At 34.1% G+C, this 142,345-nt stretch overlaps 18 protein-coding genes, 2 long non-coding RNA genes, 1 other non-coding gene and 3 pseudogenes across 23 annotated transcripts; 12 read left to right on the forward strand and 12 right to left on the reverse strand.

Annotated features, from left to right (window-relative positions):
* Positions 1-324: 324 nt before the first annotated feature.
* LOC122608780 (11-beta-hydroxysteroid dehydrogenase-like 4A) lies at positions 325-2,719 on the reverse strand. Its single transcript, XM_043781866.1, has 5 exons — positions 2,537-2,719; positions 2,247-2,439; positions 934-1,163; positions 692-820; positions 325-579 (listed from the first exon to the last, which is right to left on the reverse strand). Exons 1-5 carry the CDS (start codon positions 2,717-2,719, stop codon positions 325-327), a joined length of 990 nt encoding a protein of 329 aa, XP_043637801.1.
* Positions 2,720-7,304: 4,585 nt separating this feature from the next.
* LOC122608426 (UDP-arabinopyranose mutase 1-like) lies at positions 7,305-11,925 on the forward strand. Its single transcript, XM_043781534.1, has 4 exons — positions 7,305-7,754; positions 10,010-10,260; positions 10,607-10,775; positions 11,380-11,925. The coding sequence occupies exons 1-4, from the start codon at positions 7,431-7,433 to the stop codon at positions 11,725-11,727; spliced, it is 1,092 nt and encodes a 363-aa protein (XP_043637469.1). The 5' UTR covers positions 7,305-7,430; the 3' UTR covers positions 11,728-11,925.
* Positions 11,926-15,335: 3,410 nt separating this feature from the next.
* Positions 15,336-19,792, forward strand: LOC122608424 (F-box/LRR-repeat protein At5g63520). Of its 3 annotated transcripts, none has more exons than XM_043781531.1 (10): positions 15,336-15,612; positions 15,720-15,827; positions 16,488-16,580; positions 16,684-16,827; positions 16,945-17,046; positions 17,135-17,174; positions 17,270-17,422; positions 17,589-17,773; positions 17,918-18,036; positions 19,256-19,792. In XM_043781531.1, the coding sequence occupies exons 1-10, from the start codon at positions 15,409-15,411 to the stop codon at positions 19,677-19,679; spliced, it is 1,572 nt and encodes a 523-aa protein (XP_043637466.1). In that variant the 5' UTR covers positions 15,336-15,408; the 3' UTR covers positions 19,680-19,792. The 3 variants fall into 3 exon arrangements, with proteins under 3 accessions (XP_043637466.1, XP_043637467.1, XP_043637468.1); XM_043781532.1 differs by having other exon boundaries at positions 17,592-17,773; XM_043781533.1 differs by having other exon boundaries at positions 15,532-15,612; positions 16,493-16,580.
* Positions 19,793-27,958: 8,166 nt separating this feature from the next.
* LOC122606645 (agamous-like MADS-box protein MADS4) lies at positions 27,959-31,061 on the forward strand. Its single transcript, XM_043779485.1, has 8 exons — positions 27,959-28,188; positions 29,151-29,232; positions 29,591-29,658; positions 29,736-29,835; positions 30,032-30,073; positions 30,171-30,212; positions 30,643-30,794; positions 30,926-31,061. The coding sequence occupies exons 1-8, from the start codon at positions 28,004-28,006 to the stop codon at positions 30,996-30,998; spliced, it is 744 nt and encodes a 247-aa protein (XP_043635420.1). The 5' UTR covers positions 27,959-28,003; the 3' UTR covers positions 30,999-31,061.
* Positions 31,062-32,444: 1,383 nt separating this feature from the next.
* On the reverse strand, positions 32,445-32,654 carry LOC122606646. The gene has a single exon (XM_043779486.1). The coding sequence runs from the start codon at positions 32,652-32,654 to the stop codon at positions 32,445-32,447; it is 210 nt and encodes a 69-aa protein (XP_043635421.1).
* A 2,900-nt stretch (positions 32,655-35,554) lies between these two features.
* Positions 35,555-40,638, forward strand: LOC122606644 (CBS domain-containing protein CBSCBSPB1-like). Its single transcript, XM_043779483.1, has 15 exons — positions 35,555-35,661; positions 35,790-35,981; positions 36,779-36,947; positions 37,029-37,161; positions 37,364-37,534; positions 37,624-37,702; positions 37,821-37,934; positions 38,022-38,088; positions 38,173-38,278; positions 38,418-38,476; positions 38,722-38,831; positions 38,910-39,040; positions 39,440-39,525; positions 39,618-39,707; positions 40,161-40,638. Exons 2-15 carry the CDS (start codon positions 35,827-35,829, stop codon positions 40,344-40,346), a joined length of 1,656 nt encoding a protein of 551 aa, XP_043635418.1. The 5' UTR covers positions 35,555-35,661; positions 35,790-35,826; the 3' UTR covers positions 40,347-40,638.
* A 786-nt stretch (positions 40,639-41,424) lies between these two features.
* On the reverse strand, positions 41,425-41,506 carry TRNAS-UGA. The gene has a single exon. It is a non-coding gene; the product is annotated as a tRNA-Ser (tRNA).
* A 95-nt stretch (positions 41,507-41,601) lies between these two features.
* On the forward strand, positions 41,602-44,548 carry LOC122607322 (thylakoid lumenal 17.9 kDa protein, chloroplastic). Its single transcript, XM_043780273.1, has 4 exons — positions 41,602-42,031; positions 42,456-42,570; positions 42,656-42,725; positions 44,047-44,548. The coding sequence occupies exons 1-4, from the start codon at positions 41,652-41,654 to the stop codon at positions 44,265-44,267; spliced, it is 786 nt and encodes a 261-aa protein (XP_043636208.1). The 5' UTR covers positions 41,602-41,651; the 3' UTR covers positions 44,268-44,548.
* Positions 44,549-45,322: 774 nt separating this feature from the next.
* LOC122608182 (protein NUCLEAR FUSION DEFECTIVE 4-like) lies at positions 45,323-48,485 on the forward strand. Its single transcript, XM_043781273.1, has 3 exons — positions 45,323-45,699; positions 46,393-47,306; positions 47,756-48,485. Exons 1-3 carry the CDS (start codon positions 45,367-45,369, stop codon positions 48,228-48,230), a joined length of 1,722 nt encoding a protein of 573 aa, XP_043637208.1. The 5' UTR covers positions 45,323-45,366; the 3' UTR covers positions 48,231-48,485.
* A 486-nt stretch (positions 48,486-48,971) lies between these two features.
* LOC122608781 lies at positions 48,972-49,540 on the reverse strand (annotated as a pseudogene).
* Positions 49,541-54,612: 5,072 nt separating this feature from the next.
* LOC122608782 (F-box protein CPR1-like) lies at positions 54,613-55,764 on the forward strand. The gene has a single exon (XM_043781867.1). It carries the CDS (start codon positions 54,613-54,615, stop codon positions 55,762-55,764), a length of 1,152 nt encoding a protein of 383 aa, XP_043637802.1.
* Positions 55,765-56,595: 831 nt separating this feature from the next.
* LOC122607616 (TITAN-like protein) lies at positions 56,596-61,258 on the reverse strand. Its single transcript, XM_043780629.1, has 7 exons — positions 60,798-61,258; positions 59,367-59,493; positions 58,907-59,213; positions 58,764-58,804; positions 58,480-58,540; positions 57,515-57,936; positions 56,596-56,875 (listed from the first exon to the last, which is right to left on the reverse strand). The coding sequence occupies exons 1-7, from the start codon at positions 61,115-61,117 to the stop codon at positions 56,855-56,857; spliced, it is 1,299 nt and encodes a 432-aa protein (XP_043636564.1). The 5' UTR covers positions 61,118-61,258; the 3' UTR covers positions 56,596-56,854.
* Positions 61,259-61,492: 234 nt separating this feature from the next.
* On the forward strand, positions 61,493-63,210 carry LOC122608783 (protein FAR1-RELATED SEQUENCE 7-like). Its single transcript, XM_043781868.1, has 3 exons — positions 61,493-61,586; positions 61,701-61,793; positions 61,889-63,210. The coding sequence occupies exons 1-3, from the start codon at positions 61,493-61,495 to the stop codon at positions 63,208-63,210; spliced, it is 1,509 nt and encodes a 502-aa protein (XP_043637803.1).
* A 1,403-nt stretch (positions 63,211-64,613) lies between these two features.
* On the forward strand, positions 64,614-69,638 carry LOC122606870 (argininosuccinate synthase, chloroplastic). The gene is made up of 8 exons (XM_043779751.1): positions 64,614-65,188; positions 65,966-66,099; positions 66,790-66,838; positions 67,096-67,278; positions 67,597-67,671; positions 67,775-67,960; positions 68,346-68,434; positions 68,853-69,638. Exons 1-8 carry the CDS (start codon positions 64,703-64,705, stop codon positions 69,412-69,414), a joined length of 1,764 nt encoding a protein of 587 aa, XP_043635686.1. The 5' UTR covers positions 64,614-64,702; the 3' UTR covers positions 69,415-69,638.
* Positions 69,639-75,942: 6,304 nt separating this feature from the next.
* On the reverse strand, positions 75,943-76,583 carry LOC122608232 (protein indeterminate-domain 16-like). The gene has a single exon (XM_043781320.1). It carries the CDS (start codon positions 76,559-76,561, stop codon positions 76,082-76,084), a length of 480 nt encoding a protein of 159 aa, XP_043637255.1. The 5' UTR covers positions 76,562-76,583; the 3' UTR covers positions 75,943-76,081.
* A 3,247-nt stretch (positions 76,584-79,830) lies between these two features.
* On the forward strand, positions 79,831-84,979 carry LOC122608636 (deoxycytidylate deaminase). The gene is made up of 9 exons (XM_043781728.1): positions 79,831-80,136; positions 81,266-81,341; positions 81,629-81,668; positions 81,957-82,015; positions 82,093-82,130; positions 82,944-83,007; positions 83,427-83,480; positions 83,966-84,067; positions 84,700-84,979. The coding sequence occupies exons 1-9, from the start codon at positions 79,952-79,954 to the stop codon at positions 84,754-84,756; spliced, it is 675 nt and encodes a 224-aa protein (XP_043637663.1). The 5' UTR covers positions 79,831-79,951; the 3' UTR covers positions 84,757-84,979.
* A 504-nt stretch (positions 84,980-85,483) lies between these two features.
* Positions 85,484-89,914, reverse strand: LOC122608084 (wall-associated receptor kinase 2-like). The gene is made up of 3 exons (XM_043781171.1): positions 88,914-89,914; positions 87,464-87,646; positions 85,484-86,912 (listed from the first exon to the last, which is right to left on the reverse strand). Exons 1-3 carry the CDS (start codon positions 89,797-89,799, stop codon positions 85,750-85,752), a joined length of 2,232 nt encoding a protein of 743 aa, XP_043637106.1. The 5' UTR covers positions 89,800-89,914; the 3' UTR covers positions 85,484-85,749.
* A 10,539-nt stretch (positions 89,915-100,453) lies between these two features.
* LOC122606628 lies at positions 100,454-102,478 on the forward strand. The gene is made up of 3 exons (XR_006324966.1): positions 100,454-100,552; positions 100,941-101,669; positions 102,125-102,478. It is a non-coding gene; the product is annotated as an uncharacterized LOC122606628 (long non-coding RNA).
* An 843-nt stretch (positions 102,479-103,321) lies between these two features.
* Positions 103,322-104,017, reverse strand: LOC122608784. The gene is made up of 2 exons (XM_043781870.1): positions 103,809-104,017; positions 103,322-103,709 (listed from the first exon to the last, which is right to left on the reverse strand). Exons 1-2 carry the CDS (start codon positions 104,015-104,017, stop codon positions 103,322-103,324), a joined length of 597 nt encoding a protein of 198 aa, XP_043637805.1.
* Positions 104,018-104,143: 126 nt separating this feature from the next.
* LOC122608785 lies at positions 104,144-104,572 on the reverse strand. Its single transcript, XM_043781871.1, has one exon. The coding sequence runs from the start codon at positions 104,570-104,572 to the stop codon at positions 104,144-104,146; it is 429 nt and encodes a 142-aa protein (XP_043637806.1).
* Positions 104,573-105,162: 590 nt separating this feature from the next.
* Positions 105,163-112,791, forward strand: LOC122608786 (deoxycytidylate deaminase-like; the record flags this gene model as incomplete). The annotated part of the gene is made up of 7 exons (XM_043781872.1): positions 105,163-105,275; positions 106,101-106,176; positions 106,480-106,519; positions 106,809-106,867; positions 106,945-106,982; positions 111,907-111,970; positions 112,499-112,791. Coding segments are annotated over 7 exons (447 nt in total), but the record flags the coding sequence as incomplete, so codon positions are not given.
* On the reverse strand, positions 108,076-108,723 carry LOC122607621. The gene is made up of 2 exons (XR_006325071.1): positions 108,397-108,723; positions 108,076-108,296 (listed from the first exon to the last, which is right to left on the reverse strand). It is a non-coding gene; the product is annotated as an uncharacterized LOC122607621 (long non-coding RNA).
* Positions 112,792-113,316: 525 nt separating the features above from the next.
* Positions 113,317-117,338, reverse strand: LOC122607711 (annotated as a pseudogene).
* Positions 117,339-133,034: 15,696 nt separating this feature from the next.
* On the reverse strand, positions 133,035-140,790 carry LOC122608479 (annotated as a pseudogene).
* Positions 140,791-142,345: the final 1,555 nt, after the last annotated feature.

The following is a 142,345-nucleotide window of genomic DNA, read 5'->3' on the forward strand; positions in this document are numbered from 1 at the left end:
TGGAAATTGAAAAGGAAAATAATGGAATTTAATTCGATTTCCAATTAACACCAACACTTACAAACTGTCGTTATTAAAACATGATCATTCTATTTATTTATTACAATAAGGTTTATCAAGTTGTTAACTTTTTCAAAAGTTCAGGAAACTAAAAATACAAAACTTGAAACTGCATATCTAATAAGCTGTGTTATGCCAAAGGTAAACTTGGTAGAAATTATTGATGTTGAATAGGCATTAAAAGGGGTCTACAGATTACATGCTAATTAAAAAAAAGCTCTTATTGATAACATGTCTGGCTTCATCCTAACTTAACTGAGCAATTTAGCGCTGTTTAACATTGTGCGATTGAAATGAGCAGTTGTTCTTAGATATCAACTTTTGTAACTTAGTTTCCTGCCCCGTAGTCATCATGATGCGACGCCCTAAGTTTGATAGCTCCGGTAGTAACATCACCCACAAAATAACCGTGTCTATCCATTTAGGCTCGACCACGTATTCATCTCCACGCCTAGCACCATCGGCGATTGCCTTAACACACCCTTCCACGGATTTCATGGGCATCCACTCTAAATTTGTCTACCAAAAAAAAAAAAAACGAAAAACTTTAGTTTGTATTGTATGACATCCGCCATGAAATCGAACCCACATGATAATAATTCATGTTTAAATCTAAATGTTATTCGTTTACCTTGATTAAGTCATCATCATTAGCCATAGCCGTCTTCACCACCCCAAGGGTTACTATTGTTATTCCAATGTCCGATCCAAGCTCGATTCTAAGTGTTTCAAAGAAGCTTTGTTGTGCTGCCTTACTTGCCTATTTTATAGACATGCATGCATTGCATCCATTCATTCATGAGAGCAAAACTATATATCTATATATATATATAGCAAAAAAAAATTATTAACCTTTTGCATGTACGTACTTACATTGTAGATGTTCATTCTAGGCGCATTGAGCCATCCGGCACAAGAATTGACTACAATGATTCTGCCTTTGGTCTTCCTAAGATGTGGAAGTGCAAAATGTGTGGCGTTAACCGACCCCCAAAAGTTTATGTCCATCGTCGCAACACATTCCTTGATGCCTCCTGCTCCCTGATCTTTGTCTTCAAAGAGACCATATGTTGCGATTCCAGCATTGTTTATAAGGCAATCCACTGGCCGGTGTCATCATCAAGTTCATGTAATCTTAATGCAAATTTCGTATACATATGTAATAATGCAACTAGATGGCCGGATGAATTAAGTAGTTTGGTTATTGATATTTGATGTTATTATCGTATTTTTTTTTATATAACTTGAATGTTAAATGAATTCTATCTAGTGAGATAAGTTTGACGGTTCGATCGATTTTTTTAAGAATAAAACAAATTTACGTTTACACGAACAAACATGCAGTCATATGTTTTCAGCTTGGTGACCTTCGGACCAAATAATAACACTTTTTATCAAAAAATCACCCTCAATTTTCGCATAATACAAATTTTAATGCACATAAAAAGTTTATATAATTAATGGCTGTCATTAAGAAAGCCCAGTAACTAAAAATGAACAAATTACCCTTTTTAGATGAAAAAATACATTTTATCCTTTTGATTAAAAAAAGTTCCAACTAATTTCTAATTTATCGGCAACTTCCCCTAGTGTTAATTGCGTGATATATTGTAATACCGAAAACTTAACAGATTATGGTTTTTAGAGTAACGATTTATGTAATATCACAAATCAAAATGATAAGTGTGTGAATATTAGCTAACTTTACAGCAAAATATAACAGGTAAAGAGGTGACACAATAATTACCAATAACGCTAGTTTGTCAAAAAAATAAGTATGTGAACTTTTTCTAACTTACCATAACTCTTTAAAGACATGTTTAACTAGCAACAAATTAAGTGTTGTATTATAGTGGTTAATAATTAGTTTCAAGGCATGCGTACGTTATGCGTATGCTTATGCTTGTAGTACATATGTTAAACATTTAAGTCATGATATACGATCTAAAAATTGTCTAAGAATAATATTTTTTATTTAATTTAATCAATTGTTGATATATGGGTTAAACATTTTTTTTTTATAAATGTTTATCTTTACTTTTGTCACGTGTCTATCATTCCTTATTAGGCACATTTTTAAACACATTAAACATTTTTCCAAACATACCCACCAACTCATGTTTAGCAAAATGTTAAGAAAATCATAGAATAAAAATATATAAAAGTGTATCGATCGACAAACTTACATTTACCAAAATGGCTAATTGTTTCATTAACGAATCTCTTGCAATCTTCAAGTTTCGAAACATCAGCCTTGATCACAATTGCATCCGGAGAGCCTAGCTCCTTGGCTTTCTCGGCTACCGCCACAAGTAAGTCCTCTCTTCTCGCAACCAATGCAAGACAAGCTCCATGTTTCGCATACTCATACGCCAAATTCTTCAATATATAGTACCAATTAAACCGATACATATGCATTATTTGCACATTATTGATTAATGCAATTCAACTAAACTATAATGCACAATTTAACTACCTCACCGATACCGGAAGAAGCTCCAGTGATAAGTACTACTTTTCCTGCGAGTTCTTTTGGGTATGAGGATGCACTACAAGACCTCAAGAGGCGCGACACATAAATAACTGGTAAGACGAAGATGAACAAGATTGTTGTTACAATAGGAGAAACGATGTTTAAAAATTTGTGAATCAAATCCATCATGTGTAAATCCTGGTGTCAAAATTTGGCCGAATATATGGATATATATATTTCATATATAAAACTATAGATCATGTACTGCCTATATATGCTGCTAGCTAGGAACGTACGTGGTAATTAAGAGAAGCTAGATGATATGATATCGATATAGAACTCGACAAAGCAAGAGGATAGACCTGTAAGTTTGAAAACTAGTATTGCTTCATAATAACTCAAAAAGTGCAAGAGGATAGACCTGTAAGTTTGAAAACTAGTATTGCTTCATAATCAAAAAGTTTTCGCGTACGTACGGAGATTAAATTAACTTTAGGTACTGTTTGTTTGAGTGTACGTGGATATAATTAATAAGGTTGGCGATTCGTCCGGTACGAATCTAGCTAGATAATAGGCCACTGACTTAAAAACAAAATGAAATACTCATATTACAATAGTCGCATTATATTATATACTTCAATAAAGCAATACAATGTGAATACTGTGGCGAGTTATTATTTGTTCGTGTCACAACTTGTATTATTATTTAAATTTTATCACTATCGCATTCCGTTCAGTGTCGTTTCTACTACGAATTACTTGTTGGTTTTTTCACATTTTTTTTATTCATTCATTCAAGAACACACCTTGTACTACTATTCGGATTTTACCAAATCACATTTCGTTGAATGTCAACTACAGTAATACATTGAAGATTTTTCCACATTATATACCGTTCGGGTTTTCTATCACATGTTACTTCTTGATTTCATAAACATATCCATGACCATATGATTTTTAATTAAGCGGTTGAAGGTTCAACACAATAGCACTAGAATAATGTAATCGTTTAACTCGCTTGCGTAGCGAGTTACTATTCATTCACGTCACAACCCGTACCATTATTCAAATTTTGTCACATCAAATCTCGTTCGGGTTTTCTATTACGGGCAACTTTTTGGTTTTATTCACACTTTTCCTTTTGGGTCATTCAACCATTTTATAACCACACCCATATCACTATTCTTACTTTCTCAAATCACATTCCAATTAAATTCTCAACTAATATATTGAGGATTTTGCCACATACACCTCATTCAAGTTTTATACTATAATTGATTTTTTTGGTTTCTTACATATTTTTAAATAAAAATATCCATGAGAGAATAGTTTTCAATTAAGCGGTTCAAGGTTCAAAACAAATAAACTATAACAATGTAACCGGCTTAATAACACAATTGAAATATCGCAACTCGAGCATAATTTCCTAGTTATTAAGATTGGTAGTAGTGGTGGGGCAGTGGAGGATTTTGATAAAGACTATATAGGCCAATGTATTAGGTCCTGACTTTATAACGAATCCTTAGATTTTGAAAATATATATAATATAATAATATAACTAAAAGATGAGGTTGGAGGTACACTTGTTATCTCTAATTCTCCTCCTTGAGCCTAATTCTTCCTTCTTATTAATTCTTTAATTTTTTTAATAATTAAATTTATTAAGGCCGACCTATAATTAATAAAAAAATCTTTTTATCCTTGAAAGTCTCCAAAAAATTATTATTATCTACATATATACAAACTAGAAAAAACTGTCACATATCTCAAACCAAAAAAAATAAGCTACGACAAAAAAAAAAGAGCTACGATCGACTACCAAAAGGATTTTTTATATACTTTGTTCATATTTAATCATTATTATTATTATTATTTAACATTGAATTATTTAACATAAATCCTTCATAAAACCTATCATATGATTTCTACAAATTTTTTAAAGCCAAGATAGGTACTAGGATCCACCTACAAACACTATAAAAACGTCCATGGGTTCGTGATTTTCTTCAAGCTAAACCTAAACTGAAAATCCACTTAATTAATTAGTAACACATGTAAACCCAATTTTTGGTTCAATTACTCGGTTAACCATTTAACTAACTTGTAGCTAATACATTTATTTTTAATACAACAAATCGTACTTATCAACTTATATGATATATTTTGAAATGAAACGTGGTAAGAGTTTAAAAGTTTTAGAAATATTTATATTTCTTTTAAAAATAAATATTGATCACAATTACAATTAAAACTATGTAAATAAACATAAACGAATGAACATATATAAACAAATTAGATGACTAAGTGAGTGGTCATAAACAAATTATCGAATGTTCATAGATATTAATAAACGAATGAGAGCTATGTTTACTTTTGTTTATTTAGTTGAACGTGTTGAACATATTTTTTTTTTGTTTATGTTTATGTTTACCGTTTTAACTATTTATGATGGATAACATATATGATACCAACCTATGCCTACGCTTATCTAGGGCGCATTTAATTGGAGAAAATGTTTTTAAGTTTTCCATTTCTAGTTTTCTAGAAAATGAAAATGTTTTTCATTTCTAAAAAACCCTTGAAAATTTTGAAAACGCGTTCAAAATAAAAGATGGAGTTTTCATTTTTCCATTTTAAAAAACTAAAAAACATGTTCAAATTCACTTGTTTTCTAATTTTAGGTTTATAAAAAGTTTAGAAAATAGAAAAGTGAAAACAAAAACTGAAAAAAACAGTTTTCTAATTTTAGTGCAAAAGTTGGAAAAAAGAATTTTCATTTTCTTGAAAAACTTTTCTAAGAAATTATAATTTGAACGCATTTTCTGTTTTTCATGTTTTCTTGGAAAATGAAAATGAAAAACAAGGGAGTTTTCTTGAACTAAACACACCTCTAAGTTTTCGATTTAAAAATTTGGTGTTCTCTAGACTTAACTGGACATCCGCTTTCACAATAAAAGCTATTTGCTTTTTGTCAATTATTAAAGCATGTCTTGTTCATCGACATTTATGAAAGCATACTTGTCATGATATTTGACTTCCACAAATTTTACATATCCTTTATCGACCCGTTCGACAGACCGACTTGGATGGTATCTTACTTTTGCCCATGTCTAACGACTTAACCTCCCAATTAAGTGTGGGTTAATAAATCACCATGTGTTCTTTTTCGACTTAAAATATTTTTTTCCCGAAAGTTAGAAAATATATTAAACGACTACTAGCATATCGTTAGTGAATCCCAATAGCATAACATATTTACACTATGAAAAGAAAATAGATCTACATATAACAAACAACTGAAACATTATGACAGCTCAGATCTTAACTGTAGGGATACTAAAATGGATGAAAAAAATCCGAGACCCCAGGGACCCAGGGAAAAAATCTCTGAAACTAGGGGTTGCGCCACCGGTTTTTCCAATTTTCTTATAACAAATATCTTTGCAAGCACAAAAAGAATTAAAAGAAATCATTGAATGAGACCCGACCAGCTGACCAAGTATTGACCAAAAGTCGGTAGTCCAATCCTTCTTTAATATTAGAGTTCAATTATTAAATATAATAGTTTTAGTAATTTTTGTTAGGAAATACTCCGTATAATACTAATTTTAATGCTTGTACAATGTATGAATGTACGAATTAACTGCAAATTACAAACGATAACTTTAATTTTAAGATAAACTTTAAAAAAGAATTATAAAGTTTTAAATACTTGCCTCACATGTTATTTTAGAAAAGGATACAAGATGCATTACATATTGTTTAGAAAAACTTCGATCATATATTGACCATACATGTAAATTAATTGTGGCTCATGTAAATGTTAATTTTTGTAGACTGAAGATTTTCCGGTGCTTTGAAAACTAATATATAGGTCTACACTCTATAGACTTTTGGGTTAACTTTAGTGGGCTTAAATGTTAGTAATTTGCCAATGGTCTTGTGCTACTGATGGGCCACTAAAGTTTGGGCTTAAAGAGCAAATGATGAGCATATTAATTTTAATTTTGAGGCAGCTAAATTATTACTCCATTAGACTATTAGGACCTTTATTTTAAGAACCCATTTTTTTTTAAGAATCGTGAGAACTCTTAAATTTTATATTGGATCACATGTTTTTGTTGTTTATTCACATGTGAAATGTTATAAAAATATATGTTGCAGAAGAAATTTTTTTTCAAAACCTTATATATAGTCGTTTGTCACATGTGAACAGAAAATGTGAACAACTTATTCGCAAGTTCATAAAAGACTACTTTGAAGGTTTTTCTAAAAGTTTTTTCTACAACATACATTTTTATATCATTTTACATATGAATGAACAAAAAAACATGTGAACAAATATATAATTTAATAGTTCTCATGTTTTTTACAAAAAAAAATGGTACTCAAAATAAAAAAAAACTCATGTTAGTAACAGGAAATGATATATCTTTTTAAATAAGTAGGACTAAAAATAATTTAACTACAAGATAATGAAATATGTAAATACCAAAAAATAATAATAATAAAAAAAAATCAACATATTCTTATCTTTTATTTTAAGACTATATTTAGACTATACTCTTAAAAGTTAAAAGCGTATATGATTTTCAGTACTCTTATGAGAAAAATCTCCTATTCTATTCATAGACAAGTAGACAAGTAAACAAGTAAACACACCATCATCCATGTGACCCACATTCAATCTTTTCTCATTTCTACATCTTGGAACACTTCAATTATTATTATTTTCACTATACGTCTATACGAAACATATATATTTTTCTCATTTTCAACAATATACAAATCTATACATACGCATTATTGTTCTCTCTATATACAAATCTATACACATTATTTTCTCATAAATATCCTTCACACTCAACACACACTATACAACTAATCAACAACCATCATGTCAATTCCGGCAAGTGTAGTTGCACCACCTTTAGTCAATGAACTTGACATAGTGATCCCAACAATAAGAAACCTTGACTTCCTAGAACAATGGAGACAGTTTTTCCAACCATATCATCTTATCATAGTACAAGATGGTGATCCAAACAAAAAGATTCATGTTCCTCAAGGTTTTGATTATGAATTATATAATCGTAACGATATTAACAGAATCTTGGGCCCAAAATCTAGTTGTATTTCTTTTAAAGATTCTGCTTGTAGATGCTTTGGATTCCTTGTTTCTAAGAAGAAGTATATCTTTACCATTGATGATGATTGCTTTGTAAGTCTTTTTTTTTTTCTTTTTTCTTCATCTCTTTTTAGTTTTTGACTTTTTTCTTCTTTAATAAGGTTTGTTAATCATGAGATTTATAATATTAAAAAAATGTTTTTAAAAGATTAACCTATGCTTTTTTTTTAAACTTTTATTTATCATATTTTAATATGTTAATAATAAAGCCTGCCACTAGCTAGTATTAGTGTTTATTAAAAGATTAGTTTGATAATTTTATTGTTTCCAAAATTTGAAATTTCACGATATAAAGATTAGCGTGACGTCGGTGTATCGTGTATGTATGATTTTTTTTTTTAAATAACATTAATCGTCAATAAAATGTTTCAAAGAAAGAAATGTCGACGAAGACAAGTGAAATTAATTTAGTAAGATGGGACACATGTTGAATGTTAGACGAAAGTAGGTGGGGATATGATGTATTGTTAACCGTGTCCTTGCCGGTGTATGGGCCCAAAAGTAATATTTTTCCTTTTTTTCTTCCTATGGCTCTCAAAATACTAATTGGATATTTAAATTAATTTAAGATAAGTCTATTAACCCAAATTGGGAAGAACCAATTACCTAAACATCTTGAGTTGACTGAACTAAACTACACAATGCCGTAATACCGAAAACCTAAACTACACAATGCCTTAACGACCCTAAATCTCCTCCGATGTCGACACACCCACGTGCGTAGACGACCCTAACGACCACAGAGTTCAACAGCGGCCTTGTAATGGTTGACACCACCATCTCGAAGGTAGGCCTTCGACACTGGGGTGGATAGGCCCATACCGGACACTCTTAGCAATTTTGTATGCGATATAAAAATTGTTATGATGGAATTGCATACCTTTGATAAGTGGTTATGACTTTTTATGGCCCAGTTAGAAAGTTAAAATTAACCCAATATACCAGTCACTGACCAATAATAGTGATTCGGCAATATGAAAAGTAGTACTACAATTTTAACTGTTCCAATCTGTTTTTTTTTTTTAATGGTCAGGTTGATAAACTATTGTAAATGGATTTTTCTAGTATCATATGACAATGTAAATAATAGTTTAACGATCAATAGTCTAATACCATTGAGAGAAAAGCCACTAGGTAAGATGTTTGTATAACGAAAACTAATACTAACCATTTAGGCAAATTTTTTGCTTGCCTCCAATGACTTGTTAGTTGTTACACTATTTTGTATATTGGCATTTGATGATCAAATAAGTTTGCTTAGCATTTTTTCCCCCCCATTTTAATAAATTGAGAATGAAAAAATATAAGAAAACTTAGTTGCAACTTTTAAGTGTATCAGAATGCTACTCTGAGTCTCTTATAAGTGGGAAAGATACACGAGTTAATGTATGAGGTTTTCCTTGTACAGGATACCCAAGAATGATGAGTCTGAGTCTTTATGACTCGAATGTATGTGGCTTAACTGGGACATCGAAAAGATTATAAAAAAAAAAAAAAAACCCATATTTTTTCAGCCCAATATGCATTTTGTTTCATTGATTGTCGACGTGCTTCTGTTTGACTAGATGTGATCCAAGTGGGTTCAAGTTCTTGGAGAGCTTATTTACCAAAACAAATACGAGTAGTATTATATTATTATCTATATACGATTCCCCTTCATTCTTTCTTGATGTTGTTTACAGAATTGGGTTCTTTTGGGGTATAGTGAATGGTTTATATAGAATTCCATCTCCAATACAGAACCGGAAAGTGCATAGGGTATTAAAAATTTTCTCTGCAATTATTGTTGTTATTTTATAGCATCTCTAAAGAAAACCTTTTTATCAGATTCCCACTTAAAGTTGCACAGAAGTCGGGCCTATACGCTTTTCAATGCTCTCAGCGTAACCAAGCTTAGGACCGCACTGGCGCACTCTAGCCAGAGCATTCTCGATTTAAAAAAAAAAACTGGTACAATACATGCATAAGCATGATTGTAGCACGCCATGTTCGGAACTTGCCTTATTTGGGCTTTTTGGGGTTGGGTTTATGACCCGGTCTCAGGCAGAGGCCCGTTTGTGCAAACTCTCCCATCTGTAGAAGTTTTGTATCTTTTCACATGCTAAACTTTTTCTAATACATGCTAAGGTTTTTGTGTCCTATTTGTTTTCATCATTACTATTTTCATTTATGGAGTCTGTTTACATCTTATAGAAAAATGAATACAAGTAGTAAACCATTTAGCGATTTATATCAAATGTGTAACTTGTTATGTGCACAAATTTTGAGTTTCATATGTTCAAATGAAGGTTGCTAAGGATCCAACCGGGAAAGAGATCAATGCCTTGGCACAACACATCCACAACTTGTTGACACCGTCGACACCCTTTTTCTTCAACACATTGTATGATCCATATAGGGAAGGCGCTGATTTTGTCAGGGGATATCCCTTCAGTTTGAGGGAAGGTGCCCCCACAGCCATCTCTCATGGACTTTGGCTCAACATTCCTGACTATGATGCTCCTACTCAGCTTGTAAAGCCACGTGAGCGCAACACCAGGTCCTACTCTTTGCTTTTTGACTTTATTTTTTAATGTTTAGACTTTAGATAATAAGATTGTGTTCCTGATTATTGTATTCATATAATGAGTCTCATGCGGTGCAGCTGATCACATACTTGCCCCTTTTAAAAGTCTCGTTTCACACGACCTTTCTATATTTTTATCACAGAAGTTTTCTTTTTTGGTCATTTTAGTATATGGTTTGTTAAGCAAATGGTAATCTGATGATTATGAGTTTTAACAGCAGAAACATATCAAACATTCTGCGTTTCATTACAGTTGAATTACACTCTAAACACCCATAAACACATGTTTCTAATTACTTAAATGCTTGGAAATTTGCAGGTATGTGGATGCTGTTTTGACCATCCCGAAAGAGACCCTTTTCCCTATGTGTGGGATGAACCTTGGTTTCCACAGGGAACTCATCGGACCCGCCATGTATTTTGGGCTTATGGGAGACGGTCAGCCTATTGGTCGGTATGATGACATGTGGGCTGGATGGTGTGCTAAGGTAAAGCTGTCTTTCATTGTTTCAAAAACATAGAAGTGAACAATCCTTTCTACTTGAAACCTCAAATTAATGAACCAGCAAACTTGCACGAAAGAAAGAAAAATAAAATCCAAAACGAAAAAGAAATAAAAGGGAAGAAAGAAAAAATTGTATGCAGCAAAAAGTATGAAATAGTTTTTGACATCAGTAACTCTGATAGAAAATTGTATGTGGCAAAACGGGGTGGTTAGGCGGGTTAGGTTCTAAGATTAGTTAAACTGATCGAAATGATAAGCTTTAAAGTTTATACCTCGTTAACATAGACACGTTGAAGTTGCCATCTAAATGATAATCAATTTGCATTACATTTGATCGTTTTAACCTGAGGCCCAACTATCGGTTAAAGACTTGTACAAATTTCACAATCCAAACTGACATAAGAGGAGATATATAAAAGTCTCCTGCTTGAATCTTGGACATTTTTGCCCCTCACATGCGACATGTCATGTGATTATATAACTTTTATCATGGGTTTAGCCGATTCTATAGCTGTTTGGGTCCATATTCAATCGCTTTGATTTAGTCTTGAAATCGTTGTATTGACCAAATTATTGTGAACTTGCAGGTAATATGTGACCATTTGGGGCTAGGGGTGAAAACAGGATTGCCATACATTTGGCATAGCAAAGCCAGCAACCCATTTGTCAATTTAAAGAAAGAATACAAAGGCATCTATTGGCAAGAAGACATCATCCCATTTTTTCAAAAAGTCACTCTCCCGAAACAATGCAAGACGCCACAAGAATGCTACCTTGTCCTCTCAGAGCTTGTGAAGGAGAAACTTGGCCCGATTGATCCTTATTTTGAGAAGCTTGGGGATGCTATGACTATATGGATCGATGCTTGGAATGAGCTCAACCCATCAACTGATGATGCAGCCACGGTCAAGATTGAGCCTTCTAAACCCAAGTAGAGAGCAGTTCAAAAAAAAAAGAAAAAACCCAAGTAGAGACGTGCAATCAAATAACGTCTACCTGCATTTGCTCCCTATTTTTAGTCTTCTTTATTGTTGAAACAATATTTTGTTTTCAGAATAATATTTCACCGGCTTTGTGTAGACTCTTTATGGAGTATATTACAGAGATGTAACTTATGATTCTAGTTATGGCTATTACAGTGTCTCTATGTAGTAAAACAACATTCAAAAGATAGCGCTACAAATCTACAATGCATTTTCTGTAGGTGTTTCCGACCCTGAAAAACTGCTTAGCCAAATTAGGCCTAAAATCGCATAATTGGTTATAAAAACGCAACGCTACTTAACAGCAGAAAGTAGGAACAAACTTAAATTTGAAAAGAAGTCAATCAGCATACAGAATGTTGATTCATTGCACTATGAGACTATAGTTTGTTACCAAGAGATGTAATTCAAAAGAACAAGACACATAAAATCTAATACACCCAATGGTTTTATTTCATGTTGGTACTAAAACTTGTTCATCTTGACCACTACACTTGAACACAACACCACCAAATGCAAACAACATTATAAGTACAAAAAACATAAATTTCCCAACACTACCATGCACCCGGGGTCCACCTATGTGAGCATTTTTCGCTGCCACCATCACCGTCACATCCTTTTCCACCATCACATCCTTTTCCACCATCACATCAGACCGCGGAGAACCCATACAGACCTTATCATTATTCTCGTCACATTTTTCAACACCTTGATAAGAACACTGCGTACTAACTTCACTTTTTTCATCCATATCCAAACATTCGTCACGTATTTTCACATCTTCATCAGAATCCACATCCGAGTCTTCAAATAGTCTCCTTCCCTTAATCCTACCATTATCAAAATCTGCCGCTCGTTGTTGAACTATCTCAACGGCGGCTAGATCACATTGTTCCAAAGGCGAGTTTTCGTTTTGTAACGTTGACATTAGTTCTTTTGGAGAATTTTCGTACATTTGAAAGAACATGTTTTCATCCACGACGCTGACTGAACTCCTTCGGGTGGATGTTGAAAACGATTGTTTGATGGAATCCCATTCCATTTCAAGATATTGGTATTGTTTTTGAAGTTGTTCGTTTTCTTTGTTATCTTGAAGTGCTTTAAGTAATGTTTTTGATGTTGTTCTTTTCATGGTGATGTGGGGCTGATTTGTTTTTAAGCATAATGATGAGATTAACTTTTTTAAAAGACATTTTAGTTGAGATTCTTTCCGGATTTTCTAAACTGCCCGTATATGATTTTCGAATTTCAAACTTGGTTCACTTGATCTCATATTTAAATTTTGATTGATATATGCTTCAATTCAACAACGGTTCCCTCTAAATATGACATTTTATATATACATTTTTTTGAATTTGAATTTTATTGTGAAAAGGTTTTGCTAAACAATACAAAAAACAAATAATTCCTAGAACATAATTATTATGAATCGCTATATAAAAAAATTTGTCAAAGTACGAAGAACCCTTGAATTTGATCAAAATAACCCATTTTAATGAAAACTCTCAAATCCATTGAATTACTGGACCTTACTTCGAGTAATTACAATAAGAGTTAATTGCACAAATCTATGATTGTGTTTTGCACATTTTTGTGGTTTTCATCCCTGTAAGTTTGTTTTAATGAATTTCGTCTTTATAGTAATTTTTTTTTAACACTTTATATCCTTTTGAGAGATGAAAAACACGAAAAGTGTACAAACTTTTTTAACACATTAAAATCTTCAAAAGGATGTAAAGTGTTAAAAATGTTTACTTTAATAACGAAATTTACTAAAAAACCTTAGAGAGATAAAAGCCATAAAAATGTGCAAACCACAAGGATGATTTGTACAATTAACTCTAACAATAATTTAAGTCATACCTTAAATGAATAATATAAGATGAAAAATTAGATATTCATAAGTTTTCTCCTTCCACTTTTGTTATAATTTTCGACACACATATATACATACACCTCAAACTTCAAATTTTCCTTGATAGGTGGGTTTTGATTAATAAAAAAGAAAACCGATATGCACTTAGGCACAAACATACATAACATAAAAATCACACTTGGAAAGGGTGGACAATTAGCTAGAGAAAAAGGGAAATCGGCTACATTAAAATTACCTTTTGAGGAGGTCCATTTTAATATTCAAAAACTGCTCAGCAATAGTCGGACAAGTAAGGAATGTTGGGGTGAACCAGAAAAGGTTGGGTAAAGCCGGATCAAAGCGTTGGTAGAAAAACCCACAACCCCTTGGGGTTATCCCGTATTTTAAAAAAAAGTAGAAATTTGTTAAATGTTATTATTATTATGATATTTTTTGTTTAATTTTATTTAACGAGAGATACGAACACACAAAAGAATAAAAAGATGAAAATGAAGGAAAAAAAGAGATATAAGTGGAGTATATGTGTGAAAAAAAAAGTGTTACTTTTTCAAAGTGTCATTCCTCTTTAATTTTGGGTTATAAAATACTCAATCCAATAACAATTTCAACTAGTTAAATACTGTATTTCTAAATTTAAAATAACAACGAATAAATTGCTCAATGATATAAGGCATCTCACAACTTTGAATCTTGCTAAGGGGGCATAAGTTTATTCTAATTAAATGTTGTACATTTAGATAGTTTAATTGGGAGGTTTTTCGTCCTACAAGATATTGACGGTGATGAGGTTCTCTAGCACGGACTCAGTTAAAACAATTGTTACACACCTTTAAAAAAATACTTTAAAACCAAATGTACAATAAATGTTAATTTATTATATCTTTTTAAAACTTCATATGTTACAACAAACAATTTTTTTATTTTTTCACAGAATGTCGTTATATATATCTCTACTTCTAAAACTCACTTTGTCATGTTGTATTACAAACCCTTATTTTAGTTTAAAAACCAAAAATTTAAATAACTTCTTAAATTTTAACCTCATTTATTTCAAGGGAAAAAACAAAATATAAATTAAAAAAAATCATAAAACAAAACAAGCCCACACAATGTGTCATAATTTTTTTTTTCAAACACAATATCATTATATGCATCACTACTTAATATACTTATCTAAAGAATGGTGATACCAATATCACCAAAATTGATACATTTACCACAGAGTATAAATTATATAACATACTGTACAAGTGTTTAATGCATATTTGTGATAGGTTTATTAATTTTTATGGTACGAATATCAGTGTCTTTATCTAAAACTCATTTTGTCATATACACTCTTTTCTATTTTTAACTACATACTTCCTCCTTCCCATATTAAGTGTGCTATTTGACTTTTTGAGTTTTTTTTTATAACTTTAACCGTAAATATTTTTGTTTGTATTATATAACACTTGATATAACATATATGAATTGATTAAGTTTTAAATGTATTTTTCATTGATATAATTTTCATCAACTAATATATAACACAAATAAAGATATTCACGGTTAAAGTCGAAAGAAAAATACTTAAACAATAAAAATAACACAATTAAAATTGATCATATAGAGTATATTTTAAGAGAAAAAAACATAAAAAAAAACAAAAAAAACAATAACCAAACCCCCCCAAAAATATATATTCAACCTCAAAATTCCTTGAAAACAATCACACAGCCACCACCACCACCACCACCACCAGTCCACCACCAATGGAATCATCAAGGCCATCGTCACACCCATCATCAACAATTGATCTCATCGGAGAAGACCTTCTTCAAAACATCGTCAGCAGACTTCCAGCCACCTCTTTCGCCTTTGCTGCTTGCGTCAATCGTTCTTGGCATCTCGTTTGTGATCGTCTCCTTCTACGCCCTAAACTCTCCTCCGCCTGTTCCTTTCATTCTTCTCTCAACGTAATAGACCAACAACTATACATACATACATATATATATATATATATACCATTCCAATTTCAATTATTTATATAACTTATGTTATTTAATTTTTATGTATTTATTAGGTTGCAGTTGAAGATGTGGTGGGTAAAGTATTATCCGGTCCGATTCGGCCTCATTTCGCTATTGCTTCTGTTGGTCCCTACTTTGATTTCCGCCTTGCCCACCAACTTGTATGTTTTCTTTTTTACTTATGCTTACAAAAGTTTATTACTTTTGCCCAAAGTTGTTATCTTTTTTATCCAATGAACTATTCTTATTTAAAAAATTTAACCTTTTCGATATAACAAGATTGTTTTCCGTCACCAATGTATGCAGGTAACCTTCTATGTAAGGTTAGTTAATGATGTGGCGAATCGCGCCACATCATTAATAATGTTATAGAAGGTCTCACTTGCGTACATTGGTGACACAATAAAATCTTGTTATATAGAAAAGATTAAATTTTTTGATAAAATAGTAGTTCGTTGCATAATGCATACAATGACTATTTCGGTTAATGTTAGTTACATTTTTGTGTCACAAATATGAATGAAATGTCTTTTTTTTTTCTTGTTCTAATTTACGTCTTGGACTTGAATATTATGAAAGCACCAAAATTTAAGCAACTTTCGCCAATTTGTCATTGTACAAATTTTTAGTGTTTCGTTACCAATGTCTGCAACTAACGTTCTATGTAAGCTATAAGTATTCATATTGGTCACTGACTAAAGGTTTGTTGCATCGAAACGTTACAATAAACAGCTCATTACTTACAATGATATTAGATGGAACTATGAACCGTACAAACTCTGTTTTGAAAAAGTTTTATTGATAGTATGAATGATATGCAGATCAGTGCAAAACTAGGCTCAAAAGTTCCAGTCATTACAAATGATCCCTCTGGAATTATCGGAAGGAATGCGTTTTCTGATGAATTCAAAGAGGTTTACTACTGTTTTCTGCTTGTGAATAGGTTTTTTTCAACAGTATGTTTAACTGTTGTTATTGTTTAGTTACAAGAAAGTAATGATTTTTATTAATCTGCAGATTCAATGGGAAGTTACGGAGGAAGATGATGATCCAGGGGAAAATCACGGTGTATCTGATAGTGCAAATAGAGCAGTTATGTTGACAGTTGGATTTGTTCCTGGGCTAAAAGTTGAAGCAATCCCACTTCTAAAACAAGCTGAGGTAAAAATATTGTTCAACTAAGCATTACACTTGCAGTCATCATGCTAACCTAAGAAATATAAGTGTGATTGTATTTCTTTCGATTTTGGCTTATATTAGTGTGCATGCATCTATTAGGAACCACACGTTGTCATGGTTGACAAATTTGTGATGGACATTAGGGAGTTTTCCACCTCTATTTCAGGACGTACATCCCCTGCTGCCATAATAGTATTCAATGTGAGTGGTTACTCATTTTTTTGGCATATATGTTGCTAGAAATGTGTTTTGATGTTGTTTGACAAGATCCTGGTGAATTTATTAACAGCAACCTGACGTAGGTGTGAAATCCGTTATGGAAAAGTTGGGTGAGTCTTTAAATTTGGAAACACCATGAGTGTCTTGCTCTCTTATGCTGAGTTGCTGATGTATACAACTACTTTTATTGGTTTCATTATTGTAGACTATGCCATGTCTCCAGATACGGTCATTGTTGGTGATGGTGGCTGTGAGTTCATACATCGCAGTGAAAATTCTAAGAATACGACCATCTCAGATGAACAAATATTTGTGGCTGTTGCATTGGTATTTGCTTTCGATCAGAACAGATCTCCAGGTAAATCCAAAACGAAACTACTTTCTTTTAGTGGCTAAAGTTAGACATTCAGAAGCATCATCAATAGTCATCAACCAGATCCATTTTCATTTTGCAAGTATATATTCATCTATTGCATTTCAAGGTTGATTTCTCTCGGTTTTGAATAATTAGTATGATTTTTTAGTAGGTACCGGACAAACTCAGTTTCATGCTATATTATCAAGTGGGTTGTCGCCCATTGGCCCCACATACAAGGCAGCATCTGTTAGAGAGAAACCGCATGATTCTTTGACTTGGCTCACTGCAAGAAGAGATGGATCGCGTGAGAATCTTGATGGTGAAACTATTTTGAGTCAAGTTTATGACGAAGTATGCTACGCTTCATTCTAATTAACGTGTTTTGCTTGTGAATACAATATTTACCATTCTTTGTTCTCCAAAGTCGTATGAATTATGATTAGTCCTTTAGTTGTATTTTTGATATTGAATTCCTTATGACTGCTGTTATAACAGTTAGGTGACCGGATTCAGTTTCCTACTTTCTACATCGGGGTAACAAAGAGAAGAAAATGCTCCGTTGGGAAGGAGAAATTGGGATGGATAACTTCCCTGGCATTCCATGAAGTTTTGGGGTAAGTGAACATTCCTGTTGTTGTTTCATATGCAGATACGGCCATTTCAACCCATTTATGTATGAACAGGTCAGCTACTCAGTCTGGGTAATTATTAAGTGTGGAATCAAAAAGTTTTGCCGAAAGGGGATCGGGTTAAAAGTTGAAAGTCTAATTTTGATGTTCTGACTCTACTAAATCACTTTTTTTAAAGTATATTTTTATCGTATAATAACATTGGAATCATGTATCGTGTGTCAACTTTTTCCAATAATGAACAGTAAAAGGTCAGCGGCTCAACCCAGCTGATACAAAAATTTGTTTCACCTCAAACCTGTTCCGGCCTGTTACCAACCTACCTAGTCCCTCATTTTCCACCTATTAATTTCTTTTTGTTTGGCCTCTACAAGTCTACGTATGTCATCAGTTATAACATAGTCAACTTACCATAGTTCACATCTCAGGATATGAGCTTGTGATTTGTGAAACACAGTTTTCTGCTCATTTTATGCTTATACATGAGCTGTGATAAGAGTGTCTTCTTTCTCTTTAATTCTTTGACCGATTTACTAGTTTATGTTTTATGTCTATAAGTTCAAATAAGTGAGATAAGAAGTATGTAAAGAGTAACATTTTAAATGGGTCCCATAGTTCCCCAAAATGAAGCTTAATGCTACAGGGCCGTCTCCAAGAATGCTTTAAAGAAATAAGGCCCTCGGCAAAAAGAAAAAATGGGCCCTCAAATTATAATCAATAAATTAAATAAAAAACAATAATATAATATGTTAAATCTTTGTATCATCACAATTATACAATATGTTAACATAAAAAAAAAAAAAAATACTGTACCTGGAAGTTTAGAATCAAAGAGAAAAGAGTTATACATTACTTGGGCCACATAATTTCTGAGAGAAAAGAATACTATAACCCAAAGCTATATGTCTCAATTTTTGGGCCCCTATGATTAATGGGCTCTAGGCTTGGGCCTAGCCTGCCTATGCTAGGAGCCGGCCATGCTTAATGCGTATGACCCAAATAAATCTTTGCTTTATTTGAAAAGTTCTATTAGTAATCCACAGTTGGCTGTTACAAAAAATTTACGAGTGGAGGTAGCCATACGAAGTTGCCTGTTACCAAACTGCATGGCTGGTTTTATGTTTCTCTTTTATTATGAGTATTGGCTTTTGATCTCTTCTTTAGAAGCTGCTTATTGTGGGGTATTGTTATCATTATCATGCAGGGATAACCAGGAGTATCTATTTGTTGGTGATATTGGCATTAAAACAGGCGATACCTTCCGTTTTTACCACTCAGATTCCACCACTGCTCTATCTTCTATTTCCAATGTATCTGACCAGTTAAGATCTTTCAAGGAAGCGAGCATCGCTGATGGTAATAAGCGGGAGGTTTTTGGCAGTCTTATTTTCACTTGTTGTGGTCGAGGTGAGTCGTTCTTTGGCCGGCCAAACGTTGACAGCTCACCGTTTTTGGAAAATTTTCCTGGGGTGACATTTGGCGGGACATTCTGTGGCGGTGAAATTGGACGTGGTGATTTAACCCCCTATGTTACAGGATCTCAAGAACAAAAGTCCATTCGTTGTTGCCTTCATGTTTACAGCGCCGTCTATTTAGTCATGTCATACACTCCATCGAACGGAAACTAAGGTGATTTTGTTGTACATATTTAACTAGACAATCTCCATCTAGTTACTTGAGTTGATTTACTTGGATTTTGTATGTGTAACAAGTTTTTTAAAAGTTTTTGTATTTTTGAGTGTTTCTATTGTACTTTGATCATTGAGTGTACTAGTGCTCCAAGTAACCATAGATGACCATAACCAATTCATTCACCCTGCTTTAATCTGGTCCTGTGTTTGGTCCGTAGAGCGGTCCCAAGGTAGAATGATACATTGATTGTTGCTTCTTCTACTTGGTCATAACTCAGTTGCTTCAGTGACCCATTATGATCACAAACAGGTTATCACCTCTGAGATGTGGCAAAATGGACAGGTCATACAGGATGGGTTAATGGGGTAAACAAGAAACCTTTTTTATCAGGTTGAAACAAAACCGGTCTGGTCAACCTTGAACCTGTACACATTTTTTTGGTCCATCTTTTGTGATTCTTATAAAAATCAGTTTATTATTATCATAATTATCTACTTCTTTTAGTAAATCGAACTAGGCTGCGTTGTGCTTTTTGATGTCACTGCGCATTAGTCTAGTTCTTATTTCAGTCAGACTTTTTATTTCTAACACTTTTAATAAAACCTGAAGTGACTTGTTTATCTATAAATGAATTGTAGTTTCACGTTTTCGACATTTTTTTTTTTCACTAAGAGAAACTTTATGATCAAAAAGCTTTCGTAGTAGATATCTGATCATTAGGAGGAGAAAAAAAAGAAAGAAAGTGAAGAAAACATGACACCTTTGTTATTCTTTCTTCCCATCTTGATTACACCAAAAAGGTTAGTACTATTTTCCCCCCTTTCTTTGGTCTGTGTGCACGTAAACTGAATGTAATGGCTCTACTATCTTGACGCTAGCCAGGCCCCCTCTTCCTGGTCGAGGAACACAAACATTTGCAAATGCAATAGTGTCTTAGATATGGGGCTTGGTTGTGGATGTTGGACCAATTTAGCTTGATAAGCTGTAGTTCATTAGTCATTTCGTGTCATGTTATTGTTTACTGCTAGCATGGTACTCAACTACTCATGTAATACGACACATTGAACAAAACCATCATCAAAGTGACCTAGTGTAGGACGTCATGTTGTCTCATAAAGGGTCTCAGGTTTGAAACCTTCCTAGGTTATTGGGAGTCAAGATCGGTCATTGGTATAACTCTTATGTTCCGTACATCTAAGTAACAAGGGCTTGTCATACTCGGATAACCCGAACAGAAAAAACCTTTTACGTTTACACATAGATACACGTATTTACTTTATGGTTCACTTTTTTGAAAATTCAAAAAATCAGTAAAAAATTATATTTGTTGGAACATAAAGACTATCATTGAATGTGAAGAAGCAACTGTGAGTCCGGTACAAGTTACGGATTACAATTAATCATATTGTCAATCGAGAAACAAAAGAATCAAAGGACATATTCGGACTTATGTAAATCAAAGTTTTGATCAATTTTGGGGTAAAAACGTGTCACTTAATTGCTATGGGTAATAAGGGCCCATGTAGCTTTGTCATTCTCGTGCATATTTATTATGTTTTTTTCTACATATGTTTTATAGTATTTTACATATCTAAATATAATTTTTCCTCACATTTGATGTCTACTTACATATAAATTCAAATTTCCGTTTAGAATTTACGAGAGAAAGTGCTCGCGTGTTGCGACGGTAAGATGGTGGGGTGATAGGTCATAGGAGTTGATAAGTCATAGAGTGTGATAGTCAAATGCCTTAACCGTATGGGCTCCGCCCTCAGATTTAAAAAGTCGTCGAAAGTATATGGAATGACAATCCTAATGAAAGAGCATAAAATTTTAAGAATACCCATATAATTTTTATAATTTATCGATGTACGGTTTTTAAGATAAAAGTTTTTGAATGATTTAGAGGAATAAAATGATGGAGAAATGTTAGGTAAAGTATGCGGTACCTATATTAGGTAAAGCAAGGGGGGGATTATGTAAAATTTAGGGGGAGGTTATGTAAAATTCGGGGGGAGGGGGGGACCATGTATGTTTATCAAATTCAAAGGTTTAATTTGTAAGTTTTTTTAAAGTGGCAGTACCTAAGCTTAAGTAAAGTCTACAGTACGGATCATTTTTCCTAAAATGATTTATGGAGAACAGAGAAAAAAATGAGTGATTGAGATTTAAGGGTATATTATATATATATATATATATATATATTTGATAAAGATGTTTAAATTAATGAATAAAGAAAAGAGATATTTTGAGTAGTTCAAAGTTATAACTTGAAAAAGTAAAAAGAGGTTAATGCTTTATACAGTAGTATAGATTACATATACAAATTAATACACTTCGATGAGTATCACTTTTTTTACTACTCCGTATAAAATAAGCTATATGGTAAAAAAATAAATAAATAATCCATAATCTTCACACAAATTTTGATTTATGTTCGACCATAAATTTCACATTAGTTAAAAGTGGGTAATGTATGACCCATGGTATGTGTTAAAAATACAATGTATAAAAAGTACAAGTTGCAAATTTATTTTCGGACTGGTACGTATCAATTTTTTATGAAGTTTAAATTTAGCACTTTCTTACTTTACTACGGTTATTTTATCATTATTATTGTTTTAGCTAACTCAACGTCTAATGTTTGCCAAGTGATAAGAGATGAATATTCGGTTAGAGCCTTTGTAATGCAGTTGGTGGGGACAGCCTGAAAACATACGACGCCGGTGTTGTAGGTAGGCACGACTCCAACATGGGGCATTGGGGGCAATTGCCCCCACCCTAATTATTTCACAACGTAATTTTTTTTATTTAAAGTATACTTGAAAATTTGCCCACAAAAAAAAATAAATATATGCAATCAGTGACATAAGATTTCAATCCCATCTTCCAAATGTCAATTTTTAAATGATAATAGCTATGAGCAGATAATCTCCATTTTCCTTCTCTATATATCTTTTCTTCTTCAACAGGTAATATTTTCATTTATTGATCTAAATAAAATTATCGATATATATTTTCCCTAATTACTAGGGTTTCTTATTTTCTTTTGGTTTGGATTGAAAGATGAAAGTGTGATGATAGATTGGAAGAGCTGAAGGAGGGTTCTGTTTTGGGGAATCTCACACATAACACACTACACAACATATTATTTGTTATCTTGTGTTGATTTTATATGAAGATGAGTAGATACAATATAATATTATATGGGTCGCCTAAGTTTGTAAATAGTTCGTGCTTTTGGTTATACGACGAAGTTGTAGTTGGTTCGTTATGTCGTCTTTTGGGTTTGCATTTTGGTTGTAATTGGATGGTTATTATTTTGCCAGTATATAAATTTATCGGAATTTGATCGTTATATTCAAAAACTTTTTTCCTATATAATGTTTTGAATTTTCCCCCTTACGATAAAATATCTGGCTCCGTCCCTGGTTGTAGGGTGGTACCATTACAAATTTACAATGTTGGGGTTGTTGCGGGGTGGATTGCCCGACGTCCTTTGGTCGACTTTGGAGAATAAATGGGGTGGTGGTGATGTTCTATATTTCTTGTTTTTTAATGTTGTTGAATTCTAGTACATCCATTTTCAAGTACACGTGGTTATGAATATGAAAACTAAGGGCGTGTTTGGTTCACAAAATGTTTTTGTAAGGAATGAAATCTGTCAACATAATTAGATTATGAAGGAATGGAATTTGATGGAATGTTTTTTATTTTCTTAAAATTCAAGAGAATGGAAAAATCAAATTCCATCCAATAACCCCAAGGAATGAAAATTTCATCATTTGATGTAATGTTTACATTCCAATGAAATGAAATTCCATCATCTTTTGATAACCAAACGTACCACATAATGAAATTCAATTTCAATTCCATCAGAATCTGTGAACCAAACGTGCCCTAAAAGATATGTACGTAAAATGAAAAATTAATTGTAATTTTGGTTAAAACAAAGGTTTAATTAATAAATGAGTTTGGCTGGAAATGAGACAAAAGAAAAGTCAAACAAATTAAAATTCTGTTGTTGGACAACTTAAATGTTTATAATTGAATTTTTTTTAATTTAACTTGAATGAAATTATTCAGTGGCAATTAAATTTGGATAAGTTCACAACTAAAGTATACATATTTTAGTAGTTTATTTCATTTAAAGATATTGTAATGTCTATTTTTATTTTTAGATTTTTAAATTTTTTATGTTTTTATTAATTAGTTAAATGCGTTATATCTCTACTCCCTAATAAAGCAAATCCTCCTATTAAATATTTCTGTCTTTGAAATACCTTATTTGCCCTTGGACTTTTTTGTTTTTTTTTTCCTTACGTAACTATCTAAAATCCTTAATAAAGCAGATTGTCTTTCCCAATACTGCCGCTGCATTGCGCGGGTAACATGCTCGTTTTAATATAAAAATATGGTGTGTATTATATTTGTTACGGATGTAGTGTGTTTGTTAGGTGGTGTGGTGTGATGCGCTTAAGATTTGAAGTTACACCCAAAGTTAGTTGGGAAGTGTTAAAAACGCTAAAATATCTATTGGTAAAAGATACTTTAATACATAATCTGTCGAATGTCACCCATCGTATACTACTTTAAAATTTGATGTACAACCAAGAATTTTGTACGGAAAGTCACAGGATAAATGGATTTCACATACTTTAACCACAATGCATGTGTAATTGTCCAAGGACTGATGAGATCATTTTGATTGCTTTTCATATTCCTACGAGGAAAGTGATGGATGCAACAATACTAATACACTATTATATAGATATGACTTATTTTACACGGTTAAACGGTTTTATTGGTGTGTAATATTAAGTTATTAACAATAACAAATACCCCATTATGTGATATCGATATCTAGTTGGGTATTGCCAAGGTCATTTTTCTAAGATAAAAATTAGTTGCCACGCTCGTCCCTTAAAAAATGGTTGGTCAGATTTTAGCTATACACAACCAAACTTGCTTTATATAAGATGTATTAAATAGTTATAAATTATTATAAAATTTAAATAATGTGTTTTTAATATAAAAAATATAATTTTTTTATACATATTAAATTAACAGAACGTATTCCTTAAAGTTTGAAAGATTAATAATGGAAAGTGAAATATAGTGGGAATTTGGCTTTTTAAATTGACAAGTTATCCAACAAGTAATTTCCGATAATACAACAATGGAGTTAACCCACCACCTTCACACACATACCAAAAATAGACCCTGCATGAGTAAGTTGTACAGTCTGCAAAACCAAGAAGCCAATTGGCATTTTGTTTCAGTGTGTGAGGTGGGGCCCATGATAAGGCAAGTACCATGAGTGGAGGATCGAACAAGAAGCAATCAGAGCCATGACTTAAAATGATGACACGTAGCAAAGTAGGACCAATGAATTCATTAAAATGGACACCAAAGTGTTAAGGTATCATTTCCCTTTCCTTCACCTTTTCCATCTTTCTTCCTTTGAGCATCTTTCTTTAGATTTTAATGCATTTCACCCCATCCCACTTCATCATTATTCACCCCCACCCTTTTTTTTCTCTCTTTGTTTTTTTATTTTTGTTTGTAAATCTGTATAATATCTACATAGATATAAGTCAATTTCAATTGTGAATGGTGTATTTTTGTGGGTACGTTGTCGAATGTTTTCGAGGGTATACCGGTATAGTCGAATGTATTGTAACTGTTAGTAACGTTTTAGAATAAATGTACAAGGTTTTTCATGTTTAAGTTATCTTTTGCTGATGAGTCTATGTTTTAAAATGTACATGGTTTAGCATGAGTATCTCTTAAAAAAAATACAGGTATCGTTATATCATCTATGAACATATGGCTACCTCCAAAATGTTTATATATTGAGCTTTGAACTTAAGATATCTTGTTAAAATATCAAAACGTCTAGCTATCTTGATGGTGGTCTAGGAATAATGTAGATAGTTGTATATAACATTAGAAAAATGATAGAAACACTTTAAAAATCAACCTAAAACTTTAAAATTTTAACACGTATATTCCATTAATTCTATTTTTTAAGTTATCTTATCTCTTGATTCTTACAAATGTCATTATTATATTCTTAGGTTGATTTTTAGGCACATCAATCAAGTAATGATAATAATTACACCGACCACACTGAACATGGTTTCTATATAAACAGTTGTACACTAAATATCACATTAAAGTACCTTAGATTAATTAATAATGAATCACACTAATGTTTACTATCTCTAATAAAACAAGCACATACACATACTCAGCGTGGAAATGCTCATTCCCGTTTATCACGCCAATTAAGCTTAGTATCATAGTATGGTATCACACTGAATCTATCGTGGATTCGTGGTGGTGCGGAATCATGACATTATCACTTGCATCATAATGTGCATTGTTGAAGTCATTTCTTTTGTCCTTCATTAATTGTTATTGTATGTATACAAATATACAATTAAATCTAAATCAAGTATTTATTAATTCTGATGATGCAACAATTACATAGTTTTCATGTAATCTATCACGTTGTTAAAATTGACCACATGTGTACAAGTTATGAAAGGCTCAATGTGATAAATTGACGCTCATTTTTTACACCTGATAATGGAAGTTTGAAACAAACATATATGACAAGTTTCTCAAATTATCTACACTTTAAAAGCTAAAATGATCATTAGATTTGAAGAACCCGTCTTCAACGAAATTGAGTGTCGTTGTTATTCATTTGATTTGAAGAAGCACGCAAGACTACATTACTTATAAATTTGGCCTTTGTAATGGTGAATGAAAAATTATCCAATCATCAGCAACTTACATGAACCTTACTCTCGATCGATCAATCCAATTATAACGAAGGTATGAAAAACTGAGATGTAAACAGTTTTAACTCTAACTGTAACATAAAAACATAAAAATGTACTTTGGTTACATATTTATGTAGTTATCTAACTGTGGTTTTTTTAAAAAAGTTAGAATTGTCATCTTTAAAAAGAAAAAAACTTGATCAAAACCATATATCATAGGTTGAATTTTTGGTTTGGGGTTTGCTAAATACAGCTCTAAGGATTGTGTTTAAGGTGCATAAATTGTTTGTACATTTACCATGAAAATCAGGAGGCGAACTTTTAATATGGAAATACAAGTTTTTTTATGCACGTTAAATACAGCTAAGGGCTGTATTTAGCATTTCTCTTTTGGTTTTATACTTTTATGGATTTTTATTAATGTGAAATTCTGAGTTTCCTTTTTGGCTATGTTTCGGTTTTGACACGGCTAAAAAATATTAAAAAGGAACCATACCGTTTTAGTAATTTTGTTTCTAAAGTTTCAAAGTGTTTGTGGTATCTTAAATACCATGTGAAACATTTGAATTCTCTAGCCCATGGGTTCAAACTAACTTTTATAACATGCATTTCTTTAAAATAATGCCCTTACCTTTTTCCTCTTTTTTTTCAATGGATTGATGAGGCATTGGTAAGATCTCAGATTATCCACTAGATTTAAATCTCAATTCCTACATTTGTATGATTAGATTATTGGGAGGGTGGTGCGAAAGTCTTGGGTTTTATTTTAGGCATGTGTGGTTCGAGCTCCACATACTATATAACCCATCCAATTAAATGTCATTGTGATGTCTTGAATGTCAACTATAAACTAGTAATACACTATTAAAAAAATACACTCGATATTTTAGAACCATGTATAAGCGCATACATGATTAGCTAGCGAGCAATTTCTATTTGAAGTTCATGCACATTAGATTATTTTCTTTTGTGGAGAACAAAATCTGACGCGTTTGAATCTTTGGTGAATTGTGGTGTTCAAGCTTCTGAATGACCATGATAATCAAGTAACATAAGGCATGTTGGAGTCTAACTCGTAGACATAAATTTAACCATTAACAAGGTAATTTTCACATTGTATTCTAGAAGATAAAAATGCGATATTATACTCATTGCATGTTGCCGAAGGTCTTTATGGAAATAGTTTCTCGATCTACCATCGGATAAAAATATAACAGTCTACAGTTCATCTAGGATTGAGTATTGTTGTTGTTATATGTAGAATAGAAGTGCTATCTTCCGAGTTAAAGTCTACATCTCTACATACACACACACAAAAAAAAAGCGAATAAAAAGTTTAACAGGGTAACTTTCACATGTTTTTTTAACAGGGGAGTTATCCTAGTTAAAATACCAATGAAGAAATAGTGACATTTATTGTTGTGACAGGTTTGACTTTAAAAGGTCAAAGACATTTTTTTTTTTTTGGGTTATAAAAGGAAAGACGAGAAGAGAAGAGATTGAAGAAGTAAGTAAGAAAGAAAAAAATGGGAAAGGGAAGGTTAGAGTTAAAGAGAATAGAGAACAAAATAAACAGGCAAGTTACATTTGCAAAGAGAAGAAATGGTCTTCTGAAGAAAGCTTATGAACTTTCTGTTCTTTGTGATGCTGAAGTTGCACTCATCATCTTCTCTACTAGAGGCAAACTCTATGAGTTCTCTAGTACCTCAAGGTACTAGTATATCTATACTGCAAACTCTCTCTCTATATATATATACCCCAGATTGTATTTAAAAAAAAAGTACTAACCTTTTTATAGTTTTCACTTAGTTTATGAAGTATATTGTTTTAATACAACATGAACAACAACATGATAAACGTTCTCTAAATTTTCATTCTCTTCAAAAGATATAAAATGTTTTTATACCACGTGATAAACAACTATATAATACTTTCATGTTTTCTTGAATTATTCAACAAAGTTTTCAACTTTTTATATAATTTTACTATCTTTTTATGTATACAGCAAGATAAACATTACTCTTTATATGAAGATGGATAATTAGTATTCAATTATATGTTCCCAAAATTTTCTTGAATTACCTATAGTTTCAATCTTTTTATATGATTTCAAATTTATTTATCTTGAATTACAAACTAAAGTTTCAATCTTTTTTGCATGATTTCTAAATTTCCTTTGGCTTACCAACTAAAGTTTCAAACTTCATATATAATTTCACTTCTTTAAGAAATATTATATTTTTAATAGTAGAAAATAAGCATACCCTTGAAGATGAAGACTAGTATTCTTGGATGATGAAGAAAATCATTTACATGATTGGTTGGAGTTCAAGATTTTAATGCAAAGTTTTAACCTGTATTATGATTTCAGTATATCACTTTTTATAAGTTTTTTTAAAACAACAATATCCTACCTTGCAAAGGGTGGGTAAGGAGATTGGAGATGCGAGATGTACACAGTCATACCTCTACCCGAAAATAAAGAGATTGCTTGCATGATTATATGAAAGTTTATCTTTTTAAAAAAGAAGATAAACAACTAAACAATACCCTTGAAACATAAAGAAAAAGGATTAAAATTTTTCAAAGATCAAGGAATTTATACATGGGATAGCTGATTAAGTTCAAGATTCTGATACTTAATTCTTTTTTGTGTGTGTGTGAAATTAAAAGCATGTTGAAAACACTGGAGAGGTATGAAAAAAGTAGTTTTGGACCACCAGAACAAAGAAAACCAGCTAAGGAGGATCTTCAGGTATGATTTGATTATTATTAGTGGCTTTTTGATCCAATTGGTTATTGTATAACTATCTTAGGATTCTACAAAAATAATTAAAAAGTCCCTTCCTTTTTGTTTTTAATAATAATTTGATCAGTTTTGTGTCTTTTTTATGACTTGATGGTTGATATGATCGTGTTAGAATATAAAATTGAAAGCAAACATGAACATATGAAAGTGAAGGGAAATGGTGATTATTATGGTTTAAGGAAGTGTCCTCATGGACTTGTTTGACTATTTATTTTCAAAAGTCAAACTTCTTACTCTGGTTGACTCACAAAAGTCAACTATAGTTTAATGGAGTTAAGAATATGAACTTTGTTCTTGTCATCAGGAACAAAGCAGTTACCAGGAATACATGAGACTTAAAGAACGCTACGATGCGCTGAAACAACTCGAAAGGCAAGAATAGTGAACTGCATTACAATCCATTTTCAATCAATTTGTTACTAATCTGTTTTTGACTGCTCTAACTCCAGGAATTACTATGGTGAGGAGATTGACAATTTGACCACCAACGAGCTTGAGTCACTAGAAAGACAGCTTCATTGTTCTTTGAGACAGATTAGATCAATAAGGGTAAGACTTCTAAGTCATTCTCAAGAGTTACATCTGAGTTTTGAATTTAAGCACTTTGACCTTCAATGAAATGATCAAAAGCCCGTATCTGAATCGCATTTGTAAATATGCCCCATGTTTCTTTATCTAACAAAACTGCATAGAAAAGTTACCTTCATTGTGTTGTTTATAATTAGCTATGTTCTTGTTGACACAGACTCAATCGTTGGTCGATAAGCTCTATGATCAACAAAAGATGGTAAGAACTAAGAAGTAAATTGTTCTGTTGGAATTTGATTTCATAGTATATGTGATATTGCATTTCGAAAACTTTAAATTTTATTTTTGGATTTCAGGAACACCAACTTTATGAGTCCAATAAGACACTTCGTCTCAGAGTATGCATGTTTTTATCTTTTGTTTCTAGTTTCTTTATAGAAAGTAAGGAGGCAAAAGGTAGCCTGGTTTGAGGTCAAAATGGGTATATTTTACTGTGTGTGAAAACAGGATGGGTTGGGTTTAAAACAACCAACAAATTTTTTTTTCTCATTTCTTCCAAAATTTATAGCCAATTAACACCTTAAATATGGTTATAAATTACATACTTAAATAAGTATCCTTTTCTTAATAAAGTGTGTTAGAAGGATTTATGTATTGGGTAAACTTTAGATGACTTTCAACCCGTTTGACCCATCTGACCAGTTTCCTGTTTTGCTAAACCTTTTAAATTAATCCATTTCTCCTGTTAATGATAAAACACAACACAACATATTCCATCTAGACACCTCTAGTTAGATGGCTTAACGCCAAATCTTGTGTTACTCACAGTTAGACGAAGAAAGCCAAGTCGAGGCACTTCAATGGGATGCCCAAGCACAAGCAAATGGAATGGTTTATGGGCATCATCAACACCAAGTGTCTCAACCCACACGTGACAGCTATTATCACCCTATCGGCTGTGAAACCACTTTGCAAATTGGGTAAGAAATCATCACCATTTACAAAATGATCTTGGATTTGAATAACTTTCTTTTTATGGTAACTCTGAATCCTCCTATAGCATTCAAAAGAGGTCAGCTTTTACATTGAATAGTTTTCAATGAACTTGTAGGTACCAAACTGACCAAATGTCAGCAGTGACATCTATGAGTATGAACCATCAAATGCACGGTTGGCCAGCATGAAACAATATTCATTATTTGCTTTAAATCTGATATTATGTTTGTGTTCTTAATGGATTTCTGTTCTAGCTAATCAATCTTACATTAATGTGTTTGTGTTCTATTGCGACTTTTGTTGATCTTTGCTAAATCTATATTCAAGCTATCAAATTGGTATTTGCTGTGTAACAAGTTACAATTCAGCTAAAACCATAAACTGAACCACCCTACTTGATATACTTTTTGGATCACAACCATCAAGTGTTTCCATAGTTCAACCCGAGCCAGCTAGTAAACCGGTCAGACTGACCGGTTTGTAACATGTTTACTTGGCCAGCGGGTTTGAGAACTTTGAAACAGGCATTTGGTTTTGTCATATGTGTTTTTAGTCTCAACTTAATTGCCTCAAAAAATGAAGTACAAGTATTTTTGAGTCATTTAGCTCATTACATTGATTGAATTGAATTCTTTCTTTTATTCTTTTAAAGCTTTGATAAAAACTTCTTACCATATATAGATTGTAAATTTTTTACCCCAACAATAAGTTAGCTGACTTGTGCATATGAAATTCTGAACAAAGTAAACCCCCCGTTTCCTTTTTGGGGCTTTAAATTTTAAATAAAGTGGGCCAAAGTTATACTTTGCCATTGCAAAACAACTGCACCAAGTCTGAACCAAACCAGGTTGATATACAATAAAAAAATAATACGAGTACTATATAACTTTTAAAAACTATAGTAAAGTATTTCTCTCTTGTGAAAAATTAGAGAATACAAACTTTCTCATTTTAAAGTGTCTATTTAAAATAAATTATTTTGTCATAAAATATAAGAAGATATATAAGAGTATTAAGGTGAACGGTATACATTGGTGAGGGAGCGGTGACAGGGTGGAACACCATCCCGGCCCTTCGGTGAATGGTTGGGGTGAGAAAAGTAGTGACCATGGTGCCCATATCCCTCCCCACATTCTAATCTATTTATCAAATATAGTTTAGTTTTTATTTGAAGTTTAAAAATAAAAAAGATGAGGAGGGGTGGTAAAGGTGAGAAAGAATGTGAGAGATAAATAGACGGGGAGAAGTGGGGAGGGGTTGTCATAAGTTTTGTTAAACTAACTTTACAATAGTAATAGTAATAGTAATAGTAATAGTAATAGTAATAATAATAATAATAATAATAATAATAATAATAATAATAAATAAAAATAAGATAAAATTTGAGACTTTCATTTTATTTAAATAAAAGTAAAATCTAAAATCAACTTTTAACATTCAAAATACCATATGTCACAATAATCATCCTAAACATACATCCACAAAATACCCCTGCTAAGATATAGAGTATGATTGAAAATGATATCTAGAAGTGAAGATCCAACAAACATGAAAAAGATACACAAACCAAACAAACAATGCTTTTAAATATAAATACAACAAAATATATAGTTTTTTTGTCAAATAAGTACTAACTAGCCAGCATATACATGAACACCAATGGTGATCACAAACAATGTAAGTATACCGAAAAAGATAACCGCGTGAACGATCACAGCCGGGCAGCTGGTCCTCATGCTTCCAAACTCCACAACTCGGTTATGACCCGGTAACTGAAACAACAATCCCGGTGTTAACAAAACAAACAATATGACAGCTACAAGAACCGGGCCCCAATCCGCCATTTTGAAGACCGATGATATTACTAACTATTAAAGATGAAAAAAAATATATATGCTCGATATGAAAGTGAATGATCTAGCTAGTAATGTGAAAATGTTGAATGTGTGAAAGTGTTAATATAAGATGGTGAAGTTTGAGTCCACCAGGAGACATGGGTACGTGGGTTTAAGCGAAATGTGCGATGTTTTCACGTGTGGGTGCATTTGGTGGTGTGTGTGTGTGACTCTCGAGCCAAGAAGTTTATTGGGCCTAAATTGGCTCATAAAAAGATGTTGTAGGCATGAGGTTCTAGGGGTATGGGCTATGGAATGAGCAAACCCAGGCCAATTACTTATTATTTTAATCGATTTATTTGGATTACTAACGAACTATTGAGTTTGATATCTGAAAATGAATCAGTTGAGTTTCAAACTAGACTACCTACAAACAACTTATACAAACATTAGATGTACCAACTATATTAACTTCTTTTTTCTTCATTGTTATCGGATGTCATATAAATGTTGCGTGTATTTATAAGAGTGAGTTTGTTTAGTAACATTTTCGTACTTTGGATATTTAATTGAACTCGTGACTAAGGCCGGTAATTTTTACACGAAACATGTTAACACGACACGACCTGACGTGTTTTTAACAATTTTCGTGTTTGACCTTAACAGATTTCATGTCTTAACAGGTCCTGTTAAGATTCGTGTCTTAACATGTGCAGACTTGTTAGGACCTGTTAAGATTATACACATATATAAAATACTAATAATTGATATTATGATTTGATATATGATTAGTATTAGTTAAGATGTCTATGAACTTTTATAATGTTAAGGATTATTATCGTTATGTATTGATTGAGATTTGTCAAAATTTTTGTATCATTAAGGTTTTTTTTAAGTATTAATCGAGACTTATATAAAAATAAATGTTAACGGGTTTCTTAACAGGTGAACCTGTTAATTTTCGTGTCGTGTTCGTGTTTGAAAAAAATGACACGGTTAGTTAACAGGTCGTGTTCGTGTTTGACTTTAACAAGTTTGTGTCCTAACAGGTTCGTGTCTTAACAGGTTTCGTGTGATTTGTTATGCCAGTCCTACTCTTGACTAAAAGAAGTTTTTACTTTTTATTACTAACTGGACAGGCTAAGCTAAGTAATTATGCCTTTCAAGGAAAAAAAAAAAGTTTAACTGGGTTAATAGCTTATACTTCTTTTTTTTTTGGGCTCGTCTTGATTTTTTTACTTCTTATTGTAAAAAAAGTTTTTACCTTCTTATACTTCTTATTGTTGGTATTAGTTTTAAAATCATCTAATTGAACAGTAATTCATGCAGGTTGGAATGTTGGATAACTGGACTAAACATCCTCTTTACCTCTTAGGCTATATGGTTATTTCGTTTTCATATATCTTTTTCATTTTTAAATTTAATTATGGTTTTATTTTTCTCTTGTTATCGTATTTTGTTCTCTTTTGGTTTCAACTATTATGTACACCTGTGAAGCGTGGGTTTTAATATCCTTGTTAAATCAAATTTCGTGTAGTATGTGTCTAGCATTGTCTCCCTTGTTGAACAATGTTTCAACCTTATAGTTACCAAAAAAATTCAAATATACAACATACAAAGTAAGTTAAAACATAAGTTATTATGGATCTTATATTGTTGAGTTAATTTAACTTATACAAATTACATATTTTATGACATGCCTGCCTATAAATCTAAAAATTCGTATTCCAATACATGATTCTTTCCCCCAAAATGGCTCCTTGATTTGTCAAAAGTAAGGAATAAAAAATGTCTTGAAGTTCTAGTGACTCAATTCCCATTTTTTTTATTTATAAATAAACTATTTTTTGGTTACAATTGTATTGCTCATACATCCTTATTAGTTATATCGCTTATATAATTGCACAGGTATGAAGGTTTTTCTATTACCAAAAAAACTAAAGTCTGAATTGCAACTTATTTATGCATGTGATATATGTACAAATTAAGGATATAGTCTAACTTTGGAGCATTTGAAGTAAAGTTTGTATAAAATTTAATCTTATATTTTTTCAAAAATTTATCTTATATACTTTATGACAGTTTGTTTGCCTGAGAATATTATGGTGACATAAATAGGCTCTTTTGTCATAAGATACTAGAATTAACTTATAAAAATTATCTTATAGTTATGATGAAAAAAAAACCTAAATATCACTTAATTAATTGAATATTTTCACATTCAACATTAATTTCATTTGTTTATACATTTATCGTATTTTACATTTAAAGTGTAGATGGGAGGGAACACCTTAATCCCTGGAACCACCTTGGTTCTGATATGTACCGACCGCTCAACACATATCCCGGTGAACCACCCCACACATGTACTCAACAAGTTTCTGGATTAAATCCGTCTGAGACTAAGATTTGAACCCACGCCATTACAACTTCCACTATGAGCCATGTGTGCATTGATGACGGCTGGCTACTCGGCTAAGTCCAAGTGATTACTTATTTTACATTTATAAACTTGAGACACACAAGGGGCGAAGGACGGTACCACAGGGGCTCTGAAATTTAAATTTGTCATGTATTTATATTTTTTTATTTATTTTTAATATTTTGTCTATTTTTATATTTATTTTTTTTATAGATTTTTTAAATTTTTTTTTTTTTTTAATACCGATTTTATAGACACATACTTCGCCAAATGTATTTACACACAGAAGTTCATCTTACAAAATCTTTTAATTTTATGTCTCAAAAAAATCATTATTACGTATATCCAAATTTGTAAGAAGACAAAAAAATACTGTCAAAAGACAAAAACATAAAATTTAATAATAATAATATCGTAATAAAATAAAATAAAATAAAAATATTGGGTTCATTTCGTCCTCTAAAATTGGAACCTTCATCATCTTCACAGAATTGTCATTCATCGTCGTCATCATGAAATATTGAAATTCACCATAACAATAATCTCCCTAATTAATTTATTAATTATCAATATTGCCTAAATAATTAATTCCAGGTTAAATACTAAATAATTACCTTCTACATGTGCATATTTTCATAATTTAACATAATATGTATATTGCTGTATGTAATAATTTCGTTGTTATGTAAATTATTTAAAATTTGATTGATTCATGTATGTAGGTTTGGTCTAAATATATAATTACGACAAAAGAGAGAGATGCCGAGCAGTCATGCAGGTTCTACGTCGTCAAGAAGAAGCAGCATGTCTCATCATCAACGTAGACGACATTCCGAGAGTACTGCAAGAAGCAGAGCACCTGCTCCTTTACCTACACCCGATCGTAGATCCATTAGTTCTTCTTCTCGTTCAATGTACGTCGTTATACATACAAACATATGTTCTTCCTTATTCGTTGTGTTTTATCGGTACTTATTTATAGATTCTATAACTCTTAAGTTATTTAATTACTTTAATACTTTACATGCATATATAAGTACTAGTCATAAGCGTTCTGCGTAAAAGTAATTGATGTAAAATGGGTAGTGTACGTAATTTTATAAAAGTTAACGGTAGATGTTGTAAATTATGTTCAATAAGGGTGTTATAGGTATTTCAAGTAGTTATTATAAGTACTTCAAGTGGAGATCTTTTATATAATGGATAAAAAAGGAAGACATTTTGGGGTTATTAACAACTTAGTTGAAAAAAAAATAGAGGGAATTATATGCTTTATAAGGTTGTATATATAAATATAAATATAAAAGCTTCTATATTCGTTGTGAAAACGCTAGTAAGCGTGTTTGCCCAACTGAGGATGTGACCTTATTCGCAAAGCCCTCTTCTCTGAAACCAATTGCTAACGGGTTATAGAATAGACGTTGGGATAAACAGTTTGTGCTTGTCAGTATTTGTTAATCAAGGTGTCAAATAGTCAGTTTAGGTATGAGTTGCATGCTCGCTGTAACAAAACCGGCTCAAACAAGTGTGTGTTTGATTATAACAGCTTCAGACACGATCTGTGAAGGTTGGTCTTATTGGAACTTATTGTCTTATTGTGAAATTTTTGTTATCACATAATCACTTTTAGAAAGGCACAGCCAAAATGAACTGCATATTTTGATATACAATTTATGAGCTTTTTTTACATGTTGGCATGTATCTTGTATAGGGGACTAACAGGGGAACGTACAGTGAAGCGATTGCGTCTCTCAAAGGCTTTGACAGCGCCTGAAACGACAAGCATTTATGAAGCATGCCGAAGAATGGCTGCTAGAAAAGTTGATGCTCTTTTGGTCACAGATTCAAAATCTTTACTATGTGGGATATTGACAGATAAGGTTTATTGTCTTACCTTTTTACTTAATAGTTCTCCATTTTGGTTATTATAACTTACTAATTAGCTTTCTTCATGATTGAAGGATATTGCAACAAGAGTTATTGCTCGTGAGATTGATTTTGAGAACACACCTGTCTCAAAAGTGATGACAAGAAATCCTGTTTTTGTACTTGCTGATACTCTTGCTGTGGAAGCCCTGCAAAAGATGGTGCAAGGTTAGTATTTCTATCAGTAGTAACAAGGTGAAATTTGGCTTGTTTACACATGTTTGATTCCTGAACTTTGGCCTTGTTTTAGAATTTTGACTTATACGCATATAAGTTAGATAGTGTCTATCCTACTTCTGTTTTCTGTATCCGCTACTGATATCTGCAGCACACCTTGTTAATCTAGAAACTGACATGTCTAAAACTGCAGGGAAATTTAGGCACTTGCCTGTTGTAGAGCATGGACAAGTTATTGCTTTGCTCGACATAGAAAAGTGTTTATATGATGCTATTGCACGTATGGAACGTGCAGCTGAAAAAGGGAAGGCCATAGCAGCTGCTGTTGAGGGTGTTGAGAAGCACTGGGGATCTTCTATTTCCAGTTAGTTGAAGTTTGTTTGTACTTTCGTTTTTTTCCCGCTTTTGCATTTCAGTGTCAGTTTTAACTATATGAGTACATTATCCAAATAGGTTCCAACACATTTGTTGAATCACTTCGTGAGCGAATGTTCAGGCCATCTTTATCTACAATAATCTCCGAGAATCCAAAGTAGGTAATACCTTTATCTTTTTTATGAATTTCTTCATACTATGATAAGAATATAAGATATGTATTATTTCCCCTAAATAATACCCGCTCTATATTCATCAAATTGAGCATCTACCAGGATTGTCACAGTTTCACCATCTGACACAGTGGTAACAGCAACAAAAAAGATGCTTGAGTATCGCATGAGCTCTGCTGTTGCAACTGTTGATAACAAGCCAGTCGGGATTTTAACGTGAGTGCCAATTATATAAAGTTTATGCAATTTGAAAGAATGTAAAACAATTTTACGAGTCTATAACACGTTCTTGCACTTTATTAGGTCAAAGGATATTTTGATGAGAGTGATAGCACAAGATCTTCGCCCTGAATTAATCTTAGTTGAGAAGGTAAGTCCTTTTTTTGTTCTTGTATTGTCTAAATTTATGCTATATGTATTCCGACACAATTTTTTTATGCTTTTTATCAAGTAGGTGATGACCCCGAATCCTGAATGTGCAACACTTGATACTCCTATTCTCAATGCCCTGCATAATATGCATGATGGAAAGTACTTACATCTTCCTGTTGTTGATAAAGGTATTCATAGGATACGGACTGTTGTATTTTATCCAGGGTCTCTATTGTTAACATTTTTTAATCAAGTGTGTTGGGATAATGTTTGTTGTTGATCGTATACAATTCATATATTTCTAATACAAGCAGACCTTTGATGCAGAGGGAGCTGTCGTTGCCATTGTCGATGTGCTTCACATAACTCATGCCGCGGTAACCACAGTAAGTAAACTATTCTCTCTTTTAAGTCCTACATATGCTTATTTTGTTCTTCAAAGAGCCTTATTGATATTTGTATCATTATTTTGATATATATCAGAAGTGGCAATATGGGTGGGTCGCATAACAGATCATTACAATGATTATCTAACTTGGATAATATCTATTGTAGGAGGTTGTACACATTGATATTAGACTTTTTGGGTTCTTTATGTGCTTTGAACTGATATAGTATTGGCATGAATCAGGTGGGAAATACTGCCGGAATAGATAATGAAACTGCAAGCTCAATGATGCAGAAGTTTTGGGATTCTGCCATGGCAATAACACCTATAGACGAAGACGATGAACTAAGGAGGTTATTGTTATTACATAATTGTCACTCAAGTTTACTTTTGTTTAACTTTTAACCTAAATTGAAATGGTGACGGTGCAGTGAGAGTTCCTTCAGATTAATGTCTGAAGCAGAAACAACTAAATCTCTTCCTTATCCTTCATCAACGATACCTAATACATTCGGTTTCAAAATCCAAGATAAACGGGGCCGGATGCATAGATTTATATGTGGTATGCTTTCTATTCTCTTTCTACTACAATCCAGTAGAGGTGGCAGTTTTGTCCCTTTTACTTGTGACCAAGTCGATATGGGCTATGTTTTTCTAATCCCAATGTCTGCTTTTAAGCCATACAACTTCTTGATCCTTTTTATACTACTGTTCTAGTGGTCATAAGTAACACATGAATTGTTAACATAAAGTGTTGATATTGGACAAAAAGTGTTTGTGGGTCAACAAAATTTGACACATTCCATACGAGAGATGTACCGTTACCAGAACTGTCCATGTTGACACCTTTAACATTCAGCAATCATTTGGTCGTAACCATGATTCAATCCATTTTTATTTATTATTATTATATTCAATCTTTTTAGCATCTGATCTGACCTGTTCTTGCTCTTGCTCTTAGATACTCGAAGTTTAGCAGATCTTATAACTGCTATACTTCAAAGAGTAGGTGGTGAGATCGACCGACGGAATCTACCACAAATTCTGGTATAGTTGACTATCTGTTTGAGTTCTAAGTATTCATGCTTTAGGTCTATGTATTATTGTTACTGAATGATCCTCACCTTGTACTCTTGCAGTATGAAGATGAAGACAAAGACAAGGTTATACTTGCAACTGATAGTGATCTTGCTGCAGCTGTTGAACATGCAAGATTATCTGGTTGGAAGGTGCACTTAAAATTAGACTTCTGTGATTTGAAAAATAAATTAATTACTTTAGAGCAAATGGGTTGAAAGGGAATGGGTCAAATTGTAGAAAGTCATATGTAGTCTACTATCAACCCATACAGCCTCCTAAATTGTTGTATCAAATAGTTAGATTATCATTGTATCAATAAGTGTTTGCAAGTCAACTCAACTGCACATACCAAAAAATGACCTGTTTTAACCCAAACCTGTTCTGACGCGTTACCCACGCACACATCTTTCCTCCTTTACCCATACCACCAGACTAAATCTTTTCATCCACCATGGAAGTAACTCACTTCCCTACGAATACAAGTCACCAAAAGGTGTAAACTTTTAAATGGACCATCAATTGTAGAATGTTCCCATTTAAGGTAATTCTGTTTCATAGTTACAAGTGAAGTCTCAGATGTTGTCAATGGTGAACATTTGCAGGGCTTAAAGTTACATCTAGATTATTCTGGGATACCTAAATATCGAAAGGGCGCTTCCACAGAAGCAGGCAGTATGGACTACATTCAACGAGATGCATGGACTACTGCATACAGCTCGGTTGCAGCTGGAGCTGCCTTGGTAGCTGGCTTAGGCATGGTTGCTTTCTTGAGAAGAGCAGGCAACTAAGACTCGGGTTTTTCTTATATGTCAGTGTTACCAACTTTTGGTGTGGGCTGTGGAAAACAAAAGAGGACTCGTGTTGTTGCTGTTGAAATTTGGCAGATCCTCATTACTTCAACTCTTCGATGTGCATATTCTTTCCTTGAAGTGTTGTTAGATATTCCAAAGGCGTATTGTACAGGTAGTTTTCTGCACTAGACCAATAGGTTATATATAACAAAAGTTATTGATGGACATTGGATTGTTCAACTGCGGTGCTGATTTGTTATTTAAGATACGGTTACCTTTTTGATGATAATGTGCTCTTGCATGAAGTTGAGAAATGGTATAGAATGATTGGAACTAGTGAACTCAAGCAACTTAAGCTCGTCCAAGTCAAACTGTTTATCGATTATAAGCATAAAAGATAAGCTCAAAAGTCAAAATACATATTTAGTTGAGCTCGAGCTTACAAAGATTCGGTATGAATGTTCAACAAGTTCTTGTAGTATAAGCATTTCGTTTTTTTCTAAATATAATTGTAAAATCATAACATCAATCGCCTACTTATACATTGGTATGGCTTTAGTAGTCAAAATCACACCTGCAGGATACCGTTGGATTGTTGAAGCAATTTTTTTGTATGGTGGCGGTCACTTTGGAAGCACAGAAATGAGAACGTGTATTGTTCAATCTGAAGTAGTAGTAGGAAAGTCATACATTGTGTTTTTTCAATGTCTTATATGTGAATATCTAATCGTTGTAAATATAATTTTTTGTCTGGGCACTTATAGCAAAGTAGCCCTGGAAACTTGCAACAACAATAACAACAATGGTACCCAGTTTAGCAAAAGCCGAGTTTGGGGGAGATATGACGTAAACAGTCTTACCCCTCCGGCCAAAATAAGGCAAAAGTTAGAGAGCGTAAATTTATCCCTGGAAACTTGATGTAATTATTTTGCCGGCTATTGCGGTCTCTTAAAAGAAAAAAAACCGTAATATCGATATCGAGATCTTTCAAACTTAAGTTTAAACCAAACAACAGTTCTCGTAATCTGCTTGTTAAAAGAAAGGAATAATGATAAAAGAAAAAAAAAAGATTAATCGTCGACAGCAGGGATCGAACCTGCGCGGGCAAAGCCCAACAGATTTCAAGTCTGTCTCCTTAACCACTCGGACATATCGACTTTCTTGTTTCTATTCTCATCCAGTCTATGTATATATATATTCATTAAATAACAATGAGTAGAAATAGATATAGAAAGAAAATATAACCACCAAACAACATAACAAAGAAAAAAAAAAAAAAGCCCAAAAACATTATTAACAACCATGAGTTTCTTCTACAGTTTAACAAGTGGAAGTACTAGTCATCTTCTCCCTCCATTTCAACTCATAACCACAACCAAGAACAAAAATTCCCCAATTATTCTTAACAAATCCCCAACATTATCATCACAAAACCATAATAATAATGCTAATCTAAAAATTAGCCCATCTTCATTATTATTATTATCAAGAAAGAACTTACTAAATTTAGCCATTGCATTTGTGACACTTACTTCATCATCACCAATAATAATACCATCATCTCTTGCTATTCCTTCTATTAATAGTAATAATAATAATAATAAATCAGCAGCTATTCCACCACAAATTAGTACCACCCCATTTTCTCAATCCAAAAACTTAATCACTGGTTTGGATAATGGGTATGATTTATTTATTTCTTATTTTACTTATTTCATCAATTATTTATTTTTTGGGGGTTCATTTTGTGAGGGGCACCACATTTGCACACGTCATTTTCCTTTTTCTTTTTTTACTGAATATATTTGCTTTAGACATTTTTTTATGCTTTTTAGTTTATTATGTCTCAAATTTACCCACATTGTACATTTTCAATAATGGGTCGGGTTGGATAATGGGTCAAAATGGGTTCCGGTTGAAACTGGTGTATTTTTTTTGATAATTATAGTATTTTACATGGAAATAGGAGGCAAACTGGCAACCAAATTATGATTATTTTTGTTATTGAAATTTTCGGTTTAATTTTATGGGCTTTTTAGAGTAATTTTGTCAGAGGGTCTTCAGTGACTAAGTAACCATAGTGGTGTTGGTGAATGTATGTTTCAGGAAGATTAGACCGTGTCCATCGAATAATCCTGGATGTGTTTCAAGTAACCCACAATCGTCATCTTTTGCGTTCCCTTGGAGGATTCCGGACAATGCATTAGATAATGCCATCCAGGTGTTTGATATGTTTGTTGTCACTTATGGGGTTTTGATTATGAGCTTTGGTTGTGAGAATTTTCTTTTGTGAATGTTTCTTGCAGCAACTGCAACAAGCGATTTTAGAGACACAGAAGAACGCCGAGATTGAGGTTGTTGAGGACACCCCTGATGGTAACTTGATACATTCAGTATATTGATCGAATACATACGTTGATTGTGTCTGGCTAGGTACCTTTAATTAGTTTTGTGTAGCTTAAAGGTTTTGGTTTTACAAAAAACTTGTAAGTATGTAGCTTTAGAAATAAATGCCTCCCACTGAAAGCTCATAAAAGCCCAAAACGCTAGTGAAAGTAATGCTTAAATATACACAACCTACGTATATGTACTTGGTTTATATGTTCATTTAGCTTATGTTTATATGCCAATAATCTTAAGGGTTCGTATATTCCAATTCAGTTTATGTAAAGAGGTCATTTATGATGACATGATTTCACAGAAAAGGATATTCTTACCGCTAAAATAGTCATGTAAACTTGTTTTTTAGCAACTGGTAACCAAATAGAATTCTCAGAAATTTACTTTAGAAAAATGACACTTGTGGCCTTGTATTTGTGACTACAATCACAAAAGTATGTCTGGCGACACATACGTCCCTCAGTTGCCAATGGCCATTGTATTCTCCTTGACCTTAGGTCACAAAGAAATACTGTTATATGAATTACCTTTTGTGTATATATACACAACCTAGAATGAAGCTCTGTACAAAAAGATTGTACTTTACCAAACTCGAGTCAACTTTAATGTGTCAAAACTTATAAAGAGTTCGGGAATTCTTGTATACGTATGTAGCCAAATGCTTGAAGAAAGAAACGTATTATTTTTAATTTAATTTTAAATTTATGAGAACCAAATTCATGAGTTTTCTACTGACTTTTAATGCAAGATAGAGATTTCAACACATTTACTTGGAAGTGGGCCAATTTGGGTTGATTTACATCTAACAGGTCAAACTTAAAAATGAAATAGTCAAGCTATTAAAATTGGTTGGAAGTCGGTTATTTGAACAAATTAGACAGTATAACATCGATTATACGTATTCGTATCCAATGTGCATAACTTATTTATATCAAATAAAGATGGATACAATATGTTAATGGTCAACCTAACCCATTTTGACCCATTACCCATCCCACCCACGATCTCACCTCAAGTATTTGTAGTAGTGATCTTGAAAGTGGGTCAATTAACAGGTCAAACGTAAAAGTGGAACAGTATACTTACGATAATACGTATTCATACCTAATGTGCATTATTTATCTCATATAAAAGAAGATGGATACAATATGTTAATGGTCAACCTGACCTGTTTTGACCCATTACCCAACCTACTCATTATCTCACCTTAAGTATTTGCACTTTGCAGTAGTGACCTTGTTGCCTGTAGAAGTTTGATTATGTTATTAATCTTTCTAATAAACCTTTTACGGGCCAGGCAAATATTTGCAAGCAACAGTTGATGGAGGGTTCGGACGTGATGTTATGGAGTTCATGTTGAAAGGGGACGTCGTCTCTTATCGATGCATGGCCACAAAGGTTACATATGTGTACCCTTTCACTACAGCCTTAGGCGATTCAAAAGGTCAAGAAGAAAGAATAAGGAAGGTCGTGGACCAATTAGGGTGGGATGCCCCTAGTTTTAGTGCCATGGATTAAGTCCACTTTGAACGTATATATACACACACGAAATGTTCACTATTTCTACTTGTGTATGTCTTTACAGTTTCATTATCAGATGGTACATGTTGATTTCATTCACTGCTTTCCTTTGTACACATTTATTTGGATCTACATTTCTCCAGGGTTGGATCATAACGTGTTATATTGAACTCATTAGCCGCACAACACACATTTTTAGGCGCAACCCTCGATTTTTTGTTGTATAATATTTGTCAACAGATTATGAAACTGTAATTAGAATGGTACCCATATGTTCTTATTCTGTGTTACTATTTTATTTTACAGTATAATGTAATAGAACAATTTGACTCGTAATGAACTTTTTTTTTCTTTTTTTTTTTGTCTTTAAGGTGATCAAATGAATGAAAACAAGAAAGATAGGTATGACCATAAAGTCAGGAATTAATGAGCATAACAAAAAAAAATTACGTTTGTGTCATTTTCATTTGCCATATAGACATTGGACGGACCACGGTGTGATAAGATATCATTATTGATATGGACTTTCTCAACTATACAGGATAGTCGGCACTCATATAGAATTTTTGAAAGACAACCATTAATATGTAACATTGTATGTAAAAAGTTTTGTGATTATAGTTATAAGTGACCCATGATTTATACTAAAACTCTTGTCCAAAACACTTCGAAAAATTGTTAAACCATTAACAGCTCAAAGTTAAAAGTTTAAACTTATTAACCCTCTATTAAATTTGAATTGGATAAGGTTTAATCATTAATTTTGAACTCACAAGCAACTTGATCACTTTCTGTCATGTGTCCATCAAAGTCATCAACATTCATCACCCATCAAAATTTATTTAGAATAATATAATAATAATAATAAAATGTTATCAAAACAAGAAAAAAAAAACAAAGAAAAAAAGAAGTCAAGTTTAAATAAATAAACTAACCCCAGTCCCCACAATACTTCCATAGTGACTATTGAGCCAAGTCATCTCTATCCAACATCCATAAATCTTTTTTTTTTTTTTTAAATCTTGAAAACCCATCACACCATTACTATAAATTTCACATTTTTTTTACTTATATTCAACACCCACAAAAAAAGAAGATGGTTTTTCAAGAAAAGATGAAAACTTTGTTTAACAATAGATGGCTAGTGTTTGTTGCATCAATGTGGGTACAATCTTGTTCAGGAATTGGATACATGTTTGGTAGTATATCACCAGTGATCAAGAAAAACATGGGTTATAATCAAAGACAAATTGCTATGTTGGGTGTGGCTAAAGATATTGGTGATGCTATTGGTTTCATTGCTGGTAGTTTATGTGAAGTTGCACCAATTTGGGTTGTTCTTTTTATTGGTGTTGTTCAAAATTTTGTTGGATATGGTTTAGTTTGGCTTACAACCAAACATACTTTGCCCAAGTTGCCTCTATGGGTGGTTAGTTTTTTTTCTTCTTATATATCTATATATATTTTATATTTTTGTAACCCTTTATGCCCTTTTGTGATTAAGTTGGTGTAACTAGTTTAAACTTTAGGACCTTAGGGAAAGTTTTAGAAATGATCATGAGGATACCTCAAGAAGTGTTTGGATTAGCTTATTTTATGGGCTTATTGAATTTAGAAATGGTCAAAAAGTTCCTTTCTTTTTGGAGCTTATGAGTTTATTGCTTATTTAAGGCCATAAGCTTATGTTGACTAGAGGTAAAAATAGTTCTAGTTAATGGGTCATTTTTAAATTTGAAAAGCTGACAAGTTCCCCTCCTAGATTATGTAAAACTAGAATGATGGGTGCTAATTGTCTTGTTTCTTAAGGGATTATAATTCATTTGGTTACTTGGCTAATGGCATAATTTGCCTTGCGAATGCTTCATTTTGTTTATACTTTAGTTGAAATGAACTAATTTTGTAATTTGATCACTTGATACATATGCATATGTGACTTTTTTAGGATTAGGGCACGAGATTACCAAACTAGTCTATTTAAAAGAAAGTATAATTAGCAACCTATGATATTGAAGATAAAATATGATTGACAAACTAATCCAATTTCTCATGAGGTAAATTGCCAAACTAATCCAATTTATATATGAAGTGTTGGAGATAGTAAAGTTTTGATTTTTATTTGAAGCTATGTGTTTGCATATTCGTGGGAACAAATGGGGAGACCTACTTCAACACTGGAGCTCTTGTATCCGGAGTTCAAAACTTTCCTAAATACCGTGGTCCAGTTGTAGGGATACTAAAGGGTTTTGCAGGCTTGAGTGGTGCAATATTAACGCAAGTTTACACCATCTTCAATTTTCCTGATCAAGCTTCAGTCATTTTTGTGGTTGCAGTGGGACCGACAATCGTAATTTCTTCCCTAATGTTCTTAATTAGACCCGTTGGAGGTCATAGACAAACAAGACGATCCGATAGCACAAGTTTTTATTATCTTTATGGCGTTTGCCTCATTCTTGCAGCATATCTTCTAGGAGTTTTGATACTGCAAGATGTGACTGATTTGAACCAAACAACTATCACTTGGCTCACAATCGGGCTCTTAGTTCTCGTGCTGCTCCCCATTGCAATTCCTATTTTTTTGGTTTTTTTCTCGTCTTCAAGATCTGAGAATCATTTGGAGGAAACCCTTCTAAGTGAAAACCAAAAGCAAGACAATGAAATGTTTATGAGTGAGGTAGAAGACGAGAAGGGTTCACAAGTAGACTTGCTTCCAGCTGATGAAAGGCAAAAACGAATGAACAATTTGCATGCAAAATTGGTGCAAGCTGCAGCTGATGGAGCTGTCAGGGTGAAGCGCAAGAAAGGTCCACGAAGAGGAGAAGATTTTACTCTGATGCAAGCGTTGGTGAAAGCCGATTTCTTGTTAATGTTTTTTTCTTTGGTGTTGGCTTCAGGATCAGGTTTGACCATAATTGATAACCTTGGTCAAATGTGTCAATCTCTTGGGTATGAAAATCCTCATGTTTTTGTTTCCATGATTAGCATTTGGAACTTTCTTGGTCGTGTTGGTGGTGGATACTTCTCTGAGCTTATTGTAAGGTGCGTCTTCATAACTCATAGATTATATTTATGTTGGAGAGTCAAGATTTCTAGACAGTAAATGCTCTTAGAGTTGGTGAAATGGGTGGGTAACTGGTAATTTTTGTGTAATATAAAATGGCCCGAGTCACTCTGTCCAAAAACCTCAACCTGTTTATAGATAGTGCTTTAATTAATAGTTAAAAACTAATAGATCATTAATAATCTGATAGTTTTTAACAAATTGTTTATGACGTTTTATACACTGCATTTGGAAACAATTTACCAAAAGCTGTATATTAAGTCTACAACTTAGACACAGTAGGGATAGATATAGCCCAAATTGACCCCCATTTATAAGTATATGGGCCAAAATACCATATCCACAATTCTTTTGTTGATATTTACGAAATCAAGTAATCTAGTTTTGCTAAATTGACTATATGGACTACTCTGTTTTTGCATATCAGAAAATATGCATACCCGAGACCAGTGGCAATGGCTGGGGTTCAAGTCGTAATGGCAGGTTCACTTCTGTACTATGCTCTCGGTGCACCAGGTGCAATCTATGTTGTTTCGGTCGTGATGGGCCTCTGTTATGGAGCCCATTGGGCCATCGTTCCCTCTGCAGCCTCAGAGTTATTCGGGTTAAAGAGTTTTGGTGCTATTTATAACTTTCTTACTCTTGCAAGCCCAACTGGTTCTCTGATATTTTCTGGTGTAATTGCTAGTGGGATTTACGACTATGAAGCAAAGAAACAAAAGTCACTAGAAAATCAAATCTTTCATGAAAACCAAGAGCTCACTTGCTACGGCATCATATGTTATTCCTTCACTTGTGGGATATTATCGGCCCTTTGCATAATTGCATTTCTGTTAAGTATGATAGTTGTCTATAGAACCAAAAGAGTCTATGCACAACTTTATGGAAATTTGCTTAGTTAAATCCAAGAGTAGGGTGTATTGTCAATGTGTTCCCGAGTTTTGCGATGGATGTTCAGAATTGCTTTGGTTCTCGAGATCGGAAGATATCGACATTGATAAGATTGAGAAATGGTGTTGATTCAGGCTTCATATTGAAGAACATATTATTTGGTTTTATGTATATTTGAGTCATGTAAAGTTCAAATCTATTGGAGCTTGGGTTCTATGCAAGTAGCAAAATGATTAATAAATCTATGTTACCATATCGTTTATATATTGGATTTTCTATAATAAAAGTAGTCACTAGCGATAAGCATCAACTTCATATGATTAATGTATTGAAAACATGGTGAGTTATGGAAGAATAAAGGTTTGCTAAATAAGAATGAGCATATAATTATGAAGACCTAAAGATGCAAATTGTAGTTTTCAAGATAGATGAACTTATTTCCCAAAATTTATAGTTGATTTCTACATAAACAAAAGTCAGCAGCATATGGTTGATATTTGTTTTCTTAATTCTCATGATTGGATCTGAGAACCAGCTTGTTTAGTAACTGTTCAGATTGTCGTTTGTTGTTAGCATTGCTATGTAACTTCATATTGTTCAGGTCATGCTTGGATTCACCTACTATTGTTGTCTTATTTCTAATTCACCTACTATTGTTGTCTTATTTCTAAGTGTGCTTGGTTCCATAAGATTGGGTTATTGAATGCTGGATGCAGTTTGAGATTATGGTCATGCTTAGGTCGGGTTGATTGTTAGTGCTTCGGCTTGGTAAATTTACCGAGAGTTCTGTAGGCATCCTTTCCATCAAGAGCCTTTTTCTCCTTCCCAGGTTCCAAATCATCCACATACGACCATGAACCGGAGTGCCTACCCTATGAACACCCTAACTCATTTGCCTACTTAATATAGCCGACCTAAAATGCCTATGAAGATGATGTTGATGTCCTGCAACCCCAACCATCTACTGTTGTAGTTGCTGCTGTTGAAGTACAGCATCCGGCATATACTGCAAGAAACTTTCCGAATTCACATTACCCAGGTGCAAGAAATGGGTCGGCACAGTGGAACTCGCAAACAAATGATCAGTAACAGAATCCCCACCTAACCCATATCCCCTATCATTACCAGTGCCAAACCCTGCATTCTTTTCGAATAAATTCTATTTTTCTGCAAATGACTTGCAACGTTTCTCGGGTCAACCCATCAACACTCATAAGCTACATTATAGTTTTAGGGACAACATTTAATTACCAAAATGAGCAACTACATCTACAAATCTTTTATGCAGCTGTGGAGTCCACACCAGTCTTGGCCTTTTCATGTACCTAAATAAGATTACCACCAAACATTAGAAGGGCATAATCTCATATGTTTGTGGAATCCTGAATGTATATGACTATACGTGGCTGGTTTTCACCTTTTCACTATACACCATGTAAGGCATTTACCGATGAAGGATGGATATTTACTTTCCCAATGTCTTTGGTATAAAGGGCTGTTCGTTTTCCTCTTCTTTTGCATTGAACGAGTTTTGGATACAGGCATACAGCCCAGCACATAGTACTGCACATACCATCTCCATGTCATCACTGTATTGGTTATAAGTCTGAAAACACACATAAATTCACCATCAAAGAGAATAAGCTTATAGCCTTATACTAAAACACAGGGAGAGATCATTTGATCAAGAATAACACTAATGAGATAGCCCAAAGTCCTCATCAACAAAGACTAATAATTTGTAAAAAGACAAGCTCTAATGAAGTCACAAAACTCGACCCATGTATTAAAAACATTAGCTGAAAACATCATTCAGCCACAAAAATCAACAATGCATAGCTGAAATTACATGAATAAAAAATACTCTTAGATAGATTCAAGAAACTAAACAAACATATTGATAGTAGCCAAAAGGTTGCAACTATGCATAGAACCTTCTAAAAAGCTTTTATAACAAAAGATTTAGATAGTTTCTTACGTGTGTGTGTGTGTCTATATATATATATATATGCAGGAAAAAGTTTTTCGGAGTAAATCCGGTGTTGCCCATTCCAACACAAACCCGGTCTGACTGGTTACAAAGTACCAACCCACCCATCTAATGTAGATAGATTAAAAAATCATAGGATCCAAAATTAGCTTCTCACAAAATCAAAATTATATTCTTTTCAGTCAGATTCATTCATGTGGAATCTTTCATAGTAATGTACATTATCATATTCAGTTCTTCCATTCTCAAATATCATATCAAGCAACTTAAAGTCCACCACAACAAAAGAAACATATATGACATTGAAGGATTTGTTCTGCATCAGTTATATCCTTTCTTTTTGGTGAAACAAGACTTTCAGCATAACTACCAAAAAACCAGAACCTATGACTCCAAATACAAACGTTTTTACCTAGAATTCTTTTCTCGAAATCATATGACCTGCTATGGCCACCAAAATTTTGCCATTGTCATAAAAAAAATAATGGAGTTCATTATGCAAAAGTCATCATCAGATATATCATGTCGAATCTTAATCCAAGATTCTTTAACACCGTACTCATTCATCAACCAAACCTCAAATTTCAAATTGCGCAACCTTTCGTCATCAGGCATCACATAAGCTTTCCACCAAGGACAATAAGTTTGCAATTCCTCGTGTCATTACAATAATTGGGAAATGGGACTTCGCAAACACTCATCCACTAAACTAAAAATTAAACAATAAGTACCCTTGAATGGTTTGTATCTTTCTTCGTACCAAACCAATGAAGAAATCCAATAAAGTAAACATCATGAAACAAATAATACGAAAGATCATGAAATTCACAATTTAGTTGGATTTAACTTAACGGGTGTGAATACAAAAACTTACCATCGGTTAGTGGCATTTGGATGGGTTTTGATGAATTCGGTTTGGGTAAGTAGAGACAGCCAATCCTTTGAAACGCACCTAAATCCACCCACGAATTTGAGTGATGATATCAGATGGAATATTCATCATATATGCTGCATGAGTTTACGCATCGATCATTAATCAAATCGAGTATATGCATATATAGAGGGTGTTTGGCCTAGCTTTTTTTTTAAGGCTTATGGCTTTTTTGCCTATGTTAGAGAATAAAAGCTTCTTTAGTGTTTTGTTTTGATTTTTGGCTTGTGGCTTTTAAGCTTATAAAAGCCATTTTATAAAAGCTATTGGAACATTGGTTTTTAAAGATAAGTCACTCATTTTTTTTCCCCCTCTACAAGTACATCCCTTTTTTGCCCTCACTCATTATTCCTCATTTCCTCCCCATCGCCTGTCCTCTTTCTTTTCCTATCAGGTAACTTTTCTTCATCTTCAATTAATATCAAATTATTGTATATGCTATCAAAGTCAATATCTAGGGATGAGCACGGGTCGAAACCCGGCCCGACCCGCGACCCGCAAGAGCATGAAAACCTGAACTGTGACCCGGCCCGTGAAGACACGGGTCGGGTCAGGTCACGGCTTTCCTCCACACTTTTTCGGTTTTTGCCTTCACCCGACTCGGCCCGGCCCGACCCGTCCAACCCGTGGCCCGTGAAAACACCAAAAGCCTGACCCGTGGCCCGGCCCGTTAGGGCTTCGGGCCGGTTCCGGGTCGGGCGCGGGTCAACGGTTTTTTTGCTCATCCCTATCAATATCTATAAAGAAAGTAGCACAGCATCTACATCCTTCGATCTTTACAATTACTATTCTTCTTTATTATTATTATTGTTGTATATGTATATGTATATGTATACAGACTTTGGAATATTATAAAAGTTTAAGTTATTATAAATATAAATTTATTCAAAGTTATTGTTATGACTCTTAAATAAAAAGCAAACACATAGACTTATAAGTTATGTGATTATATATAAGTATGTCATTTTTGGTCATTTTATCAACATAAGCTAATTTAAAAAAAACTAGGCAAACACCCAAAAAAAGCTTATCAGCTTATATAACAAAAGCTAACCCAAACACCATAAAAATGCTTATAAGCTTATGAAATAGAAGCATAAGCAAAAAAGCATAAGCCAAAAATCAAAAGCTAGGCCAAACACCCCCATACTATATAGTATACGAGTATAATTTATAACAGGGTTTTGGTGTCGGTTAGGTTATAGTTTATTGGGCTGAAAATCAATTCATATTGGATTGGGCTGACACTTAAAAATGACTAAATTGTTTAATACAGACTACGCGGAGTATAATTTATTATGTTTTGGACCACCCTAGATTTAGTTAACTAATTTTTCTATCATGACGATCACTTGGCTCACAAGTCTTTTGTTTTTTTCATCTTGTCTTCTAGATCTGAGAATCATGTCGAGGAAATCCTTCTAAATGAAGACAAACAAATGTTAATGAGTGAGGTAGAAGACGAGAAGGTTCACAAGTAGACTTGCTTCCAGCTAATGAAAGGCAAAAAAGAATGAACAATTTGAAGGCGAAATTTAGTGAAAGCTGCAGCTGATGGAGCTGTCAGGGTGAAGCGCAAAAAAGGTCCACGTACGCGCGAAGAGGAGAAGATTTTACTCTGATGCAAGCGTTGGCGAAAGCCGCTTTCTTGTTAATGTATTTTTCTTTGGTATTGGCTTCAGGATCAAGTTTTACCATAATTGATAACCTTGGTCAAGTGTGTCAATCTCTTGGGTATGAAAATCCACATGTTTTTGTTTCCATGATTAACATTTGGAACTTTCTTGGTCGTGTTGGTGGTGGATACTTCTCTGAGCTTATTGTAAGGTGACGCATCAGATGTTATCGGAACGAGATAGATGAGAGTCTACCAATAGATCTTCAACATCAAGACAACAAGCTAGATGTGGCATTTGCAACGGATTGGGTCATAATAGGAAAACATGCACTCAACTTTGAATATGGCAATAATCCTGTCTCTATATTGTTTTTATTGTATCCATTATTGTGTGTTGTTTTTATCCATTTTTCTGAATTCCTAGGTGTTTTCTTGTAACATGGTAACTTTGAATATCAATTTTATGTTTGGTTTCTTATTAGATATCCTTGTCACTTTATAATCAAAAACATATAAAACAACATTAAAAACTAATAAAACAACTTACTTTATTTAAAACCGAAACAATTAAATAAATTCTAATAATTAAAAGTTACAATCATTATTTTAGCCAAAATATGGCAAACCAAATTGAGAATAAGAAGAGGACACGTCACTATCACCATCATTACGGTGAATGTATTCAGTGTACTCATAGCCAAGCTCTGCAATTTCGGGGTCTTGTGTAGCATATTCCTCTCCCGGGTCAGTCACGTAACCTTCAGGCCTACTACCAACCGGGTGAAATTCGGGTTCAAACCTACTCGCTTCTTCAATCGTCTTCGTTATTGAGGACTTAGCATGAGTAAGATTGTTAATGGTTAGTTCCATCCATTGGACCTTCAACTGCAGGTACATCAAGTACCTCCTGTCTATTTTAGTGGGGTATGCTACTGTGTTACGTTCTGCAATTTCGGCCTCATAGGCTGACATTCTCTCACTTAAACGACCAATTATAGCTGCCACGTCCGATTTATCCTTGTTATCATCAACCATGTGAGGCCTAATGGAGTTTCTAGCTCCAGCACTAGTGATATTTGGGTATGCACCACCACCAAAAAATGATTGACGTGCCATTTGAGAAAATGAAGTATAAAATGAAGCTATGATTATTTGAGGAAGAGGAAGATGGTAAATAGTAAACGACCATCTGCGTTCGAAATTAATATATATAAATGGTGAGACCGGTATTACCACTACTGGTCTCGGTCTCTCTCTTTGAACACCGATGTAGCATGTCCTATCCACCTGCAAAGCTGACAAGATGCACTTCGGTTCGAATAACCGAGACCGGTAGTGGCAAAACCGGATGCGGGTAAGAATTTTGAGACCAGTACCACTTTGATTCTTTTTCCCTAAGAATACTCTCCAACAAAGTCCATTTAAAAAAAAAAAATTCTTTGTTTATGGGGACGCCATTTTTAGGGACAGGGATATGAATTGTGTCACCAATCAATACCCGCCACGTATCGCCGGATCAATGGTCATTATGTCTTTTTTGTGTTTTACCGTTTTTTGTGTTTTACCGGCCAAAACGAAATACAACAAAGAACACAAGAAGAAGATTCGAAGTCTTTGACTTTTGCGTTAAGCTCAAGGCACAAAAGAACATTACCTTCCAAATTTCTGTACTAATTCTTCGTTTATATAAACTTAAAAACTTGATAATCCTTGTTTCTTTTCCCTAACGTACGACAGATAGCGGTCTCCGTTTATTCTTTCTTTTTATACATAACTGCCTTCGATCCATATATATATATATACACACTGATTGATGCATATATGCATGTTGTTATATTTGATACATATATACATATGGCTGCCGATGATAAAATATCCGATCTCATACTTGACAATATACTTGCTCGACTTGACGCGAAGTCATTGCTAAGGTGCAGACGTGTATCGAAACATTGGAACAATTTGATTAAAGATCCTTACTTTATGATGAAGTCGAGAGCACGTCGAATGATCTACGTCATAGACTGTAAGCTGCTTAATCTTGTAGATGACAATAACCCGGCTCATAATTCGATGCTTAACCTTTGTTCTCCTTATCAATATTGGGGGATTACTAAATTATATCATGAGGTCAGAGTTCTTGGAACAATCAATGGTATAGTGCTTTTGCAATATTATGATAGCGTGGGTGCATCATCAAGACTACCTCCGCCTTATTGCGAAGGTGATTTGATGCTATGCAATCCGCTTACCCGTGAGTACAAGCTACTTCCGACTAACTCAAATTGTGGGTGGTGTAAGCGCTCCATTTATTGGGATGACTTTTCTCCGTTTCCGCACTACACAAACTATGCATACGGATTTGGGTTTGGTAGTGCAACCCCAGATGACTTGAAAATAGTTAGGTTTAGAGAGTACAACGAGCGACACGGCGGTGTTTGTGAGATCTTCAGTCTCAAAACGTTTACGTGGAGCAAGCCAGTAGTACAAGACATGATCAATATCAAAGACATTGAGTTTGAGAACGCTGTGGGTACGTTTCTAAATGGATTTTTATATTGGATTCGTAATAATATGGACAAACTGATTGTCCTCGATGTTGGAAAGATGGTACTTTCGGAAATACATTTACCTTTCCAAAGATCGTATATTGGACATCGACTGTATGCTGTTCGCTCATGTTTAGGTACCATACACGGATGTCTTTGCTTGTTGAACAGGAGCATTAACTATATCGAGTGTAACCTTTGGGTGATGAATAATGAACAAGGGGACCAGAACTCATGGTCGCTGAGGTGTACATTTGATGTTGGTTATCACCATTTTGTTTGCATATTGGATAGCGGAAGGATTGTTATGAGTTGTGGAAAAAAACTTCATATCTACGACACATCAGAGAATTTGTATACATTGACGGACGTTTCGATAAATCCTGGTCAAGCAATACATGGCATCGAGTACCTAGAGACCCTCGTTTCACTGTCAGATGTTTGCTCAGCTGATTAACATCTTCTAGCTAGCTAGGTTAAGTTTCCCTTTGAATGAATCTAGTGATCTGCTTATTTGTTTGATTTTGCTTTCTTTAATGCAGGGATCGGTATTTCCACATGTCATATTTCTATTGAGATATCTGTGTGGAAGTCAATCTGAATTTTGTATTTTTGGTTTGGATATGAATTTTGTTTTTGCTCAACATATTCTGTATTTAATTTGGTTAAAATTATCAAACCATCCTGCCACACATTAGATGATTCTTATACCCCACCCTAACGCCTTATAGCTAGATTTCCCACAAATGTTATTTTTTATATTATATATTTTTATTTTATATTATTATTTTTTTTTTGCCTATGAGCACCAACTAATTGCTATGCTGGTTTGGTGCTGTTTGGGACTTGCTCCGTTTTCGGGGTGGTGTTTGGGAGTTATTTCATTTTCGGAAGCTGTTTCGCAGCTGTTTGGAAGCTCTTATATCTTAACAAGATTGATGTTTCTAGGACGCGGCAACTGAAGCATTTGAGAGGCCGTCTAATGTGATGTTAAGAAATCATTCATAATTTGTGGTTATACATGGTCAATAAATGTGATCAGATTTAGACAAAACAGTAAGGCGTGTGATCATATACTACAGAACAAAAATAGAGACAAGCGGTGTAATTTGAAAAACCATAACTAGTTTTATGCCAGTATATAATTAGATCTAAGGAGACTTTTAACCCATTTGATCATTTTCCTCGAGATCTGCTAATAATAAAACATAGCTTGAAAATCGACCTATTCATTTTGAGTGGGTGAAAATGCCAATTGCAAGGTGTCGAATGCCATGGAAACGTAACATGAGCTTCAACTTAAAACAATTAATTGATTACGAAACCTATACAAAAGTGTAACATTTACATAACCAGCTGAGAAAACACCCATGCAAGTTCTATCTTTTGATGCTAGCAATCATGATACATGGCTTTAATCTCATTAGCATCCCTCTGTGTGGTGGCGATAGAACAGGTTGCACAAGTTCTATCTTTTGATGCAAGAGATCATAATATCATGGCTTTGACACCATTTGCATAACTTGTTATGGCTATAATCAAAAGCATCATCTTTCCGATTCTAGGCGCTGCAAATCATACACCAAAGATAAGAACAAAATGACACTTAAAAAACTCAGACAATATAACCACAATAAAACTTCCTATCAAGATTTGATCAAGAAGTGGAACTTTCAACCCATTTAGTTAAAAATGGGTTGATTCAACCTATGTTTTATCTATAACGAATCAAACAGGCATGATCAATTAATCTATTTATAAGGGATATATGCAAAATGGGCCGTGAGATTTGTGAGTCACCAAAAGTCTACTAAAAAAGGCACACTACCTTCAATAATTGAAGGCAGGGGCAGACTTATAAACCAATGAGGGCATGCACTTGCACACCCTCCAAAGAAAAATACTAAAGAATTTTTTCGGTTTTTATAAAAAGGATGGTGTAAACATAGAGAGTGCTCACTGTATACGTATGAAGGTCCTTTATAACCGTTTATCTAGAGTATAAGATTATAATTGTAATAGTATTTTCATAAATCATAATTAAAGCATCAACAATTTATTAGAAATTGACAGAGATATGTCAGTGGGTACCGGGCTGCTTCAGCCCCCAACAAAAAAATGACATGTTTCAACCCAAAACCCTTTTTTACACATTACCCAGCTTGCCCAACCCACAAAACTAAAGAAACTCAACTTTATAAGCTTACCATTCTCTTGCTTATATAAGGTTGTAACTGGAATGATGAATCAGACTGAATTTCATCCATGACAGGTTTATTCGCCTCCACCTCAAATTCTTTCCGGGAGTCTTTTCTGCTCCCTGATTGCCAGACTCTACCAAAGTTGGGCAGCCAGTTTGCGTCAAATCTATTGACAGGCAACTCCCCTCTTCTCTCCATTTCCATCTCCATCTTTCTTTTTTCAGCCCAAGCAGCTCCAACCCTTTTAGGATTTAATTTTGACTTTATGGTTTTAACTTTAACAGGATCCATTCCATGTACGGGTTTCAGGGGAAGATCGGGATAGATTCCACTAGTTGTATCAAACCAAGGAGGGGGTGCTCCAGAATGTACATTTCCTGCATCCACTTCATGAATTGTGGAAGATATTCGAGTGAGCTTCTGCAAACCTGTGAGACAATGCATCAGACAAAGAATTTCAAGTTATGAACCTGTTTACTCATAATGTATCAAAATTGCCACCACTGCTGCTTGAAAATTGAAATGCATAAAAAAGTAAAAACATTGTTGCTTCTGACAGTGTGACTCTCAGAATATTCAATGGAAGAACTATTGGACAGGAAGAAAGCAAACATTAAGGGGCCGTGTGGTTCATAGAAATGAAAGGAATTTGATGGAATGGAATTTGGAATTTCCCAATGTTAACCAGAAATGACAAGGAAGGAAATCCAAATTCCAATACATTAAATTCCCTTAAAATATAAACTAAACGACCCCTTAAGGGTGTGTTTGGTTCTACAATGTTCTCTGAAATCTGTCAACAGGAACTCTATCGTGTTTGGTTCACAGAAACTGAGATCTAACTACATTTAATGGACAAAACTACCACTTATGGTTATGGTCCTTATAGAATCCATGTAGATATATGACAAAAATTGTCTACATATGAAGAATTTTTTTTTTATTAGTACTAGTGAAGTTATGAAGTATACCTGCTGAGCTACCCTCCCCATTAGCTTCACTTTCCTCTGCATATACCTGCCATCTCTTCCCCTATGATATTAGTATATGCAAGTAAATGATCACAAAGAATGAGCAGAAAAGAGACTGAATAGGTCAAAAGTCGAATGATAAATGCAATAAAAGTCAGGTCCGAGGAAACTTCGCCAAATATTTAATAATACATTCCCAAATCTTAATGAATCCTAAACAATTCACTATGATAAGACCACTCTAATGGCACTAGCATAACAGGTACTACTGATTAGAGACATACCAGTCCATTGTGATGATAACCTTCAGCTGAGCCACCCCTGCCTGATTTACCTGAGTAGTAACACAATAACCAATAAGTAATTTGAAAAATGTGCCAATCTTTGTCATAAAAGTATCAACTTTGCACTATGGGCAAATAATCACCTCGTAAATTATTTGAAGGCTTTGCATCTGAAGTCAACGGCAATGATTTAAAATCATATGGAGGGTTGGTTGCTGCACCTCCAGAGCGATCTGAATAAGATACCTGATAATTCTCATTTGTATGATTTTGTAAAGGTAAAACACCATTTGGGAAAGTTATGATATGAGAGTCGATACAATTTTTTTCTAAGTTATCTACATAATCAAATTTCAGTTCATTGTGGATATCATATGAAGGTCCAATTAGCAGTCCTCGGGATTGTTCACCACCGCCTTCTCTCTTTATTGCTATGCACTTCATTTCATACTGCAAGAAGACGCATAGATGTCTTCAGTAAATTAGTAAAATGCCTGAATTATTATTTGCGGCTCTAAAATGGAGAGAATGCAAGCTGGTTTCTGTAATAAAGCTTATATAACAAACACAGATTTAGCATCAGAGTTTCACAAAAAACAATACCTTTGCAAGATCCGCTTCAGAAACCCGAAAATGATCAACTCGATCCATTCCACCACCATACTTCCACATAAAATGTTTCAAGTTTTTCAAGTGATCTGCACTTGCAAGATGACCGATAGCTTTCTCACTGACAAAACAATAACAGGGAAATCACTCAACTTCAAATGCATTCTACATGCAATATTCTTCATCAACAACTTTCAACTAGCATAAAAACACAAGAACATTTGGATGTGCATTATGCAAGTGCTCATTTAGACCCTAACTAATCACATGGCCAAACAAGCAAACTGCTTGAAAACTTCAGAGTCACTTCCATACACCCGCCAAATGTCCCGAAGTTTAATATAAAAGCTCAACTACATCAGCAATAATCAAAATGCTACACAAATTATAAATAAGCAGAACCTATAAACAGAAGATGTAGTATTGATTTTAATGTCTGCACCGGTCTAATATATGAATGAGTTCATTTAAATACTAAGATCCCTTTACAATCACCACAACGCTACACAGCGACAACATAAGCAATTATATGAGAATAAAACAAGCCGTCACCAGAAGATGTGCTTCAATATGTCCATCGATGTATCGGTTGATAGAGTTTCAACATTTTTTCATCGTCTAAGGTACCAACAAAAAAGAATGGCTAGCTTATAATCTCTATCTAGTAATTAAAACAATGCTACTAGGATGACACATTTCAAACAATTTTCAACATCCAAATAATCAAACTCGTAAAGGAGTGTCGGGAGGATAACGCATTGCTAATACTTTTTACCGTGAAAAATTAGTAGTTAGTTTAATCTCCAAAGTTCTCAACAGAGTGCCATTAAAAAGGTTAACACATTCCTAAAACTTTCCATCTTCTAACTTACGATCAAAAACCAATCGTTAGGTTAATCTCTCAATAATCAAGTTTTCACAAAGGATCACACACATTTCAGCTATTTCCACCAGTCTAAGTTAACATCAAAAATCGATCATTAGGTTATAATCATCACTCAACAATCAAACTCTTTTCACAATAAACATTTGAAATTCATCTCTCAACAATCAAATTCTCAAACAAAAAATAGTAGACAAAGAACGATACACATTTCAACGCTTTTCACCTTCCACGTTACCATCTAAAATCAAATCATTACGATTATCTCTCGGTAGCCTTACATTTCATCTTTACGTTACTCTCTCAACATTTTACATTTCATCTTTACGTTACTCTCTCAACATTCAACAATCAAGTTTCTCGAAACAAATACTATAAGGATCATACATTTCAAATCGATTTCCTTAACTTAATCTAGCATCAAAAGTTTTAACTCCGATCACCGTCTACGTTCATCGTTTACGTCAGATAAATCCTAAAATTTATCACAATTTCAACAAATAAATAATAATAATAATGAAAAATAATAATAAGGTGCTCACCGAACAAAAGAGGTGCCAAATTCAGTGACGTCACACTCACAAAACACACACCAAAAGCTCTTGTTATTAATATCCGAAGCATTAACAATTAATTTAGGGTTTTTTATGTAAATACGAATCTCAGAAAGCTTGGATTGAAATCGGGATAAGAAATTAGATAAAGATTTTATATGATTTGGAAAGTAATTGTGACGACGACGACCTACGTTATGATTTAATTTGCATACATTACAGAATTCATAATTTTTACTACTATTATTATTATTATTTATTTTTTTATTTTTAAAGATATTTTTAGGGTTAGGGTTTCTTTCTTCCATTTTTGTGAGGGAGGAAAGTTGTTGTTGTTTGAATTGGGTAAACAAAAGGAAGGGAGAGGAGGAGAGCTCCGGTGAGGAATTACGGGTCGGGTTTCCGTCAGTGATACGGTTTTATTTGTTTCGTAATGGATTTAGCTTTTAGCTTTTTTATTTGGGAATAACATAAATACGGTTAACAGCAAATATTTATATGCTGTTTAGTCATTTTTTTTTAAGCCCATTTTCTTTTCAAGCCCGCTAAAATCATTAGGCGCCAAAGTAACTTATCATTAGCCGCCAAAATCAAAGAAAACTTCTTATATTCCTCCCTAACATATGTGACTTTCATTCCTCTCTGATTCCAAATACAACTAATCATTTCCAGTAGTTAAAAGAATGGTTTTTTTATTTGATTTTGGCGAGGATTGCTGTAATGATATTAATTCAAGAATAGATGATCCAATCATTGGAGAAGAGCTCATACATTCAGGTTTGATCTAAATAACAATTTTTTTATACTTGAACTAAGGATACTCTTAATTGTAAATTACGTACTTCTACTTAATAATATTGTTACAACTAGGTAAATTTTGATTTTGATCAGATGCAATAAATAGTACCAGTGAACCTACATTGATTGATGACATCGACAAAAATGGATATATAGTTCATGATGAGGAAGAAATCATTGAAACGGGTATTTTACTTATCCACGTCATGTTCTATTCTTAGTTGTTTTGTGCTTCACTTGTTGTATTTTTAGGTAAATTTGATTATATTTGGTTTAATCAGGTGAGATAAATGATGAAACACAATATTTTGTCGACATAGACGGACATCTTTCACATGAGGATAATGAAACCGATCCAAACGATGTTTTCAATCAATCTTTTGAGGGCTGTATAATCGGGGAAAAATTTAATGATGCAGAAGATGCTTATAATTTCTATAACGAGTATGGTCTGTCTAAAGGTTTTGGTATCCGAAAGCATTACCACAATAAGCACTCGGGCACAAAGGAAATATACCGACACATATTTGTGTGTAACAAACAGGGTTTCAAGTGTAGAAAGCAAACAACAGACAATGTAAAACCACGTTGTATTAGGCGTACAGGGTGTAAGGCGATGATACAAGTGACTCTGTCAGAGCAAGGAAAGTGGGTTGTGGACAAGTTTGAGGATGAACACAATCATCCTTTGGATAATCTGTCACAGGTACCAAGACAGTGGTCTCACAAGGTCTTTCATCGTTCCAAAGAATGTAAGGATCTTGTAAAATTGATGTCACAACAAGGCATCATACCTAGTGCAATCACGAAAATAGTGAATGCATATAAGGGTAATCTAGAGGACAAACTAACACGAATTCAGTGTTCTGCTATTGTTGGTGAAGAAAGGAAATTCAACTTAGGCAAAGAGTGTCATGGAATTATTATGCATTTTCAAGAGAAAGCTAAGGTGGATAAAGATTTTTATTTTGCAATAGATTTGAACACCGATGGGACATTTAAAAGTGTGTTTTGGGCTGATGGCCGATCAAGATCCGCTTATAACCAGTTTGGTGATGTTGTTGTTTTTGATGTAACTTACAAGACGAATACATTTGGCTTGCCATTTGCTCCGTTTGTTGGGGTTAACCACCATGGTCAAACTATTTTGTTTGGAGCAGCATTGTTAGAAAATGAAACCGAGGTGACATTTACATGGTTGTTCAAAAATTTTCTAGAATGCATGTATGATTGTCCACCTATTTCTATCATTACCGACCAAGATATGGCTATGGGTAAAGCAATTCAAAAGGTGTTCCCCAACTCAAGGCATCGATTTTGCGCTTGGCATATTAGAAAGCATGTTATAGAGCACCTTCAACCATTACGCTCTCGATTTTTTGATTTTAAAGATACCTACAATAAGTGGGTAAAAAGCCAAAATATTAGTGATTTTGAAGCAGGCTGGGAAGTTTTAAAGGAGAAATATAACATAGATGATGATACTTGGTTGGGAAAGATGTATAAGTTACGTCGTTTTTGGGTTAAAGCATATCTCAAAGAAACATTTTTTGCTGGAATGACAACTAGCGGGCGAAGTGAAAGCATTCATTCATTTTTTTGATGATTATGTGAACTCTAAAACAATGTTAAATGAATTTGTAGTGCAATATGACAAGGTTGTGAGTTCGCGAAGAATGGCGGAAGAAGATGAAGATTTCAGAACAGTAGACTCACAACCGACATTGCATAGTGACCATCCGATTGAAGTAATGGCAGCAAAATGTTATACTCGAAATATCTATGAGATCTTCAAAAAAGAATGGAAGGCTAGTTTTGATTGTGGTCATGAAAAAATATGCAAAGATGACAAGTTGGTCACATATCGAGTTGGTTACTTAGTAGGTAATAAAGAAGGTTGGAAAACGGTTGAATGTAAGGTTGGTTCCCCGTTTTATGCTTCTTGTTCGTGTGCAAGATTTGAGACATCTGGTTATTTGTGCAAACATATTCTCTATATTACGAAGAAAAAGTTGTTAACTTCCATTCCCGATCACTACATATCACCAAGATGGACTATGAACGCAGCTTACAAGGTTGGAAGTATTGGAACGAAAAAGAAGAGTGTTAGCTCTGATGCTAGTAATGAAGTTAGTTTCATGAATTTATGGTCTATTAGAGCAAAGTTTAACAAAGTCATTGAAGATGGTCGAGATCCCCGTCTCAAATTGAAAAGCTTGATGCATTCTTTGATGGTTTTCTTGAAGAGCAACATAGAAGAAAGAACAGTCAAGCTGGGATGATTTCTGGAAGTAATTCTACAATACCAATTGCCAACCAGATGGACATGCCACAACGCTTACTTGCGTCTGATCCTATAAATCGTGTGAAGACGAAAGGGCGTCCGAAGGTAGCCACAAGGCAAAAATCTAGTATAGAATTGTCTATGGATGAGAAGAAAAAGAAAAGATGTGGCTATTGTAGAGGAAAGGGTCATAACTCTACCCGGTGTCAACAGAAAAAGGTATACCCATTTCATATATCAAAACCTTAAATCACATGTATTGTTTCTAATTGCGATTTCTCCTTTCTTCTTAAGATGGATGAATTACGAGATGGTGATAGGCCTGCTAATAATCACTTACGAGATGGTGATGCTGCTGATTAGTACATGATGGTTTTATGGTTTTGAAATGAAGTACATGATGGTGATCACTGATACTTGTTTATGTTCTTAACTTCTTTTGGAATTTGACTATCTAAAGTACATGATGGTGTTGATGGTTTTATATATGATATTTATATGATGTTTATGAAATAAATTTCTCAGTAAATAGTAGTCGGCTAGTCGATATCCACTATAAAAGTCATAATTTAAATGTGGGACTCATAGAAGGTTAACCGACTCAGATAAAAATAAGTTTAAAAGTCTTTACAGTATATAAATTGCCTACTGTTAGCAGTGTATTATATATTTTGTGCTAGTATTACAAAACCCCTTTAATTTATTATTTTTTTCTTACAAACCCAAACTCAAAAATTTTCTTTTGAAAAAATAACTCAAAGAATGCAGCGTTAGGGTTTATATTCTCTACTAGATCTGTGTGTGTGTTATTATGTCAAAAGCGAAAAGCAACGCAGCTTTAATAACCGGAAATTTCACCGAAGCCTCCAAACCACCCGGAATGGAGAGTTCCCTACCTAAGGAAAGAAAGAAGAAAAGAAAGGCAAAAGCGGAAACCAAAGCCAAAGCGCACAGGGAAAGGGAATCGAAAGAAAAGAAAGAGAATGAAAGGGATGTTATTAAGAAACAGAAGATGGATCTCGACAGGAAAATTGAGTTTTTAAAAAAAGAGCTTGTATCTGACGCTTTTTTATTATCAAGGGCTTACAAAAGACAGGGGACTGCTTACGTTATGATGGCTGAAACATCGAAAGACTACAAGCCCGCAATCGAGGCGTTCCAAAAAGCGGGAACTGCACATCGCAGGTCAGATACCCCGTTTATGCTTAATAGAGCAAAGAGAGCAATGGAGCAGCTTGCTGAAAAGGAGCATTTCGGACACGTATACACCAGAAAAAACAAGAATTTATCTGAGGCGGTATGTTGTTAAATCTTTACCTCTTGCACGGAAGTTAAAAACCCTAGTCAACATCATAATCAAACAGCTCCCTGCTCTCCACTCTCCACTCTCCACTCTCCACTCCACTAATCTCATCCTTCATTTCATTTTATTAATCATAATCAATCACTTGCTAAATACAGGTATTTTTAATATTAATTAATAATCAATGTAAAATAATATGATCAAAATACTTTGTTATTGCATGTTTCGCATTCATAATGTTAATTAGATTATATATATATTTCCTATATGTATCTAACTTTAAGCTGATAAAGCTTTGGTTACTTTTAATTGTTATTATTATCATGGCATGTGTATATCATATATATGTGACTTTTTATCACTTGTATAAACCGAATAATGTGAGAAATGTTTTTTTCTTCTTCTCAAGAACATCAAATTAACTTAATTCTACTCTATATAACACGAATGCGTAGGATAGAATCTCGGACTTTCAGAAAAAAAAAAAAACAACCTTTTAATCAACCCTACAAATGTGAGAAGCGAGACTCAAACTCTGGCAAGAAATGTTGTTCTAATTATATTGGTTGTTTTGATCATCCAATAAGCTATACCCATTGGTGGGAATGAAAAATTGCTGCAGTTTTTTTTATAAAAAGGGCAGTGTGTAACTAATTTGAGGCGTTTTCTTGACGATTTGTGTATGAAGTTCTGTTTATGTATTTTGTGTATGAATATTTATTTGTATATTTGCCTAATAAAAGGGATTTGTTTGATGGGTTGTTTACCCAGGAAGTTATGGCCAATGACAAGGGAACACAAGCATCAGATTCTACTAACGGAAAAGGTCTCCGTGGGAAGTTGAACAAAGTTGTTTTAGCTTATAGCGGTGGCTTAGATACTTCGGTCATCGTTCCTTGGCTAAGGTACATCAATACATATTTTATCTGCACTAATGATGGCAAATTTTGTATGGTTTGCGGTGTTTGTTCGTGTATATCATAGAATGATAGAAATTGGAAGTGGCCATTTATGAACTGTTCACCTATCAAAAAGTTGATTTGGTTTATGTTCATTATATGATGGTTCTAAAGGTAAAGACCAAATAAGCAAGAAAGGAAATAGGTAAAATGGGTAAAACGGGTCCAAAGTTGCACTTAATGTACTTTTAATGCATAAAACATCTTAAAACGAGTTATTCGAAAAGTTGTATTATTACTGAAATAATGTGATTTGACATACTATTTTTTATAATGGATTTACATTTTGGACGAGGAGTCTTTCAGGTCAACCCACCCTGATCCTACCCGTAAGGTTGTACCAATGAATTGCTATTTTGACCCAAACTTGATTTGTACTGTTTCCCAATCTGCCCCTGCCCATTTTGCTACCTCTAACACGAATGCATATGACATGCCCATAGTGGTTATATACACTAATACAAGTTTTCTTGTGCTGAAAGTTCTACTCATTGTTTTCGCTTCACATAATACATGAATTTTATTTTGTAATTATCTTCATCATTTAAATAGCCGTTGGCCATATGCCTTAATTTTATAAAGTGTTATCAGACGAAGTGAATTTTACCCAATTGTTTTAATTTTATGAACTTGCAGGGAGAATTATGGTTGTGAAGTTGTCTGCTTTACTGCTAACGTTGGTCAAGTAAGCTGTTAACTTGTATAAGATGTTCCATAGAATACACTTATGGGGTGTAGGGCTGAACACATTTTAAACGAAAACCAACAAACTGCCAATTTGAATTTGTCAGTGGTTTGGGTTCATTTGGTTTCTATGGGGGGGAAAAGGGGTTGAATTTAGATATCTCTTTTTATGCCTGATATTACAGAATAATTAGAAATCTTACTTGGTTTGTCACATTAATTTTATTCAAACCTTTTCTTTTATTTGCCTTTTTGTAGGGGTTATCAGAACTGGAAGGTCTTGAAGCAAAGGCCAAGGCAAGTGGAGCCTGTCAATTAGTGGTTAAAGATTTGACGGAGGAATTTGTGAAAGACTATGTATACCCTTGTTTGCGAGCTGGTGCAGTCTATGAGAGAAAGTACTTGTTAGGAACCTCTATGGCCCGACCTGTGATTGCAAAGGTGAAGCTCAATTTGTGATGGGAAAGTAGTTAAACTGTAGAGGTGGCAGTTGGCACCTATCTACTGATACAAGGTCGATTTGGGTCTTTGTAACAGACCAAATGGGTTAAACTAAGAAATCTAACTAAAAAAGAATTGGTCCAATTGGGTTTAACTGACCCTATAATCATTCATTGTTCAACTGGCCTAACCTGTCCATTTGGTCACCTCGACCCAAAGTTTTTTTTTTTTATTTCTGTTCTTTTCCTAGTTTGATCATCTTGAGTTTTATCTAATAAGTACAAATTCCCCTCACCCACCTAACCCATCAATCAACAGGCCATGGTGGATGTGGCTAGAGAAGTTGGAGCAGATGCTGTTGCCCATGGATGCACAGGAAAGGGAAATGATCAGGTATGTTGCAAAGGCTATTTTTCTATATCAAATGATTCACATCCATATCATGCATACCGAAGCTGTACTCCATATAAAGTTGAGTTTAATTTTGCCAAAATAGGTGCGTTTTGAGCTCACATTCTTTGCTCTTAATCCTGATCTCCAAGTTGTGGTTCCTTGGAGAGAATGGGATATAACTGGAAGAGAAGATGCAATTGAATATGCCAAGAAACACAATGTGCCCGTTCCAGTCACAAAGAAATCGATATATAGCAGAGACCGGAACCTATGGCACCTCAGTCACGAGGTATGTTTATTTGCTATATGGAAATCCGGTGCATATTGAGTCGATTAGGGTCATATATTAACTCTAACAGGTCAACTGGGTGTATGAAGAAATAGCTTAGAAAGTTAGAAGGAAACAAGTCAATGGGTTAAAAGGGTCAAATGGGTCGAAAGTTGCCTGAAGTGAATTTTATAAGTATCTTTGGCACACTAGTTGAAAGGGTCAGATGGTTCTTAAATTTTGGCCAAAAAGTGTTCTGCGTCTACCCAACCTGACCCATACAAAAGCTGCCTGTTCTTTTAACCCGTTATCCAACCTGCTTGACCTGACACACATATTCCATTCGTACAAAGTCACTTAAATGTTAGTTTCTAGGTTTTCACTGTCTTTATTGGTGGTACTGTAGGGAGACATTTTGGAAGATCCAGCAAATGAAGCCAAGAAAGGCATGTACATGATGTCCGTTGACCCAGAGGATGCACCTGATAAACCCGAGTGAGTTCTCTATATGCTTTATTATTCTTTTCTCACAACTTTCAACTTAATTTGAGGTGTAAGTGACAACCGGTTCACTTATTATATGGTCGATTGGGGTTATGACCCTCTCTAGTGGGCCGAAGGGTATAATATAGAAATTTTGCACTAAAGGAAACTGGTCATGTGGAATGAGAGTGGTCCATAGTATATTTTTTTAATGCATAAAACGTCCTAATTTTTTTTTAGTCAACTAGTAAATTCAATTGTATTATTACTTTTAGTTATTATTATTGTAATCACATTTGAACATTCTAATTATTTAAGAAATCAAAGTTGCGAAGACAGTATTTGGGTCAACCCAACCCGCCCGTTTTGACACCTTTACACTTAACTCCTCCTTGTGTTTCTTTCTCACTCCTCTGTAATATCAAATTAGGTACCTTGAAATAGGTATATCTTCCGGGATTCCCGTATCAATTGATGGTGTGGATCTCTCCCCTGCATCTCTTCTCTCCAAGCTCAACGACATCGGAGGCCGACATGGTATTGGTCGAATTGATATGGTGGAAAACCGTCTAGTCGGTATGAAAAGCCGTGGGGTCTATGAGACTCCTGGTGGAACTATTCTAGCCGTCGCGTGCCGTGAACTTGAGTCTCTTACACTTGACCGAGAAGCGATTCAGTTTAAAGACACCATGGCCCTTAAATACGCTGAGTTAGTCTATGCAGGAAGGTGGTTTGACCCGCTCCGGGAATCAATGGATGCATTCATGGAGAATATCACCAAAACGACCACCGGGTCAGTGAGGCTCAAACTGTACAAGGGGTCTGTCATTGTTGCGAGCCGGAAGAGCCCAAATAGTCTATACAGGGAGGACATTTCTTCTTTTGAAAGTGGACAGATATACAATCAGGCGGATGCTGCTGGATTCATAAGGTTGTATGGGCTACCTATGAGGGTCAGAGCGATGCTTGAAAAAGAGCAGGCTAAAAAGTAATTTGAATAGCGAGTAGACCGTCCTAGTTACTGTTTGGCATTTGGTCTTTTGCTGAAACTTTCAAGGGGTTATGACCTGATGTTTGCCTTGCATAAAGTAATAAACCATAGAACTTTAGGTCCATCCAGAAGTTTAGATGCATTATGTTAACCCTCTTGACTAATCGCTTATCATGACATTTAAAGTATTGTTCATTCAGTGTTACGTTTAAGTGATTTGTGAAAGTTGTCTGTTTTCTTTAAATTTTGACAGCAGAACTCTCCATTCTAGCATGAGATCATAGGTGATTGGTGCTGTTTAGTAAGCGGCTTAGATCTAGAGACTTACCAAAGGTAGAGAGGCTGCTTTCAGGTTCTATCATAGGTAGAAAGGGACCTCCAGCCTTGTTAGGCATGAGGATCGAACCCATAACCTCTGTTTCCAGAGGCATGTGATCATGGTAATTTGGAGCTATTAAAAAGCAAAAATGGGCAAAAGACAGACTCCAAAATGGCGATTGCGTGAAATGATATTGTTCAGGACTTTCGACGGAGCTAGCTAAATAATGGGCTGTTCAGGACTTTTGACGGAGCTAGCTAAATAATGGACCGAGAAGATCAAGTTATGAGACTATTATTCAATATTTCGCAAGCCTACCAAAAGCCCAAGTTCCCCATTTTAATCTATGATGGGCCCGATTTCAAAAACAAAAGAGAAAAACAAAAGCTGCTCATTTGTTGTTGACATGCTTTACCGAGAACCCAGGATCCTTAATTTCATTTTGGTTGTACATTGTTGACCAATGTGGAGCAGCCACATAGCCAGAGATCACAATTCCTATCCACCCTCATTAATTTGTATTGAGAAGATTTCATATTGTTTTTAATTGGGGTCCTTTGGTTGGCAGAGGATGTGACACGGGGTGAGTACGGTTCGATTTGATTCGGTTTTTGACTAAAACTGAAACTAAACTGTTATAATTTGGTTTTTGAAAATTAAAACCATTGGATTTCGGTTTTGGTCTATTTCAGTTCGGTTTTTCGGTTTTAGTCGGTTTTTAACCACTTGTGGTTTGGGTCAAATTGAGCTTCAAAAGTTTATAAGTTTATACCCTATAATTACACCTTAATTAATTTCAACAAGTTTTCAAAACAATATTAGTAACAATAACACAACAATAATAACAATAAATCCATAAAAGTGAGTTGTACAAACTTCAAACAAATTTTATATATAACTATTTATATCTTTTACGCGTTGTTTAATTATACAATTATTAAAACAAATTAATTTTGTTGTGTATTTTCACTTAAAACATATAAATGATATTATTATATACACCTAAAAATGCAAATATAATAACATATTTATCAAAAATTAATAATAAAATGATATAAATATAAAATAAAGTAAAAATATATATTTTTGGTTCGGTTTGGTTTTTATGGTTCGATTTTTCATTAGAAACCAAAACCGAACAACAACTTTCGGTTTTTAGAAAACCAAAACCAATGGTTTTTGATTTTTTCGGTTTTCGGTTTTTATAGTTTTTTCGGTTTCCGGTTCGGTTTTTGCTCACCCCTACCACGACACACACACTTTGATATTTCTAGGTGGCTGTTAGTTGTGAGGAATATATATATATATATATTTTTTCAGGGATAACTTAAATGATGTTAACATCATTTAACTAGATGATGTTCTCCTCACAAACACCATAAAATTCATGGAGGCTATTTAACATGTGTGTAATTGATGTGAATCCATTATCAAAATGTTAATATCATATAACATTTTTCTTTTTTTCAGACAACAACAAAGGGGAGTTGCTTGGACAGAAAAGAAAGAAAGGAAACAGCAGCAACAGCTCAAGACTAACACACACCACATTTTCATCTGTTATTTCTCATCACCTATCAACACCCACATCTAGAAAAGTAGAACACCCTATTCCACCATAATTCACCATCTTTATCCTAGATCTAAAACCATCATTTTCCTTATTTAAATATTAAAGTATGACAATTTGCTTTGTAGTTATTTAAATTTGTTACTTTATTTTTCTAAATGCATAAAGCTACTCACATCAATGTTGTTTGTGTAAAGGATGATATAATGTTGTGGTTGTTTGTGAAGAGGTTATTAATGTGATTGGTGACATGGAAAATATTCGTAGTTGTTTGTGACGAAAAATGTGGAAAGATGAAGAGAAATATAAATGGTTGGATGGTTTGTTAAATATATGGTCTAATATTGTTTTTTTTCCTTTTTGCTTTTCACCAATTTTAGTCATCTCTGGTTCGTTTTATTGCGTGTGTGATACGAAGAAGAAGATATATTTGTTTGATGTATATAAAGGAAGATAGTTGAAATGGGCTTTGTTGCCTTGTCACTTTAATTAATCATGGGTCAGACCGAAGTTCTTTCTTTCTTTTTTTTCTTCTCCTTTCTTTGCAAAAATAGTTGTCCAATTGTTTTCCTATATTAGAGTAAACATGGTATAACCAATATTCATACAAAAGCAATTGATTTATTACCATTGAAAAAAAATGATCAAACAATTTCTAATCTTTATGCATAGGTTGTTTATAATAAATGTCATGTGTGTGAGAACTCATAAATGCATATGAGTTGGTTGTTTATAATAAATGTTGTAGGTCTGATTTTTAAGAACTCATAAATGTGTTAGATGTAAACTCATTGAATGTTCGAAAAAAAAGATGTAAACTCATAGATATAAGGTCTATTTATAAGTTAGTTTAAACACCCCTTATTTTTGCCACAATGTAAATTCTATTTCCACTCCTATTATTTTCATTATTCGAATTCCTTTATTCATATTCATACTCATAACATTTGTATACTTTTTTTTCCAATTAAAAGATAAAAAAAAATGAGTAAAAGGGGCCATGACATTGCCAAAAATCTTCATTGTCATCGAATGGCATCAAAACGGATGGTAAGTTTTATTCGTTTTCACAATTTTGTCCAATACAAAGTTTGACTCGCATTTTGTAATTTAGGGTTTATTTGACCATTTTTTTCTTCCTTTTTCTTTTATTTTTTTACACACATTTTGGGATTATTCGAAAATTTACGGTTCATACTTTTACTTAGAATGTAGGGTAATATAGGATTTTTTTGATTGAAACGTTTTACATATTAGGGTTTCATTAATTATTACCTTAAATATTTATAGTGTTTAACATAACCTCTTTCCTTTTATTTTATCACAAATTTATTATCTACATATCAAGCGATCCTATAGTTTTCAAAGGGGTATGTAACACCCGTAAATTTTAACTGATTATTTTTTTACTATGATATTGTTTTGACGACATAATAATATTACAAAATGTTTCACACCGATTTGACACTTATGCAATGTTCCAAAACTTGAACAAGAAAAGCTGACGACAAAATCATCGACCAAGATTCGATTTTGTAACCTTATAGTTAGTTAATATCAATCTTGGTCAATGATTTCGTTGTTAGCTTTTTTTTGTTTTGGTTTTGGCACATCGCATAAGTGTCAAAATGGGTGTAAGACATTTTGTAATAATATTATGTGGAAAAAAAAGTATCATAGTAAAAAAAATCATTTTTTTTTTTAATTTTAAAGGTGTTAGATACCTCTTTGAAGACTATAAGATCACCTAATGGTGTATATGATAAATTTATGTTAAAACAAAAGTCATATTAAACACTATAATCATGTAATTGATAGAATGTAACATAAGATACTAATAAATGAAACCTTAATATTTATATAGGTTAATAAAAAAAAATCCCTAAATTACCCTACATTCTAAGTAAATCAATAAACCCTAAATTTTTAGATAATCACAAAATGCAAATAAAGGAAATAGAAAAAAATGGAGAAATTTACTCTAAATTACAAAATGCAAGTAAAACTTTTTTATTGAAAAAATGTTAAACGAATAAGATTTATTATCCGTTTTGATTCGCTTCGAAGACTATGAAGTTTCAGTGACGTCATGGCCCATTTTATTGATCGTTTATCCTTTGGTTGAAAAAAAATTGTTTACAAATGTAATAAGTATGAATATAAATCAAGAAATTCGAAATCAGGATAATAAGATTGAAAATAGGCATTACATTGTGATGAAAATAAGGGGGTGTTTGGGCTAGCTGATAAATTTTGGCTTATGTTTTTATTTTACAAGTACTTTATACTTTTGTTTTATAAGCTTACAAGCTCTTTCTCTAGTATATGGACTAGCTTATATTCTATAAGTTGATAAATTTCATTTTAGTGTTTGGTCTGACTTTTTTTGAGCTTATGTTGGTAAAATACCAAAAATAGCATGTTTACATAATATGACATAACTTATAATTTGAGCTATACTAGCTATTAAAGATAAATAACAAGACATTCTTACATTGTCATAAAAATGTTAAAGAATCATTTACGATTTTTACAACATTTTTAAGTTTTACACCTATGACATTAGTGAGTTTTACATATACAACAAAATAAATGAGTTTCTACATTTACGACATTTAAACAACCAAATTATAAAGATTAAGATTTGTTTGATCATTCTTTTCAATGGTAATAGTTCAATTGCAATCTGTATGAAGACATGAACATGTTGCTCTGTCTCATGTCACATTTTGATCAAGTGGACTACAATTAGTGTATAAATGATATACATATTGGATATAGTGAGTTAATGGCAATTGTAATAACTAATGATATTGTACAAACTACAAAGAAAAAAAATTGTGAAAGAACATGGATTTAATCTAAAAATTCAAGCATAAGCAATTCAAGCAAAAGGAATTAGGGGAAAAAAACATAACCAAAATGAAAAGACTCTAATAAAATAATGATAGAGTAGCAGGAAGTAATAACTTAAGCAAAAAAGAACACAAAAAATCTAAGCAAAAAAAAAGAAGGTTGCAACAATCTACCTGTGTAGTGTTAGCGATGGAATATATAAAAGTAGTAAAAGTGATAAATAAAGTTTTATAAGGGTTAAAAAAATAAAGGTATAAGAGTCTTTTACAATCCATACCCATAAAAAGTTTATCTATTATGTTTGAAAAATATTGTTTGAAAAGTTTCTTAAAGCTAATTTATATAAGCCCAAATGTTTATATACAAAAAGCTGAAACAAACCCTTAAATAACTAAAAAAAAGCAATAAGCTCCCACTCTCAAATGTCCAAATATCATGAGGAAAGGATGAGCACATTGTGGTTGATCACACCAAACTCTTTAACCATATATGGATGTCCTACTTTTAAGATGTGACAATACTATTAAATCATTCTATATAATCAAAAAGTTATATGTTCAAATATACTAAACTAATTTTTATCATCTTAAATCAAGCATTAGAATTCTTTCATAATGTAAAGTAAAAATCGTTTATGGTGATTTATGTCCACAAATGATCAATAGAAGAAAGGTCGAAAGGTAAATCATAGACCCCGACATGATATCTTTAACCTCACTTCTTGATTTGATCGATATATAAGTTCGAAGAATCTTACAAACAACGGGATATCTATCCACACATTTGTTGATACTTGACCCATATGAAATCGTACTTTTGTCAAGATTATTGTTGTAAGGATAAAAATTTTGAATCGATGTTTGTTGACCAAAGTTGAAAAGAACGGATAGAGAAAGATGGTATCTCAATATATCTTTTAGTGTTTGGAATTAAATTACCAAAGGGGGACATAAGTAGTGGGTGTTTGGTTGAACGGCTAAAAAGGTAACAAGGTATAAACAATGGACTTGGACTTGATAATTTCTCATCCCAAATGAATCTGTTTTTTGAAAATATCAAACATCATATAAGACTTAACATAGTGCTGATTATGATATGTCTGTCCACTTATTATTTTTTTTTCAAGGAAAAAGTTGTTGAATATGTATTTTCTCCTTAATAGTTATTTTTCAAAAAAAAAAGTATTTTCTCCTTCACTCTAAAAAACATTTAATTACCTATTATAACATTTAATAAACATATTTTAAGCTGTTTTATTGTACAATATCTTAACACATGTTTTCGATAATTTATGGTTAAAAATTGATGGAGTAGAGAGTACGAATTAATTTATTTGACCGTTTCAAAAAATTATTGAACGTGTCGAGTAATCTAATCAAATTTCCCAAATTTGATCATGTGTGTGTTGTAAATTTTTGTCGCTCATCAATATTAGTGAAATTTCAATATGAAAAGCTGTGGCTATTTTAGTCAAAGTTGAACTATATTTGGGTAACAAAAATGATACAGTACATCACAATTTCACATTTTAGGATTTATTACTTTTTCTTAGTGGCAATATATGACATTTCTTGGCAATTTTTTCTACGCAATAGATACAAATATTGTGATTTACAAGAATTTTTATGTAGTTGCAACTGAAATTGCACACAACTACATTACACATTTTATTTATGTTGCTGGTAATAAATTTTCACAATGTGATAATGATAATAAAAGAAGGGATATATAAATAACATAAAGCTATAATTATAGAATGGCAAAAGCCTATATATACTTCTGTCTTTTGATTTGAACTTTTGATTATATGATTAGCTCCAAACTTATGAACTCACAGTAAATATTGGAATTGAATTAACAGCAAATTGTTGAAGATCAAGCTTTACTAATTATTTGATGTTCTTAAATTAATGTTAAAACCAACTATGGTCGAAAAGTTTGTTTGCATGCTTGACAAGTTATTTCCATACAAGTCGAATCAATCCAACGTGTTGCTTTTTCTTTCATTTTCTCGGCCCTCTCGACCTCCTCTTGTGCCCTCTCCCACATATGTCTTGCACATGACATTTCTGATCGTGCCAACTCCATCTCTCGTTGAGTCATCTCTCTAACTCGCTCCACATACGCCTTCTCCATCGACTCCATTCTATTTTGATTCGCTATTTGCCATTTCAATGAATTTGTTGAGCCTCTATGATCATTATTGTTTTCTGACGGCCTAACTGACTGGAAACTACTGTTGGATAATTGCAGGTCTAACGATGGACTTGCAATGTTTGAATGATATTGTACGTCGCTGTATAGATACTTTGTCGAGTTGGTAGACCATGATGAGGCACGCGATTGGGAGGTTATTGTGTTTTGTGTAGGAAGAAGTTGTAATTCCAATTGATGGTCTTCCATTTTTGTTGGGAGGGAATAGAGTTCGCAAATGAGATATATATATATAGCTAATTCACATCTTTATATAGAATGCTATTGCTCACCAATGAAGTTCCAAAAATGGCCTTGTTTTACATGCAAAATTACGAAACCATAATGGGACTGTGAAAAGACATATACACCCATTGGGTCAAGCCCATTGTGTGATATGTGCCATAGAGAAGTGAAGGATATTTTGGTCAAACATGTGTTTGATGAATGTCTTATCTAGTTGTATGGGAATTGAAAGAAACGAATTGCGTTAGCCTTTTGTCTTTGAATTGTTATTTGCCAAGGCTTTGTTTGGAGGGAAGGAATTGCTGTCCCCTCACTATTTTTCTTTATTTTAAACACTTTTTAACGTGTAAGTGTTGCTTAGGAATCAAATTGTTTTTTATGAATGAATGTTTAAGTCATGAGAGTAAAATGAAAGTCTTAATAATTTTTGGTTCATAAAATATGATGACATTGAAATTCAATTTCATTTTATAGTGTGCATGATTGTTAAAGCATGAAAGAATATTATTCCGTTTGAAATATCAAATATTTCATCCTTTAAAGGAATATTTATTTTCTTAAGAGGGTTGGATGGATTTCAATTCATTCATACTTTTGAATTTCCCAAAAACAAAATTTATTTCATCAATTTTTTTTTTAAGTTTTAACTATTTTGACATATTTTTATATTTTATTAAAAACATTACGTGAATCAAACGCAAGTTTATACTTATCTTTTTTCCTTCCAAATATCAGTTCCTTTCTCGATTAACATATTGAGGAGGTTGAACTTTTTGTCAAGATGATGTTGTTTTTGATTAATTTTTCCTTTTTTCTAAATAAAAAGAAGTGGTGATTAAATTCTAAATATATCAAAAAACTAGTGATGGACGGGTAGTCTCAAAATATATATATTGAAGAAAATCAAAATGATAACATTTGTTAAATGATGATTAATATGTGTTGGGTTCCAATATTTAACATCATGAACCAATGTTATCTTCGTTTCATTATATATATATGGGGATAATCAAATAAAAACAATCTTAAAATAAGAACGGTGAGAACATTTAAAAAACATCATTTTAATGCATTAAAAGTCCATAAAACTAACATAGTGCATAACTAATTATCATTATTTAAGTGTATAGCAACACATTGGCCTGTCAAAATCAAGAAAATCATGTTTTTTTTTGTGCATCCATCTTGGATGCATATTCTTCAAAATGATACATCCATCAAAAAAGTTTTTTTTCGATTTTGACGGATCAATGTGTTGTTAAACACTTAAATGATGATAATTAGTTATGCACTATGTTAATTTTATGGACTTTTAATGCACCAAAATGATGTTTTTTAAGTGTTCTCACCGTTCTTATTTTAAGACTGTTCTCACCGGAGTGTTACCCTATATATATATATATATGTCATATTCTAAATTAAAAAAAAAGGATGTAAATAAAGAGTAAAATAATTTACTAAGCAAATAAATTTAAAAGAATAAAACATTTTGTAGAAGAATAAGTCATGATTAACTTACGATTGACAACAAAATAAATTTAAAAAGTTAATATAACAATTCAATATCAAATAATTAACAAACATGTACAAAAATATAAAAAAGGTTAAATTAAAGTGATATAAAAAAAAGTATGTTTCTTTTGTTGAGAAGATATATTATATGACCATGAATTTTTTTTAAAGATAGAATGGAGAAAAATGATGGAAAATGATTGATAAAATTTTATTTAGTTTGTATATATAATAATTTGTTGTGAGAGTTTTAAGGATAATATATATCTTTAACATCAAAAAAGATTTGTTTTGATAAGAAAAAAATTTATGATAGATTTTAAATATAATTATTTATTTAATAAGAAAAAAAAATCTAGTGAAAAAAGAGAGAGCTAGATTAATTAGAAGGGTAAATTATGCTTAAAAAGAGGAATTAAGGATACCGTGCCTTCTTTTTTAATTATAGTATAGATAGATAGATAGTTAGATATACCATTTATGATATTTGGATTTTGACTAAACAATATCCTTTTCCATTCCACATTTGAAAAATATGGATTTGTAGTTTTACAAAAATCCTTTGTAATTTGCCTTTTTTTATATCGAAGTATTGTTGGGCTTGGAAGTACCGCAAATGTGATTTTTTTTTTTTTCTTTTCAAAAACTACATTTTTATATTTCTCAAATGCGGAAAGGGAATACGAAGTAACTTTTAGTCGATCTGCATTTCAAAATGTGAAAAATGTATTTTTAAAACCTCAATAGAACTCAAACACCATTTCTTTAACACAATGAAAAATACTCCATTTTGACAAAAACCTCTTAAGGCGACTAGAAAAAGAGTTCAGAAACATCTACAAGGATATATACATCAACAACTAGTCTGTTTCAAATAAACTATATAAGGATGAAGATAATTTTCAAAGTTCCTTTACCGCCCTGTTACTGAAATCGGAAAATGGTACCGAATGAGAAATGGGACCGAGATTGCTGTCCACTTTTGTTGGTTCACGAGATTTGAGATCGCGATTCACGAAAGTGGTATCAGAAAGTACACCAAATGAGAAATGAGACCGATACCGATACCACATTTTGTAGATTTTCAATGAAACCTTCCTCCATTTTACCAAGCTTTAAGAAAAGTAAAATTTTGTTTAGTACGAATAACTTGTAATACAGAGCCCATATAGGCCCAAAACGGAAAAAAAAAATGTTATACGGCCCAAGGATATATTTTGTTTTATAAAAATTCCTTGTAATTTTGTTTTTTTTATTTATAGTACTGTTGGGCTTGAAAGTACAAAAAATAAAAAAAATATTTGAGGTAGTAAAAGTGTTCAACATCTCAAGGATATATTTACTACGCCGCCTACATCATCAATTATTCCTTTTCGGATAAACTAAATAAGACTTAGCATAATTTTCCAAGTTTCGAACCGTCCTGATCCCAATATCGAAAAGTGGTAACAAATGAGAAATGAGATCGAGACCGGTGTCTACTTTTTTTTTATTCACGAGATCTGAGATTATGTTACCGGAAAATGCACCAAATGAGAAATGAGACCAATTCCACATTTTGTAGATTTTCAATGAAAAACCTTCCCTTTATTTTACACCAAGGTTTATGGGAAGTAAAAATTTGTTGGAGTAACTTGTAATATAGAGCCCATAAAGGCCCAAAAAAATAAAATTATAATATGATATGTCAAGTACAGCCCAACACCGGCCTAAATCCCCAATCTTTTCCCGCTATCTTTTACCTAATCCCTGTCTTGTTTTTTGGCGGCAAAAAGTTTCTTTCTTGAAAAATATCCTCATCATCTTCATCAATTGATTACAAAAAACTTACAATCAAAGGCTATGAATTCACGAGAGCTGAGTCTTATCTCTACGGCCGCCGTAGCCGGTGCGGTTTTTTCCGCAATCGCGATTCGGTTTTTAGTAAACCCTAAGAAGAGTTTAATTAATAGTAATTCAGAAGAACAAGTGTTGAAGAAGAAGAATTCATCTTGGAAAGATCCTTACGATCCCTCGAAACGAAATGGGTAATGTTATCACCTATAATAGTTATTATTCATCATTGAAATTGTTACCATTAGGAACTTGTTGATATTCTGGCAATCCCAACTAGACCAGGGGGGGGGGGGGGGGGGGGAATTTAGGTTGCGTTTAGTTGTAGAAATTGTTTACAAATTTTTCATTTCCAATTTATTAGAAAATGGAAGGTGTTTTCCATTTCTATAAAACAAAAATGAAAATAATAAGGTTGAGTTTGGTTGTGGAAAATATTTTCAAGTTTTCCATTTCTAAGTTTTTTTTTTTTTTAAGTGAAATGGGTTTTTCATTTCTGGAAAATAAATAATGGTGTTTTCCTTTATTTAGAAAACTCTGATATAGGAATGCAGTGAGTCTGTGCTTGAAGATTGGCTTACACTCAGACTGTGATTTCTATTGATCATCTTCTTTCCTTGGAAAATTTTTCTAGAATAGCAAGAGGTGTTTTCTAACAAGGGGTCTAAATATTTTTGTGAACCCGGTCTTGGGCCCGCCTCTACAAGCGGTCCAATGTGACTGTGTAAGTGTGCCTTAAGCCATCACGTGAGAGGTAAATCAAGTTCCCTTAGCGGCTCTCTCGAATAACGGGCAAACCATTTGTTCCACTTTATCAAAGACATGATACTTCGTTTTTCAGAAACCATGAGGCTACACATGCTAGTTAAGTAAATACAAATATTGACATATAAGTCAAAACACAATATGTCCATGTATTTGTTTCTAATGAGACTAGGATAGACAACTTATTATATGTTGAGTCTCATCAAATGTTGTTAGGCCAAAGTCCCTTTATAGCTGGGTTAATTGAAATTAAAGTTGGAACAATTTCAAGTGCTTTTTATATAGCATAAATCAGACTACCATTCTAGTTGGATACCGATAACAGGACTAATTATTAATAGGAGTACGCCAAATTGTTTACGGCCTGTAGTCCCATCACACCATTAAAGATTGTAACTTTTTCGAATTGTTTAACATTTCGTGGACAGAGCAGACCTGTGGCATGAGATACCCCTACCTTCAATGTAGTATTGTTCATTACAAATCTTCTCATAAATTTGCTTCTCTCCGGGAATTATCATACAAGAACATTGACAAATGGTGTCAATTTTAATGCAGATACTTATCATGGGATGACTATTTTATGGCTATTGCATTTCTATCAGCTGAGAGATCCAAGGACCCTAATAGGCAGGTTGTTTTTTTTGCCCTTGATGTGTCAAAGTTTGTTTAGTTTAAATTGTTTACAGCATTTTCTATCTTAAATGTTTCTCCATTGGCGCCCAGTTCACCTGCTTGCGTTAATTTAATAGCTTTTTACATAAATTGACAAACAATGCATATTTTGTCGTATTGCTTTTTCAGTCTAATGTAGTCACTTTCTTGACTGCTTTGAGTCGGTTATCATTTTAACAATATTGTTTGTTGTCGCTTTGTTGGTCTGTGAGGCTGTTTCTAATTTCGCACTATTATTTAATGTAGGTTGGGGCATGCTTAGTTAGTCAAGATGATATTATACTCGGTAAGAATTTATGGATAAACCAAGTTTATATATATATTTATGTAATATAAGTATTTCTTGAGAAATGTTATGTACCAATATATGCAAATAAATTGCTTGTACTATCTTACCTTAATTGCAAGAATTTGATCTATGTTGCTGCTTTCGACAAGAAAAACCATACTTTAGTTTATGTTGATTAAGTTAGAACAAAACTTTAGAGATATGCAAGATATATGGAGGGGCTTTGGTCAACATTTTACTTGTAATTTTCCCTTATTTTGACATCTATATTTTTGATATAAACAGGCATTGGCTACAATGGGTTTCCACGTGGTTGTTCTGATGACAAACTTCCATGGTCGAAAGTTAGTATCGTCTAAACTTAGTTTTTGCTAAGATCCATTATTAATTAATTCTTTCTAATCTTCTTGGCCCCTTTCAGAAATCCAAAAATGGTGATCCTCTGGAGACAAAATATCCGTATGTGCTTTATTTACTTTCTTACAAACTCTTTGGCTACATGTGTCTCACTTGCATATGTTTGCAGTCACTACATTATATATTTGTCAACATTTGTACAAATACTGCCAATCTTGATCCAACCAGGCTACTGTTGATTTTAATATCAATTGTCAGAGTACCAAAATGTAAATTCAGTTTTGTTAACATTGTGCCAGGTGTGCTAGTCAGTATAAGTGGAAATCTGGGGAGAGTGGGCTTCAAAATATATCAAAATGAACAAAGTTTAGGATGTGACAAAATAGATTGGTTCTGGTTGGGTTGATCTTTCAATACTTTTAGCCCATTATATATTATACAGTAATACAATTTCATTATGATTAGGGACTATTATATGAGTAATGAGTTTTTTTTGTTAAAAGTAAAGCAATGGAAGACTTTGTGCATGCTTTGGGAGGCTTTAAACAGTTCAATCTGTTGCCTTTTAGCTATTTTTTAAGATTAACTCATATGACACGTATCAATAACATAATGAAAATTCTCATGTAAGTTGGCTGAACTTGCCACCGCTAGATTATGATGCTAATGTGGGTCACTGATATGCTTAAAAACCATGATCAATGTGTATCGTTTATGCCTCAGTAATTTGGTAATAAAAGAACCTGTGCAAGTACAAATTACGTCACCATTTATCTGTTTCTTTACATGTTTAGACTCTGCACAAATCAAATTTTTTATACTATGTATAAGTTGTTAAGTTCATTAACTCTGAATTTTATCTTGGCAATATACATGTCTATACTTTTGTTATGACTGAGTTTTTTAATTTTCCAGTTATGTTTGCCATGCTGAAGTCAATTGCATCTTGAACAAGAATCATGCATCTGCTGCAGGGCAGGTTTGTCCAACTCTTTTGTGAATCTGTAACTTTTATTCTTTCAGTGTTATCTTGTATATGTGTCTGGCTGTATAATTTGTGTCTCTGTCTACTGAGCATAAGGCAGTAGTGAGTATATTTTTAGCCTTTTAGGTAGCAATCCGGTGGTGATTTTAATCCATTTTCTTTTGTATATGCTGAATAGGGTTAAGTATCATCTGTATGAGTGTTTGGGCATTTAGGATATGGGTCTAATGGGTCAAAAGTTGCCCGAAGTGTATCTCTATAAGTACTTTAAATCCTCCTAAAATTCTTAAATATTTAGATCTGTAACTGAAGTATTGTATTTTTGGTATAGTAATACTTGAAATGTTTTAGTCACTTGTCAGTTGTTACTGCAATTTTTATCAAGACATTCTTTCTTTCATATAACCGTGCAGAAGCTCTATGTAACAATGTTCCCTTGCAATGAGTGCGCAAAAGTTATCATTCAGGTGAACCTGAAGCCCTTCCCTGATATATTTCATCCTCCTACGTGTGGTACATTTAGTGGTGACAGTTTTGACCCACTTAGTTATGAAAGGGTCGATTCGGCTACTTTTCTTTTTTATCTCCTTGGGTCAAACTGCTAATATATTATATATAGTATGTATAATACCTTAAAAGGCTATGGATCAAGCAGTTGGAGCCACCAAGAACCTTTTAAATGAATAAAACCTTCTAAATTGTTTATTAAATAAATGATATTATCATTTAAGTAAAATATCATTTGTAATCACAAATGATGTGGACTGTCAAATGACACTACTTATTTATGTACAAGTAAAAGTGTTTGGAAAAAAAGTGTTTTGGATCAACTCTAAATCTGTTTTGGCCCATATGGCCATATCAAAGTTGTTTGTTTTGATCCATTACCCAACCTTCGCATATTGACACCTGTAGTCTTGATCGATATGATGGCTAAACTTTTATATCACAGTCCGGGGTTTCAGAAGTTATATATTTCGTGGAAAAGAGTTTGGAGCACTCTGATGTTATTTACGTTGCTTCTCACAAGCTTCTATCAATGGCAGGCGTAAAAGTAAGTTATACATAATGTTTTTTCATCTGAAGCTATGTTTCCCAATACCATTTTTGTTTATGTCGTGGACTTATCCGGTGTTTGGATGTGCGTGCTGAAATTAATTACATGATGTTTGATAAGATCTGGATCAGATAATTAGCTGTAATGATATCGATTGCAGATGATGGTGTTTGGATATACTTCTGACTCATGAGATAAGATGTTGAGTGTCTGGTATATATGTATTTGTAAGAAACTATTATATAAACCACAAAATTGTGGGAAGACATCTATATTTGGATTGAGATCCTCTATTATTAAAGTGGGGAAAGGTGGCTCAAGATAGATTTAAACAGGGTGAATAGGTATTCTCTTAGTTGACCGTTAGATAACAGTTCTACTGTTGTGGCAGATATGGGACACAAGTTTGATCAATAATTAGTTAGATGTACTAATATCTAAATCTGATTAATGAGGTTTGTAGTCTTAATAGTCTAATTATTAGTGTATAACATGAAAGCAATCCTTGAATGGTTTCACTTGGTTATTATTAGCAAGCAATAAACATTAAAAATTGTACTTTACCAGTCTCATTGTCACTTTGTGAAAACAAAAAGAATTGTACTGACATTTTGTTCTTTGATTTGAAGGTTAGAAGACATCAGCCAAGAATGAATCAGATTTTACTCAGTTTTCACGAGAATTAAAACCTAATTTCCTGTGTTCATTTTCAAGAAGCCGATGTGCTCTTCTGACTGACCAACTCGGCTCAAGTAATATTCTTTAAATCTGAGGTATCTTTCAAACGTGTCGTAAGTGTTTCTTCTTTTTCCGAATCAACAACCAAGTTCCTGACTGTTCTCTATCTGTTATCGGGGTCATGGGTTTGTAATAGACTTGTAGGGAAGAAACAATATTTTACTGGCGTCACTCGTAGAACGAATGATATATATATATATAGACACACACACACACACACATATTTATAAGGGTATATATATTGGCTTAAAAGTAGAAAGTTTCTTAAAACGCATCCATGGCATGCTCTAGACCCGTACGCACATCTCGAATGGTTCCAAACCCTTTGCTTGAAATTGGGTCGCCCACTTGAATGGACCCCGTGCTATTCACACCTTATTATGATTTTAATGCGAAATGTTGAACTGAAGTGTATCAGAATACAACTTAAGTTGCATCATACTAATATAACTTGAGTTGTACTAGGATACAACTTAAGTTGCATCATAGTGATACAACTTTAAAAAATATCAAAGTTCTTATTGGACACATGTCATTTTTTAAAATTATGTTTGTTAATAAAAACCAAACTTTTTGGTTCAGCTTTTCGGTTTTCCAACTACTGAACCAAACGGAACTGTACATGCCCCTACATTACATGTTAGGAACTACATTTGCCATTTTTAGCTTTTCATATTTTTAAAACCTGTAGATATTTTCATATAGATTTAGAAACTTTAGAAACTATTACAAAGTTATAAAGCAAATTTTCTATGCCATCTCGTAAACTCCAAGTAGGCTTAAAACAATTGCAAACTAGATGAACACTGAGAACACAACTATAACCTTATTAGCTATTTTTTGTGCGATCCTGGTTGCAATGCTCAAACAGTTGACACCATAAGAAACATCGATGTTTAACGTGGTTTGTTTTCTCCAAAGGCCAAGTCTGAGCTACCTGGTTAAGCTTCCCATTCATTAGTAGAGTATGAAACTAATGGGACATCGTAAAGATCAGATTGCTCGACTTCTAGCACTAAGCTCCGAGTCTCTTCACATATTTGCTGCTGAATCCAATGGTGAGGTAACTTCCTCATGCCTTCTAGCTCCACCGCTACTTCTTTCATTGTAGGTCTGTCACGGCCTTTTGAAGTAAGACATCTCTTTACCAGATTACCTATCGCTTGTAACTGCTCAAGAGTCCCTTCACGTAAGAGTCTTGGTTCAACAATTTCAAATAAGCGGTTTTCCTCAACTGAATTGACAAAGTATGTGGCTAAGTTCTTTTCAGTATTGGTCCTGTCAACACCAATGGGCTTTTTCCCGGTTATGAGTTCTGTAAGGACCACTCCAAAGCTATAAACGTCGCTTTTTTCTGTTAGTTGACTTGTATTGAAGTATTCTGGGTCCAAATACCCAAGCGTACCTTGAATAAGTGTGGTCACTTGATCGTGATCTAATGGGACTAATCTTGATGCACCAAAATCTGAAATTTTGGCCGTGTAGTTTTCATCTATTAGTATGTTGGTTGACTTGACATCCCTATGGATGATTGGCATAATAGTTTCTGAATGAAGGTATGCAAGTGCACCAGCAGCTTCAATAGCTACCCTCAATCGATTATCCCAAGATAACCAACCTATTCCGCCGGATTTATGGTGAAGATGATGGAAAAGAGTGTTGTTGGAGATGAATTCATAAACTAGTACAGGGACTTCCTCTTCCAAGCAACACCCCAAAAGCTTGACCACATTTCGATGGATGACTTGGGTAACTATCATAATTTCATTGATGAATTGCTCTGCTTGGCCACCATCATCCACCAGTTTAGATTTCTTTATCGCAACTAAACGTCCATCACATAAAACTCCTTTGTACACTACGCCATATGCACCTCGTCCAATAACTTGGTCTTGAGAGTAATTATTTGTGGCTTTTCGCAGTTGTTGAGTGCTAAACAAAGCTATTACCTCATGAGAACCTCCCTGTGAATTGAGCTTTTGTTTTAATAACACACCCCCGTTTTGCTCAAAGAACTTTTCTCGGAGCTTCGATAGCTTCCTTCTTCTTCTACCAAAGAAAAGTACCATTCCTAATGATATTCCAAAGAGGCCTAACACCATTGCTACATATGAATTGAAAATGAAAAACACTTAGAAAGCGTGATCATTGAGTCGGTTTCAGGGAACATACTTTTGATAACTAGCATCGTTGAAGATCAATTTTCAAACAACTAGCAAAGGCGTCTTCAATATTTTAAAGAGTTTTTATTTGCCTTAAACCATTATGTACATTTCAGGTGCTTTTTTATTTCCAACTAGGTCATTAAATGATCATGTGTTTGTAAACAGAATGACCTAGATGAGATAAGTTGACAAATTTAAATGACCTAGTAGGGAATACAAAAGTTTGAAGAACAACTTGAAAAGTACTTAGAAGTTTTAGTGAAAGATATACTTAAATATATATATATATATATATATATATATATATATATATATATATATATATATGATACTAATGTATTGAAAATGAAAAACACTTAAATTATTATTAGTTAATAATATTACTCTATTTATAATGGCTTTAATTACTCTTGATTCTTGAGACACCTCTAGCTACATGCATGGTAGATTAGCAGATATACATATTTTCATACTTTTATGAGAATATTACCTATAACGAATATGGTCCAAGAAAACTTAGAAGCTTTAGAAGAAGCTTCCACAGCTTGACAATCATTCTGTGTTGTTGCATTACCAACAGTTCCCGGTTGACAAGTACAATTATAGCTCCCTAGAGTATTATTGCAAATACCATAACAAGGGTATGTTCCTGGATCTGCACACTCGTTGATGTCTGAAAAGAAATGGAGCTTGTCATGCACAACACAACCAAATTTTACTTGTGAGCAAGAACTCAATTTGAGAGACATATTCCATGAACACTTTCCGGGTTAGATTTCTCTCTCTCTCTCTCTCTCTCTCTCTCTCTCTCTATAATATAAGGCTATCAGAAACAAGACGTTAATTTGCCCTTTTCACCCGCGAAAACGTCCCAAAACGCCCCAGGACGCCCCACACATTGCCCCAATGGGGCGTTCTGGAGAAAAGAGGGTAGCGTGAGAATTTGGACGCCACTTCTAGAGAGAGAAAGGAGGGATCCCACCCGCCACTTTTCCACCATCTTTTACTTTTCCGCATTTTTTTAATTATTTTATTTATATAATAGTATATAAGTAATTAAATTGTGGGTCCCTATAAGAAACCCTAAAGGAAAGTCTTGCTCCCACAAAAAGTAAGAAACACCCTTTGTTGATTGTACTGCCACGTGTTGCGAGATGCCCCTATGAGAAGCCCTAAAGGAAAGTCTTGCTTCGGATAGTCTAAGAGGTAATCCTTTAGCGCTTATGTGACCCTATATTTTAGTCTTGTGCCACGTAGGATTTTATTCTATGTGACATATTTTGGTCCCACTAATCTACATGATATTTCATATTCTATGGGTCTCCATGGCTCCGCTTATCTTAGAGATGTAGCCAAAACTGTCGTAAGGTAAGCACTGGTCACCCGGCACATTTTGACGACGTGTTTGTGATGCTACCGGAGAATATAGGTGACGTTAGCCGTGAGTTTACCGTTGTTCTACGTCATTAAAAATTTTTTAACAGTCTTCTTAACTTATTATATATCAATTTTAATCTAAAGATTATTTAGAAGCAATGAATAAACTAAAAGTTTCTATAAGTAAAAATATATACACTTAATAGGAGTTAATGAATTACAAAATTTACGGTATTAATATGAAGTCTTTTATATGCACTTTAATAGGTGGCTAGTGGTTAATTCAGGGATGGACTTCTGTTACAAAATACGAGAACAATTTTTTTTATGCATCCTAACGAGAGTCCCTAGAGCTGTAGTTAGTATTTTCCTTTTTTATCTCACACATTCTAAAGTACGGTCAGCTTCTCATAAGTTCCAGTGAATTTTGTCCCAATTTATGAATCTGATATTATGTTCCTTAAATTGGTGAAATGATAAAGAAATTTAAATGAATGGAGAATTAATTGATGCATAATATGTAAGCATAAGTTTTCCCCGCTGATTTAAACCAAGAAACTTACCTTGGCAGCCTTGATCAAGATACGGGTTACCCTCGTAGCCTTTGTCGCATTTACATCGATAGCCACCACCATCTACATCATAGCACTGACTGTTCTCTTTGCATTCCGTAGCCTGAGTACAATTTTGGTCGCGTCTGATAACCCAATCGATCACAACTTGAACAGCCGCATTGGCTCTCTTGTATAAGCCTGAAGTACTAGATAAATCACTGGCACCAAGAAACTTAAAAGTGCCTACGTCACCAAGGAACGCATAGCCACAGTTATTGATGGACCAAATATCCATGTGGTTCCTAAACGAGTTGAGTGTAACATTGTAATATTTGAGACCTTTTCTTATAGATGTCTGACAACAGCCTTCCCCAGAACAACGCCCATCCAGTACACGCACTGGTCCACTGCATATTCCAATACAACCGCTGGAATAGTCGTCATCTACCCCTGTGATCAAAGCATAATCATCGCACCCAATGACCGTGAATGTATTCTTCTCAGAGAAAGTGTATGGCTCTAACGCTAAGTTAGTCCAATAATTAAATTCATCAATTACAGTTCCATTATTCGCGTAGCATTTATAGGTAACTCCAGTATTAATGCGCAACTCTGAATCCGAAATGTTGTATATTTCAATGTTGCTTGTGCTTGATTGTAGCAATAACTTAGGGGGGTTTTCGAGCGTGTCACAAATCAAGATGAATGTGTCGTCTAGGGAACAACCTGTATCATTGCCAATACCAAAAGGGTAAGGAACTGTAACATCCCCGCACTTGGATGAACAGTTGGGTTTTGATATGTTGCTCATACTACTTGAGTTGGAACCTCGAAGAGTTACTAAAGATCTTGTTGTAAAAGGTAAAGTAAAGAGACACATGATAATTAAAAGCATGTTTCTCCTTTCTATGTAGCTTGTTTATGAGGGGTTATTTTTTTCCCCTTTCTTTTGTGTGTGTGTGTTTCTGTTCTCATAGCAATATATAGAGTGGCTGCAGACAAGTAGTATACCCACAACATTCAAAGGTGATGTAAACGTATGAGGTCTTTTCTATTCGAGTTACACTGATAGATTCAAACCCGAGACCTTGATCTTATTAGAACAACAAAAGGCTAATCACTATGCCACGTGACGTTTGTATATCTTCCTAATTCATCATCCTAAAAATCCTATGATGACGTTTGGAAAGATAGATTAATAAGTGGATTTTTAATCTAATATATTAGAAAGATAAACTATGTTCGTTTAGTTGTTAACTTGTTATACAGATCTATTTTTAAAAAAAAACTTTGATAGGTACTGATACTGCTATTGCTGTTTTGCGTTGACTGGACATCAACTTCTGTTATGGTTCAATAACTTTGGGTTTGACCGTTTAATCGTTTGGAATCTTTCAAAAAGCACTTTTCGTTATCCTGTTGTCTATTACAGTAGAATTTATGTGAAAGATTTTGCATTGTTAACCCAGATCAATTGATTTTTTCCTTAGTATTAAGTGTGTTAGACTGTTTAGGATTTATGGGCCAGAGTTTAACTTTACGTTTGAGCACTCTCATATTTTCTTTGACTTTTTTCAAGGGGTTACTTCACCACAAATCCCTGTTTTTTTTTTATTAGTTTTCATTTTCTAAAAATTCAATATGACTTATTAAGTTGGGGTTAATTTAAGTCGGAGAGGTTTAGACATCCCAATATTTTCTGCTTGTTTGTTCACTTCATGGCTTCATGGAGAGAATTCTGCTCATATTTTTGGATACTGCCTATTTGCGTTGGAACTTGATACTCTTATGGCAAAATGGTTTAACATGGACATTCCAGATGACCCGCCTTTAGTTATTTTGAATGGATCAGAGATAGTTTGTAATCTTGTATCCTAAAACGTTCAAGTAGGTGTTAGAGGCAACTTGCTTTGTTTGGTGGGAGTCATTATGGAAGTATACAAACCAAATTCTCTATATGGTAATGTGGAAATAGTCTTGTTGTATTCTATTCTATTGTGTCATTGCCTCTTGGTCGTTATATGTGTTCATCTTTTTTATCGTAATTTTTTTGTAATTTTTTTTTGTTTCATCTTCTTTCCAAGCTTTACTAATAACATTCATAGCCGTTAGAAAAGATTGTTTTAAAAGTAAAGGATACTTAATGCATATAAATATGTTAAACCTCCATAATTGGTGATTTGGACTACTTTTATATGAGTTATGACCGGATTCCCTCAAGTTGTCTAACATGACTAGTGCAACTCTTGGATGTTGGATTAAAATCAAGGATCTTTAAATTTTGACTTTTGATTTTCATCGAAAGGCCAAAATGTTTTCAACTTGATCTATCAAGTTGAAAACAACTTTATATAATCTCTTCCCATGACAACCCCTTTGTTGTCTAGTGGAGGAGACTCCTAATGCAAAAAGTTGTCACAAAACTTAATTTTCTAGTGCATAGTGCAAAGAGAGTCATCTAATTATTTGTTGAAGATTTGCTAACTAGTATACTGCATTTAAAAGTTAAATTATTAGATTGAATTAATAAGTATTAAATATACTTTTTGATGATTTAAAAAATACGGATTTCATTATATGCACCATGAGGCACTAGTTACAACTTCATGTCAAAGTTACAATTGAAACACATTAAATAACAAAAAATATCCAACATCCAAATCAATAAATTTACACACAAAAATTTTATACTAGAGTGCCAATTCTACTCAATGGCGGATCTAGGTTTTGAACTTACGTAGGTCCTAAATAAAAACTTGATGACTTAATTAAAACATAGAAAAAAAATGAAATTAGGTTCATCCCTATGAATGTAAAAAAAAGAAAAAAGTTCGGGATCCAACTTGCGAGCCAATAAGCCCCTAAAATAGTAATTTGTATGCTACAAATTAGATACATCACGAATACTCATAACAAATGAAGGAATTTTATTGAACAGAATTACGAAACCACGTCTAAAATTATCAATGTTTTCATTTCAAATGTGTAGATATAACAAACATTAATCAAAGTACCAACACGTACATACGTATGTTAAAATAAATGTAAAATCGTCTTTCACGATTTTTGGTTCTTATACCGACATTTACATATGTATGTATATATATATATATATATATATATATATATATATATAGGAAAGATAATTTGAAATCAACTAAAAAAAGTCTAAAAAAGGATCATTGATTTTCGTAAGTTACACACCACCATCATGATCTACTATGATATACAAGACTTTTTTGTAAAAACACTAAGACTTTCCGGCGACGGGCCCACAGAAAAATCATGTGTAAGTTAACTTACACATGATTTTAACTTACACATGATTTTTCTGTGGGTTCGTCGCCGGAAAGTCTTAGTGTTTTTACAAATATATATATATTTATACATATGTACCATATATTTATATGCAACGTACATTAATATATACATACCACCGTACGCCTACAACCCCATTCGGGATTCCACCCCCAATTTGGAGGGTCGTTGCCACTATCTCCGCCGTGAAGTGCAGCCATTTTAACCTACATCAGCCGTCCCAATTTATAAAATAACATAAAACAAACATAAAAGTCATAAAAAAGGTGCGACCTAAATTAACATATTTTGGACACAAAATTGTTTTTCAAAATTATTATACCTAAAATGACCACTTTTTTGCAACTTTTTTTCAAACCTTCGTTTATAACATTAATACTAACCTAATAACAACTATATTAACAATTACAATCATACTAAAAAGTGTTTTCTAAGAATCATATTTTGAACTATAATAAACAATAATCATAACTACAAATGTTTTCTTAAAAATTTTTGAATTTCCAAAAATCATATCATTCCTAACTATAATAACATAAGTAATCTTTCCTAACTATAATACTATAACATTTCTATAACTAATACTTTCTAACATATATTTACTAACACTTGAGCCTAACATATATTTTCTATAACAAACATATATTTTATATAACATTAAACTATAACATTTATATAACTAATATTTTCTAACACATATTTTTTCTAACTTTTTTTTTCAACATATATTTTCAAACAAAAATATATAACAATTCTATAACTAATAGTTTCTATAAGAAATAAATATTTGATAACATTATTATATATTAAAATAAAAACAAGTATTTAAAAGGTAAATGAGTGTTACCTCGTCTGAAAAATGGTTTACCGGAAAAAAGAGTAGAACAAATAACGGATGGCTGGGCGGAAAAAATATGCGTCGCCGGAAAACGATATCGCGGGAGTAAACCGGAAAACTTTCAAATCTGTTTTCCCGTATATCAGTGGTGGAAAATAGGTTCCCCGCAAAACTGGTACGCCGGAAAATATAATCGCCGGAAAAATGTAGCCGCTAAAAAAACGCCTGAAAATGGACTCCGGGAGGCCGGAAAAGGTAGGTCGTGTAAAAAAGAACGTTGATAACGATGATGAGGGGATAGATGGCCGGATTTGTGAGTTATACTAATGGAGAAGAAATGATTTTCTGGAGAAATTTTAAGTTTTTACGGAGGAGACGAACGAATGAAACGAAGAAGAGAGAGCTGCCTTGTTTATACCGAAATACTGCAATGGGGGTCCCACTATTTGTGGCGACGTCGCCGCTAATAGTGGGGGCCACCACCACGTGAAACGGTTTAACGTTGCAGAGACATGTGAACGGGGGACCCACTATTTACGGCGACGTCGCCGCTAATAGTGGGTGGTCGGGTTACGCGCCAACGCCTGGTCAGGTTACGCGCTTCGTTTTTCAATTCCAGTAATATGTGCAACATAATGTTTTTCCCATACACACGAATAAGCTGTTAAGGTAGGTCCTAATCAAATTTATAAGTAGGTCCTTTAAAAAATACTACATTGTCTCTAGAAATTTTCCGAAACTACCTAGTTGTACACTAGATCCGCCCTTGATTCTACTCCATACAAAACAGAATAAATATATAATATAGCAAATGATTCTACATAATCATCCTCCATTATCTGTATATAAACATGATAAGACAATAAATGAAATTCGCAACTTGGAAAAGTGGTAAATGACATCGACCCCACATATGAAATAGATATACACTTATACAGTTAAGACCATAAATGAAATTAGCAAGTTGGGAAAGTGGTAATGGTATGATTGGCATGTACTCCGGCCCAACCTTTTCTTATTTATAACAATTTTTAGGCATTCACAACAGTACGTGCTTTATATAATTGTATACTATATGGTACAAACAACATGTACATTTGTTGTGAATGGCAAAAAACAGTTGTAGGTATATCATTTCCCAAATTACATCTTTTCATATATCTACATCTTTTCATCTCCTTCAAATTACCCAATCAAATTAATTACTCCACTTCATTTTAAACTTTCAACATTTTTTAGTGGTAACTATCACTCTCAACTTTTTTTTCATCACCCTCAACTCTCTCAACCTTTTTTTCATGTCTCTCAACTTTTTCAATCTTTTCTTTCATCTTTTTTTTCATCTCTCTGCGAGAATAATACTCCCCACCCAAACTTTCTTGCATCTCCCTCCTATCTCTCTTGAGGGGCGGCCGAACCCCCTCTCATCTCCCGAGCTGACTCCCTCCCCCTTATGCAACACTTATTCAAACGCTTTGTTTTTAATAATAGTAAATGAGCAGGGGCGGTACTAAAGGGGGGGCAAGGGGGTCCAATGCCCCCCCTCCAAATTTAAATTTTGTCATGTATTTTTAAATTTTTCATAAATTTTTAAAATTTTTTTATAGGTTTTTAACATTTTGCCCCCTTTTAGATTTATTTTTTATAAGTTTTCTAAGTTTGTCCTCTTTGAAATTTTTTTCTGGTACCGCCTCTGTAAATGAGTGTTGGGCCGTATTTAGCTCAAGTGTTTTAAGTGTAATAGACTAATAGATGAAATGAGAGTTTTTTTTTAAATAGATATAATAGCCCAAGATTATTCTAGCCTAAATAAGAATTAAAGAAACTACATATAAGTCACTAAACTTAAAATTAATTACTAAAATAAATGTTGTAGAAACAAAAGTAGAAACACGAACACCTATCAAATCCTATTGAAAAGATATTGATACTAACTTTAACGTGCTACCGTACTCTTCTCATGGTATCTGCGGATTTTATTGAAAAACAACTTAACACAATCAAGATTAAAAATGACAAATATTCAACCCAACTCGAAACTCGACCATAGTTCCAAACCTAACACCTGTATATTTAACAATTGCAACGACGATAGTTCCAAACCTAACACCTGCATAACCTTATGGCAAGTGCAAATTCATGCTTAGTGCTTACCAGTGTCATCCCCAATCCTGTGATCATTTCGTGCATTCAAAACACCCATACTTACACATAACCATCAACAGAACTTGGAAATCTTTATAAAAGGGAACAAATTTTTGATATCGAATTCTTGTGGGGGTCATAATAAAATAAATAACGAAAAATAAAAAATAAAATAAATAAAATAAACTAGTATAAATTTAAGACATTGTGTGTAAATTTTAGAATTTTAATTTTAACTACAAGCCAAACTTGTAGAGGTACGACAACCCCTTCCTGCGCTTCATATCTTTTGTCAGATGATATCGCTAAAAGTGAGTATAACACTTTAGTGAGCTTATAGGCAATTGGAGATATAATCAACACAGTGACACACCATTAGCTAGGCAAACATAAGGAGCAGAATTTTATTACTAAACTGAATCCATTTTTAACCAACATGTACATCACATAAATCAAATAATAAACATCAATGAACAAATGTACCAACCTTATTACTATATAAAACCTCTTATAGAGATGTAATCCGGAATCATATAATCATTATCCCACCCGAGTAATCCCCTTAACACTCACTTTTTTTAGCTTAAGCACGCTTATTGCACAATCAAGCTTTCAAGTCCTTAGCAGTTAGCACATAAACAAACATCACATAATCATTTCCACATATACTAAGAATATACTGAAATTGTTAGAATATATGAACATAAACACATAACAAATTACGAGTACGCAGCGGAATAGAAACGTATATGCAATCTAATTAATTAACAAAGTAAAGGATCGAAACGTGTACATTTGCGTAAAGCTTCCAATAATGTTATTAATAATTATTATTATTATATAAGGGTCTAAACTAAAACCCCTATACGATCACACACTTAACACCCCTATGATATATGCTAGTACCCGATCACGAACTCACAAACCCGTTGTGTATCTCCTTAATTCAAAAACCCCATGAGCCGAAAAACCATTTGTTGCTTATCCAACAAATAGAACTACAATTAATACCATGTATTAATTATGCTAGTACCATGTGGAAGTTCGAACGGCACAAAACCAATTTTGGTTTTTCTTTTGTTCGACCGAAAGAAGAAAGAGAGAAGAGAAGGTTTTGTATATGGTTTTTACAAATTTAATTGTCTTTTAAATTTCTTAACCCTTAACCCAATAGTTTGGATTTTAAACTTGGTGAATAAGTTTAGTCAAAACCTAAAAATCTCTTGGAAATTTTGGCCCCCTTTATTAGTGTACAGGAAACTTTTCAATTTACACTTTAATCCTTTTCTTTTAATTAATTAATAAACACTATTAATCTTTTAATAGTTTATTAATTATTTCATGATCAAATTAATTAGTATATTACTTTAATACATTAATTAATTACATAGAGTTTAAATACAAATCAAAACTAGCCATATCAAATTAATTAGTATATTACTTTGATTTGTCTATGGTTTGGGGTAATGGGAATTATGAATATGATGCTGTGGGGGCTAGGGGTAGATCAGGAGGGTTGATTAGTATTTGGAATCCGAGGAGGTTCAAAAAAATTAAAACCATCTCGGAACAAAACTTTATTATGACTACTGGGAACCTTGTTGAAGACGGCTCTTTGGTTCATGTGGTTAATGTTTACGCCCCGCAGAGAGTGGGGGAAAAAAGAACTTTGTGGGAGTGTCTATTGGCGTTGATGCAAGGTATGGATGGGATGTGGATTTTTATAGGGGACTTCAACTCGGTTAGATGGGATTGTGAGAGAAAAAATTCTAAATTCAATAGTAGCGCGGCCCGGGATTTCAATTACTTCATTGATGAAGCTTGCTTACAAGAATTTAAAATGCAGGGTAGTAGATTCACTTTTTTGACAGGTACGGGGAAGTCCGCAAAAATGAGTAAAATCGATAGAATGTTGGTTTGTCAGAACTTTTTTAATAGGTGGAATGGGGCCTGCCTTAGAGCGTTACCAAGGGAATTGTCTGATCATAGTCCCATATTGTTAACAATTGGTGATACTAATTTTGGTGCTAAACCGTTCAAGTGGTTTAATTCGTGGCTTGATCGAGATGGGTGCGAAGATATTAAGGAGGCCTGGTCGAATGTCCATTTTGAGGGCCCGGCAGATATGGTTATTTCTAAAAAGTTGTTGGCGGTTAAGGGGGCGCTTAAAAATTGGTGGATTTCGGTTAAAGCTAAAGAAGAGGCAGAAATGGAGAACCTCACGAACGACATTAGACGTTTAGAGTTGGATATGGAGAACCGTGAATTAGAGGAGGAAGAGTTGTGGGTTTGGGAGGAAAGTAAGAAAGAGGTGGACAGACTATTGTTTATGAAGAATAAGGATTTGAAGCAGAAATCTAGGGTGACTTGGGCGTCTGTGGGAGATGAAAATTCAGCATATTTTCATCGTTGTATTAATGGCAGGAAAGCGGCAAATAACATCCCAGGTGCTCTGGTTAACGGGGACTGGATCTCCAAACCACCGTTAGTCAAACGGGAAGTCCTTCGGTTCTTTAGAGCGCTCTTTAGCGATACTAACCCTAGAAGACCATTGTTTTTGTGTGATGATTTTAAACAGGTTCCAGCAGAGAAGAAAGATGAGTTGATTGCTCCTTTTTCTAGGGAAGAAATAAAAGAAGCTATAGCTGATTGTGGGTCTGAGAAGGCCCCTGGTCCAGACGGGTTTAATTTTTTCTTTATCAAACACTTCTGGGCGCTGCTGGAAGATGATTTTTTGAGGTTATTTGAAGAGTTTTATGAAGCCGGTATAATCAGTAAAGAGTGCAGCTTATCATACATCACACTGATCGCAAAAAATAATACTTCATTGGGCTTGAAAGATTACCGGCCTATAAACCTTGTGGGGGTTATCAGTAAAGTGATTTCGAAAGTGGTAGCGACTAGAATTAAAAAGGTTATTGGGGACGTTATCTCTGATTCGCAATCCGCTTTTCTTAAAGATCGGTTCATCTTGGACGGGCCCCTTGTCCTAAATGAACTTATTGGTTGGCTTAAGAAGTATAGTAAGAAGGCGTATTTGTTGAAGATTGATTTTGAAAAGGCGTACGACAACCTAAATTGGGGTTTTCTTATGGATATCTTAGATCAAATGGGCTTCCCCGATAGATGGTGTTTATGGATCAGAGGTATTGTTCAGTCGGCCCGGTCGGCGGTGTTGGTAAATGGGTCGCCTACGTTTGAGTTTGATTGTCAAAAAGGGCTTAGACAAGGCGATCCTTTATCCCCGTTTCTTTTTCTTATCGTTATGGAGGGTTTGGCGAAGTTAATGGATCGGGCTTCTTCGTTGGGGGATATTGAAGGCTTTGTAGTGACCAAGGGAGGGCCGAAAATTACACACATGTTGTATGCGGATGACGCATTATTAATGGGCTCTTGGTTTATTACTAACATTATGAATACTAATCGCCTGCTTCGTATTTTCCATATGGTTTCTGGCCTGCGAATTAATGTTCATAAGTTTCACATTTTTGGTTTGGGTGTGTATGCTTCTGATATCGATGCTATGGCCGAGATATTGGGGTGTAAAGTTGGTGAGTTCCCGTTTAAATATCTTGGAGTCAAGATTGGAGCGAATATGAATCGTTCGTCTCATTGGGATTCGGTTATAGAGACGGTGCGTGGGAGACTCCAATCTTGGAAGGCTAGGATGTTATCTATGGGAGGGCGATTAACGTTGATAAAATCGGTTTTGGCAAGTCTCCCGGTTTATTATCTTTCGTTATTCAAGGCTCCTAAGGAAGTTATTGATAACATAGAGGGTTTGATGAGAAGATTCTTATGGTTTGGAAACAAAGAGGGTAAAGGCATCCATTGGGTTGCTTGGGACGTGGTGACGAGACCAAAGAAGTATGGTGGTCTGGGTATAACAAAACTGTCTGATATGAATTTGGCGTTGCTCGTAAAGTGGGCTTGGAGGTTTAAAACGATTCACGATGGCCTGTGGAGAAAGGTGGTTATTGGTATCCATGGTGGTCGAAGTAATTGGACTTTCTTGCCAGTGTAAAAAGCGTTACCAGGGACTTGGAAGGCGATTGTTAATGTTTTAGAGAAGATTTGGATTAATGGTAGGCACATCCATGAGCTTTTTTCTTGTCGGCTTGGGAATGGTAAGAGCATCAGCCTTTGGAAGGATGTGTGGTATGGAGACATTAGTCTTCAATACAGATGGCCTGCTCTGTTCGCTTTAGAAAGAGATAAACATTGTTCTGTGAGTAGTCGGCTGGTTACTGAAGGCACGCAGGTCAAAGTCGTGAATAATTGGGCGGTGGGGGCTAATACAGTCGAAGGTATCTCTGAGACTCAAGACTTGATGTTTATGCTGACCCAGATCAGACTTAAGCAGTGCAAAGATACCTGGATATGGAATAATAATCCGACAGTCGCCTTTTCTGTGGCTGTGGTCAAAGCCGATTTATGGCAGATTTATGCAGGCTCTATTAACAGGTTTCAATGGGTTAAGTGGGTGCCCATCAAGGTCAATACGTTGGTCTGGAGAATCGATAAAGGTAGAGTTCCTACGCGCCTTGAGTTGATTAAAAGAAATGTCGTTTTGCCTTGTTCGCTTTGTCCGATGTGCAACCTGGTAGACGAAGGTATTGATCACGTTTTTTTCGAGTGTGGCTTCTCTTTCGGGGTGTGGTCTAGCGTTTGGAATTGGTGCAAGCTTAGCGTCAATTCTTTTGCGGGTCTTGAAGATATTATCCAGTGGCTGAATCTGCCTAATGGTTCGTATAAAGGAAAGAAAATTGTTCGTGGGATTTTTCTTGTTACTTTATGGGCTCTTTGGAAAGAACGCAATAAGGTGGTTTTTCAGAATGGTGATCCGAAAGTTATGGAGGTGGTTTCCTTGGTCAAGTCTATGTCTTTTATCTGGTTAAAGTATAGATCCAAGTTTTCTAGGATTGTTTGGAATGAATGGGTCAAATACCCTCTGTATATGATGTAATTGTTGGTGGGAGTGGTCCGTTTTTTGGGGCTTCCTCCTTGTTGTTTTGAATGAAAGCTTTTTTTCCAAAAAAAAAAAAATCATTTTATCTAACTCCTTAGATTTAAATAAATATCGGAGTCATATACCAAACAGAATCACTTCAATTCCAACTGATCACGCAACTTATTTTTATCTTCAAATTATTATGACCAGTTTGAGTTAAGTCAAACTACTATCCAATCATCATCATAGATCATGTAAGTTAGCTCTAAATTTTAATGTCACTTGAATAATGACCAGCTTTTTTTTTTCTTTTCTTTTTTTGAAGTGTACATAGGTTGTGAACAAGTATTTACCCCCAGTCCTTTTAATCTCAGCCATTCAATCATCATAGATCATGTAAGTCAGCTCTAAATTTTATATCTTGATATGACACGCATTTTGTCTATGTAACTAAAAGAGGCTTAGAAAAATATCAGGACATTGTGTTATCTTTTTGAAGTTTTGAACTGTATGAAGTTGATCAGGTTATGTAAGTTGAGCTGCATGCATTTATCGTAACTCGTAAGCATTTTTTTAATCATGGAGTTCATATTTTTCTTGGTTTATAATTTTCAGAATCTCCTGTTATCATTTGAGGTAAATTTAAATATTTTCTAAACATTCCAAAAGAGTAGGCAGTGTTGCAATGTGTTTCATTATTATAAAAAGTTCACAAGTAGATACTCTAGCAAACCATGCATTGAGCATCTTCATAGGACCTATCTTTGAAGAAGTAGCACTCTAGCTTGGCAGATTTCAAACATCACTGTAATCAACAATCGAAAACAACTACCGGCGGCGGCGGCAGTGGTTGGTGGCGAGTGGCGACGCACCTACGGCAGACAAAGGTACCTCGTCGACGATGATTATACTGTGAGCTGGCGGTAAGAACTCATGAGTTGTAAACAATAGTGAGTCCGTGAGTGAATAGTTTTTGTAAATAAAGATGAGTGGATCTTCATGTAATCATGTTGTAAACCTCTTAGGCCGGTGCTTATGAGGCGAAGCTTCTTGGAGCTTCTTGTTTGCCAACTCAGCATCACATCACTCAGGACTCTACTCAGGACACTCACTGTATATAAATAAAAGCTTCTTGAAACTTCTTATTACATTATCAATTATTTTATAATTTATCTCTCACATACAAATACACATATATATGTCTCACACATATATAAAATAAAAATAAAAAACATTGCGACCCCACCTTTTCAGCGTTTTCCATATTCTCCAGGAAGACTCTTGCTTGAAGGCTCTCATCAAAGACACCCACTATCTATAATGTTCAGCGGCTTCCAACCTTGAGGACGCACCTCAAGGACTATTATAAGCAACACCCTTAGGCCGGTGCTTATAGACATCTTTGGAGGAGCGTCCTCTGACGTGGAGAAGTTGGACTTCATCGGCAGCTAGCGTCCCGCGCCCTGCATCCGAACAAAAATTCTCCACCAAGAAGTTGGAGGACGGAGGAAAGGTGGGCCACATAGATGTTTTCGTTTTTTTTTTCTGGTTTCTAAACATATATATATATATATATATATGTCAATATATGTGTAGGTGGTTGTAAATTTGCAGGTAAATGGCTGAGGAAGATGACGCACATTTATAAATATATCATATAATAAGCAATTTTCATATTTACCCCTATAGTATAATATATTTATGAAATAACTCTTGAGTTTTAATAGTTTTTAATTTATCAATTTAGTCCCTAACATTAATTTATTATTATTCTTTTATTTATATTTTCTAAATTTTATTCATCTAAATATGTTTAATTTTATTTTTATTTTCTAAAAAAATAGTTATTTAATTTTATGTTTAAGTAATTGGAAATTATAAAAGAATTGATGATGTCGCGAAAAAGTTATGAAGAAGTTGTCCTTATAGACAGTGGAAGTCCTGAGTAATATGATGCTGATGTGACAGGAAAGAAGTTCTAAGAAGACCACCCTTATAAGCATAGGCCTTAGAGAAAATAGAGGTTTGGAAACCTCTTAGAGAATATGACGTGTTTAAGAGGTTTGAGCCTCTGGATCTGAGCCAAAAACAAACACTCAATATTTGCAAAACCTCTTGAATCTTCTTTTTCAGTTGGAACAAAGAGGTTATTTAGATATTTTCTTAAAAAACAAATGAGGCCTTATTTTTTTCCAAAATTTGAGCCCCTTTCTAAGTTATAATATTTTGGAAGTTGAACATTTTGTCAAATTGTTGTCGTTATTAGTAATTTCTTTTTTCTTTCAAGAAATGAGAAAGTATATAAATTATAAAATTTAGGCATTCCGCATTTATGATATTTGTATTTTTACTAAACAATTTTTTTTTCCATTCTAACTATTAACTCGCTCTTAAACATTTATATATATATATATATCTCATAATTTAAAAATGCTGAGTGTAGTTTTATAAAAATTCCTTATAATTTTATTTTTTTATTTATAGTACTGTTGGGCTTGAAATTACAGAAAATAAAAAAAAATATCTGAGGTTGACTAGTAAAAGTGTTCAATAACATCTCAAGGATATATTTATTAGGCCGCCTACATCATCAATTATTCCTTTTCGGATAAACTAAATAAGACTGAGCATAATTTTCCAAGTTTCGAACCATCCTAATTCTAATATCGAAAAGTGGTACCGAATGAGAAATGAGATCGAGACCGGTGTCTACTTTTATTTTTATTCACGATATCTGAGATTATGTTACCAGAAAATGCACCAAATGATAAATAAAACCGATACCAATATTGCATTTTGTAGATTTTCAATGAAAAACCTTCCTTTATTTTACACCAAGGTTTATGGGAAGTAAAAATTTGTTGGACTAACCTGTAATATAGAGCCCATAAGATAGGAAGGAGTGGTAAATTTATACCCAAACTTACCCAAATCATCTTCCAATCAAAATCCTCCAACTCACTACTACTCAATTCTTACCCAAATCACTGGCAACACATACCCAATTCTTATCCAATTTCAATTTCTTTTCAAATATTTTTTCCTACATAAATATATTATTAAAACTTAAACAAACATTACACAACACATAAAAAAACAATACATAATCAACGGAAAAAAAAACATACATAAAAATAAAAAGACTACAATTATTAAGGGAACAAACTAATCGTCGAGAAATGCCAAGTCTTGAGCCCACACATGTTCGGTGAGGTCATAACGAAGACGATGATGGATGTCTTCGTTTAGTAGCTCACCTAAGACGCTATCGTCGAACACCGGTTGGACCGGCGGGTCCATTATGTGAACCGGTGAGATTGCTCTGCCATCGCCTTTTATGATCATGTTGTGTAAAATACAAGCCGCATAAACATACTGTGCGATCTTGTCTTTGATCATGGGTCGAAGAGGACGCCTAAGAATTTTCCATTTCCCTTTTAGAATCCCAAATGCACGCTCCACGTCTTTCCTCGCCGCCTCTTGTAGCTTCTTGAATCTTTTATCTTTCGGGTTAGTAGGATACGGGTATGCTTTTACAAACGTCGAGTACTTGCTGTAGATACCGTCGGTTAGATAGAAACCGCGTATGTACTCTCGACCATTAACGACAAATCAAGTATTCGGGGCCGTGCCATTTCGCTCCGTGAGATACAAGTCGGATTGTTTCAACACGTTTATGTCGTTGTTTGAACCGGCCGCACCAAAATAAGCATGCCAAATCCACGTATCTTGAGAAGCGGTGATCTCAAGCATAATAGTGGGAACGCCATGGTCGCCTCTCGTATATTGTCCTCTCAAGTGTCTAGGACAATTTAACCACTCAACGTGTGTACAATCGATGCTACCAAGCATCCCCGACATGTGATGGTGTTGTTCGTGTTCCTCGAAAATGCGAGCAACCTCGTGTTGAGTAGGCCTACGTAAGTACTCTCGACCATACAACTTAATGATGGCGTCACAAAAATGGCCAAGAGACTCGCGCCCGGTTCAAGCGGCCATATGCAAGTACTCATCGTACTCGTCGGGCGGATTGCCCGTAGCGAGTTGACGTACCGCCGAGCATATTTTTGGGATCTTCCTAAAGCTTCTTTTCCTACGCGCATTGAACCCCTCTTGAAAATATGGAAAATTTGCTTCGATATTGTCGACGATTTTTAAAAACATGGTTTTCTCCATACGAAACTTTTTTCGAAGGTAAGCATCGTCGTATTTTGGTTCGTCAACAAACCAATCATTTAGTAGTATTTGATGACCGACTTCACGTTCTCGATTGACGTATCTACGGTGTTGAACGTCGTTAGAGTTTGCCGTGTCGTCCATCCATTGAACCGCGTTTTGCAAAAAGTGAACATCGGTCTCGGATGACGAAGTCGATTCCACAACGACAGCCCGCGATTCGGAAGATGTGGAAGACATTTTCAAGGTGAGGTGGTGATTATTTAGGTGAATGGAGAGAAAGGTGGGGTGGTGTTTGTATATAGTGATGAAGATAGTTGTATGTATATTGAAGATGGTTGTATGTATATATATATATTGGAGAAAAAAGGCTTTTTTTTTAAAAATCCGGTCTAACTAGCCATTGGGGGGTGGGGGGGGACCCACGCCTTTTTAACATTCAAAAACCTTACCCATCGATCGGTTACTTAAGCCGAATTCCTACCCGATTCACCATAGCCGAATGTTACCCGAAACCAAGGAGTGGTGTAGCCGATCGGCTACCATGTACCCGATGCCTTACCCGACGTGTACTCCCTCCTACCCAAAAAATACAATTATAATGTGATATGTCAAGTCGGCCTAAATCACCAATCATTTCCCGCTATCTTTTACCTAACCCCTTTCTTGTTTTTTTTTTTTTGGCGGCAAAAAAGTTTCTTCTTGAAAAATATCTTCATCAATTGATTACATAAATCTTGGAATTACAAGCTATGAATTCACGATAGCTGACTCGTATCTCTACGGCCGCCGTAGCCAGTGCCGTTTTTTCCACAATCGCGATTTGATTTTTAGTAAACCTGAAGAAGAAGAAGAAGTTGTTGGTTGATAGTAATTCAGAAAAACAAGTTTTGAAGAAGAATTCATCTTCTAAAGGTCCTTACGATCCCTCGAAACGAAACAGGTAAAGTTATCACCAATACTAGTATATATATATATATCGGAATAAATAAGTTTATTTATTTATTTAGTATTATTATTGTTGTTATTGTTGTTGTTGTTGTTGTTGTTGTTGTTATATTTTGAATAACGAGTTAGTAGTTAGCATTTAAGATACCACAGTGACATCCAATTGGACAGTATGCAGAGCTAACCACACATGTCTAGGATGAAACTAGGACTCTCGGAACCCCCCCCCCCTCCCCTCCCAACCCCCCATTAATCCACTCTTACAAATGTAGGAAGTGAAATTCGAATCCTGGTGGATTTCCCAAGGTCTATGACCTTACCAATGGGCCACCAACCCATTGCGATAGTATAGTTTAGTTTATTTATTATTGATCATTGAAATTGTTTCCATTAGTAACTTCTTAGATATTCGAGCAATCCCAATTGGACCAGGGGCGAACCGCCGACCTGGTGCTTGTAGGCCACATGAAATTTTTTGCATAGTGTAAATTTCAGTAAAACTTTAGGTTGTGTTTAGTTGTAGAAACTGTTTTTTAATTTAGTTTTCAATTTATTGAAAAAATAGATGGGTTTTCCATCTCTATAAAAAAAAATCAAAATTTTGAAAACGCGTTTAAACTTAAAGTATGTTACGACCGTATCCCCATAAGACCATCAAAGAATGTTGCTTTTTCTGAATTTGTTTTACATTTTGTGGACATAGCATGAGATATACCCTTACATTCAATGTAGTATTGTTCATTAGATATCTTCTCATAAATTTGGTTCTCTGGAATTATGATACAAGAACATTGACAGATGGTGTCAATTTTTAACGCAGATACTTATCATGGGATGACTATTTTATGGCAATTGCATTTCTATCAGCTGAGAGATCCAAGGATCTTAACAGGCAGGTTGAATTTTTTCTCTTGATGTGTCAAAGTTTGTTGAGTTTTAAATTGTGTACACCATTTTCTATCTTAACCTTTTCTCCATTGACACCCGGTTCACCTCCACTTGTGCAAACTTTACATAGTTTTTTACAGAAATCGACAAAACACTTGATGTTTTGTTGTATTCCTTTTTCAGTCTAATGTAGTCATTTTCTTAACTGCTTTGAGTCAGTTATTATTTTAACTTTTTTTTTTTTTTTTTTTTTGTTGTCGCTTTGTTGGTCTGTCAGGCTGTTTCTAATTTTGTACTATTATTTTATGTAGGTAGGGGCATGCTTAGTTAGTCAAGATGATATCATACTCGGTAAGAATTTCTGGATATACCAAGTTCTATATATATTTTTGTAATATAAGTATTTCTAGAGAAATGTTATGTACCCAATATATGCAAACGCTTGTACTATCTTACCATAATTGCAAGAATTTGATCTATGTTGCTGCTTTCAACAACAAAAACCATACTTTAGTTTATGCCAATGTTGATTAAGTTAGAATAACAATCTAGATATATGCAAAATACACAGAGGTGCTTTTGTCAACATTTTACCTGTAATTTTCCCTTATTTTGACATCTGTATTTTTGATATAAACAGGCATCGGCTACAATGGGTTTCCGCGTGGTGGTTCTGATGACAAACTTCCATGGTCGAAAGTTAGTATTGTCTAAACTTAGTTTTTGCTAAGGTCCATTACTGATTAATTCTTTCTAATCTTCTTGGCCCCTTTCAGAAATCCAAAAATGGTGATCCTTTGGAGACAAAATATCCGTAAGTGCTGTAGTTACTTTCTTACAAAGTCTTTGGCTACATGTGTCTCACTTGCAGATGTTTGCTCGCTACATTATATTCTTGCTAGATTACCTTTTCCTTATCTCTACTAGTTTAGGATAAAATTATTTTGTGAAAATTTGTACTTGTCAACATTTGTACAAAGACTGCCAATCTTGATCCAAGTTGATTTTAATATCAATTGTCAGAGTACCGAAATGTAAGTTCAGTTTTGTGAACATTGTGCCAGGTGTCCTAGTCAGTATAAGTGGAAATCTGGGGAGAGTGGGCTTGAAATATATATCAAAATGAGCGAAGTTTAGGATGTGTCAAAATAGATTGGTTTTGGTTGGGTTGATCTGCCAATACTTTGTGCCCATTATATATTATAAACAGTAATACAATTTCATTATAAATACGGGCTATTATATGAATAATGATTTTTCTTTTTGTTAAAGTAAAGAAATGTAGGATGCCCTGAACACTTGTGCATGCTTTGGGGGGCTTTAAACAGTTCAATCTGTTGCCTTTTAGCTATTTTTTAAGATTAACTCATATGACACATATTAACAACATACAATGCAAATTCACTACTACAAAAATGACATATTCCGATGCCCAAAATCCGTCGGTAAAGGCCTTTGCCGATGGATTTTCGACAGATTTTGGGCGTCGGAAAAACAGGCGTGGGAAACCCATTTCCGTCGGAAATTTTTGTCGGAAAAAAAACTCCCGACGGAAATATCCATCAGAAATCTGTCGAAATAATTTTCTAGAATATAAGGTAGTCCGTCGGGAAAAAATAAAAAAAGCGACAGATTACCGACGAAAATGTTTGTAGGAATCACTTAGCTTTTGTGACATATTAGTGACAGAAATATAGTGACAGAATTTCCGACGGACATCATAGCCATAGATTTCCGACGGATTCCAAAAAAAATGTAAAAAAAAAACTATTTGTTTGTATTTTTTATTTTTCATTCCAAAACACTGGATATATAATTTTCATCTGATTTATTCCTACCATAATATATATATACAAAAAAATAAACAAAGCTTCTGATAGAGCAAAACAAGCATAAAACCAAAAATATTGAATGCAAAAGCAGATGCTTTATTAATCTGACAAGCAAGCCTTGAAATGGCAAAACAATGTACATAGAAAATAAGCCAACGAAAACAATAACGTTGAAAGTAAAATCTAAACAAAAAGGTTCGGTCTTCTAAACAAACTTCTAACAAATCAAGATCAAAGGACCTCTTCAATTTAGTTTGAATTACTTCCAATAGCTTCTTCATACCATTTTCTTTAATCTGTTTTTCAAAAAACAAAGCCAAGTTATAAGAAACTAGTTTAATTTAAATTACCTACATATAAAATTATTAATAGGAGTAATATATACAACATATGTACCAACATCACAATGACTATTCTTCATAAAGCTCTTCAACGTAGAACATGTCACCTTGTAAATCAAACAGCTGAAAAGCTTCACACCACTTCTGCGATCCAATCGACGGATAGTTGGCTTGGTGATGCCTTGGATGTTGTCAAAGAGGACTTTGTGATCTTGTTTTTCTCATACCTTTTATTTTTTTTATTTTATTAAAAAAAAAGGAGGATAAGAATGAATTGTGTGTGTGGTATTGAATTTGGGGGTGGGGTTCGGTGGTATTCAGATAAGAATGAAGTATGTTTTTGATTTTATTGATTGGGTGAAAATTTGTGTTTTTGTGAGAGATTGTATTTGACCATTGGATGACTATAGGTATATGTGGGGTTAAGAAATTAGAGCCGTAAGATTGTGATCCAGGGGGGATGATGGGAGATTTTTGATTGGTTGGAGTTGAGTTGTATATTACTAGGATAGGAATAGTAGTATTTTGTTGGTTTTTTAAGTGCTTAAAATTTTTAACAGCTTTGTATAATTTTACAAATCATGTTAAAACCAAAAACAAAAATGGAAATAAAATTAAAATTAAGTTTAACAAAAATCTAATAGGGCGATCATACAATGTATGTCAAATATAATGATACCTAGCTACCATTATTTTTATATTAATATTTGATAAATATCTTCAATTTAGTGTAACAACTAATTTTCATAATTTGTTTAATTACTATTTTGTAAAGTATACATTTAAATTTTTTTATTTTTTGATATGTTCAACGGTAGTTTACTATTACGATATGAATGGTAGTAATCTCTTTATATAACTAAGAGAGGATAGGTAAATGCTTATGTGGCTATATTTTTATACTAGACGGGTACTCCCGCGATGCGGCGGTAATGACGATAACAACGAAGGTGTGGCTACGGCGGTAGTGGTGGCCGGATGTGCGGCGATGTGCGGCATTGAATGTGGTTGTCGTGAGGTGGTGAATGTAAATTAATTGATCTAAGAGGGGTTAATATGGTTTTTAAGGGTTAGAGGATATATGTTGTAATTTATTTTATTAAGAGTATTATAAGTAAACAAGTGAAAATGTTTAAATTAGTGAATAAAGAAGATGGATAATATGGTCATTTCAAGATCTTAATTACTTAAAGAAGTGGGAGTAGTTTACTTTATAGAGTAGTATAGATTGACAACTTAACATTGTTCCTATGTGTAAAATTGTAATTAAATCTGTACATTATACGGGTATTAAGATTATATATATAAATATAAAAATTAAAATCAAAGTTAAATATGAAAGTAAGTTACAATTCTATTTTATTTTTTTTCTAAAAGAAAATTCTAAAAACTAAAAGTTTCTTAAGAAAACCATTTACGTTAGATCAAGTGATCACCTATTTGTAACATCTTATATAGGGGGAAGGTTTCTCTTCAAAAGGTTTCAGTTTCGAGTCTTCCAATGACATCTATCTCAAAAGGGTACCCCTTAAGGGTAGATTAAAATTTGAAAAGAATAAAATATAAAGTTTATAACCTTTTTTTTATATCAAATAAATGTGATACTTGTATGTGATATTGTTTTTTTTATATACTTGTTTTTTCATACTATGTTTTCCATACTAAATATGATATTGTTTTTAACTTAAAAGTCTCTCTTATTTGTCAAAAGCTTCGTTTATTGTATTTATCTGGTAACTGGCCTAATGGGCACAATATGTATGAATGTATGTCTCTCTTAGTTATCAAAAGCTTTGTTTATTGTGTTCATCAAGTAATTGGGCCTAATAGGCCTAATATATATGTATATTAAAATGTATGTCTCTCTTAACTATCAAAAGCTTCATTTATAGTGTTCGTATAATAGGCCCAATTTGTATGTACATATGAATGTATGTCGCTCTTATCTATCAAAAGTTTCGTTTATTGTGTTCGTATAGTAATTTGGGCCTAATGAGCCCAATATGTATGTATTTGTGTATACATGTATGTCTTCAAAAGCTTCGTTTATAGCGTTCATATAGTAATTCAACATAATTTGATTCATCAAAAACGATATGAATTACTTGCTTAGCTTTCAAAAACTTCATCTATAGTGTTCATTTAATAATTGAGCTTAATTATATATACACACATCTAAACTTATCGATGAATGATTATAGGCCCAAACAATGACTTCAAAACAAAGGAGGTTTAAGGTCCAAATAGGCGAATTATTTGGATACGTGTCCCGTTAGGCCCAAAGATATGATAGGAAAACATATTGGGCCCATTACTCCTAATAAACGAACACTATAAACGAATCTTATGAAAGTTAGGAGAGACATACATACATACATACATACATACACACACACACACACACACACATAACACATGAGACAACAAACAATGTTTAAGGCCCTGTTGTTCATTCGAGTGTCACACGAACACACACGACCAAACAAATGAAAAAACATTTTTTAACTACGCAATTCGATTTTTAGTCGTAAACGAACTGACAGTTCATGAGCCGTTCGGCAAGAAGTTCGTTCGTGTTTATTTGTTTAGTTAAATGAAAGAGCATGAACACAAAAAACTGAAAATGAATATTTCTGACGGGTAAAATAATAAAATTGAAAGATGAATATTTCCGACGAATAAAATAATAGAATTTAAATTTTTATAGAATATTTCAGGCGGAATTCCGACAACTTTCAACCTCCTTCGAAATTTTCCGTCGGATTTCCGACAGATTAAAAAAGAAATTTTAAAATTTTTATAGAATGAATATTTCCGACGGATTTCCGACAGACTTTTAACTTCCGTCGGAAATCAGTCGGCTGTTTCCGACGAATTTCCGACATATTTAAAAAGATTTTAAAATTTTTATAGAATGAATATTTCTGACGGATTTCCGACAAACTTTTAACTTCCGTCGGAAATCAGTCTGAAGTTTCCGACGGATTTCCGACAGATTAAAAAAAGAAATTTTAAAATTTTTACACAATGAATATTTTCGACGGATTTCCGACAGGTTTGAAACTTCCGTCAGAAATCTGTCTGAAGTTTTCGACAACTTTCCGACGGTTTTAAGATGTCGTCGGAAATATGTCGGAAAGCTGTCAGAAATTTAAAACTATTAAACTTAAATGATGATCGGTCGCTATTCCGTCAGTAATCCGTCGTAAAATTCCGACAGATTTGTTTCGTTGGAAAAATCCGTCGGTATTCTTCAGTTTTGTAGTAGTGATTCTCATGTAAGTTGGCTGAACTTGCCACCTCTAGATTATGATGCTAATGTGGGTCGCTGATATGCTTAAAACTCATGATCAATGTGTATCGTTTATGCCTGAGTAATTTGGTAATAAAAGAACCTCTGCAATTACAAATTACGTCGCCATTTATCTGTTTCTTTACATGTTTAGACTCTGCAGAAATCATTTTTAATACTATGTATGAGTTGTTATGTTCATTAATTCTGAATTTTATCTTGGCAATATACATGTCTATACTTGTGTTGCGACTAAGTTTTTTAATTTTGCAGTTATGTTTGCCATGCTGAAGTCAATTGCATCCTGAACAAGAATCATGCATCTGCTGCAAGACAGGTTCGCCCAACTTTTTTGTGATTCTGTAACTTTTTTTCTTTCAGTGTTACCTTGTATCTGTGTCTGGCTGTATCTTTGTCTCTGTCTACTGAGCATAAGGCAGTAGTGAGTATATTTATAGGCAGTAGTGAGTAACTTTATATGATCCATTTTCTTTTGTGTATGCTGAATAGGTTTAAATATCATCTGTACGAGTGAAATGGGCATGTAGGATATGGGTCTAATGAGTCAAAAGTTGCCCAAAGTGCTATAAATAATCCTAAAATTCTTCAATATTTAGATCTGTAACTGAAGTATTGTATTAGTTAGATTTACTAATATCATAATTTATTAGATTATCAAGATTGAGGTTTCTAATCTTGATAATCTAATTTATTAGTGTATAACATACAAGCACCCCTTGAATGGTTTCACTTGGTTATTATTAGAAAGAAATAAACAAAAATAATGTACTTTAGCATCTCATTGTCACTTTGTACGTGAAATAAAAAAAAGAATTGTACCAACATCTTGTTCTTTGATTTGAAGGTTAGAAGACATCAGCCAAGAATGAATCAGATTTCACTCAGTTTTCACGAGACTTAAAACCTAATTTCCTGTGTTCATTTTCAAGAAGCCGACACGCTCTTCTTACTGGCCAACTCGGCTCAAGTAATATCCTTTAAGTCTTTGGTATCTTTTCGAACGTGTTGTAAGTATTTCTTCTTTTTCCGAATCAACGCCCAAGTTCCTGACTGTTCTCTATCTGTTCTCGGGGTTATGGGTTTGTAAGAGACTTATTGGGAAGAAACAATATGTTATTGGCATCTCTTAATTGATAACAAGCGTAGAACGAATGATATACACACACATGTATAGGGGTATATATATTAATAAATATATATATATATTGGCTTAAAAGTGGGAAGTTTCTTAAAACACATCCATGGCATGCTCTAGACCGGGTTCCAAATGCTTTGCTTGAAGTTGGGTCGTCCACCTGAATGGACCCCATGCTATACACACCTTATTATGATTTTAATGTGAAATTTTGGACAAAAGTGTATCACAATACAACTTAAGTTGCATCATACAGATACAACTTGAGTTGTACTATGATACAAGTTGAGTTGCATCATAGTGATACATTTTAAGTTATATTATGATACAATTTTGAAAAATATCAAAATTCTTATTGGACACATGTCATTATCTTTTATTATGTTTGTTAATGAAAACCAAACTTTTTGGTTCAGTTTTTGGTTTTTCCAACTACTGGACCAAACGGAACCGTACACGCCCCTACATTACATGTTAGGAACTACATATGCCATTTTTAGTTTTTCATATTATAAAACATATAGATATTTTCATATAGATTTAGAAACTTTAGAAACTATTACAAGGAAATACGAATTTTTTATGGCATCTCTTGAACTCCAAGTAAGCTTAAACCAATCGAAAAATAGATGAACACTAAAAACACAACTATAACCTTATTAGGTATATTTTGTGCAATCCCGGTAGCAATGCTCAATCAGTTGACACCATAAATACATCGATGTTTAACGTGGTTTGTTTTCTCCAAATGCCAAGTCTGAGCTACGTTCATCATTAGAATATGAAACTAATGGGACATCGTAAAGATCAGATGGCTCAACTTCTAGAACTAACCTCCTAGTCTCTTCACATGTTTGCTGTTGAAGCCAACGGTGAGGTAACTTCCTCATGCCCTCTAGCTCCATGGCTACTTCTTTCATTGTAGGTCTATCACGGCCTTTTGAACTAAGACATCTCTTTACCAGATTACCTATCGCTTGTAACTGCTCAAGAGTCCCTTCACGTAAGAGTCTTGGTTCAACAATTTCAAATAACCGGTTTTCCTCGATTGAATTGACAAAGTATGTGGCCAAGTTCTTTTCAGTATTGGTCCTGTCAACACCAATGGGCTTTTTCCCGGTTATGAGCTCTGTAAGGACCACTCCAAAGCTATAAACGTCGCTTTTTTCTGTTAGTTGACTTGTATTGAAGTATTCCGGGTCCAAATACCCAAGCGTGCCTTGGATAAGTGTGGTCACTTGGTCATGATCTAATGGGACTAACCTTGATGCACCAAAATCTGAAATTTTGGCTGTGTAGTTTTCATCTATTAGTATGTTGGTCGACTTGACATCCCTATGGATGATTGGCATAGTAGTTTCTGAATGAAGGTATGCAAGTGCACCAGCAGCTTCAATAGCTACCCTCAATCGATTATCCCAAGATAACCAACCTATTCCGCCGGATTTATGGTGGAGATGATGGAAAAGAGTGTTGTTGGAGATGAATTCATAAACTAGTACAGGGACTTCCTCTTCCAAGCAACACCCCAAAAGCTTTACCACATTTCGATGGTTGACCTGTGTAACTATCATTATTTCATTGATGAATTGCTCCGCTTGGCCACCACCATCCACTAGTTTAGATTTCTTTATCGCAGCTACACGTCCGTCACATAAAACTCCTTTGTACACTACGCCATATGCACCTCGTCCAATAACTTGGTCTTTAGAATAGTTATTTGTGGCTTTCTGCAGTTGTTGAGTGCTAAACAAAGCCATTACCTCATGAGAACCTACCTGTGAATTGAGCTTTTGTTTTAATAACACACCCCCGTTTTGCTCAAAGAACTTTTCTCGAAGCTTTGATAGCATCTTTCTTCTTATACCAAAGAAAAGCACCATCCCAAATAATATTGCAAAGAGGGCTAACACCATTGCTACATATGAATGGAATAGAAAAGCACTTAGAAAGCCTAGTCATTGTAGGCGGTTTCAGTCGAACATACTTTTTATAACTAGCATCATTGAAGATTAATTTCAAACAACTGGCGAAGGTGTCTCAATATTGTAAAGAGTTTTTCGCCTTAAACCACCATGTACTTTTCAGATACTTTTTTATCCCCTATAAAATGTCAATTTATCCTATCTAGGTCATTGATATAAGCTAAGATTGTCCACTTGGTTTGGAAACATAAGGACCTAGATAAGATAAGTTGACAACTTTAAATGGCCTAGTAGGGAATAAAAAAACTAGTAAGTTTTTAGTGAAAGACACTTACGAATATAATATATATATTTGATACTATTGAATTGAAATTGGAAAACACTTGAAAATTTATATCCATTTGATATTTATAGTTACTCTTGATTCTTGAGACACCTCTAGCTACATGCATGCTAGATTAGCATACACATATTTAATATTTTCATACTCTTATGAGAGAATATCACCTATAACGAATATGGTCCAAGAAAACTTAGAAGCTTTAGAAGAAGAAGCTTCCGCAGCTTGACAATCATTATGTGTTGTTGCATTACCAACAGTTCCCGGTTGACACGTACAATTGTAGCTCCCTAGAGTATTACTACAAATACCATAACAAGGGAATGTTCCTGGATCCTCACACTCGTCGATGTCTGACAAGAAATGGAGTTTGTTATGCACAATACAACCAAATATTACTAATTGAGAGCAAGAACTTAATTTGAGAAACATGTTCCATGAACACTTCCCGAGTTAGATTTCTATATATCTCTCTATATATAAGAGGCGATCCTTAAGACCATATATGATCCTATAATTTTGTCTTGTGCCACTTAGGATTTTATTCTCTGTGGCCTATATAGGCCCCACTAATCTACATCATATTTCATATCCTGTGGGTCTCTGTGGCTCCGTTTATAAGTACTGGTCACCCGACACATTTGAGTTTACCGCTGTTCTACAACATAACTTCTTATTTTTTTAACAGTCATAACTTATTATGTATCAATTTTTAAGGATTATATAGGATCAATGAATAAACTAAAAGTTTCTATAATTAAAAATATATACTTTTAATAGGAGTTAATGAAATATAAAATTTACGGTTTTAAGATGAAGCCTTTTATATGCACTTTAACAGGTGACTAGTGGTTACTCCTTGGAAACATTAATGCTAAACAAAGCCGTTAGGGCTTCGCATAAAAAGATTGTACATTTTCATATTAAAAGTCCACCCCTAAATTTATGGTAAGTGTACAACTATTTAATGTATAGTCTTCGTTAAGCTAAACTCTTTGTATTTTTATTGTGTCAACGACTCAACATGCATAAAATAGGTGGCTAGTGTTTACCCGTGCATTAAAAAGTTGTACTTTTATCCTAAAAAGTCAAGGGTGGACTTTTGATAAAAAGTACAATTTTTTCATGCATGTTAACGAGAGCTCCTAGGATTGTACTTTAGTATTTTTTTTCCTTCTTTATCTAACGCATTTTAAAGTACGGTCCGCTTCTCATAAGTTCCATTGAATTTTGTTCCAATTTATGAATCTGATATTATGTTCCTAAAATTGGTGAAATGATAAAGAAGATTAACTAAATGGAGAATTAATTGATGCATAATACGTTAGCATAAGTTTTCCCTACTGATTTAACAAAGAAACTTACCTTGGCAGCCTTGATCAAGATACGGGTTGCCCTCATAACCTTTGTCACATTTACATCTATAGCCTCCACCATCTACATCATAGCACTGACTGTTCTCTTTGCATTCCGTAGCCTGAGTGCAATTTTGGTCGCGTCTGATAACCCAATCGACCACAACTTGAACAGCCCCCTTGGCTCTCTTGTATAAGCCTGAACTACTAGATAAATCGCTGGCACCAAGAAACTTAAAAGTGCCTACGTCACCAAGGAACGCATAGCCACAGTCATTGATAGACCAAATATCACTGTGATTCCTAAATGAGTTGAGTGTAACATTGTAATATTTGAGACCTTTTCTTATAGATGTCTGACAACAGCCTTCCCCAGAACAACGCCCATCCGGTACATGCACTGGTCCACTGCATATTCCAATACAACCACTAGAATAATCGTCGTCTACCCCTGTGATCAAAGCATAATCATCACACCCAATGACCGTGAACGTATTCTTCTCAGAGAAAGTGAATGGATCAAACGCTAAGTTAGTAAAATAATTATATTCATTAGTTACAGTTCCATTATTCGCGTAGCATTTATAGCTAACTCCAGTGTTAATGCGCAACTCTGAATCCGAAATGTTGTATATTTCAATGTTGCTTGTGCTTGAATACAAGAATAACTTAGGGGGTTGTTCGAGCGTGTCACAAATCAAGTTGAATGTGTCATCTATGGAACAACCTGTGTCATTGCCAATTCCAAAAGGGTAAGGAACCGTAACATCGAAGAGTTGGGCTTTGATATGTTTCTCATATAACTCGAGTTGGAACCTCGAAGAGTTCCTAAAGATATTGTTGTATAAGGTAATGTAAAGAGACACATGATAATGATATGAAGAAGCATGTTTCTCATTTCTATCTAGCTTGTTTATGAGGGTTTTTTTTTTCCTCGTGTGATGTGTGTGTTAAGTTATTCAATATCTAACAGTTTTCAGTGCAATATATAGAGTGGCTGCAGATAAGTAGTATACCCAACACGTACAAAGGGGATGTAAGCGGACAAGGTCTTTTATATTTAGGTTACCTAGACAGCAGATTCGAACATGAGACCTCGATCTTGCAAGAATATATAGAAAAATATATAGAAATATCAAGGTTGCGAAAGTCGCTAATCGTTCTGAGGTCGGTCGACAAGCGAGTTGGGAGTACTCGGGTGTATGCGGTGATTACTCGGGGGTCAAAGTGGCCAAGTCGGAGAGTACTCGGAGTAATCGGCCGACTCGACACCCTACCTTGTAGCGAATACTCGGAAAATACGCGGCTCTACTCGGTGAGTTTTACAACAGTGAGAAATATATAGAAATATCTTTATATTTGTCCACGCTAACTTTTTAGGTAGCGTGGACAAATGAGGTGTGACAAAATAATTATGAAAGTTTACACTAAAAAGTGTGCACTAAAAAGTGTGAACTTTTTTAATTCTACACACTTTTTAGTGTGAAGAAATTTCCACCAACTTTTATTTATATATATTTTTACACACAAAAAAACGTGACAAATTTTTTAATTTGTTTACACTTTAATAAAAGCGTGGACAAATTAATTTTTTTTGTTTGTAGTGATAAGATAAGGCTAATATTTCAAACCTTACGTTTTGTACATTCTGATTTTATTATTATTCAGATATATTTATTGAAAAAGATTTGATAGGTACTCTATTAAAATTTTGCGCTGACTGGCATCAACTTGTGTTATGGTTCAATGACTTCGGATTTGACCGTTTAATCGTTTAGAATCATTCAATGAAACACTTTTGTTTATCCTGTCGTCTATATGAAAGATTTTGCATAGTTTTTCTTTTAACGACAAATTTAGCCTCAACGGTACGCCTCTTCATGTACTCAATTCCAATTCCAAAGGAAACATATGTTGTGAATAGCGAGATTGGGTCGAAAAGCGAGTCAAGTGCGTCGTTGGCACATGGTGCGTTAGACATGCCCTCATATGCATTATGATTTTATCGCCTCAAATCATGGATATAATTCCCTCAAACAACAGCTTAACATGTCATGTTGTGAATTGTGATTATTATCGGTACAAAAATATGTGGAGTCTTCATGAATCCGTTTTTCTATTTTATTAATGTTTATTCTCTCATAAAAATTCAACATAACGTATAAGTTGGTTTAAATCTAAAGGATGCTCAAAACATGTGTAAAACTTCCAACACTAGGTGATATGGACTACTTTTGGGAGCTATGACAGCCTTTTGGTTGTTTAGTGGAGGAGACTCCTAATATTACAAAAAGTCGTCTCAAAAAAGGCACTTAATTTTCTAGTGAATGATGTGCAAAAAGGGTCATCCAATTATTCGTTTTTACTCTTGTAGGCCATCAACGTAAACATTATTCCATTTCATTTACATAACACCTTAAAAAACAAAAAAATTCCCTTCATTCATTTACACTAGAGTACCAATTAATCTACTCCTTCATATACGAGAAAAGATAAATATATAAATACATCATTCTCCTTAATCAAGTTCCATTTTTTGTATATAAACATGAGAAGACAATAAATGAAGTTAGCAACTTGGAGAAGTGGTAATGGCATCTACCCTGGCCAAACTTTCCAAAAACTTTGTTTTGAATAATAAATAAATGACTGTATGATCGTATTGAGCTCAAGTGTGTGTTTAAGTGTAGTAGAAGAAATGATAGATTTTTTTGGAATTAGTTTCCTGGAATGTAACTAGCTTTGACCGAATATCTATAGTAGGAAAAAACTAAAGTTATGTGTATTGTATCTAAGCAACTTGAAAAAATGTTTATTGTATGTAAGAAAACATACGTGGCAACCATATACAGGTGTCACTTGTCAGATTTTAATTGGTTGAAACAAAATTCTTACATACAATAAACATTATTTCAAAGTTATTTACATACAATACACACAACTTTGGTTATTTCCTACTATAAACATTCGTTCAAAGTTTCTTACATTCTAGTAAACTAATCCCATTTTTTTTCAGATACAATAGAAAAGAAGAATGCATAATAACTCTCAGCTCCTACTATAAACATTCGTTCAAAGTTTCTTACATTCTAGTAAACTAATCCCATTTATTTCCTACTATAACAATCCCATTTTATAGTTTCTTACACAATCAAGCTTCCAAGTCCTTAGAACCTAAACAAACATCACATAATCATTAATCATTTCAACACATATACTAAAAATATAATGAAATCACTTCCAACTCATTACGCAACTTATTTTTACCTTCAAATTATTATGACCTCACTTGAACAATTACCAGCCAATTTTTTTTTTTTAAGTGTACATAGGTCGTAAACGGGTATTTACACCTCAGTCCTTCTAATCTCAGCCATTTAATCATCATAGATCATATAAGTACTTATCTACCAATAAACTATAACAGGATTGCAATATCCTTTAATCGACATGTGGCGTTGTATTAAAACGACAAGTGTCCTCTTAGTCATATTTATTAAACAAATAATTTTAGTTAAAGAATTCCTTATTTAATTCGTATTTAAACTATATATTTTTAGAGATATGTTAATTACTTTATCATTTTATCAGTTTATAGGTAAAGATATTTAAACTTCAATCTCTCATCCTTACAATTTGCATCAAGAACGTATTGCATATTTAAAGAATGCTCTTTAGTGTTTTTAATGTGTATAGGTTTAACGTATGGTATAGTATAGGAATCAAAATATATATTCAGGCTATGCTATTTTTTTTTACCATTGATTAATCCAAGATTTACTTATTACATATTCATTTTAAAGATAACTCAAAAATAACTCTAGAATTAAGTAAACATTTTATTTTATGATTATAATGAGAACGATTGTATTTAATTTAGTTTTTCTTTATATTTTCAAACTTTCATAAATATTTTTTATTTATGTTTTGTTTCTAACGTCTCTAAATTACAAACTCATTGCTTATAATGTATACACAATCAAATCATATGTCCAATATATATATTTTTATCAATTCGTACATCATACGAGTATTAGTACTAATATATTTATATATATACGGGTGAAATATATATCTAATCTCATTCCATACTATCTATAATCTATATCTATACCTATAAATCTATATCTATATCTATAATACCTTATAATAAAGGAACCCACTTTTTTAAATCTCAATTAAGGAATTGAACTACCTATAATACATCTCTTATTTATTCATTAATTTAAACAACTCTATCTAATATACATATAATACCTTTAAATCACAACCACTCATTTTCTTCTCTCTCCTCAAATCTCAACCACTCATTTTTTTTTCTCCTCCACACATCATTTTATTCCTCTAATTCATTCAAAATATTTTATCTCAAAAACCGTATATCGATAAGTTATAAAAATTATGTTGGTGTTCTTAAAATTTCATGTTAAGTTCTTTCATTAGAGATGTCATTCAATATATTTTTGACGAATTTTTAAATCCGATGGCGGAGCCCGTACGGCTAAGGCATTTGGCTATTGATGGTCCAAGATTGCACAACTTATGTTTTATTTAGAATACTAGACAGAAAATAAGTAAGAAAGTAAACAACAAGAACAATGTTAAGTTCAATTGCAATACATCAATGCAAAGATAATCATATGTATCATTGATTAAACGATGAATACATGGTTGATCTTACACTTGACTTACAAGAATACAAAAGAACACAGATAATTGCTTAGTCTAGGAAGATAAGAAAAACATAAGCAATTACACACTTTTAGACGGCTAGACGCACTTAGCACAATGAGGCTGTGTTACTTTATATAGGGGAAGACATGAGTCAACACAGCCTGTTTTGATTGTGACTTGATGGTGGTTGTCGACTTCCAATTGGCTCATGGTACTTGAATCATGTGCCTATTGTCTTCTATACCAAATCGGGTAAGAGAGAGAGAGAACCCTTGCTTTGGTCCCAACATGTACTTATACCATTCAGGGCAAATTACAGTTAGTTAACCACCATGTGACCTTTTTGTCTTTGTCTAGTTTGAATATTTCCCGCCAAGACAAGCTAGCTCAGCATGCATCCCGCTGAAGATGTCTCTTCGTCTGCTGACAAATTGTTAGGAGACTTGCTGACGACATGTTTCAATTTTCAAGTCTCCTTCAGCGAATTCCAGACTTAACAATCTCCCCCTATTAGTTGAGGAGACTTGCTGGATGACAATTATTTTTAGACATATAAGTGAATATGAGCTGAAGACGTCTTTTTATATCATGGAGTGAATTACAAGTTGAGCATAAAGCTTTTACAAAATAGACATCTAAAGATTAGCTGCCTCTATCTCCCAGGCGTCTTCCTGCTTGGCAATTCTAAGTACTGGATCATCTCTTCTCGCTGGCTTCATTAGTTCCTCATCAATCCTGCTGATTACTGAGCGAGCACTGATCATCTTAGCAAATCTTCTTCTGATGCTGATCAGGAAACCAGTGGATGCTTGCTCAATTTCTGCCAGCCTGAAAAAGAGTTGATCATTCCTAAAGTTTTGGAAGAAAATGCCAGCAGGTTCTTCAAGAATTTTCCCTTCTTCAAAAGAACACCTGGGAGGAAGCCTTAGATTTAATGCTGCATCACCAGAGATAGGAGGAGGGTCAGCAGACAAGGGTTGTACAACAAGCTTTCTTTTTGGGACACGCCTGCCTGCTGAGGAGGATACAGCTGCTGAAGACCCAAAGACTGCCCTTAGCATGGGAAGATCTGCCTTGAACTTTGTTTCAAACTTCAGTGCCTTTTCAAAATAACTTCTCAGCATCCCCTGAAGTTGTTCATAGCTGGCAGCCTTTTTATCCTTAATGATCGTATAGATCTCATACCATTCTGAAGCCCCCAAGTTAGTTACTTTTACATCTTCAATCTTGGTTGGGACACTGTGCCCTTCTTTTAGGAACTTCAGATTGGTTTTCGTTCCCATGGCAGCTTTGTGAACTTCTACAGCAGTTATTTTCTCCTTCCTCTTTCTATCACTCATGATTTTTATCCACTTGGCCTTCTCGCTCTCAAACTTTTCTCTTTTTTCTTTCAATCTTTGTTCTAAGTCAGCTTGTGTCTGTCTGTAGAGAGCTTGAGGCCCACTAGTGGTTAGCAGCATTCTTTGCTCCCCATCCATCTCATCCTTCTCCAAGAGGGCCAGCTGCTTGATATAATCAAGGTTTTTCTTCTCATTTTCCTTGTTAGCTTTCAGCCTATCCAGCTCCTCCAGGGCCTCCTCTTGAGTCTTTCCCTCAGCAGTGATTGATAAGACATCAATGACTTGAAATTGATTTCCTGCTGGGGATGTGATGGATGTATTCTGTGCACGAGGACTCATTTCCTCTTCAACTTGGGGAGCTTCAGTAACTATCAGTTGTTGCTCCCCTTCAGCAGATGTTTCTATAGCCGTCTCCCCCTCAACACTAGCAGGGAGAGCATCAGTCCTTGTCTCCCCCTCAGTAACAGCAGGGGGAGAATCCACCTTTTCTTCGCTGGCGGCCACTGTTTCCATTTCATCAGTGGCCGCTGCATCATTTTGTTCATTTACAATCTTGTCAGCTGAAGCTTCATAAATGTCATTGACAGCGTTATTTACTGCTTCACTGACAAGTGCCATGACAGCAGCATCTACTTTCTCCCCCTTGGAGGTAGTATCATTAACTACTACCTCCACCGTTGCTGCCGGAGCAGCCTGCTGCTGAAGAAGTTGGGACAGCATCTTCTTGATATCCCCAACTTCTTGCTCCAAGTTTTGTTGGCACTTACGATCTTCCTCAGTAAATGAAACTTGAGGAGGAGGGAGACTGGCCACAGTGGTTTCCAAGGCCTTGATAGCCTTGGTGTTTTCTTCAACCTGGGAGGTAAGACGAGAAACCAGGTTGGCCACTGTTTTTACTTCAGCAGCAGCTGAATCACTACTGCTGCATGCTTTTTGAGCTGAGAACCGTACAGCAGGTCCCATTTTGCACAGCGATCGAGAAAGCCCACGAATGACCTGCTGATCCTTTTTGATAGAGTTTGTATAGGTGCGAAGTTTTTCTTGATCAGCAGCCATAGATATAGATTTATCTTTTATTGTCTCAATGCTGGTAGTGTTTTCATTCTGCTTGCTGTACCAGTTCTCCAAGATCTTCACCAATCTGTCATCTTCATTAGTTTTGAGTTGTACAGCGATTGTGGCAGCCTTGGTGAGATCGTTCAGTTGGTGTTCAACTCTAGTCAGCCTGTCAACGATTTGAGAATCGACAGACATGACTTGAGGTTGTACCTCAATTTCTTCAGTATTAGCTGCTGCATTATCATCAGCAGCAGCTTCTTGAGTACTTTCGTTAGTTGCTGCTACAATGTTGTCAACAGCAGCAACTTCTACATTTTCGTTTACGGCTGCTGCTTTTTCACCAAGCAGCCTCTTCATCCACCTCCATATCACTTGCTTCTATTTCATCAGCCTGGATGGAGGAATCCAGCTGGAACTCATCCGCTACAAATTCTCCCAAGTCCAGATCACTCTCATCATTATCATCCCCTTCAACATTTTCACCTTCCTCGACACCACTACCTTCAACAGCCATTCCTTCTCCAGAGACATTTAGAGGGGTAGGGGAACCGGGTGCCTCAGCTTCAGTGTGTTGTATCACCAAAGCATCATCGGCCGTAGATTTTGTTGTCTCTAGCAACACCTGTGATATGGCTGCTGACAACGACTCAGAGGGTAGAGAAGAAGAGGGAATGATTAATTCGGTTGACTCAACTCTAATGGGCTGGGGTGGCCCTTGATCTTCACCAACCTCGCCTACAGAAGTTTGAGGTGGCTGCTTGCGGTTACCCTTTTTCTCGTCAGCAGCCTTTTTTGAGGCTGCTGATGGGCTGGCTGGGTCTCTTTTGTCCTTGGGCAGTGAGGACTTCTTAACCTTAGTAGTTTTGCCCTTTGATACTCGCTGCTGCTGTTTTGGGACAGCAGCAGGAGGTGAAGTGGAAGAAGAAGAAATTGTTTTGGTTTTCTTGGAAGCTTTGGAGGTTGTTGGGGGGATTATCAGCATACCAGCTCCAGCAGGGTTAGGTCTATATACATTAGGGTATACTGAATAAAGTACCTGTTTCATTTCAGGGGAAAGCACAACATACTTGGCATCAAATTGTTCAGGGTCACAAGCAGGAATCTTGTACACAGAGCTTGCAACCCTGGGAGAGAGAATGAATTGAGCCCCTTCAGGGAGATACTTTTCCTTCAGCTCCCTTTTGAAAATCAGTGAGAGAAAGCGAGTGAAGGGGACAGAGTTTGATCTGTTCTTGATGGTGACCTTCCCTTTTAAATCTTCAAAAATTACGCTGGCAAAGTCAATGTTGTGACCATTTGCCAGCGCATAAATCATCTGCATTTGTGCAGCAGTGGCCTGATCAAAAGAGCCACTGTTGCCACCCAGACACTGAATTACATGGGTGAACAGTAGCCTCCAAACACCAGGCAGATATTTCTTCTGTGGGTTGCTGTGCACAAGTTGTGCAGGTTCAGTGTTGGTCCCATACCCAATGGTTAACAACCATTCCTTCCATACTCCAATGGGGACCAACTCCACATATGGATGCTCTTCCGATTGTTTGGGAAGACGGAGAGCATCCCTCAATGATTCTACCGAGATGGAGATAGTATGTTCTCCTTTCAGTACAGTTCCAGTGATGGTGCTACTGGCAACCTTGTAATCACATGTCCACCAAAACTCTCTAAGGAGGTGGACACACATTTCTTTTGGGTCCGAGTAGATGGCCTTTCTGGCTGGGCATCCCATAATGAAATCCAACATGGAGAAGTACCCTTTTATTTTTGATGGGTTCTCTACAGATCCCAGATAGTTATTGGCCTTAATGACCAGTTTTGATGCTTGAAAAGATACTTGATTAGAAGGATTTATGCCTTCATTATCAAATACCTTGGAGTTGAGATAAGAAATGTTTTGTTGTTCTGATGAAGAAGTCATTTTTGATGTAAGTGATGAAAGTTTTGAGTGAATGAATATTACAAGGAAATGAGAAAGATTTAAGTGAATATGAAAAGTTTGAGAGGATGTGAAAGATTATTAGAAAGAAGTGAACGTAAGAGAGGGTGAAAAAGAAGAGATTTACATATATATGGCATGGATATGGGTCCCATAACTGTAAAAGTGAGTTGTGGTGGGTACTCTCTTTCATACGTGGCAATAAAAAAAATTATTTTGAATTAAAAGGACACTGTACCTGTATACGTATGAGAGATGTATGATGTGACCAGATGAACCACGATTTCAACTGCACTCGAGTTCATACGGCGTATACAGTGTACAAGTAGCCCATTTGGGAGTAAATCGAGGTAACCGTTTGGGATATTTATATAATATTATATTAACAAAAATACGTAGTGGAATACACTCAGATATCTAGAGGTATCCACTGAAGGGTTGTACAAAATTTAAAAAAAAAAATAAAAAATGGTTACCAAGTTTTGATCAGCACCTTAACAGAATTAAAAGAGGTAGATGCTGATGAATATTGAACAATTTTTGGCAAATTGTCAGCCATCAACGGATTTTAGACGTCTTTACCAGCAGCCGTTTTTGCTGCTGGACTAGATAGGGACTTTCAGCACCCTATTACTTTTGTTATGCTTTTTCCCAAAGCATCAGGGATCAACGGATTTTAGACGTCTTTACCAGCAGCCGTTTGCTGCTGGACTAGATAGGGACTTTCAGCACCCTATTACTTTTGTTATGCTTTTTCCCAAAGCATCAGGGATCAACGGATTTTAGATGTCTTTACCAGCAGCCGTTTGCTGCTGGACTAGATAGGGACTTTCAGCACCCTATTACTTTTGTTATGCTTTTTCCCAAAGCATCAGGGATTAACGGATTTTAGATGTCTTTACCAGCAGCCGTTTGCTGCTGGACTAGATGGAAACTTTTGGCTTTCCATTGCCTTTATTTTGCTTTTTCCCAAAGCAGCAGGGATCAACGAGTAGAGTGAAGAGCTCGCTGATAAATTTGACTTAAGAAGTCGCTGCTCATCTTCATAAAAGGAATATGGACAGCAAAACATGAGTGATCATGTTAAATTTGTAAACTCACCATTTAACATGCCCAACCTGCTGACGAGATCTTTGAATCTCTTTTCATCTAGAGGTTTAGTGAAGATGTCAGCAAGTTGGTCATCAGTGGGGATGAAGTAAATATCAACATCCCCTTTCATGACATGATCACGAATGAAGTGATACCTAATGTCAATGTGTTTGGTTTTGGAATGCTGAACAGGATTATGTGTGATAGCAATAGCGCTTGTGTTATCACACATAATGGGGATTTTGGAAAAATTTAGGTCATAGTCAGCAAGTTGGTTTTTCATCCAAAGAACTTGTGCACAACAACTTGCTGCAGACACATACTCAGCTTCAGCAGTGGAGATGGAAACTGTATGCTGTTTCTTACTAGACCAACTAGTCAGCCTTCCCCCCAGCAGTTGACATCCACCACTGGTACTTTTCCTGTCTAACATGCAGCCAGCATAGTCAGAGTCAGAGTATGCAACTAAGTCAAAGGAAGAATCCTTGGGATACCAGAGACCTAAAGAGGAGGTCCCTTTGAGATATTTGAAGATACGTTTGACAGCGAGAAGATGGGACTCCCTTGGGGATGCTTGATATCTTGCACACAAGCAAGTAGCAAACATAATGTCGGGACGACTCGCTGTGAGATACATTAGAGAGCCAATCATTCCACGATATAATGTGGGATTTACATGTTTACCATCAGGGTCAGCATGGAGATTGTTAGGAGGAGACATGGGAGTTGACTTAGTAGTGATATTAGTCATATCAAATTTTGCCAGCATGTCTCGAATATATTTTTCTTGGTTTATAAAGATGCCATCAGTGAGTTGGCGAATTTGTAAACCAAGGAAGAAGGTTAGCTCACCCATCATACTCATTTCAAAATGAGAGATCATTCACTCGCTGAGTGAGTTCATTTATTTGAGGAGAAGAGGAAGCCATGCTCTTTTGCTTGGATTTGGACTTATTCCTTTGTCTAAGCTTAGTACGGGGCATTTGAGGAACTGGACCAAGTATGGAGTCACTATTATGATTTTGAGGAGGCAATTGTCCTCTGAGCATGGTCCAGGCTTGCTTCCCAGCAGGCTGAGAAGAAGAGGAACCCTGCTGAGGCAGATTCTCACGAATAGGAGTAGTGGATCTGACTTGACGCTTTGGAGTGATCGACCTCATTTGCCTATGAGGTAGATACTCCTTGTTGGAAATAGACGATTGATAGTGCTGAGAGGGCACATGTCCTCTTTGAGGAGTAATAGACCTTGTTTGCTGATGAGGCAAACATCCTTGCTGAGGAGTTACAGGCCTTACCTGCTGATGAGGGAAGTGTCCTCGCGGAGGAGTGTCCGATTTATTTAGAGAAGGCTGTTTTCCCTTTTTTGGTGTGACATGCCTTAGATTTGATTTTGAGGGTAAGGAGTGAGATACAACATCAGCATGTACACTCTTTGTGGGAGGTATCTGCTGGTGTCTTTCATCAGCGAACCTGACCCTTCTATTTACTTGTTCTATCATAGAATTTGTATGAGAAGGTTCAAGTTGAGAAGATTTAGCACCAGAAATTTGCTGGCTGACATGATGGTCCTGCTGAGGGATACCATAGTCATATGGAGCAGCAATGGTGCTTCTTTTGAAAGGTTCAGCACCTTTTGAAGATAGAGGCTGAGGAGCAATAGGTACATACCCATCGCTTGAGATATCTCCTTTGAAGGTTCTTGGAGGAGAATATTGAACTCTCCCTTCATGTGGCAGCATGCCAACAATAGGGAGATGAGAGAACATGTTAAAAGTATTGGTAGAAGTACTAGTACTTTTAGCATTTTGAGAAGAGGGATCACTAGAAGGTGCTGAAGCTTTGGTGTCCATCTCAGCATGATAGTCATTTTGTCCTTTGACAAAATACCACTTCTTCATTTCATCAAGCGAGATGGAAGACGAACAAGGTGGAGGAATGGATACTTCAGGCTTTACATCATCTTTAAAGGAGTCAGCAATGGAGGCAGCAGCATCAAAGTTGCCACCAATTACTGCTTGTACTTGAGCAGGAACTTGTTCGCTCAAGCATTGATGATGGAATTTAGAAGCCTTTGACCAGGAGGTCACAATCTTCTTTAGATTAGAAACTTCAGCCTTGAGAGATTCATTCTCAAGTTGAAGTTTTTGAGTCATCAACTCATGACATTGAAGTTCAACATGAACATTCTTCAATTTCATAAGTTTTTCAGATTTTTCACTCAACTTTACTCCAGCAGAGTTAAGTTTGGATTGAAGTTCAGCATGTAGACTTTCTACGAACTGAAGATCACAAGACAAAGACTCAATGATTTTGGTCTTGTCTTGACTTGAAGGAGAAAGAAGAGAGTGTACCTTTTTAACAGTGACGTTCACCCACTGACTTGAGGAGACTTGATCCTTGGTCAGAGCATCACTGTCAGCAAGTGCCATAAGGCACATAGCATCAACATAATCGTCATCATCAGAATCATCTGAGTCAGCCCAATCATGTTCCTCAGCAATCAATCTTTTTGCTGGGACTTTATCCTCTGTTTCAGCAACCTTGGCCTTCAGTTGATAATATTTGTTCCTATAGTCATCAGCAGATTTGGGAGGATTAGTTTTGGAGGCAGCAGGATTGGGCAAGGAGACTCTACACTCCTTCTGGTAGTGACCTTTCCTGCCACATCTCCAGCATTCTTCCTGTGATTTATCAACAAGAGATTTGAGGGGAGTAATCGTTTTTCTATTATTCCACCTTTTAGAGTATTTTCTTCCAGCGACCAGGGCAAAGTCCATGAAGTCATTAAACATTTCTTGTTTTTCTTCATCATCCAACTCATTAATGAGAGTCTGAATTGATGCTGGAAGATTTGAGGTACTGACACCATCATAGAGATCGATGGGCTTAGTAGAGACAAGAGCAACTGGATCAGAAATAGGATGAGAAGAGATGCTGACAGAAGAAGAGGAAGAGCCAGCATGCCTTTTGGCATCAGCAGAAGCTCGAACATTTTGAGCCAATGCTCTTTCTTCAAATTGAAGAGTACCAAAAAGTTCTTCAAGATCAAAGTCTTGGATTTTCTTCGTCGTACGAAGAGTCTGTCTTAAGTTTTGCCACTTAAGAGGAAGAGAATCAATGAACTTGTGACATACCTCAAAGTTATCATGGGTAATGCCAACATTTGTCATATCATTGAGCAACCCTTTAAAGCGAGTGTAGGTGCTCTCAAGATTTTCATCGGGAAGAGAGAAGAAATTTTCATAGGCTCTTTTTAAATCAATTTTCTTGATTTTAATGAGGTCAGCAGAGCCTTCATAGGTGCTGACAAGTCTATCCCATGCTTCCTTTGAAGAGGGATACTTGATGACCAGTTTCATGATTTCAGTAGGAAGAGTCACTATAATCATGTTTTTAAGTCTGGCATCAAGATTTACCAACTTTCTTTCTTCATCAGTCCATTGGACCTCTGGTTTAACCAGGTCAGTGACTATTTCAGGAGCTTGAGGTGTAGCTCCTGGAGTCCTTTGGACGTACATCGGCACATATGGACCCTCATTTAATATTGTCATTAAATAGGGTTCCACACCAGCGATGTGAAGAAGCATTCTCTCTTTCCAAGACCCAAAATCTTTGGGCTCGAACTTAGGAGGTGTTGACACGTAACCAAAGTCACGTGTGTTTACAAGGCTGGGAACAGAAGACATGGTTCTTGTTAAAAAGAAATTTAAGAGGAATTAAAGAACAGAAATTTTAAGTGTAAACAAAAGAAGGCAAACAGATCTTGTTCCAATGATTTAGGAACGGTGGCTCTGATACCACTTGATGGTCCAAGATTGCACAACTTATGTTTTATTTAGAATACTAGACAGAAAATAAGTAAGAAACTAAACAACAAGAACAATGTTAAGTTCAATTGCAATACATCAATGCAAGGATAATCATATGTATCATTGATTAAACGATGAATACATGGTTGATCTTACACTTGACTTACAAGAATACAAAAGAACACAGATAATTGCTTAGTCTAGGAAGATAAGAAAAACATAAGCAATTACACACTTTTAGACGGCTAGACGCACTTAGCACAATGAGGCTGTGTTGCTTTATATAGGGGAAGACATGAGTCAACACAGCCTGTTTTGATTGTGACTTGATGGTGGTTGTCGACTTCCAATTGGCTCATGGTACTTGAATCATGTGCCTATTGTCTTCTATACCAAATCGGGTAAGAGAGAGAGAGAACCCTTGCTTTGGTCCCAACATGTACTTATACCATTCAGGGCAAATTACAGTTAGTTAACCACCATGTGACCTTTTTGTCTTTGTCTAGTTTGAATATTTCCCGCCAAGACAAGCTAGCTCAGCATGCATCCCGCTGAAGATGTCTCTTCGTCTGCTGACAAATTGTTAAGAGACTTGCTGACGACATGTTTCAATTTTCAAGTCTCCTTCAGCGAATTCCAGACTTAACAGCTATCACACCCTATGACCTATCACTCCTACCATCTCACCGCTACAACACACGGGTAATTTCTCTCGTTCTTATATATGCATGTTGTGTGTATTATTATAATATAACTAAATTATTGACATGCGTAATAGGCGGATAACAAATTAAAAATATATAAAAAGTAATGATGGATAATAAGACATATAGTTTACAATAAAATTTTATTATATAAAACTGCTTTGTTGTGTATACTTGTTTAACTGGTAATTGATAATGTCAAGATAAATTTAGTTGATTCTTTTTTTTTATCACATATAAAACAACTTTTTATAAATATTTTTGAAAAACTCATAATTTTTATAAAAGTTACTTTTAATTGTAACCTTTAAATGGTTATTTTCCTTTTCTTAAAGTTACTAAATGACATTCCCTTAAATTATAAAAAAATAATTTATCATAAGCTATCACAATATTTACGAAAAATAATATTTTAGTTCCTTTTAGATGGATAAATTATTCAGTCTCACAACACAACTTGAATGGTCAAAATATATCCTTCAATATTAAAAATTAGATTAGAATATATTTTGGAAATATATAAGGTTTTTAACTACAAATGAGATGATAATTTCAACTATGTCGCAATTGTCCACAAAGTGATGTTGTCACACGGTTCATCATCTACAAAAGCGATTAATACCTCGTAAAGAACTTTACATGAATTATCATAATGTGGATCGAAATTTAATTCAATCATGTGTATTTTATATAATGAACTTTCAAATTCTGTGCGTTGTATGTATCCGACCAATCAAAAACTTACAAGTGACAGCTTATATGGTTGTCACACATACATGAATATATACGATTCACAAGATTTGAAAGTTCACTACATACAATGCATATAACTGAAATTCAATATACGCTATCACAATTCATGTAATGTTCGGGATTTATGCTCGTGTGTTTTTTGTTCCATGGGTTTTTAAATAACTCTTACTCAAAGTATCTAATCATTAAAATCTTTTCTAATAAGAGATTATGACATTATGGCAATAAATAAAAACAAAATATTATATAGAAGACATTAAATATTTTATTAAAAACCCATTTTGCAACATTCAAATATAATCGCGCGAAACAACTAACCGAGGCCTTAAATGACAAGTAAAGTTATATAGATTTACCTAAACTTTTAATATGATGAACCAAGAATTTTTGTATAAAACTAAATGCAATCAATCGATACAAGTTAGCAAGAAGATAAATTACAAAAATAAAATTGAAGAAAACCCCATGTGGTGATGGTGGCCGGAGATGATGGTGGTGGTGGTGGTGGTGATGGTGGTTGTATAACTTACACATGTGTAAGTCGTGGTGGTGGTGGTCACCGGAGGATCATAGTGGTGGTGGTGGGGATGGTGGTGGTGGTGGTTGAGATGGTGAAAAATGAATAATTGAGAAGTGTCCCAAGTGTCTTTATTTTAAAAGTGTCCTTATATATATATATATATATATATATATATATATATATATTTGGGTTTAAAGTAGGAAGTTTCTTAAAACGCATCCATGGCATGCTCTAGACCACCTTCTGAACGGTTCCAAACCCTTTGCCTGATGTTGGGTCTTTCACCTAAATGCACCCCATGCTATTCACCCCATGTCTCAATTATATATATATATATATACAATTCTTATATAATTGGATTCCTAAGGGTTGGGGGCACTTTTTTTTCTCGTTTCGGACTGGGCATTTGAATTCTTAGGGCCGTCACTGCTTAAGTGCATAGTGATACAATTTAAGTTGTACTAAGATACAACTTGAGAAAAAAATAAATCTTATTGAACACATGTCATTATTGTTCTATTACGTTTGTTTTCAAAAACCAAACAGTGGTTCAGTTTTTGGTTTTTCTAACTATTGAAGCAAACGGAACTGTACGCATCCATGTTACGAACTACATATACCTCTAGAAATTTTAGAAACTATTACAAAGTTATAAGAAAATACAAAGCTTTTATTTCATCTCTTGAACTCCAAGTAAGCTATTAACGATCTCAAAATAGATGAACACTGAAATCAGCACTTTAACCTAATTAGCTATATTTGTGCACACTGAAACGGTTGAGACCAAAAGAAACATCGATGTTTAACGTGGTTTGTTTTCTCCAAATGCCAAGTCCGTGCTACATGAGGAAGTTTCCCATTCATTAGTAGTGTATGAAACTAATGGGACATCATAAAGATCAGACTGCTCGACTTCTAGGACTAAACTTTGAGTCTCTTCATCTACTTGTTGTTGAAGCCAAGGATGAGATAACTTCCTCATGCCCTCTAGCTCCGCCGCTACTTCTTTCATTGTAGGTCTATCACAGCCTTGTGAACTAAGACATCTCTTTATCAGATTACCTATCGCTTGTAACTGCTCAAGAGTCCCTTCACGTAAGAGTCTAGGTTCAACAATTTCAAATAAGCGGTTTTCTTTGATTGAATTGACAAAGTAACTGGCTAAATTTTTTTCAGTATTGTTTCTGTCAACACCAATGGGCTTTTTCCCGGTTATGAGCTCTGTAAGGACCACTCCAAAGCTATAAACGTCACTTTTTTCAGTTAGCTGACTTGTGTTGAAGTATTCTGGGTCTAAATACCCAAGCGTTCCTTGAATAAGTGTGGTTACTTGGTCATGATCTAATGGAACTAACCTTGATGCACCAAAATCTGAAATTTTAGCAGTGTAGTTGTCATCTATTAGTATGTTGGTCGACTTGACATCCCTATGGATGATTGGCATAATAGTTTCCGAATGAAGGTATGCAAGTGCACCAGCAGTTTCAACAGCTACCCTCAACCGGTTATCCCAAGATAACCAACCCGCTCCGCCCGATCTATAGTGAAGATGATGGAAAAGAGTGTTGTTGGATATGAATTCGTAAACTAGTACAGGGACCTCCTCTTCCAAGCAACACCCCAAAAGCTTTACCACATTTCGATGGATGACTTGTGTAACTATCATAATTTCATTGATAAATTGCTCTGCCTGGCCACCATCCACTAGTTTAGATTTCTTCACCGCAACCACACGTTCATCAGATAATACTCCCTTGTACACTACTCCATATCCACCTCGTCCAATAATTTGGTCTTGAGAATAGTTATTGGTGGCTTTTCGAAGCTGTTGAGTGCTAAACAAAGCCATCGCCTCATGAGAACCTTGTGAGTTAAGCTTTTGTTTTAATAACACACCCCGTTTTGCTCAAAGAACTTTTCTCGGAGTTTAGTTAGCTTTCTTCTTCTTACACCAAAGAAAAGCACCATTATCCCAGATAATATTGCAAAAAGGCCTAACGCCATTGCTACATATGAGTTGAAAATGAAAAGCACTTAGAAAGGATAATCATTGTAGTCAGTTTCAGGAGAACAAAGTTTTTGATAGCTAATTAACAGTTGGGCTTTGATTAAATTTATATCAATTAAAAGTACATTTAAAACTCAATCTTTATGATTAAAATTGAAAGGAAAAAACTTACAAAGACATTTTTGTTTTAATGGCTTTAATTAATCTTGAGACGCTTATATATACATTCATATTTTCATACTTTCTTGAGAGAATAGTACCTATAACAAAATTTGTCCGATCTTTAGTTTCACCAAGTACTTGACAACCATTTTGTGTTGTTGCATCCCCAACGGATCCTGGTTGACACGTACAATTGTAACTCCCTGGAGTATTAATGCAAATACCATAACAAGGGTATGTTCCTGGATCTGCACACTCGATGATGTCTGAAAATAAATGGAGCTTGTCATGCACAACACAACCAAAATTGACTTAAATTATATGCAATAACTTGATCTAAGAGACATTTTGCATGAACGCTTATGTTCGTTAGGGTTGTAAATATTCGACCTAATCTGAAACCCGACTTGAAAAAAATCCGGTCAGGTTGTGTATATTTGACTTACTAACCCGTCAACTAGCCACCTAATCTTTTTTTGGGTGGAATTCGGGTAGGAATGTTCGACCTTCAAGTCGACCTGCTAACCTCATATCTTTATAAATTAATTCTTATAAAATGTGTATATATAAATATATATATATAAATGGGGGAAAGGAGTATAAGGTTGTCTCATACCCAAACTTAAGTATGGAACCCCTCACATACCATTTTTTTTATACCATAAATATCATAGCGGTCATGTTTTATTAATTATACAACAAATATTAAAATATTGTTATGTGAAGGGTTCTATACCTAAGTTTGGGTATGGAACAATCTTATATTCACTTTTCCATATATATATATATATATATTTGTCGATTCTTGACTTTTGACTCGACTCTAAACCTCTCGTAAAAGTCAGAACATTTATATATATATATATATATATTCCACACCATAGTATAGTATGATTATGTGTGTGTGTGTGAGACGGGAAAAATGAATTTAAGGTTGTCTAACACCTAAGCTTAGGTATGGAACCTCTTATATACTAATTTTTTAATATTTTTTGTTTTAATGAATAAATGATTGGGCCTCTATGAATTTTATGGATTAAATTTATTATGTGAATGTTCTACACTTAAGCTTAGATATCCGAAAGCCTTATATTATCATCCACCATATGTGACATATTAGAAACAAATTATAAGTTGATTATCTTAATGCATCTACTAAACTAGAAGAGTGATCGCGCAACGTGGCGGCGACAGCGGTCTAATGGTGGCGTCGACTGATTGTGATGGCAGTGACTATTATATATATATATATATATATATATGGCTACCATAGCCAAGAGAAAAAAATAACTTTGTCTTTTAATCCCAACCTTTTAAAATAAACTAAAAACTTAATCCTCACAATTGAAAATAAAAACTAATCCAGACAACTTAGTAATTACCCTCAAGTTTTTGCTTTTAAACATAAATGTTCCGTTAACATATGAAAGAAAGTTTGACTAATTGAAATGAAAATAATTAAATATTTTTGTCATGGAAAGTAAAGAAATCATCAATTTTTTTCTAATAGCAAGTTTTTTTTTTGAATAGCAAGAAATCATTAATATAATTTGCAAAGCCGAAGTTATTTATAAAATATCTAAGTTATTATAGTTGAGTTATTTAGTTCATTGGTGTATAGTGTAATTTAAAAAGTTATAAAAAGGATACAATTTATCATAATTGAAAATAAGTTTTTAATAGTAGGATAGTACGTCATTTTAAATAAAAAATTGAGCAACAAAAAATGTTAATCATTGTGTTTACTTGAACATATTGTAAAAAAAAAAACCATTTAGCTTATTATGTTTATCAAATTAAAATTCTTTTGAACAAGTTTCGCCAAAATATTTCAAAATTGACTTTATATTATTATGAAAAATCCATATAAATCTGAGTTTCGAGTTGCCAGGTTAAGTGGATTGTTGGGTTGATTTCAGGTCAAACATATTATATGTCATTTGGGTTATAGGTTGTGTTGGTATGTTGATTTTAAGTCAAATGGTTTGTGGGTTGTAAGTTGTCGAGTTAACGGGTCAAATGGTTGACGAATTGACTTATAGATTATTTATAAATAATTAATCATAATTAAAAAGATGGTTTTTAGATTAACATAGTATGCCATTCTAAAAGAATGAGCAACAGAAAATGTTAATCAATGTGTTTACGTTAACCTATTGTAAAAAAAAAAATCTGTTTAGTTTATTATGTTTATCAAATGAAAAAACTCTTTTGAAGAAGTTTGCATTTTGAAAAGGATTTTCAGATATCATTAATGAAAAATTCAAAAATTTGGATTAGCTGGTTGTCTTGTCGAGTTTTATATTGACGGGTCAAATAAATTGGTGACTTGATTTTTAAGTCAAACGGGTCATTTAGGTTGTGGATTGGTGGGTCGATTTTAGTTCAAATGGTTGTGGGTTGTGAGAAATTATATATATAGGGTAATACTCCAGTGAAAACACTTTTAAAATAAGACGGTGAGAACAGTTAAAAACATCATTTTGATGCATTAAAAGTCCATAAAACTAACATAGTGCATTATTAACTATCATTTATTTAAGTGTTTAACAACACATTGATCCGTCAAAATCGAAAAAATCCTTTTTTTTGTTTTGTGCATCCATCTTGGATGCATATTCTTAAAATGATGCATCCAACAAAAAACGTGATTTTTTTTATTTTAACGGATCAATATGTTGTTAAACACTTAAATAATGATAATTATTTATGCATTATGTCAGTTTTATGGACTTTTAATGCATCAAAATGTAGTTTTTAAGTGTTCTCATTTTAATTTGATTCTCATTTGATAGCCACCCTATGAGAAATTATATATATATATATATATATATATATATATATGGCTACCATAGCCAAGAGAAAAAAATAATTTTGTCTTTTAATATCAACCTTTTAAAATAAACTAATTAAGATCTTTTTATGTTTTCAATGTGTAATACATATATTAATTGTTTACCCGGTCACCGACCGGGTATTGATCTAGTTAGTGGTGGTGTGCACATCGAGTAGTGTAGGTTGATGTAATGTAATCAGGTAGTGATATTTCTATAATAAAATTTGGTCATTTACAACAAAGATACAACTTTTTATGCATAGAATACAATTGCATGATGCAGGTTTTGTTGTAGATAGCTAGAATTTGTTGTAGGAATATCATTTCCCAATGTAATCAATGTACAAGTGGTAGTGAAACTATTTTAGAATATAAGGCTTTTAGATGTAAATTAGTTAATTATGAGCAATTTGAGTAATCTTTTATAAGTCTTTTTAAAAGAGGGTTTATTAAGGACAATTAGGTTATTTGCATTGTCCTTTTTTTTAAAAAACTTTTCAACAAGGTTAAAGAATTTTTATAATGTAATAACGATATTACATATTAGATAATTATGAGTCATAAACTTATTATATATCTTTAAATTCGCACTAAAAACGTTAAATATATATAGTAATATACAAAATGATATATAATATATTATATATAGGCATCATTATATGTATTAAACTATAATAACTATTGATTCATTGTTTTTCTAGTGGCTCGAACAAGTTAGCAACTCGCCTTGGCTCAGACCGAGCCACACCCCAATCGGGAGCAAATAAAAGTTACTTAAAAAGTCGTCTCGTTTTTGTTATAATTCGTTTGATTTATGACTCGTAAAAGTCTAATAACCATTATATTATATTCTTAAAATGAATCTTTAAATTTTTGATAATCAATCATAATATAACTTTTCTTTGTTGTATATTACAAACATAATGATGATTAATGTATTATTTAGAGTTAATTACTGAAATGGTACCTCACGTTTGCGTCATATTACTGGTTTCATACATTTTCTTTCGAAATTACACTGATCATACCCAACGTATGCAAATCTCCACTCGGACCATACTGGAGGCTAACGCCGTCAGCTGGCCGTTAAAACCTTCCCCACGTGACTTGCACGTGAGGGGTAAATATGTAATATCGCGTTTTCTAATTACTGAAATGGTACCTAACGTTTGCATGATATTGCTGCTTTCATACCTATAATGTTTAGTTATTAATTTTTTTATATTTTTTTTAATTTGTTTTATTTTTTTTTATAAGAATTCTCCAAAACTTGTTATAATTTAATGAAAATAGTCAAAATGCACCTATAATCCACTAAAAAATAATACCAAATAGTTATTTCATAACAAAATATAAGTTTTAAAGTTTACGAAGAACCAAAAATAGTAATAAAGTATCATACAAATAATTTTTTAAAAAAGATAAAATTTTCTTTTTTAAAAATTTCAGAAATACCGCAACGGTAATACCAGAAATATCAGCCGGTATTTACGGGTATTTAAAACATTGCTTTAAGCTTCGTGTCGCAGTAAATACTGACTTGTATTTCTGGTATTACCATTACGGTATTTTCGGAATTTTTTCAAAAAAAAAATTTCCTCGCAAATTTTTTTAAAATTGTTTTATGATACTTTATTGCTATTTTTGGTTATTCGTGAACTTTAAAACTTATATTTTGTTATATAATAGCTATTTGGTATTATTTTTTAGTGGATTATAAGTGTATTCTGACTATTTTCATAAAATTGAAACAAGTTTTGGAGAATTTTTATAAAAGAAAAATATAAAAAATTAAAATTAGTTAATTAATTAATAACTAAACATTAGGTACCATTTAAGTAATTAAGAAATATATATGTATGAAACCAGTAATATCATGTAAACGTTAAATACCATTTCAGTAATTAGGAAACGCAATATTACATATTTACCCCTCACGTGCAAGTCACGTGGGGGAGGTTTTAACGGCCAGCTGACGGCGTTAGCCTCTAATATGGTCCGAGTGGAGATTTGCATATGTTGGGTATGATCAACGTAATTTCGAAAGGAAAGGTATGAAACCAGTAATATGGCGCAAATGTGAGATAACATTTCAGTAATTAACTCTATTATTTATTGTTTTTTTAATAATAAAGAAAATGAGTGATTAATTTTTAAGAATAATATTGTAAGGAATATTTTATAGGTTTATTATTAATCAATATTAAATTTACCGATTTATAAGTAGGTTTGTTATTAGTAACTTAATTTATAATCTATTATTAAACACACTTGAGTTAAAATCAATTTGTTTGACTCACCAACCCATATTAATCAGATCAATCCGGATCCGGTGCAGATTGAAATTTTTGACATGAAACTTTTGGTAGCTCGGGTTAAGGGTAAAGATTTTCAACCCGACAATCTGTTGCAAGTCGAACCGGGTCGACCTGATTGACAGCCCTACACGTTTGCTAGCCTTGCCACGTAGGATTTTGTTTTATGTGACCTCTTTATGCCTTCTTGCATTGTGCAAATGATAACTAATTAAACATCACATAACGGTCTAAACGCTAGCATAAAATGTATTTCCCCACTGATTTAACCAGGAGAAACTTACCTTGGCAGCCTTGATCAAGATACGGGTTACCCGCATAACCGTTGTCACATATACATCGATACCCACCGCCATCTACATAATAGCAATGACTATTCTGTTTGCATTCCGCAGCCTCAGTGCAATTATGGTCTCGTCTGATAACCCAATCGACCACAACTTGAACACTCGCCTCAACCCTCTTCGCTAAGCCTGAGGAAGCAGATAAATCACTGGCACCAAGAAACTTAAAAGTGCCTACGTCACCAAGGAACGCATAGCCACAGTCATTGATGGACCAAATATTCCTGTGGTTCCCAAACGAGTCGAGTGTAACATTGTAATATTTGAGACCTTTTCGTATAGGTGACTGACAACAGCCTTCCCCTGAGCAACGCCCATCTGGTACATCCACTGGTCCATTGCAATTTACAAAACATCCGCTGAAATTGTCGTCGCCTACCCATTCAATAATAGCAGCATCATCACACCCAATGGCTGTGAACATATTCTTCTCCGAGAAAGTGAATCCCTCGTACGCCAAGTTAGTCCAATAATTATATTCATCGGTTACAGTTCCATTACTTGCGTAGCATTTATAGCCAACTCCAGTATTAATGCGCAACTCTGAATCCGAAATGTTGTAGATTTCGATGTTGCTTGATGTGAGGTACAACTTAGGGGGCTTTACGGACGTGTCACAAGTAACGTAGAATGTGTCGTCTAGGGAACAACCTGTGTCATTGCCAATACCAAAAGGGTAAGGAACTGTAACATCCCCGCACTTGGATGGACAGTTGGGCTTTGATATGTATTTGCCCATATAACTCGAGTTGGACCCTCGAAGAGTTCCCAAGGATATTGTTGTTAAAGGTAACGTAAAGAGACACATGATAATGAAGTGAAGAAGCATGTTTCTCCTTTCTATCTAGCTTTGTTTATGAGGGTTCTCCTATAATTAAAGATATGTGTGTTATTCGTTTTTAACAGTTTTCAGAGCAATATGTATAGAGTGATTAGTAGTATATACCCAACACGTACAATGGAGATGTAAACGGATAAAGTCTTTTATATTCAGGTTACCCAGACAAATTCGAATCTTTGACAAAGTATATGCCCGTCTTACGTTTTGTACATTATTCTGATTTTATTATTATTCAGATATATTATTGAAAAAAGATTTGATAGGAAAAGTTTTGCGCTGACTGGGCATCAACTTGTGTTATGGTTCAATGACTTTGGATTAGACCGTTACTCGTTTAGAATATACAATTCAAAGAAACACTCTTGTTTATTTTGTCGTCTATATGAAAGATTTTTGCATAGTTTTTTCTTTTAACGACAAATTTACACTTAGCGGCATGACTTTTTATATACTCAACTTCATTTACAAAAGAAATCTCTGTCTAAATTTTCTTGTAAGCATTTTGCACACTAGAATTTTAAACTCAAAACCTCTCAAGCTACGCTGTATACCAATCCACCTATTGATAGTTGGTAGAGATTTTGCTTATAGTTAACCCAGATCAATTGGTTTTTGCATGTGTTAGGCTTTTACGAGCCAAAGATTGACTCTCCTTGAGCACTCTCCTTATATGCATTATGATTTTATCGCCTCAAATCAAGGAATAATTCTCTCAAATTAAAAAAACAACTCAACATGTCATGTTGTGATTATTATCAGTACAAAAATATGTGGAGTCTTCTTCATGAATCCGATTTTCTATTTTATTATTGTTTATTCCCTCATAAAAATTCAACATAACGTATAAATTGGTTTAATCCATAGGATCGATGCTCAAAACATTTGTAAAACTTCCAACACTAGTGATCATATGGACTACTTTTGGGAGTTGTAGCAGCCTTTTGAAATTTTTTCACGGGATGGGACAAAAAACAAACTCGTTGGTGCATCTAGGAATTTTACCCAGAAGTTTTACAAAACAAGGAAGTCGGGTTCGCAACATCATTAAAGTTCGGTGTCTATGACACCGGACTTCGCCGCTACGTGGTGACCCAGAAAACAAGATCGCAATTCCAGATACCATACTAGACTTTGAATGTTGAAGACAAAAGCTAGAAAAATCGTACAACGTAGGCCAAATCCGGTGTCTAAGACACCAATCATGTGGCTACATCCGGTGTTGTCATCAACGGATTTTCTTGTTTTGTAAAATTTGTAAGTAAAATTCCTAGAAACACCAAAGTCTTTATTTTCTTTTCATCCATACAATTTTTTCCAACCTTTTGGTTGTTTAGTGGAGCAAACTCCTAATAGAAAAAGTCGTTTCAGAAAAGGCACTTAATTTTCTAGTGAATAATATGCAAAGAGGGTCATCCAATTATTTGTTTTTACTCTTGTAGGCCATCAACCTAAACATTATTCCATTTCATGTACATCACACATTATAAAACAAAAATTCCCTTCATTCATTTACACTAGAGTACCAATTTTTTTTTTAGTTATG

Source organism: Erigeron canadensis, chromosome 7, assembly GCF_010389155.1.
Source record: "Erigeron canadensis isolate Cc75 chromosome 7, C_canadensis_v1, whole genome shotgun sequence".
Taxonomy (NCBI): domain Eukaryota; kingdom Viridiplantae; phylum Streptophyta; class Magnoliopsida; order Asterales; family Asteraceae; genus Erigeron; species Erigeron canadensis.

Bases quoted from the DNA above. Each gene is read 5' to 3' on its own strand.
- LOC122606646 (XM_043779486.1), bottom strand. From the start codon at position 32,654: ATGGCGGATTGGGGCCCGGTTCTTGTAGCTGTCATATTGTTTGTTTTG.
- LOC122608782 (XM_043781867.1), top strand. From the start codon at position 54,613: ATGGCTGCCGATGATAAAATATCCGATCTCATACTTGACAATATACTT.
- LOC122608426 (XM_043781534.1), top strand. From the start codon at position 7,431: ATGTCAATTCCGGCAAGTGTAGTTGCACCACCTTTAGTCAATGAACTT. The intron at 7,755-10,009 runs GTAAGTCTTTTT...GTTCAAATGAAG, and splicing joins CCATTGATGATGATTGCTTT to GTTGCTAAGGATCCAACCGG. The intron at 10,776-11,379 runs GTAAAGCTGTCT...GTGAACTTGCAG, and splicing joins GGGCTGGATGGTGTGCTAAG to GTAATATGTGACCATTTGGG.
- LOC122606645 (XM_043779485.1), top strand. From the start codon at position 28,004: ATGGGAAAGGGAAGGTTAGAGTTAAAGAGAATAGAGAACAAAATAAAC. The intron at 29,233-29,590 runs GTATGATTTGAT...TCTTGTCATCAG, and splicing joins CAGCTAAGGAGGATCTTCAG to GAACAAAGCAGTTACCAGGA. The intron at 30,074-30,170 runs GTAAGAACTAAG...TTTGGATTTCAG, and splicing joins TCTATGATCAACAAAAGATG to GAACACCAACTTTATGAGTC.
- LOC122607322 (XM_043780273.1), top strand. From the start codon at position 41,652: ATGAGTTTCTTCTACAGTTTAACAAGTGGAAGTACTAGTCATCTTCTC. The intron at 42,571-42,655 runs GTGTTTGATATG...TGTTTCTTGCAG, and splicing joins CATTAGATAATGCCATCCAG to CAACTGCAACAAGCGATTTT. The intron at 42,726-44,046 runs GTAACTTGATAC...TTTACGGGCCAG, and splicing joins TGTTGAGGACACCCCTGATG to GCAAATATTTGCAAGCAACA.
- LOC122608783 (XM_043781868.1), top strand. From the start codon at position 61,493: ATGGTTTTTTTATTTGATTTTGGCGAGGATTGCTGTAATGATATTAAT. The intron at 61,587-61,700 runs GTTTGATCTAAA...GATTTTGATCAG, and splicing joins AGAAGAGCTCATACATTCAG to ATGCAATAAATAGTACCAGT. The intron at 61,794-61,888 runs GTATTTTACTTA...TGGTTTAATCAG, and splicing joins GGAAGAAATCATTGAAACGG to GTGAGATAAATGATGAAACA.
- LOC122608424 (XM_043781531.1), top strand. From the start codon at position 15,409: ATGGAATCATCAAGGCCATCGTCACACCCATCATCAACAATTGATCTC. The intron at 15,613-15,719 runs GTAATAGACCAA...TGTATTTATTAG, and splicing joins CCTTTCATTCTTCTCTCAAC to GTTGCAGTTGAAGATGTGGT. The intron at 17,423-17,588 runs GTAAATCCAAAA...ATGATTTTTTAG, and splicing joins CGATCAGAACAGATCTCCAG to TAGGTACCGGACAAACTCAG.
- LOC122606870 (XM_043779751.1), top strand. From the start codon at position 64,703: ATGTCAAAAGCGAAAAGCAACGCAGCTTTAATAACCGGAAATTTCACC. The intron at 65,189-65,965 runs GTATGTTGTTAA...TTGTTTACCCAG, and splicing joins ACAAGAATTTATCTGAGGCG to GAAGTTATGGCCAATGACAA. The intron at 67,961-68,345 runs GTATGTTTATTT...GTGGTACTGTAG, and splicing joins TATGGCACCTCAGTCACGAG to GGAGACATTTTGGAAGATCC.
- LOC122606644 (XM_043779483.1), top strand. From the start codon at position 35,827: ATGCCGAGCAGTCATGCAGGTTCTACGTCGTCAAGAAGAAGCAGCATG. The intron at 35,982-36,778 runs GTACGTCGTTAT...TATCTTGTATAG, and splicing joins AGTTCTTCTTCTCGTTCAAT to GGGACTAACAGGGGAACGTA. The intron at 38,279-38,417 runs GTATTCATAGGA...CCTTTGATGCAG, and splicing joins TCTTCCTGTTGTTGATAAAG to AGGGAGCTGTCGTTGCCATT.
- LOC122608636 (XM_043781728.1), top strand. From the start codon at position 79,952: ATGAATTCACGAGAGCTGAGTCTTATCTCTACGGCCGCCGTAGCCGGT. The intron at 81,669-81,956 runs GTAAGAATTTAT...TGATATAAACAG, and splicing joins TCAAGATGATATTATACTCG to GCATTGGCTACAATGGGTTT. The intron at 83,481-83,965 runs GTGAACCTGAAG...TTTATATCACAG, and splicing joins GCGCAAAAGTTATCATTCAG to TCCGGGGTTTCAGAAGTTAT.
- LOC122608780 (XM_043781866.1), bottom strand. From the start codon at position 2,719: ATGGATTTGATTCACAAATTTTTAAACATCGTTTCTCCTATTGTAACA. The intron at 1,164-2,246 runs GTAAGTTTGTCG...GACACCGGCCAG, and splicing joins AATTAGCCATTTTGGTAAAT to TGGATTGCCTTATAAACAAT. The intron at 580-691 runs GTAAACGAATAA...TTTTTTTGGTAG, and splicing joins ATGATGATGACTTAATCAAG to ACAAATTTAGAGTGGATGCC.
- LOC122608182 (XM_043781273.1), top strand. From the start codon at position 45,367: ATGGTTTTTCAAGAAAAGATGAAAACTTTGTTTAACAATAGATGGCTA. The intron at 45,700-46,392 runs GTTAGTTTTTTT...TTTTATTTGAAG, and splicing joins CCAAGTTGCCTCTATGGGTG to CTATGTGTTTGCATATTCGT. The intron at 47,307-47,755 runs GTGCGTCTTCAT...TTTGCATATCAG, and splicing joins TTCTCTGAGCTTATTGTAAG to AAAATATGCATACCCGAGAC.
- LOC122608232 (XM_043781320.1), bottom strand. From the start codon at position 76,561: ATGGAAGACCATCAATTGGAATTACAACTTCTTCCTACACAAAACACA.
- LOC122608785 (XM_043781871.1), bottom strand. From the start codon at position 104,572: ATGTCTTCCACATCTTCCGAATCGCGGGCTGTCGTTGTGGAATCGACT.
- LOC122608784 (XM_043781870.1), bottom strand. From the start codon at position 104,017: ATGTCGGGGATGCTTGGTAGCATCGATTGTACACACGTTGAGTGGTTA. The intron at 103,710-103,808 runs GTATCTCACGGA...CGGTATCTACAG, and splicing joins GTGTTGAAACAATCCGACTT to CAAGTACTCGACGTTTGTAA.
- LOC122607616 (XM_043780629.1), bottom strand. From the start codon at position 61,117: ATGGAAGAAAGAAACCCTAACCCTAAAAATATCTTTAAAAATAAAAAA. The intron at 58,805-58,906 runs GTGATTATTTGC...CAGGTAAATCAG, and splicing joins GCCTTCAAATAATTTACGAG to GCAGGGGTGGCTCAGCTGAA. The intron at 57,937-58,479 runs GTATACTTCATA...ATTGTCTCACAG, and splicing joins TGGGGAGGGTAGCTCAGCAG to GTTTGCAGAAGCTCACTCGA.
- LOC122608084 (XM_043781171.1), bottom strand. From the start codon at position 89,799: ATGCTTTTAATTATCATGTGTCTCTTTACTTTACCTTTTACAACAAGA. The intron at 87,647-88,913 runs GTAAGTTTCTTG...ATTTCTTTTCAG, and splicing joins TCTTGATCAAGGCTGCCAAG to ACATCAACGAGTGTGCAGAT. The intron at 86,913-87,463 runs GTAATATTCTCA...ATTCATATGTAG, and splicing joins TTGGACCATATTCGTTATAG to CAATGGTGTTAGGCCTCTTT.